General features: G+C 42.0%; 3 protein-coding genes, 1 long non-coding RNA gene and 1 other non-coding gene across 7 annotated transcripts in view; 4 read left to right on the top strand and 1 right to left on the bottom strand.

The window, feature by feature from the left end:
- LOC141573901 (uncharacterized) overlaps positions 1-2,042 on the top strand; it is a 16,557-nt gene extending 14,515 nt beyond the window's left edge. The window contains exon 3 of the long non-coding RNA XR_012500334.1: positions 1,808-2,042. This is a non-coding gene — a long non-coding RNA (uncharacterized LOC141573901). The remainder of the gene's footprint in view (positions 1-1,807) is intronic.
- Positions 2,043-29,852: 27,810 nt separating this feature from the next.
- Positions 29,853-67,845, top strand: METTL9 (methyltransferase 9, His-X-His N1(pi)-histidine). Of its 2 annotated transcripts, none has more exons than XM_074346216.1 (5): positions 29,853-30,269; positions 41,233-41,423; positions 45,129-45,338; positions 47,720-47,904; positions 67,146-67,845. In XM_074346216.1, the coding sequence occupies exons 1-5, from the start codon at positions 30,105-30,107 to the stop codon at positions 67,346-67,348; spliced, it is 954 nt and encodes a 317-aa protein (XP_074202317.1). In that variant the 5' UTR covers positions 29,853-30,104; the 3' UTR covers positions 67,349-67,845. The 2 variants fall into 2 exon arrangements, with proteins under 2 accessions (XP_074202317.1, XP_074202316.1); XM_074346215.1 differs by having other exon boundaries at positions 29,856-30,269; positions 67,143-67,845.
- Positions 36,499-36,605, top strand: LOC123618580 (U6 spliceosomal RNA). Its single transcript, XR_006727039.1, has one exon. It is a non-coding gene; the product is annotated as a U6 spliceosomal RNA (small nuclear RNA).
- IGSF6 (immunoglobulin superfamily member 6) lies at positions 55,226-64,465 on the bottom strand. The gene is made up of 6 exons (XM_010961023.3): positions 64,376-64,465; positions 60,803-61,159; positions 58,646-58,749; positions 57,918-57,965; positions 57,481-57,561; positions 55,226-56,288 (listed from the first exon to the last, which is right to left on the bottom strand). The coding sequence occupies exons 1-6, from the start codon at positions 64,440-64,442 to the stop codon at positions 56,232-56,234; spliced, it is 714 nt and encodes a 237-aa protein (XP_010959325.1). The 5' UTR covers positions 64,443-64,465; the 3' UTR covers positions 55,226-56,231.
- An 11,737-nt stretch (positions 67,846-79,582) lies between the features above and the next one.
- Positions 79,583-127,241, top strand: OTOA (otoancorin). Of its 2 annotated transcripts, none has more exons than XM_074345420.1 (28): positions 79,583-79,673; positions 80,010-80,038; positions 80,131-80,161; positions 80,278-80,305; positions 81,878-81,965; positions 84,381-84,512; positions 87,303-87,538; positions 88,389-88,492; positions 90,310-90,410; positions 92,212-92,351; positions 94,374-94,497; positions 96,779-96,994; positions 98,719-98,886; positions 99,658-99,798; positions 101,447-101,505; positions 101,672-101,789; positions 102,772-102,845; positions 104,486-104,621; positions 105,612-105,802; positions 107,411-107,504; positions 110,026-110,155; positions 111,886-112,073; positions 113,477-113,632; positions 119,309-119,451; positions 119,660-119,796; positions 120,562-120,659; positions 124,203-124,398; positions 126,637-127,241. In XM_074345420.1, the coding sequence occupies exons 1-28, from the start codon at positions 79,583-79,585 to the stop codon at positions 126,705-126,707; spliced, it is 3,420 nt and encodes a 1,139-aa protein (XP_074201521.1). In that variant the 3' UTR covers positions 126,708-127,241. The 2 variants fall into 2 exon arrangements, with proteins under 2 accessions (XP_074201521.1, XP_074201520.1); XM_074345419.1 differs by having other exon boundaries at positions 92,212-92,396.
- The last annotated feature ends 16,557 nt before the right edge of the window (positions 127,242-143,798 follow it).

Here is a 143,798-nt window from a genome sequence, read left to right as displayed (position 1 = left end):
AAAGGTGTGAAATGAAAGTTATTTCTATGAAAACTAAGTTGGATGCTTTAGAAAGAATTGGAAAAGATTAAGTGTAAAAAAAAATTACCATCAAATCTGATTTGGTGAGAACTGTAAATGTTTGGGGAGGAAAATCATAAAAATCTAAAGACATTCTGTACTCAGATTGCCTTGTAAACAACTTTAGATGCTCTCTGTAACTGACAGTAGAAACTGTAGATCGTGTAATAAGGAAACTGTACATGCCGGAAAGATGGCCCAGCAGTTTCATCAGTGGACCTGTCCTCGAAGAAAATACCCAAAGAAAAGATTGATGAATGTATTGCTAAGTTAAAACAGAATGGTTAATGTCTCTTCTTCTGAAAAGGACTTTTTTGCTTTAGCTGTCATCCTGATCATGTCAGATCAGAACTTAATACAGGGAGCCAAAACTGAGGTGGCCCTTGCCCTTGTAGCACTGACAGTCTAGTAGGGGAAACAGAAAGAAGTTGTATTATTACATTATTGTGCAATCATAATTATCCCCACTTTCAAGAAACTAAGACTCTTGAGGGGAGAATTTCCCAAGGTAAGAGAAATAACAGGTTACAGAACTGGGAATGAAACTCAAGCTTTTACCATCAAATTAAACTTCCTCAATTCTCTGGCCTCCCCTTTCCTTTCGTTTCCTTTCCTTTTTCTTCCCTTTCTTCACCTCCCTTTTTTCTTCTCCTCTTCCTTTGCCTTAGTTGCAAACTTTCCATTATTAGCTGAAATATGACAAAATTTCAATTTATTCAGTCAATGCATTTGATTTATTTTTATATGACATAACTTAATTATCAAAAAATGATCTGGCAGGATTCTTACTGAGAACACACTAAAGTAATCCTTTACAAAATCTGGAAGATTTAGGTATGAAAGACTTAGGTATGAATCCCAGTTTTACTAGTTGCTAGCTGGGTGACTGTGAACAAGTTAATCTGTCCTCCCATCCCTAAAATAGGAGTGCAAATATCTCCCTCATGGGATTGTTGTGGAACTTAAATGAAATAATACATGTAGATATTATGGGTTTGGTTCCAGATCCCACTGGAATAAAGCAAATATCACAATAAGGTGAGTCACACAATTTCTTGGTTTTTCCAGTCCACATAAAAGTATTTTTATATTATGCTGTAGTCCATTAAGTGTACAGTAGCATTATGTCAAAAAAAAGTACCCATCTTAATTTAAAAACACTTTATTACTAAAAAATGGTATGTCCAAACAACTATTATAGTAACATCAAAGATCATTGATCACACATCACCATAACAAATATAATAATAATGATCAAGTTTGAAATATTGGGAGAATTACCAAAATGTGACACAGAGACGCAAAGTGAGCAAATGCTGTTGGAAAAACAATGCAGGTTTGTGGCAGCCTTGTGTTGTCAGATGATGGTTAGTATTTTTTAGCAATGAAGTTTTATTGAAATTAAAGTATGTACAGATTTTTTAGACACAATGCGTTGCACACTTAATAGACTGTAGTCTATTGTGTGAGTGTAATTTTTGTATGCACAAGGAAACAAAAAAACATTCCTGTGGCTAGCTTTATCACAATATTTGCTTTATTGAAGTGGTCTGGAGCTAAACCCACAATGTCTCTGAGGTATGCCTGTACAATTTCTACTGTAGTCTGTTTGGGCTCAAGGAGGACTTAATAGACAAAAGGACCTTGATACAGATGGACATATACATATATATGTATATATGCAGACATACATGCACACGTGGAATTTGTATGTGATGTCGATCCATGCTACTTTTTTCTGTTCCAGGTCACCTGTTTCCTCAATGATTTTTGGCATCAATGCTTTGTTTACCAAACCTGCTCAGTCTATAGCTCCTGTGGTGATACTCTCTAGACTAAACCAGTATGGATATGGAAACCCAAACAAAAGGTAGCTTTAAAAAAAACCCAAAACCTTTGAAATACTGTAATAGAAATATGAAAGCAGACTCGGCCTTTTACATTGATTAGTAAGTAGGCAGTTATCTTAGACTTTGAACATGATTAGTCATTGACTTAAAGATCTTGAATAAATTACAATAAAAAGTATTATGTCAAAGGAACTTCAATAGGAATATCTTTAAGGGTCTTCTTTAAATTCTGTATGCTACAAAAGTCTATAGAAGTCACACTAAGCTACATATGGATTGCTTTATCTAAGTTATTCATTCATTTATTATTTTTGGAGGGGAAGTAATTAGGTTCATTTATTTATTTATTTTTTGGGGGGGTGATTAGGTTTATTTATTTATTTTACTTTAATGGAGGTACTGGGGATTGAACCCATGACCTCATGCATGCTCAGCACATACTCCACCACTGAGCTATGCCCTCCTCTCTGTTTATTTGGTTTTTTTAACGGAGGTATTGGGTATTGAACCCAAGACCTTGTGCATGCTAAGCGTGTACTCTACCACTGAGTCGCACCTTCCCTCCTCCATTTATTATTACATTCCACAGATGTTTCTGAGGGCCTGCTATTATCTGCCAGGTTCAAAGGTGCTGGGGATACAAGATGAACGAGGAGCCTCCAAGGAGCCCCATCGATTGTAAAACACCGCGATAAGGCCCCACCGGCCCTTGGTGATGCATGGGGCACTGTGGTAACACAGAGAAAAGAGTCCCTCCTCGGTCTGCCTAGAGTCAGGGAGCGCTTCACAAAAGACGGAGTTCTTGCGCTGAGTTTCGGAGGGTGAGTTGGAGTTCCCCTCCTGAACGCACAGGCATGTCATTCCTGGCAGAGAAAACAGCCAGACCAATGTCTGGAACCATGAGAGAACGCTCAGTAAGCTCTTCATTTATTCACTCGACAAATATGGTTGAGAGTCTACCACATCCGGGGCTCCGTAATGAGGGCAATGAACAAAACAACAGAAACCTCTGCCCTCACAGAGCTTACACTCTAGTGGGAGGGAGGCAGACAAGGAGTCAGCTAAGTAAAATACACGTTGTTAGTTGGTGAGAAGACCTTTCATGAAAAATAAAACAAGGAGCACAGGAAGTCTTGGGGAAAGCTGGATTTTTAAATAGGGTGATGGGGAGGCCTTACTGCCAAGTGACTCACATTTGAATAAAGATGAAGCAAGATGGGCGGGGACCAGGGCGGCCCCCCAGGGGAAGAGTGTTCCTGGCAGAAAGCACAGCGAGTGCACTGAGGTGAAGCGTGCCTGGCGCTGGGTCTGACAAGGAGGCTGCCAGTGTGGCTGGAGCAGTGTTAGCAGGAGGGGGCAGGACCCCATCAGTCCTTGCAGCCCTCCTTTGTTACTTCGGTTTCACTCGGAGGTAAATGGTGATGGTGAGGCAGTGGAGGATTTACTCATTTACTTGTTTATTTGATTTTATTTTTTTGAGCAGTTTTAGGGTCATGACAAAATTGGGCAGAAAGTGCACAGAATTCTTATACATTCTCTGCCTTCCCACATGGACAGCTTCCTCCACCATCAACATCCTCCTCCAGAGTGGTACGTATGTTACAATGAATGATCCTACATCCTTATCACCAAAGTCCATAGTCTACATCAGGGTTCAGCTTGGTGTTATACATTCTATGGGTTTTGACAAACGTACAATGACATGTGTCCACCGTTATAGTATTACACAGAATAATTTCACTGCCCTGAAATTCCTGTGTTCTGCCTATCTATCCCTTCTTCCCCCTAACCCTGACAACTACTGATCTTTTTACTGTCTCCATAGTTTTACCTTTTTCAGAATGTCATATAATTGGAATCATACAGTATAAAGCCTTTTCAGATTGGCTTCTTTCACGTAGTAATATGCATTTAAGATTCCTTCATTTTTTTTCATGCCTTGATAGCTCATTTCTTTTTAGCGATGAATAATACTCCATTGTTTGAATGTATCACAGTTTGTTTATTCATTTACCTTCTGAAGGACATCTTGTCTGCTTCCAGGTTTTGGCAATTGTAAACAAAGCTGCTATAAACATCCATGTGCAGGTTTTTGTGTGGACGTAAGTTTTCAGCTCCGTTGGGTAAATACCAAGGAGCACAAAATTGCTGGATCATTTTGTAAGAAGCCAGCCTTTTCTGTAAGAACCATTTTGTAAGAAGTCAACTTTTGTAAGAAGCCAAAGGGACCATACCATTTTGAATTCTTACCAGCAAGGAAATAGGAGTTCTTGTTTCTCCACATCCTCATCAGCATTTGGTGTTGTTAGTGTTCTGGATTTTGGCCATTCCAATAGGTGTGTAGTGGTATCTCATTTTAATTTTCAATTCCCTAATGACATATGATATGGAACATCTTTCCATATGCTTATTTGCCATTTGTATGTCTTTGGTGAGGTGTCTCTCCAGGTCTTTTGCTCATACTTTAATCAGGTTGTTAGTATCCTTTTTTGGCAGGTAAATGTCTAGTTGTTCCAGCATCAATTGTTGAAAAGACTGTCTTTTCACCATTTTATTGCCTTGCTCCTTTATCAAAGATCAGCTGACTGTATTTATGTGAAACTATTTCTGGCTTCTCCATTCTGCTCCATTTATCTATTTGTCTATTCCTTTGCCAGTGTCACCCTGTATTTTTATCTCTTCCAGTTTTATTGAGATGTAATTGATATACAGCACTGTACAAGTTTAGGGTGTAGAGCATAATGATTTGACCTACATACAACATAAAATGATGATCACAGTAAGTTTAGTGAACATCCATCCTCTCATACAGATACAAGACAATGTCTTATTTCTGTAGCTCTATAGTAAGCCTTGATGTCAGGTAATATTGACTTTGTTCTTTTTCAGTATTCTGTTGGCTATTTTTGACCTTTTTCTCTTCCACATAAAATTTAAGATGAGTTTGTTGATATCCATGAAATAATCTTCTGGAATTTTGTTTGGGCTTATGTTGAACCTACAGATCAAGTTAGGAAGAACTAACATCTTGACAATATTGAATTTTCCTACCCATGAACATGGAACAGATGCTTTACTATGGGAAAGACTACTGTAGGTAAAGGAAGTCATTGAAGATTTTTAAGCCTGGGAAAGATATAATCTGAATTTTGTTTTAGAATATTCTGGCAGTGGTATAAAATAAGGATTGGAGGGGAGAAAAATGAAAACCTAGCTACTAGTTGCCTTCTATAGAGAAAGAGCTCATAATACAAAGATAAACAAAATAGGTTGCTGCCACTAAGAAGACTGCAATCTAGTAAGGGTGACAGACACGAGGACAGGTAATTGCAGCACAGAGTGGTAGGTACTATGATTAGAAGTAGATGTAACCTATAGCAGTGGCTACAAGGTGGGTGTGATAGACACTGCCTCAGAGACCAAGCCTGGGAAGACTGTACACGGGAAAAGATGCTTCAGCCATTTCAGTGGAGGAACAGTATCGCAAAGCACGGACATGGGAAATGACAGGGCATTCACTCAACAAATATTTACTGAATGTGCATCGATATACCAGGTCCTGTGCTGAGCCCAAAGAGCAAAGAGACAAAAGATGCTGCCCCAATCTGAATAAGCTCACAGTCGATTATAGTGAAAATCATAACGCTGTGTGTGAGATGTTACTGATACACATAAGTGTGGGATACTGTGGGAGTACACGCTGGCTGAGCACGTAACTCAGACTGGGTAGCGAAGAAATGATCTCTTAGATTGAATTGTGAAGACATAGTAGGAGTCTGTGCAAGTACAGAGAAATGTGTGATCATGTGCCATGCTGGGAGGAACCGCAAATAATTTAGTGGGGTTTGAGAAGTGTGAATTTAATCCTAAGAGGAATTGACTATTATTGTTAATAAATTAGGACTAATAATATCAGATTTGTCTTTGAATAGATCACCCTGTAGTGTGGAGAATGGTTTGAAGGGAGGCCAGCTGAATCACAGAGAGAGAACAGTATGAAGGCCAATGAGTTGGTTTTATATGAGAAGTGCTGCTGTGCACCCGAGCCAAAGCTGTGAGGAGGTCAACGTGAGAGAGACAGAGGCATTAGGATCAACAGAACTTGCTGGGGGAGGTTGTAACTCACTGGTAGAGTGCGTGCTTAGTGTGCACGAGGTCCTAGGTTCAATCCCTGGTAACTCCATTAAAGAAGTAAATAAACCTAATTACCTCCCCCCTCCACCAAGAAAAAACAAAGCAGAAGTGGAGGATTTAAAAAAACACTGAGGTCTCTAAATAAAGGGAAAAAAGAATCAACGGGACTTGGTGACCTTTCGTTTTGGAAGCCTGATTGATAATTGGGTAATTGTGTATTAAATGAGTTGAGTATATGAAAGAAGTGAAGGTGGACTGTTCTGGAACTCATTTTTCTTTCGAATTTGAAGGAACCCTTTCTCAGTCTTAGCTTCTCCATCTCCTAAATGAATATTTTCCGCCTGCAATGGGGAAGTTGCTAGAAATTCAAGCAGTGTGAAAAGCCTCAAGCAGTCTTACAGAAGAAAACTATGGTGGCCGAGAGGGGAGAGGAACAGAATCTGGAGCAGAAAGGACCCAAGGCTCATTGGCTAATAGATATGAGAACAATGGAGGAAGAAAGAGTGCACTTAGCTTGTGCCTCTTTCAATTTTCTTTGGGAAACAGAAGCCCTAGAGTAATGGTTCTCCACCACATTGCACACGGGAATCCCCTGGAGCTTGGAAAAGTCCTGATACCCAGGCCTGCCCCTCGACCTGTTGAATCGGAATCTCTGGGGGTGACAGCCAGGCGTTAGTATTTTTTAAAGCTCCTTAGTTTATTCCAGCGTACAGCCAATGTGGAGAACCTGGAGATTTACTTCCTTGGAAACGGAAGCCCTAGAGACTAATTCCTGTTGACTCAGGCATAGATAGGTTGTCAACCAGACACGTCGGCAGTCTTGTCTCATGGCACTGTAAGCATTTTTAGAGGTATAAACCTATTCAGGGCACTCAAGTATCATTTATCTCTGATAATTTCATGTTTGACATCTGGTGGCCTCACATAGCTAATGCTAATCTGAAAGCGTCTGACTGAAGTCCAGAGGCTAACTGTATACTTAGCAGGATACGGTTCGATGATCAGAGAAGCTCTGAGATTCACCAGTATGACAAATTTAACAAAAACATCTATTTGAAATAAATTTTATACTTGCAAGAGTGTTTTCTAATATCTGATTAACATTATAATTACTATTGTAATATTGTAATAGACAGTATTGTAACATTACACTTACTATTATAATATACTGAAATGTATAGTTCAGGGGTATTATTCTCTCCCTTGCCATTTTTCAAGGATGGTCCGTGATTCCTTGATACAGCTAGAGAAATGTTTGTTCTGCAGGGGAGATTGTTTTACTTAGTAGTTCTACTCAGCAGCCTGTAAACATAACGGTTATACTTACTGTTAATGGAGATTCCAAGTGAGGTACTTGGGCAAGGGAACCAACATATAATCTCTTCTAATGATAGGGGATAAGGTGTTTTATGGAGTAATATTAGAAATGAATTACCTAAATTAGTTTATACATGTACTTTCTATTAAAAAATTGCAACAAAGTCCACACTTCCCATACAAAATAAACACAGACAATGAAATTTTAGTATATTATAGAAAAAGGACTACTCTGTCTGGTCAATTAAGCATGCTTGCATGCTTTTGTCAGCAAACATTTCTGGAGTACCTATTGGGTGTTAGCACTGAGCTGGGAACTGAGATAAAGAGTCATACGACATGATGCCTTTTTGCCTTTGGGAGCTCACGTGGAGGGAGTGGGTGAGGCAGACGGGAAAGTCGGGTACAATGAGCCAAGTCCAGGGTTGAGATGAGCAAATAGTGCAAGAGGAGCCCAGACCTGGCCCTTGGCGGCTTGGCATCGCGCTGACTCCTCCCTGTGGAAGCCCTGTCTTTTAGCCCTGGCCAAACTCCTGCTGATTGCTGCATATTCCTGAATAGAAAGATACATTTTCCCAGTGGTCCAAGTCTGCCAATTTATTTGTTGAATTATAGTGTCATCTGTGAATACCTTGCAGGAAACCTAAATAAAATCCATCACTAAAAAAAAGTCTTTTATATATACACACTATATATGCACTATAATATATATATATATGCTATACTATATATACAAGTGTGTTTTAAAATATTATATATATGCAGCTTTCCTTCTTCTTTAGTCTGGAAGCCTCACAATAGATACTTCCAAAATTATACTTGCAACAAAAGTTTCAGAAATGACTTTTCTCTTAATGACGGAGTAAACAATACTGTCTTTAACTCCAGCGAAGAAGCAGATCCAAAATGAGTTGCATCAGGGTGAATAATTGACAAAAACAACCTCAAGCCTTTGTCTCTTAAATAATGAAAACATTCTTGCTGTTTAATTATTTGTAGTTAATCATTAAAATCAACTTTAAAACTGCTTTTTGAAAACAAATTATTTTCCATCAAGATTTACTAAAGCAGCAGTCTGGAAATCCTTAGGCAAGGATCTCTCCTGCTTTTTTAATGACTTCTGTTTCATGTGAGGAAGAAATTAGCGGTTTTATTCAGTGTTAAAGATTAAGTTATCTAGACTAGAAATGAGCTAGTCTTAGGTATTGGTGCTGGTGGATTTTATTCTTTCAAAGTATCAATTCTAAATAATATAGCTGATTCTGCTATAGTTATGAAATGCTTATTGTATCTTTATTAAAATTTTGCGTATTCTTGCTCTATGTGGCAACTCATGAAGCACAGAGACTCAAAAATGAAAAAAATAGCCTCTCTGAGGAGCTCATGCATTCTACTGTAGGCTCACTAGGAGAGCTAGAGATAGTCAGTGGTTAGAGCATGCCATGTATTCAGAGCCTCTAATTTTGTACTTTGGTGAGACATAACTTTTCCCTCCCCCATCACTGTCTATCTGGGAACAAAAGATGAAAAATATATACACAATCTTACAGTTGCTTATATGAACTGTGTACATATAAGCATATACGTTTGTTGGGGTTGCTAGACTGAATATTGGGATAATTGGTTAGTCTTTAACAAGGTTCTTATAATAAGTCCATCTGCTAACTATGATGAACATAAGCACTTGTAGCATCTAAATTATTAAGAATATTTGGCCCAAAAGATTCTGACTGAAGCTAAATCAATCACACTATTATTCCTAACAGTGGGTCAGAAATGGTGCTGTGATGTGAAATTTTGTGTAGGGAATTCTTTCCAGAATTTCATAGGACCACAGTAATATACAGCCCGTGTTTTGCCACAAAAGTATCAATGATGTGTTGATTTCTTCCCCAGAGCCCACTTCTCTTCCTCTGTAAATAAGCATCACGATGTTACATTGCAAAGGGACTGCCTGAGGACAAGATTATGTCCAAAGAAGGGGATAAGCAACAATAGTGGGTTTTTTTTTTTTTTTTGAGAAATAATATGCTCTTGCTTTTTTCCAGTAAGTCTTTATAGTTGGAAACATTAACAATAGCCTCCAACCTCTGGCAAAGAAAAACAGGTATGTGGAGGATTAAATCCTTGGGTTTTTTTTTTTCGAGGGGGGGAGGTAACTAGGTTTACTTACTTATTTTTAGAGGAGGTACTGGGGATCGAACCCAGAACCTCCTGCTTGCTAAGCATGTGCTCTATCACTTGAGCTACACCCTCCCCCTAAGGGTTAAATCCTTGAATTTCCACATCGGCAGTGTGACCTATCAAGCCATTCTTGTTTTTGATATTTGTTATAAGCCATTGCCTCTCCACAAGAGTCTTTGAATTCATTTCTGCAGAAAGCATATGACTTTCTTTTTAAAAAATGAGGGTTTTTTTTTTCCTTCTGATAAATTTGTATTATAAATACCATTTTTTTTTTCTTGGAGACATTTTTAGTCTAGATCTCAGTAAAAATCTCGGCTCCCAACTTACTAGCTGTGAAACATTGAGAAATTTAATTAAGCTGGGTAAGCCTCAGTGTCTTCTTCAGGGTTATTGTGAAAACCAGGAGCAATGACAGAAAAGTGTCAAATGGGGCCAGGCATGTAGGAGGCCTGCAAGACATGTTACATGGGGCTAATCAGGCTGACCAGAGAAAGAAGTTTCTTCTTCAGGTAGCAACTGCTTCTGTGGGCTCAGGCTTTCCTGACTTTATTTTATGGTGTGTGTGTGTGGGGGGGTAATTGGGTTTGTTTATTTGTTTTTAGAGGAGGTACTGGGGATTGAACCCAGGACCTCATGCATGCTAAGCATGTGCTCTAGCGCTTGACCTATATCCTCCCTGGCTTCTCTGACTCTAATTCAAAGGAGACTATATGGCCATGGAAACCACATTTAGGTGTCTGCCCTTTTTCATCATGGTCTTCTTCTCTTCCATCTCTGCTTCTTTTTCATTGATACTCTGATTTTGACGGTGACTCCTTTGACAAGATTTGTCTGTTTTTATACTAATGACCATAAACATTTTTCACTGATCCCATCAGGAAGCATCTTCATTAATTTTATACTTTTGGGGGAGTAATTAAGTTTATTTATTTATTTTTAATGGAGGTACTGGGGATTGAACCCAGGCATGCACTCTACCACTGAGCTATACCCTCCCCCTTATACATTTTTTTGAGTTTATATTGATAGCAGTAAAGGAAAGTGGAAAGGAGGCAGACTTGGCTTTAGTTTTGAGATGTGAAAGATCCCCAACATGATAGGATTAGAGGTGAGAGGGTGATGATTTATATGACCCTTTTTACCTCACAGAGCTGAATGTACAAATGGTTTAGCAAGTGTATGCTAAGACAAGAAAGTGAGGAAAAAAAGGCCAGAAAGTAATATTTTAGAATGTAATAACCTATAGGTAGAAATATTTCTTTTGAAAGTAGCACATTGTGAGAGAACATTGGGAGCAACATTTTTTCCATAAGCAGAGGTTTTTATTATAAGATAAAATTAAATATATTTTTGTTATTATCTCTTTGCCTCCACTAGAGTGTAAGGTTTGTTGAGAATAAGGATCATTGTTGATTTATTTACTCTATATCATAAGCACCTAAAGCAGTAAGTATGCAATAAATATGAGTGAACAAAATTATAAGCAGGGCTTAGGAATTATTATTATTATTTTTTTTTTACCAGAGATTCATTTTAAAATGTTAAGGCTGGAATTGACATTCTGAAAGCATAAAAACCCAGCAGGTCACGAGGTTCATCCATCCCAGTAGAGGGAAAATAATGTGAGAGAGGGAAAGAAATTCTCTAAATCATGGGCATCTCTCCCAGATTACAGTAATGTCTTAAAAGAAAGAAGAAATTTTAAGAAAGGATCAGAAGGACCAAGGACATTTTTGAAGAGCATGAAGTGATTCATGAAATAGTAGGGAAATGAACATGGTTGCAGCTTCAGTAATAACTGTGTAAGCCTGACTGGGGGTTAGACCACAACATGGTAGTTATCAAGTGGCCTTAATCACTTACATGTTCATTCCCCTGCCTTCCCTTGAACTTCCAGCCTCAGGCTCTCTCTCTGCAGTGTTGTCAGCATGCTCACACCAGGCTTTGCCTCTGCAGATTACCATAGGTGCTCCCCTGCCTCCTGTCACCATGGAAAAAAGAGAAAAAGACAGCTCTGTCCTGGAGATTGAATATCTCCCAGAGAGAACCCCTGCCAGCTGGAATCCAATTTCTTGATGTTTCTGAAACAGGGATCTGCTATAACTAGAGAATGCCAAAGGATAATGGGCTCCTGCTGCTAGATAAACACTCAGATAAAAAGCACACAGGTGCCTCAGCCAAGCAGAAAATAGTCTTTTCATAAAACACAGGGCCTTGAGCACATACTTTAGTAATTCCTTGACTGGCAGCTCGTGGTCATGGCTCTGTGTTCTTTTTCTCTTCTAAAGCTCTTGGGTTTTTTGTTTTTTTTTTTGCTGTTGTTGTTAGCGGAGGTACTGGGGGTTGAACCCTGGACCTCATGCATACTAAGCATGTGCTCTACCACCAAGCTACCCTCACCCTTCTTTTTCTCCTTTAAAGGCCTTGATTAGGCTGCTTTCTTTCTTCTTTGCATTTGACAAGTATGTGGTTTAGGCTGCTGCTAAGTGGAACTTGGGTTTCCCTTACCTCTTTGGCATCTTGCAAGGGTGACTGGTCCAGTTTTCCTGTCTGGTCTGTCTTGTGGTTCCAATCAGTGAACAGTCACAGGTGGTGAGAGAAGCATCATGCTTCTGTGCACTTAGAACATCAAGTTCAAAAGTACAGTCAGGACCTTGTCTTCTCATTCTCGAAATCTGTGCTCAGCTGTTTCAAACCTCCTATGTGTCCTTGTTAGCAGTGGCCAATTAGAAATCACTGACTTCTTTCCCTGTAGTGTTCAGGGACAGCCAATTTATGGTCACTGGGACGTAAGTGCCCACAGGAAAGGTACATCATTCAGGCCACTTTGGCTACAAGTGACAGAAACCCAGCACAGGCTGGCTTAAACAGAAAAGGAGCTTATGAGCTCATCTAACTAAAAAGTCAGGCAGCGCTGGATCTAGGTAGGTGGTACTCAAATGATGTCAGGAAGCCGTTTCTCTGTCCCTAACTTTCCCTCTGTGTTTAGTGCAAACTTTATTACATGGCAGGCAGCAAGATACCTCCAGGTTTACATGGGCCTTACAGCCTCAGATCCTACAGGAAATGTGTACATTTGTCCCAGTAGCACAGCAGAAGTTCCCAGGTGGACCCTGAAAGGCTTTGCATGAGTCACATGTCCATTCCTGAGGCAGTAGTGGTAGCCTGGGGCTTGGAGTACTATGACTAGGTCCAGGCATGTGCCTGACCTTGGGGGTGGGAGCAGGGTAGTCAAACCCCCTGCGTCTTTAGCACTGAGACAGGCTTAACTGTGGAAGAGGGGAGAGGATTTCTCTTAAAGGAAGGAATGCGAGGGAGACAAAACACCATGTGCACCCAGAAATGTGGTTTTCCATAGATAGTTTGGGTGGAGCAGAAGTGAAGCCACATCCTGCCAGCATTCTCGGTTCCTCTGTTACTTCTGGAGACTACGCGTTGGGTGGTCTAGTCGATGGCCCAAGCCTTCGTGGTTGTCTCAGAAAGTAGCAGCAGAAGAACAGAGAATGGGCAGGTTGGAATCAACCACTTCCTGGACTGAGTAGGACTCAAGGTGGAGGGTGGTTTTGTGGAGCAGTAGTTGGAAGGGATGGTCATACCTGGTAAACACAATCCAGTCCAGAGCACTAAAGACTTTCTCAGACTGGCCTTTACAGGTGGAGGTAGTGATGGTTGGAGGTTTTGCACATGATTCTAGGCAGAGGCCTTCTAGTTAACACCTACTTATCCATCCTTCAGAACTCAGCTCAAATCCCACTTCCCCAGGGGTGGGGGGAGCCTTCTCTAGACTCTACTTGCCAAGGGTAGACCAGACACCCTGACTGTGAGCTCCCATCTAGTCCTTTGTTTTGTTTTGTTTTGTTTTTTTTCCATCTCAGCACTTTTCCTTCCTATGTAATTAAATGGAAATCAACCTTCTTTACGATTACTTGGTTAAGATCTGTCTCCTGTGCTGGGAGGTAAGCTCCATGCGGGTAAACTCTTATCAGTTTTTGCTACCATTGGATAACTCGTACTTAACCCAGTGCCTAGCACTTCAGTAATCACACAGTGCCTTTTTTTTTTTTTTTTAAGATGAGTGAATGATACATAGGTTCTGGTAATAGCAACTGGTTTTAGTATGAAAATGTAACAAACTGCCCCCCATCTTTATGGTACAGCTTGACATTTCCGCTTAACTCCTCAGTTGGCTGAATTAACGAGGTGCTTTTCAGATAGCCCAAGTAACCAAAAAGAAGCTGCAGACCAGATAATCAGCCCTCAGATAGTCAGGAGCCTCCTTTTACTGTGTATAATTTAAATGAGAAAATACGATCTATGAAATATAATGGAGAACCAGAGGCATCTTTGGGCTTCACTGAAGTTCTTGGCAGAAAATCAGGCCATGTCACTTCTGAATATTATTATTAACTCTGGTTTCTTCTCGTAACCTCTAATAGTATTGAATGGAAGTAGGTTTAGTAACAAAAATGAATGCCCAGCTCCTATCACTTGGTTTGACACCCACTGGGTAGTCATTTTAAGACTAAAGCATTATGAGTATGTACTATCAGGGTTTTAAACTTTTTTCTTAGAGCAGGGACGTAACTAGGTTTATTTATTTTTTCAAATGGAGGTGCTGGGGATTGAACCCAGGACCTCATGCACGCTAGGCATGCACTCTACCACTGAACTGTACCCTCCTCCCGAAAGTATTTTGAGTATGTAGATACATATGTGTATGCCCTGCACCCATCTCTGCCTCTCTCCTCCCATACCCAGTGTGTATGGTCCTTCACTGTGACCACAGCACTTCTCACCAGGTATGGTGATCAACGGTTTACATGTCAGCCTTTTCTTGTATAAGCAACTAGAAGGTAGAGATTTTTCATTTTTTCAGTTATTTGAAAGACTCAAAATTGTTTGATAAAATTTTTTACCTTTTTAATGGGTCCAACAGATATCAAAACCTGTCTGAAACATTTCACTGTATAGCTTTGAATTAATAAGAAAAGAAGCCACTGGAGAACCTAACCAGGTTTTAAATCTTTTTTTCTCTCCCAGTACCATCTTCGATCTTCATGATGCTATGTTTAATTTGATTTGCCTGGTCCCACTGGGCATTGCAGGAATTCAGATTCTGGTTTGGAGCCCATTCTCCATCAGGAACAAGACAGACTACACAGGGACACTCTAAGGTGGACACCAAGCCATCACAGGATTCAAGTGAAAGTTCAGTTGTTTGTTCTTATAGAGCTTATATTATACCAGAGGGCAAAACTGTTCTTTCTAATCACTAATCTGTTTAGAAAACAAAATAAATAAAACAAAGAATCCAGCAGGTTTTAGAGATTTTTGACTACATAATAAGAAGGTTAAATACGAGTGAAGTTGGCTGTTTCCTAGTGGTCTCATAGCCTGGACACAACCTGTCACTCCTCATCCTTAAATTGCTATGTGGGTCACTTTGGGGTTCCTGAAGCCCCCCTGACTGGGCATGCCACTTCCTTTTATTATATTTTTTTAGCCTTGTATTGCTTCTTTGACTGATTTTATTAGTGAGATGGCCTTTTTTTTTTTTCTTTTCCTCTTTTCATTCAGTAATACCGCATCATCATCAGCTGTAGATTCCTTGTGATTAATATAGTGTTCAGACTTGGAAAATTCAGGGACCAGAGTAAGAGGACTCATGAAATCCAAATTTATGTGGCTCATTGTCTTGGTTGCAGACCTTTTGGTTGTGAAGAAACAGGAATTCAACTTTTAGCTATCTTTAACAGAGAGAGGTTTCTTATAAGGGTGGAGTAGGCAAATTCACAGGCACCGGGGACAGGAAATAAAACAGGGCTAGAGCGAGAGAGGAAGGGCCTGTGGTGGCCTCTGTTTCTATCGTCTTTACTTCATTGTTTTCTCCCTGATCGTCTCTCTCTGTGACACAGATGCGCACCCCCCCCCCCCCCAAGCACACTCTCTGTTGGTTGAGCAACGGACCTTTCATTTCAGTCACCGGCCTTCATCTAACTGACTCAGACTCTCTGTGCCTGTTCAGATTCTCTTACCCAGGAGTGGTATTAGTCCAGCAAGAGACGTTGGTACACACTGCTGTGATAGAAATGCTTAACAACTCGTTCTCTGAGAAAAGAGAAGTATGCAACCAGAAATTGACACAACATTGTAAACTGATTATAACTCAATTAAAAAAAAGAAGGAAAGAAGTATGCATATATATATATATATATATATATATATATATATATATATATACACACACATATGTAACTTTATTATAAATTTTACTGGTAAAAAGCTGTGTAGCACATGATTTACAAATAATAAAATATATCTACTCCATATTATGAATTCCATATACCTATAATTTCAGTGTGACTTGCTATTTCTTACAAATTCCACATTCCATTTTAAGTTTTAATGATTTGCAACAACAGTCATGAAGTCAAGACTGTAAATAAATGCTGGATTACTATTTGGTTCCACAAAGAAGTCACTCATGTCATCGACCAAGGACTGTACTTCCAATCTAAATATTGTTTTTTAAAAATTTTTGTTTATGTTAACAAGTAAGACAAAACACAAACAATGAAGACACCCTTCAGAACTGCACTCTGTCGGCAATGATGTGAGCAACCTTTGATTAATTGAATGATAGGGTTTGAATACCGGAAAGAATATGTCCTGAATTTCTTTGTGTGCTTTTCACAGTGTAACAGCTATAGACATGACAGTTTTGAGTTTAAATAGCATTATTAACATTTTATTACTTTCTTAAGTCTAGACTGGAGTTGACAAACTATCACTATTGGGCCAAATCCAACCTGTAGCCTATTTGTGTACAGTCTAAAATCTAAGCATAATTTTTACATTTTAAAAGGCTTATAGCACAAACAAACAGGACTATGCAACAGAAACTGCATGTGGTTTTACAAATATTAACTGGCTCTTTAAGGGAAAAATTTGCTGACCCCTGGACTAGACAATCAATAAAACAAAGCAACAATTTGTACTGATTTCCATGGTGTAGATATATTCAACATGGCTAATTTCAAGTTACAAAAGTGGTATCACTGAACACAGATTTTTTTTTCATTGAGTTATAGTCATTTTACAATGTTGTGTCAAATGAACACAGATTTAAGAAGAAATGCTCAGTAGCTTACCATTATAATATTGGAACACAAAACAAATAATCATGATCCCATATGCAATATTGTGTTACAATTAAAGGATAAAAATAGCAAAGTGTAGTCATTTTCTAACATTAGAAAGTAATGTTTTGAGTATTTATCACCTTTGTTTTTAATATAATTTATTTAATTATAAACATACATATGTATCTTAATTTTTAATAATGGCTGTGTTTAAAAACCAGCTTGAGAAATTCCTATAAAGTTAACAATGGCTCTCATCAGCCAGCTTGCCACTGGATGTATTTCACAAGAGTACTCACTGTTGGGGAGGGTATATACTGGGAGAGCGTGTGCTTAGCATACATGAGGTCCTAGGTACAATCCCCAGTACCTCCATTATAAATAAATAAATAAATAAGCAAGCAAGCAAGCTAATTACCCCCCACCCTCCATCCCCGCCAAAAAAGGGCTTTGAAAAAATAAGAGTGCTCACTGTGTTGCTGCTACCTGGTCTGTGGGTAGGCACGTTCAGTAGCAGGTGTAAGGACACTACTATATATAAAACGGATAAACAAGGACCTGCTGTAGAGCACAGGGAACTATAGTCAATATCCTGTAATAACCTATAATGGAAAAGAATCTGAAAAAAAAATCACTGAATTTCTTTGTCTTACACATGAAACTAACATAATATTGTAAATCAACTATACTTCAAAAAAAAAAAAAGTAACACATGAGGAGTGTGCTGGCTCAGGGAGGCAATGAGTGATGTGTATTTCCTCAAAACAGGAAAGCCATGGAGAGAATGATTAAAAAATCCACGTGTGTATGTTCACGTGTGACTGAAGCATTATGCTGTACACCAGAAACTGACATATTGTGAACTGACTATACTTCAATAAAAATATATATATACAATAAAATAAAAATATCCATGTGGCATATAGAGAAAAGGCAAAAGATGTGCTAATTTATTTGGGAAATACTCGACTGCAGTGCATCACCAATAAATGAATGAGAGCTGATTCCCAAAACCATGGCACAGACTGTCACCTGTTCTTTGACAATTGAATTGAATACAAGGTTCAGTTCATGATTCTACCCTGCTACTAGGATATTTACAATCCCAAGATATCTATATTATTGTGGAGAAAAAGTAGGAAAACAGAGACAGAAGGAAAAAAACCCTGGAGGAGTTCTACCACAAATCGAAAATAACTCTAATGGAAAACTTAACATTTTAATCTTGCTTATGTTTTCGTGATCACTACAAGATTTTCAAATTTTATGAAAATTACAATGAAAGCAAAGTGTGATATCTCTTGTCAAACAATTTTCATAGTCTTATGTCCTCATTTTCTTTGCTGACAGGTAAAGGAAAAGAGCGTAGAATATAATCACTTTTTCACAGTTAGGCCCTTGAAAATGTCAGCTGACAGAAAACAAAATATTTTAAACCTGTAATTCAGAACCAAACTCAGTCTGTTCTCTCTTCTTTTTTTTGAGGGGGGAGATAATTAAGTATATTTATTTATTTATTTATTTTCAGTGGAGGTACTGGGGATTGAACCCAGAACCTCATGTATGCTAAGCAGGCACTCTACCACTGTGCTACAACCTGCCCCCTGTCCTCTTTCTTAATGAGATCAGCTGGTTTGTACATTAGCAGAGAAAGAGGAAAGAATTTTCCACTTTGAGTACGTTTAAGAATAACTGGAGGGGGAGGGTATAGCTAAGTGGTAGAGTGTTTGCCTAACATGCACTAGGTCCTGGGTTCAATCCCCAATGTCACCATTAAAATAAATGAATAAGCCTAATTACCTCCCCCCACCAAAAAAGAACTGGAAATTTTCTATTATGTGACCTTAAATGTGTGTTTTCTTCTATGTGGGTTTTATGGTATTTTGTCATTTAGTTTTGAGAGCCAAGAAGGAAACATTTCTGCATTCCTGAATTTGTCCTTTTATTCACCATGTTTGTGGACTAGCTATAATTTCCTTTTCCTTTAAAACATAAATATATAGAGGATATGTAGGATTTAGTTAATTGTGAGTGATTAAACTGACATTTGTGATAACCACCTGATTTTATGAGTAGTATTTTGTTAATTAAATTGCAATTTGAATTTTGGGTAAACCGAATTAAAATTTATTGATAAAAATAAAGTAATAAAAAATAATAAGTAAACTATTTTGAACAAGAAAAAAAAGAAGTGTCAGGAGGGTAAATGGAGCAGACCTGATTCATATTCTGAGTTCTCTGATTCAAGCCAGGGCATTGCAGTAAGAGAGTACAAAATGGTATAGTTCCTGAATTTGTTTTCTTTTTGCTTTCCTTGAATTCAGCGAAGTTCTCCTATCAGGGCCTGGAGATCTGGAAGGGGCAGTGATGGAGATGGTGAATGCATTATCTTCCAGTGTGGTCTGTTAATCATAAAGTCACACTTAATCCTGAAAGGGAAGCTAAAGATTGTAAAGAAGTTTGGATTTGCACAAACTGTAGTGCGCAGAATCTCGCATGAGGAATTAGTGAACTTGAAGATACATCAATAGAAATTACAGGCATGCCTCGTTTTACTGTACTCCACTTTACTGAACTTCACAGATACTGCTGTTTTTTTAAAAAATTGAAGGTTTATGGTTACCTTGTGTTAAGCAAATCTATCAGTGCCATTTTCCCAACAGCATTTGCTCACTTCATTTCTCTGTATCACATTTTGATAATTCTTGTAATATTTCAGGCTTTGCCATTATTTTTGTATTTGTTATGGTGATATATGATCAGTGATCTTTGATTTTACTCTTGCAAGAAGTAACAACTCTCTAAAAGCTCAGGTGATGGTTAGCATTTTTTTAGCAAAAAAGTATTTTAAAATTAAGGTATGTACATTGATTTCTTAGATATAATGTTACTGCACACCTAATAGACTACAGTTGAGTGTAAACATACTTGTATATTTACTGGGAAACCAGAACATTTGTGTGACTCACTTTATTGTGATAATCTACTTTATTATGGTGGTCTGGAACCAAACCGACAGTATCTTCAAGGTATGCCTGTATTCAGGCTGAAACACACACATACACACACATGCACACACACGCACAGAAAGAGAGAGAGAGGAGAATAGAATACCCAAGAGATTTGGGGCAATATGGAACAGTTAAACACACATTTTAATGAAATGCCAAAATAAAAAGAAGAAAAAGGTCAGAAGAAATATTTGAAGAGACAATAGCTAAGAATTTTTTAAAATAATGAAAGACATCAAACCAAGAGGCTTAAGATCCAAGGCTTAAGATTAAGGCTCAGAGAAGCAGGATAAATATCAAAACAAAATACAACACAAAAACGCATCGTATGATGGACACACCATATTCAAATTAATGAAAACCAAAATTAAGGATGAACTATTGAAGGCAGCCAAAGAAATCAGACACATTACATAGAGAGGAACAAAAATCAGAATTAATAACAGCAGACTAAATCGGAAACTATGTGATACATAAGACAGTGAAATGACATCTTGCAAATTTTTGAAAGAAAAAAACCTGTCAACCTAGAATGTTATACACAGTGCAAGACCTTTAAAAATTAAGGTGAAATAAAGACTTTCCAGCTGAACAAAAGCTGAAAGAATTCAATACCAACAGACCCGTGTTACGTGAAATGTTCAAAGAAGTTAACAGATAGAAACTTGGATCTCCACCAAGAAATGAAGCTCTCTGGAAATAATTAAAATGAAGATAAATATAAAAGAATTTTTTTCTTATTTTTAATCATTTTAAAAGATAATTGAGGATCCCTCACATATTTCTGGTGGGAATGAACTCAAATGTTCTTCAGTCGCTTAATTGGTAAACAAAGTGTGGTACACCTACACTGTAGACTGCTACACGGCAGTAGAAAAAATAGATACCACTGATACAATAGCATGAATGAATGCCCAATATGTTATGCTAAGTGAAAGAAGCCAGACCTAAAATGTTATCTACTGTATGATTCCATTTATCTGATATTCTTGAAAAGACAAAACTATCAGGGCAGCAAACCCATTAGTAGTTGCCAGAGCCTGAGGTAGGGAGAGCGGTTGACCACAAAAGGACACAGGGATTCTTTTGAGGTAATGGGAATATTCTGTATTTTGATTGTGATGATGGTTACACAGTTGCATGCACAGTCAAAACTCAAATTGTATATTACATAGGGTGAATTACCTGACTTGAAAAACTTACAGACCATAGAACTTGTTTTCGTTTTATTTTTGGAAGATTGTCCTGAAATGATTACACAAATGCCATTTGACTTGCTATTTAGAAATGTCATTTTCTTCTTATAGGTTATCTGCACACTTGAAAATGATTACTTCATTAAGAAGTAATTTCATGACTTTTGAATACTTTTAATTAAAGTACATATTGCTTCTGCTAAGGACCCTGTCTCTGTCTTCTCCTTGGTGAGCCGTGTTGAAAACTCCTTATTTACGGCAGGATTCTGAATCAGTACACCTGAGGTGGCCCGAGAAACTGCATCTTAACCAGCACCACTGGGGATTCTGATTAACAAACACCAGGAGGCAGTAGAGCTTTGTGTGAAGAATGTGGGTTCTGCAATCAGACTGCCTGCTTTCAAGTCTTACTTCAACCACTCATTTGCTGTGCAGTGGAAGCTTTCTGTGTCTTAGATTCTTCTGTTAAAAAAAAAAAAGTCATAACAACAGTATCAACCGTATTAGATTGTAATGAGGATTAAAATAGATGACACTTGTAATACACCACAATGTCTGGCATCTAGGACCTGCTGTCATTGTTGTCAGTTGCATGTGTGATAGATAGTCTTGCAGTGCTGTTGTAGGAGGCTCTTTTTCTTGAAGAGTGAGCCTGTGGTCCAGACTAAGAATTTCATGGGGTAGAAATACACCTATTTTCATTTCCAAAGTATTCTTCCTCCCAGGTGCTTCCCAGGGGACTAGGCAAGCATCACACAATGAAAGAGCAGGTGGAGGTAAAGGACAGGGTGATGAATATGGAGAATTAAAAAAAATGCAAAGATTTTGGTTTCAGTTCATAAGGAGCTGACAATTTGTCAAGCACATAACTCTCAAAACAAAACAAAACAAAACAATGTCTCCACTTAGAACTTTGTCGCAGGGTATGGACTATATACAGTAAATTGTTTCCCCATTTATTTTATGAACTGTTATGGAACTCTGAATATATGAGGTTTTGAAGTGTGTGGAAAAACAGAAAATTACACCACTTCTCTTGCATACTATGTAGGTACAGATTACTAGCATCTGGGGAAATCACCCACAGACTTTATAATTCACACACACAAAAAAGTAAGCAGGTGAAAAAACAGATCCTGTAACTGGAAGGGACTTTAAGAGTCGCTGATCCAGATCCATGACTTTATGCACAGGTGGTCTTTATTAATAACCATTTGTACAGACAAAATGATTAAGGTTATGTGATTTTACAAGGTCACATGGAAAATATCAGGGTTGTAACTAGAATTCGAGATTTTCTGCCTCCTGGTGTAATGCTCATTCTGTTTTTGATGATAAAAATGAGGGCTGGGTAAACTGATGGGGGATTAGGGACTGGGAGTGTGTGGTAGGATGGATCAGACCTTGCACGAGAGCCACAGGCAACCTGGAAAGCCTCATTCCTATATATTGGGTGTTCATTCCTATACATTGTGTGTTTCAGGCAAGCGAGGTTTGATATCTGTTGGGTGAGGGAAGTCTGGCTCGTCATCCTTTGTTCCCATAAGGAGTATGATGTAGGTAAATGCATCACTATCTGGGTTTTGCTGCTACAGAAACTTAATATGTTGGTACATTGAGAATCCAGTCATCTCCTACAGGCACATTTGCATAGATCAAACTCACAGACCAATGCAAAAAAATAAAGCCCCAAACCTATTTATTCCTTTATACTGAGACAGTGAACTATCCATGAGAGAGTTGGCTGTGTTCCCCGATCAGCACATTCCCACCCTATATAAGGGATAAGGTGGGCATGGGATGGGGACATGGCAATTCAGGATGATGTTAATGGATGATGTTAGGGACTTGATAAAATGGATGCATCACACAGAGGGGCACCTGCCTCAAAGAACAAAGTGGACCAGGGTACTCTCTCTGGGGCTGGTGATGGAGATCTGCTGCAAATCAGCCTGACTTTCCATTTCCTAAGGCTGACCCAACTCCTCCCCATCCTCCACCTCCAATGAGCTGGTAATTCTAAGAATATGTTATTATGTTTCTTCAATCAAGTTGCAGCCAAGTCTTGGCTTGGGGACCCGCCTTTTTTAAAGGTGACTTTGCATCTCTTTGCTCTAATCCATTATATGCATGCTTTCAAGAAGTGTGATTCTCAGCAATTTTATTTCCCTATTTCCAGATTTTTTTTGAGGGCAATTTTATGATTGACTCCATGACCTACCATGTCAAAAACACCTGACTTAAAGTTTTTTTTTTTTTTCCTTGAAACATCCTTAAACACATATTTCAAAAATATAATGTATTCCTGATGCTTCTGTCCAGATATAAGTTCTAAATTGGGTAAAAGAACTAACAAATGTTAGATGTTCTCAAATATGATGTGAGTTACCACATGTCAAGATGAAAAGTATGCCCATGTATATGCTGCTAATTATAGACAATAATGGAGAAATTCCAGTCCATGAATCAAATGGGGCTGGAGAGTCTAAAAGTGAATTCATCGTATCATCTAAATTTACAGGAATAACTTAGATTTATTTTCCTGAAGACTTATTCCATTGAATAATCATGATGAGCATTGTAGATGTGGTAAAATGATCTATAAATATGTTTTTTATAAAAGCAAAAAAAGTGCGTGTAACTAACCTAAAGCAATTTGTAAGATGTCTGAAAAACAGCAAATTTGGCTCCACTGTCATTTATAATTTTGGTTATAAAATGGTTCACAAACACCAAACTTCATTTTATTGAGTTTCTTGAGTAAAGCTGACTTCCCCCCACCTGCACCCCTAGGGCTGGTGTGGGAGGCAGGAGGGGAAGGTGGAATCTGAGATCTGTTGGCCAAGAATAAAAGCCTTTGTGGTGGAGGAAGGGCTTCTGGCCTCTGATGCCTGCCCCATCATATCTAAAACCTTTGTTGAAAGACTTAAGCATAGAAAACTAACGAACTTAGAAATAAAGTTTCTATTGTAGAAGAGCTTAATAGCTGCTTTCAGTACTGACTGTGTCAAATTTAGGAAACTGTATGGAACAATTGTAGGGTTCTCACAATGCTAAGGTTTTGGTTATTTAATAACCAAATGCTTTGCCTCTGGATTTAATGATTTGTTCACACAACAAGTTCAAGGAAGATCCTGGGCTAAGTTGTGAAACAAACTCATATTAGTTGTGGCTCTTAAAAAATCAATCACAGTTTCCACCAGAGAAAGGAGATAGTTATGTCTGATTTTCAGGTTGATTGATTGCTCAAGAATTCTCTTTCATAAACGTATTCTTCCTCATTTTCAGACCAGTTTGCGGTTGTGCAAAAATAAAATAGTGGTCTTCTCTATGCCAGCAGAGATGTGGTTCTGTGGTATGTCACACAAACTATTTAAGATCACTTATGTTTATGTGCATACATACATACTTTGTCTACCATAAAATATTTAGATTTTAAGTTTTAAAAGCTTTCTTTTTGTACCGTGCAATTTTTTCATGTATTTCATATAAACCGTAAGTTTGAATGTTTTAGAATCACAATATAATATGAAGGCTTTATAGTTTCAAAGTAAGTATATGAAAACACAGCGGCATGAAGTTACATGGTGAGCTGGGTGGAGAGGAAGCAGCCATTCATAGGACCAAACCCACATGCATGCAAGAGACAGCAATTAAGAGGCCAAGGATAGGGATGTTTTGAAAATACACTTAAAACAAGATGAAAGATCATCTCTGGGCGTTTGAAAATGCCCCAGAGAGTGAATGAAAACAACAGCCTTCTCTTTTATCAGAGCTCTGCCTTAGACCTGCTACTAGAAAGACCTCGCTGAGTTGAAATATCTGTTTTAAAAAATATATGTTCCTTTAAGTGGCTTTAACTATTATGTGTGCAGATTTCTTTTAGAGATCCTAGGAGCAATTGCATTAAGTGGCCTACTGTGATTCTTCATAGCCCAGATGGCTCTCAGGGGCACCTCATTTCTTCTCCCACAATTACTGGGTGCACCTGTAATCCAGAGGAACTTGGGCAACTCGGAAGCGCTCCAGCTTAGCAAGGAGGTGTCAAAATGAGGGCTGCAATGCTACACTTCCTCAGTCAGCTTTCCCTGCACCCCTCTGCCCCCCAGTGATGTCAGGTCTCTCTGCTGTAAGTTCTAACAATGTACACGTCTTTTCCAGCACTCAGCAGTCTGTATTAACTGTTCATTTTGTGATTACTTGGACAGGTCTGCCTTCCTGCTAAACAGTAAGCTCTATGAGGGTAAGTGATTGTGTTTATTTTGCTTTCCTCTCCCTTTAGTGCGGTGCTTGGCGTCTTGCATGTACTCAGTAAGTCTTTATGCCTATGTGAAAGTGGTAGTTTTTTGTCTTTCCAGTGTTATTCCCGACATAAATTGAAACAGGTATGAGATTGCCACGGGAGGGAAGCTGTGGGATTCAAAAGGTTCTAAGCAGGTGAAGTGCTGTGGCTGGCACAGAGGTATGCAGATGAGCCAGCTGGGAGGAGTTTTGGACAGGAGCAGGGAAAGGCTTTCCTACTAAGACAGGTACATGAACTTGAATGTGCTGCCTGAGTCTGTGGTTCTAGGTTTGCATGTTATACAGTTTTGTGTTTCATATTCCTTTCCTCCACTTTCATTCTCATTTCCTTAGTTGGTTCAAAGTCTCAGGAAGGGGTCTGGGAATAGACACATTATGAGGAGGAGCTCATGGGCCTGTCATGGGCTTTAAGGGAGTGTTTTATGGAGGGGAGCTTTGCAGAGACCAGTCACAATAGGGATGAGCGTCATTTTTTATGATAACCTTGGTTGAGTTTTTAGTTTATGAGGCTTTCAGATCATCTGATTCTCACAGATGTATTGTCAAGTCAGCAGCTCAGAATCATGGCCCACAGTTTATAGATGAGGAAAGGGAGGTTCAGAAGAGGCTGAATTCTCCAAGTTACAGAGAAAGCAAGAGCAAATTAACACTTTAGGAGAATTTACTATGTGCTGTGGCACTGCACCTAGCCCTTGATATTTAGAATATATAATTTAATCCTCACCACATCCCCATGATGTGATAGGTAACCATTATTATTATCTCCACTTTACAGATGAGGAGACTGATCCCTAAAGAGGTTAAGTGACTTGCCACAAATTGCAAAATCAAGAAATGTAGAACCAGGCCTCAAACCCAAGTGGTCTCTGTTGGGCCAACTAACATCCTTCAGAGTCTGATGACCCCCATTCCTGGGCTCTCAGATGTCTGCCTGCGATCCCTCAATACATAAAGTACATTCTTTACTGGGTGTGTTTCCCCGAACAAACTGATAGCCCTAGATAATGCCTAATCTCACAATAGCCCAGGCTGGCTTGTTTCAGCCCACTTTATCAAAGTCAAATCCCATCGCCCTTCATAGATCCTAAACCTCTTACCTCACCTACAACCAATCAGAGCCTGAGGACAAGCTGATCAGGCACCTTGTGACCCTACCTTATAAAAGGCCCCAACAACCGGCCCTCAGGGATCACACAGACACTTCTTGTGTCTATGACAGTGCACCCCAATAAGCTCCTTTCTATTCTTACACTTAACCTCTGGTAAATTCTTCTACCAAACCTACGGATCACTATGTCACCAATGGGCTACCATGTTGTGCCCCACAACAGTCTCTTTCAGAACTGAGAGGATAAACCACTATGCTAATACACAGCACTGGGACATCACCAGCAGAGTACATTTCATTATTTGTACTTGCTACTATAGGTCTTCTGACTCCTGGTTCAATTCTACTACTTTATGTTGCCAAGTTTTTTTAAACTGTTTGCAGTTTTACTTTAGCTTAGAATTTATTAGAGACCATAGTGATGTCATTACATATGAGCTGGGTGGAGAGGAACTCACTGAGATTGTATCAACCAAGTTCAGATAAAAACCCTTTACATTTACTAAGTAAAAAAACAATGTTGCTACTATAGTTAAAATAGATAAACAACAAGGTCCTACTGTAGAGCAGAGGGTATTATACATACAATAGCTTGTAATGGCCTATAATAAAAAAGAATATGAAAAGGAATATATATGTGTATATATGTATAAATGAATGAACCACTATGCTGTACACAAGAAATTAACATATTGTAAATCAACTATACTTCAATTAAAAAAAAACACTGTTGAATACATTTACTAATTTCCTTTTTTAGAGGTGCTCATTGCTTAATAACCACAAGGCGCATCTATTGAATACATTGGGGAAAATGTGCACCTTTTTCTGAAACTCTACAAAATATTAAGAAGCATAAAAAATCTAAGTCCATGAAAACACGTGATTGTATGAGTTTTTTTTAGACCATTATCTCTTCAAAGAGATGACAGTGAACAGCAGTGATGGCATATATAGTGTTTTCTACAGATCAGCTCTCTCTCCCTGCAGGTTCTCTTTGTAATTGAAAACAGAACATGAGAATGCTGTAATTTGTAACTGATAAGATCAATTACAATAAAAAGTGTCCTTGCCTAGAGTTCTAGATAGGAAAGTGTCAAGATTTTGGGCCTGTGCACAGAGGTGTGACCCAAGCTAGCTGAGCCCTGGTCAGGAGAGCAATAAGCAGAGCCCAGCACAGAGGGTGTCATTTGTGTGTCTTTTGAACATCACTGCATTTCAAAGCTATAGTAGGAAGAAGACTGGCTCCTATTTGGCTTTTTGTGTTATCTGTGCCTCTACCCCTCTCTGTGATGGATAATATAGTAGTGACATTCTAGTAGATGAAGGAAGGAGGCAGTCCCTGAGGGCAATCTGAACTTCTGCTTAGTATATTTACTCTTGCTGTTTTCCTTCCTCCTCATTTGTAATTCAGGAGGCTCTCTGAGAGGAGAGAGACAGCAAGGCTTCTTAGATGGATCGAAGGACCACGAGCTGGGACACCAGGTTCTATGAAAAGGTCTGCTATTGAATTTGTTCTGCTACTTTTAGGCAAATCATTTGATCACACTGTGCTTTGGTTTCTTCCTGTGCTTGCTAAGTGCAAATAACAGGTACTTGAGTATTTTGTGATTATTATAGAGCATTTTAAATGTGTGAGTGATTTATTTTTCCAGGCCAGCTGCTCAGGTATCAAGTGAAAATCTGCTCCTCTGAGTTGTTCGGCTTTGTAGCAGTCACCTGACCCAAAATCCTTTAGATGACTGAAGCCATCTCATTGCTTCTTGTTCATCAGTCTCTGAGATGCAGCTCATCAGGCCTACTCTATAGCTGAGGGGCTTACCTTTTGGTCTCCTTTGTAGAAATGAAATATGTCATTTTATATACTCATATACTAATGCTGCTTTCATTCCTCCCAACCCCACCCCCTCTAAAAAGATGAAGGCTTTCTTTGGCACAGAGTTGTTTTATCTGTGACACTGATCGCAAGAGACAGTGGTAAACAAACTGAATTATATGGGAGTGCTACTATTGTTCTTTTTTGATGATTTGGGCCAGTACAACAAGAGGTTTGAACTAGATTAAGTAAGGTGCAAGCTCTTTGGGGTTTTGGCAAGAAGCAGTCCGGGAATATCTTGGGAAGAGAACACATGGTATTGTCTCCCTTTCCCTGCCCAGTCTTTTTTTTTTTTTTTTCTTTTGATATATTAAAAAAATTTTTTTTTCTTTCTTGGTGGGGAGGTTATTAGGTTTATTTATTTAGTGGAGGCAGTGGGGACTGAACCTAGGACCTTGTGCATGCTAAGCAGACACACTACGATTGAGCTATAACCTCCCCCCATCTGGTATACTTGTTACAGCCTGTGTCCCATTAGGCAACAAGATGTCTCTGCTAGTGAAAGGTGCTGAGATTTTTTGAAGCTTAGAAAAATGTCTGTGGGCAACGAACCGTTTTGTTCCTCATCAGTATATTATCATGCCATTATTAAATGACAATCTTAGAATTGCACTAATGGAGTTAATGGAAGGGTTTCTTTCTTTTGTCTTGAACTAAAATAAAATGTATTTATGTTATTTCTAGTGCAGTTAAATTAAAAGCATTTTCTAAACAAATCTAGGAAGGTGTTAAAGCTAGCGGACCCATGAGATATGTTACTCCTTCGTTGTAGTTTGGGTGGCAGCAGGAAGAACTTCAGACACTGGAACACAGTGTAACTTCAGTTCTGAAACGTTGCTAGTCTTCCCGTGCTATTAATGATCAAAGAAACATCCGGATAAATATTGCTCCCAAAGCTTAGTTCGTTTTAAGAGTGCTGGGTCCAACTTCCGTTTGTTAGTTCAAGGATACAAGCAGCCAGGGTCTCTAATCTGGGGTCTTCTTTCTTGGACTGGGTCATCAACATCAAAACATTACTTGAAGTTGCCCCAGCTGCAAGTGGCTTCCCACAAAGGCAGAGCTTTCACCGATGCCTCTTAGAAATATGGAGCCAGTAACTTACCAGGCTTGAGGAATGGGGCGGGTAGGTGGGGAGGAGTTGGTGGCATGCTTTCCCCGCTAGATTCCTGTCGGCTTTGCAGCTCCTGCAAAGCAGAGTGGAGGACCTTGGGGTGGGGGTTTGGCTCGTCAGCGCTGAATATAAACAGGACGTTACGCAGCTGAGCCTGTAACAGTTAAGAACTGGCAATAACCGTCTCTGGCAAGGACTTGGTCCGAGTGTCTGGACTACGAAAGGGATGAGGGTCACCCCTGGGTCAATCGGCACAATCAGGTGAAAGTCCCGCCGGTGGTGGGGTGGATGACGGGCCCAGAAGCAACGACTAAAGCGAATAAAGACCAGTAGTCCTGCGGACACTACCTTGGAGGGACGAGGAAGCTTCAGTTACCGACTTCGGAATTGATCTTCCCTGACTTAAAAACATTAAAATCATTTCGGCCATTAAAGGAGGCGGGGGCGCCAGGCGGGAGGCGGGGACGCGCTCCTGGCGGATGCGCGCTACCTTTGTCCCGCCTCCCGGCCGGCCGGCTCTTTGGGCGGGCGGAGCGCGCCGCAGCCGCGCGTACGTGTTCCGGCTGGAAACTGGCGCCCGCGGAGGCGGCGTTCCGCGGGCTGAGAGGAAGAGGGAGGCGGGAAGGCTGCGCGCCGCCCGCTCCGCCCCACCCCCCGCCTCGGCCCTGAAGGGCTGGATAGGCAAGTTGGGCGCGATGGCTCGAGCCCGGGTGGCGGCGGCGGCGGCGGCGGCGGTGGCTGGAGGCGGCGGCGCTTCCTCCTCCTCGCTCCGGCGCCGGCGGTGATCCGAGCGAGCGGCCGCGGCCCCCGATGAGACTGTTCGCGGGCTGGCTGTGCCTGAGCCTGGCGTCCGTGTGGCTGGCGCGGAGGATGTGGACGCTGCGGAGCCCGCTCACCCGCTCCCTGTACGTGAACATGACGAGTGGCCCCGGCGGGCCGGCGGCGGCCGCGGGCGGCCGGAAGGAGAACCACCAGGTACGGGGCCGAACTCCGGCCCGGCGTGGCGGGGGCGTGGCGGCCGGCCTTCCCGCGCTCGGCCCTGCTATTGTGCGGGGCGTCGCGGCGACGGTGCCCCCGGGCCTCGCCCCGCCGCCCCGGCCTCTCACAAAGTTTCCCCTTCGTCTTCCCCGCCGGGCGCCCCGTTCGGACGCCCGGCGCCTTTTGTTCCGCGGTGCGAACGGATGACGGCCTCCCCTTCCCCCTCTCGGGCCCCGGCGTAGGCGCCCCGGAGCCCCGCATTGTTCCCGGGTTCCGGGCGGTGATTGCAGGCGCTCGGTCACCTCGGCGTCCGCTCGCGACGCCAGGACCGAGGAACTTTGGGGCCAGTGCGTGGCGACCGGGACCCGTCTGGCACCGGGGCCTGAGACCTAAATGACCAGACCAATCCCACTATCCCGGACAACCGTCATCACCCCTGAGAATCAGAACCGAAAGCCGGTCCCTCTTTTTGTCTGGTTGAATCTCTGAACGTACAAAGGGTCATAAAGAAATACAACTGTGCATCGTGAGCCATTTAACTCTCTGGGCTCGTTCGGGTGACATTTTCCCTAAGCACTTAAAAAATGTGTTTGACAGGTTATCACTCCCATGCAATGGAACCTTCCCCTTCTACCTAAGAGAAATCTCCTTTAAACTTTGGTGTTAGTGTCTGACCCGAGAGATGTAATGAGGAAGATGATGCAAGCTTTTACTGGAAGGGTTGTAAAAACAGAACTGGGCAGGAATGAATTATTTTAAGAGTTGTAGCTGTGGATTGTGAACGATCCAATGTGGCCGGCTGGATAGTCCTTTCATGAGCTTAGTTTTGTGCCACTTAAGTGTGTGCAGGTCAGCTGTAGAATTAAGTGAAATATTTCTTATTTGACCGTAATGTAGTTTGCGGTTAACATTGCATTCATTGAAAACAGACTTTTGAATTCTGCCAGAGTATTGACTTACATAATTGCTAGCATTTATGGTACATTTTGCCTTTCCAGAGAGCAGTAATTAATTACTCCCCATCTTGTGTCTAGTCATTTTCATAGATTTTTCATTTTCCTGTGTTACTTTTCTTATTATGCCAGCTGTTTAGAGAGGTTGCACCCAGGTTGATCTTCTGTGTTTTAATGAAACCAAAGAATTGTCTAAGGTGATAAAGCAGTTCATTCAGAGAAGTAGTATTTACTTTTTATAGCAAATATTTGTAGTGGTCCTTTTTCTGTTTTTAAAGGAAATCATAAATTTCCATTTTTTTGTAATCCCACAGCTGTTGTAATTTGTTAGGTAATCACTGAGTGGACATAAAGTTAGTAGGTGATCTTGAAAAAACCAGATTCTTTGCTATGGATTAATTAGTCATTTTTAGAGTTGTAGTGGTACTGTACAGTTACCAAAATGTTACATATCCATAAGGAACATGGGTAATGGTGTAAAATAATGAATAGAAATGTCATGTTCAGCAATTGGTAGAAATAAGTTTCTGAGTAGAATGAAAAAGAGGCTTATTTCCATCGACATTGAATTACGGGAGTTTCTTGGCTGTAGGTGTTTATTGCACTTGTGATTACCTTTACTGCAGTAGACTTGATCTGTTTTAAGTGCTCATGAAAGAAATGGGCGTGTTTTAAAAAACTGAAAAACTGTTCAACTTGATTTTTATGAATTCTAGGTAGAATTACAGCTGTAGACATAGCCTCAGAATATCTCCTAACAGAGGATACTTTCTAATTGTGTACCTTTTAAAAGCTCAATCTGTTAGGTTCTAAGGAAAACTAATCCTGGTTTCAGATATCTCATTTATTACTTTGTTATGCTCCTGAGATAACGAAGTGTATGTGTACGTTAAAACGTGTGTGTTTTAACCATTTGCACTTAGCAACTTGGCAACTAGTTTCTCCAAAGTGAAGACTAATCAGGTGCTTCCTGAATATTGGGCTGGAGATTGGCTCTTTTCCCTAGAATAATCAATCCAAACATTGTTTTGAGTTGACACATTTGCATTATGAAAGTATTGTCCATGAATAAAGATTAAAATGAGCAAAAGAAATCATGTGTATAGAAACCACAGTGACATAAAGGGGAATAGGAGACTATTCCCCCTGCAAGGTGGCTGAGTTGATGATTTGTTATCTGCTTTATAGTCCAGGATCCTGAGTTCGCCTTATAAACTTTGTTGCTTGTGAAGTAACTTAACAATAATGCGCCCCCCCTGCCCCCGCCCACCACCCAGCTTCAAATTAATAGTTTATACAAGGTCTTCTGGTGTTCATTTGGGTGTGTGGGTTCCAAGCCAGCCACATCTGGTTCTTTTGAGTTGCATGAAAGTAGAGTTATGGATTTGATTGAACCATACTTAGCACAAGTTTTCCTTATGCTTATTTGATTAAGAAATTATGGTGGTGGATCCTGTGTTTAAAAGAGAAATCTTGGGCAATGTTTATTCATTAAAAATAGCTATTTAGTTACTAAAGCTTGGAGAGGCACAAAGGGTCCTTTGAGCTAAAACAGCTCTAAAACCATAGTGGTGGCACTATTTTAATGACTTGATCTGGCATGTTAGCTTCAAAACCGGGATTATGTTTCACTTTGGGCAAGCAGGAAGCAAGGAAGGGCTTCTCTCAGCTTGCAGGCCAAACTGGGCTCACTGACTATTTTGTACAGACTGTGAAGTAAGACTAGTTTTACCCTTTTATATGGTTGCAAAAAGATATATACTATTGTGTAACATGTGAAAATTTCTTACATGAAATTCAAATTTCAGTATCCACAAATAAAGTTTTGCTGGAACAGAGCCACCAAATTCATTTACCTATGGTCTGTGAGCGCTTCCAGCTACGATGGCAGAGTTGCATAGTTGCTGCTTTATGACCTGCAAGCCTAGAATATTTACTATCTGGCTCTTTACAGAAAAAAAGAATTTTCTCCAGAGAAAATTTCCAGCTTCCTTAATCAGCAGCACACTCTTAGTCACAGGTTGCAAGGTGAGTTTAATTTGTTGGGAAGAAATAGAGCCAGGCAGTGAGAAACTAGATATGTGACTTTTCGTTATTGGCTGACCCGGAACTTAACAAAGAAAATAACAACAAAAGCTTTGGATCTAGTCTTTTTGAGGCATTGCATCTAGAAACTTGAAAGGACTCTTAGGCTAAACTAACCAGGTTCTTGATAATAACAGGCATTCAACAGCTTCTCAATTGATGGGAGTGGAAAAAAAAATTGTTGTAGAACTCCCTGGAACCAAGCCAGGACTGTTTTCTCCAGGTCACATACTGCAGAGTATTTTTTATTTTTCCCTAAAGCACAGATAACATTCGATATCAGGAATTAGTAAACTGTAACTTAAAATTGCAGATATATGTATATCTGATTTATTTTTTTCACCTTATATAAATTCAGAACTGTGCTTTGCTACAAGCAATGATGGATTTAGGATACAATTTGGGTTTTTTCCCAAATGAACAAATAGTTGGATATCACAGTCAGAAGTCAAAGGTTGTGCCAGAGGACAGATTTGGTCTCCTTTCCCTCACTTCCCATGTACCTTGTGGAGGTAGACCGAAGCCAGGCATGAGTTAACAGTGCTCAGGGCGATCAGCCAGCCAGCCAGCCAGACACTGATGGATAGGTTCGTGTCCTCCTCTGAACTGCCTTTGAGTCTGGAGGCCTTTGCAGCTGAATACCAAGGAGATTTTGAAAAGGGTTTCTTTCCTTCCTTATAACCTGTGTTGAAACCCTAAACAAGTGTTTGCTTCAGTTTTGCAGAACACTGGGATGCTCTCTTCTGCTGAGTATCCCAGAAGCCTTTACCTTCTTCTCTGAAGGTGCCTTAGGGGACCCTGGTACTTCCAGTAAAAGACAATTTTTGAGAGCATCTGAAGCTTTGTGAAAGTCATAGGATTATAAAGTACTAACAGTGAGTGAGTGTTTGAAATGGAGATTGCCAGTAATTTATTTATTAAATCAAAGCTGAAGCAATTTAATCTGTATAAGTTGTTTCTCTGCATGGACATAAGGGTGTCTTTGTTACTCTGCATGTGGAAGTCTCACATAAAGTGGTTGTTGGTTTAGGTTTGTATCATTTATAGAAAAAGAATGAAGATTTGAATGTTTACTCCTATGCTGTGTTTAGACACGAGAGGGTGTCAGTAATTATGTGTCCAGACTGATACGATCGCACTGGAGAACTCAGAATGTGATTTTTGAATCCTTAGTTGTGGAGGTCAGTGTTGTTAGGCTTGGCCTTACCACCCCCTGTAGTAGGAAAGTTTCTGCTGGGCCCCCTCAGTGGAACCTTTCTGGTTGTTTTTAGTGGTACTGAATGCTTTGGTTACTCATTTCTTTTGAGAATGGCTGGGTGCCCAGACCTACAGTGTGGTTTTTAGGCATTCCCTTGAACTTCAGTTCTCTGACTGGCTTTTGTGGACCTTGGTCAGGAAGGGGAATAAAATCAAGTTATTCTGCTTCTATTAAGTGACAGGCACTTTAAATATATTATCCTCTCTAATCCTTATAACAACTCTTGGAGGTAGGTGGTGCACCCCCATTTTACAGAGAAAGATTGAGGCTAAAAGAGATGAAACTTGCTCATGAGCACAGTTGATGGATGGCAGAGTTGGGTTTGGAACCCCACACTTTCTGGTTTCAAGGCCCAGCTTTTCCCACTGTTTCATGACCTCCCTCCTAGAAGACCTTTTGTTGTCTGAGAGACTGTGAGAGTAGGCAGCCCTCTTTTTATTTTTTATTTTTTATTTTTTTTTGTTAGGCTGCCTTCTTAATAGCATACTGTCCCCATTCTGAGGGACCTTTGCATAGACACTGAAATTATATAGCTGAGTGCAAAAAACCCAGTTGGAGTTTTTGCAGTTTGTGAGTTAGATGAAGATGGGACAGAGGCTCGAAGTTCTGACCTTCATCCAGTTTGTGCTTGCTTTGGTTAAGTTTAATGTTGAAAAAAATCATCTTACCCATGCTGCTACTGACACCAACCAATTCTCTGACACCAACTAGATGTCGTACGATTCATTTCTGTTCTGACACTACCTGGAGTTAACCCAGAGATTTAAGGGTTCCCTCCTACAAGATTGCCCTCACTCCACATACCAGCTCCAAGTTGGGGGTCCACAGTCTACCCATGCTTCTGTCTGACTTGGTTACAAATTCTGGGGTTTCTGCAGCCCCCCCATCAGGTTAGATAATTTGCTGGATCAACTCACAGAGCCCAGGAAAACACTTTACTTATGTTTACTGGTTTACTATAAAGGGTATAACTCAGGAACAGCCAAATGGAACAGATGGATAGGGCAAGGTGTGGGGGTCAGAGGGTGACACAGAGCTTCCATGCCTCGTCCAGGTAAGCCACCCTCCCAGCACATCGATGTGTTCAGACACCTGGAAGCACCCAGAACCCTGTCTTTTAGGGATTTTATGGTGGTTTCATTACCAGGGTGTGATTTATTAAATCTTTGGCCATTGGTGGTTGAACTCAATCTCTAGCTTCTCTCCCCTCCTTGGATGTTAGAGGTGGAGCTGAAAGTTCCACCCTGCCCTCCTGGTTATCTCTGGAGCACACAGAAGGTGCTTTTATCACTCCGGAGTTTCCCCAAGCTTTTTAGGAGCTCTGTGCTGGGAACTGGGGATAAAGAACAAATATTAATTTTTTTTTATGATACCACATTACCTAAAATGAGGAAGTTGTTTTTAAAAATAACTTTATAGTTCCGATTCTACTAATGTGCTCAAGTCCTTTGTATTTTGGGAGAAAAGACTGTTGCATGGTATGTGTTTAACTAGTTGAGGAACTCAGCTAATTTCAGAAAAACTTTTAACTCTATCCCTCAATCTGATAAGCAAATATAATTTTATAGGAAAAATGCATTTCTACTTTAAAGGAATGATCCATCAAACAAGGTTATGTAAAGATTAGGCGATGTTCATGGGTTTAATGAAATCTTTAAGACATGACTTAATACTTCATTATTTTGGTTAATTAATACTGCCAGATACACATTCAAAACTCATGTCTACCTGATTTGGCTGTTTATTATTTGGCTAATTATTAGTATCTTTACAGTCTTGTTGAAAGTAGAGGGAACACTGCTTTTACTGTAACATCTTTTAGAAGAGGTTATGCTTAGTTATCGCATCCTACTTCACCATTAGCATCAGTGGATGACTGCATGGCATAACTCTGGCTTGATGACACTGTTATTTAAAAGATTTCCCTACTGTGCTCGCTTTGGTAGCACATATACTAAAATTGGAACAGTACAGAGAAGGTTAGCATGGCCCCTGCACAAGGATGACACGCAAATTTGTGAAGCATTCCATATTAAAAAAAAAAAAAGACTTCCTTGCTTATTTAGATTGAGCAAAATTCAAGTGAACTTTAAAGGAAGATGCTAATAAGATGCTTTTTCAGACTCTGTGGTCTCCAGCTGAGGAGTCCAGCCCTGCAGTAGGGCTGGCACCCAGTTCTTTAATGTGAACATTTAATGGGCATGATGCTTTGTTCTTGCCCACGCACCTTTGTCTCTGTAGTCTTTGCAGAGCCCATGTTCAAAGAACACCCCTGTTTGAACCCATGTGGGAGCCTACAGACAGCCACCTAGTGTGAGCTCATTACAGCTTTTCACTTAAGCTGGGTTGTCTAGAGAGAGAGGTAGCTCCAGGGGGACGGCCAAATGTTGCAGGGGCTCCTACACTGATTTTCTGTCAACGTCTGAAGGGCAAGGTGACTACTTATTTAAGGCCTGAAGATCCTGGCCAATATCATGACGATATTACTTATTTCTCTTGGTTCTGATTTTTCCCCTCCTCTGGAATGTAAGTTCCTGGAGGCCAGTGAGTCCATTGTTAATTTTCCCTAGACCACTGTTGAGCTGGAGTGGTTAGGAAGCACTTATGAAATTTTCTGGGTAAGCTCACATAGGGGTTCTAAGCAGTGCCGACTTTGCACCCCGGGGCAGTGTCTGGGATGTTTAGGGTTGTCATAACTGGGGGTGGGGGAGTGCTTCTGGCATCTGATGGGGAGTGGCTGGGGATGCCGCTGAACGTCCTCCAGTGCACAAGACAGCCCCCGGATTATGTGCTCCAAATGTCAGTAATTCAGAGGTTGAGAAACCCTGCCCTATAGTAATTTAGTTGTTTTCTAGATCAGATTGTCTTTAGACACATCCAGTCCGGTCTAATTGCGCAGAATAGTCCTGCTTTCTTTTCTAAAAGTGACCCTCAGAGACACATACTGGGTATAGAGTGAAGCAAAGAGAATCTTCTTTGAGAGAAACTCTTATAAAATCATATGAACCTAAAACAGGAGCTTAAATGAGCTGGAAGTGCTCAGAAATGCCAGGTTTCACATTTATTCAGAAGTGATGAGGTGGGAAATGAAAGCTGAGGCGCTTGGCTAGGTGCCTGGTACGGGCAGGTGCCCAGTCCATGTCTTCCTTCATTGCTTGCTGTGCTGATGCAGTTGTGTGGTGGGTGGGTAGCTTAACCACTGTTTGCAGAATTGAGTTTAAGCTAGGCCTTGCAAAAACTTTGGAGTTTTAGAAATTGATGGAAACCTGGTGACAGCTGTCTCCATGGTTATCCTTGTGTTCCCGTTAGGATTTTGCTAGAAACTCTGAATTTTATCTGTTAGACTGCCTTTGATTTTTAAGAATAATTTATTGTTAGACAGATGAACATTTATTGTTCATCTGTGTGTGTGCCAGACACTGAAGTCAGTCATTGTCCCTCACCTTTTATGGAGCTTCCCGTCTACCTGGGAAGATATAGACACTGAACACGCAATTACATACCAGTTTTCAGTTCAGTGGTTATGAATGTTACTGAGGAGACATTAACCAGGTAAACAAGGAGTGGGTTCGGGTGGTGGGAAATGTAGGAGACAGAGCAAATACCATGTGAAACAGCCTTGAGAAAGAGCCTTCCAGAAAAAGAAGAGTAAAGTGTGACATGGTGAGTGGCTGGGTGTAATGCATTGGTAGGGAGTGTCATGAGATGAGGCTGTGGACACAGAATGGACAAACCATGCAGGGCCTTGTAAGCCATATTGATTATTTTGTATGTCAGGACTTCTGTGAAGCAGGGTGGTGACACGATTAGATTTGCATTTAGAAGTTGGCATTTTTAAAGAGGTTTACTTGGTCACTTAAATTTTCAAACCACTTTTAATTTCTGGAAGATCAAAATACCAACTACATTAAGATGTGTGTATATTTTTTTTTTAAATAACAACTTTATCAAGACAAAATTCATGACCATAAAATTGACCATAGAATTCATCTCTGTTTTTGGGAAAATTATCTGTCTTTTTTTATTGTTTAAGAGAGTCACATAGCAACATAATCTCATTGGATCTTTTTAAAAAATTTATATTCACAAGGTTGCATAACCATTGCCACTCTAATTTTAGAACATTTTCATCACTTGATAAATAAACCCCATATCCATTAGCAGACACTCCCCATTGCCTCATCTCCCCACACCCTTGGCAACCACAGTCTACTCTCTGTCTCTGGATCTTCCTATTCTAGGCAGTGCATGGAAATGAAATTGTACAATTTGTGGCATTTTGTGATTGCCTTATTTTACTTGGCATAGTATTTTCAAAGTTCATCCCCGTTGTCTCATGAATCAATACCTCATTCCATTTTATGGTTGAATAATATTCTGTTGTATGGATCAACTACATCTTGTTTATCCATACATCAGTTGACAGACATCGGGGTTGTTTCCACTCTTTGGTAGTTATGGATAGTGCTGCTATGGAGTTGACATTTGTATCATGTAAATGGCAGGAGGAACATGAATTCTAACCTTTACCTTTAAAGAGAAGGGCATTGCGTCTTTTTATTCTTAGCACATTCTGTTCAGTAAGCATTTTCTTTCTGAAAGACTTGTATGGTAGTAAAGGTTCAACCACATGTGTTAATGTTGATGAATTGAGAGAAACGCTATTAAAAAACTTGAGTTTTCCTTTTGGCACTTAAAAGCGTTATTTGCAGTTAACGGTGCCAGTTCTTGCTTAGTTCTGGAAGTCTGAGTCCGTTATTGTTCTGGTTGTCCATTTATAAGTGGATGCCAAGGAATTCTTTGCTTCTCTGTTCCACTTGAATGACTTCTTGTCCACATTAATAGAATGTACCTGATTGCCTATTACCAAGGTGATGGCTTTCATCTTGATTAGTCATTTCAGAGAATTAAAAAAAAAAAGTTAGAATGGCCTCTTATTACAGAGTTCAGAATGTGAACCAGGAGGTCAGGAGTATAATAAAAAATGGTTTATGACCTGCACTGGGGCATAACTTCAGGCACAATGAGTATTAAGAATTAGTTAATGATTAAGCATGAACATTTTCAGACTAAGAAAATTGTAGGCAGTCAATGTAAGAAGCTTCATAGCTTGTCAAGTAGAGTGGGAAAAATAAAAATAGTTTCAAGTTCAAGCAGTTTTAATAACAGTGTTTAATGGTAAATTAACACAGATCAGCCAACAATTGGAAAGATTTAGTTTATTCAGTTCAGGGCACAGGGTTTGTAAAAAGATTGGTTAATCTTTAAAATTTTAATGTGCCTGTTTGCTTCTTTGTGTTGGTTTATAACTGGTTCCTTTCAGTGTTAATGTCAGGAATGTTACCCAAGATTTCATTCAGTATTTAGCAAGTTTAGGATGACTGTAAAATTGGTCCACCAGTTGTGCAAGCAGTTACGGGACACCTACGGTGAATAGTCATATTTGCCGGGGGAAGCAGGTTACTTTTGGCTCCTTATTGGGAGAAATTGATTGTCTCTTAGTAGCTAATAGATTAATAGTAACTAATCTACTCTACAGTTTCATTATGGTACGTAATGGACTTACTTTTATTTATCAGGTCGTGTTAGGGGACTTTATATCATTGCTCTTATTATTATAGGAGTCTCTTGTGTGTCTGGTCCTATATTGAGGATTTGCCTGCGTTATCTTGTTTAATCCTCTCAGTAACCTACCAGGATAGAAACCAGTGACATCTCTGGTCTACAGATGAGTTTACAGAGGCTCAGAGATTAAGTGTCTTGTGCGAGCTTACATAAGGAATGGCTGAGCCAGGACTTGGTATGGCTGACTCTAAAGCTGATGCACCCTGCAGTCCGCCTCCCCGCTTCTCTAGTGTACTAACTCTGACTGAAAATGGGAAACATTTATTATAGAAGATTACATTTCATCTACAGTTGAGGCTCTTGAATTTTTGTTTCAAAAAGTGTGTTCTGTTTAGAGCCTATTCCTGGAAATCTGGTTCTTAGCATGTTACTACTTTGTCTTATTGATTGCAGTATGACCTTAAGTAACTGCTTAATCTTTTTCAAGCACATTTGGCTCCTGTCTGTTAGAATGTTTTATGACCTGGTAAAGCAAACCTCAATATTTCTATAGGGCAGCTTACTCTGGTCACTGGAATGTTAAATTCTGCTGCTCACTCTGCCATTGATTTGTTTGGGGGTTTTGAGTCAAATCATTGCATTGAATGACTTTTCTTATTTTAAAACAAAGTTGATGTTGGTAGTTACTGCCTTCTTATGTTGAATCTCAGTGAGGCAGATGCCATCCGAGCTTTCCTAGATCTCAGGTTGCAGGGGGTATAGTGACAGAAGGGTTGGGCCTGGAGGCGGAGCTCATGGACTGTGGCCTGGCTCTGTCACTACTGAGCTGCATAACTGCCAGCCTTTCCCTCTCCCCTCACTCTCTCCCTACCCTGAGGGTTATGAGAATTAAAGGAGAAATTGTGTGTGAGGAAGTATGTTGTACTTTATAGGTGGCATATGAATATAAGAGATGATGATTATCCTCAGAGTGCCAGGAGATTATAGAATTTGGAAATCTTAGGTTTAATTTAGTCTTCTGTTTTTTGTTTTTGGACTTCTTAGATGATGCTTCAGTTACATGTTTTCATTCTTCTTCTTCTTTTTCTTCTTTTTTTAGTGGTATGTGTGCAACAGAGAGAAATTATGCGAATCACTCCAGGCTGTCTTTGTTCAGAGTTACCTTGATCAAGGAACACAGATCTTCTTAAACAACAGCATTGAGAAATCCGGCTGGCTATTTATCCAATTATATCACTCCTTTGTGTCATCTGTTTTTAGCCTGTTTATGTCTAGAACATCTATCAATGGGTAAGTGAATCTTGGATATTTTTTTCTTTATCCTTAGGTCTAAAAAAAGAAAAGGAAAAAGAAAAGTGACCTTGTTGAGATGTTGACTGCCTCTACAGCTACAGCACTTGTAGTCAGAATCGTTGGTCCAGTGTCTCAGCCTGTGCAGTTATGCTTTTTAAATTCACCGTAACTTGATAAATAGCCTCATTGTTGTGTATTTCTGTGATGGGAATTACAGTGCTTCCCAACTTTGACGTGCACAGGTATCACCTGGGGATCTGGTTAAAATGCACATTCTGAGTCAGAAGGTCTGGGGTGGGACCTGCGATTCTGCATTTTGAACAAGTTCCCAGATGGTGTCTATGCTGCTGCTGACCTATCAGAAAGAAGCAGGATACTTGGAACCAAGCCCTTAACATAGGCTGAAGAGTAAGATCTTTGCTTTAAGCACACTTCCCTGGAGCAAGTCTTTTTGGGAGGGATCTGATTCAGCCCAGCAGTGGATGGTGGCTTGTTCAAGGGTCCTCCATCTGTTCTTACATAATTCTGGGCTCACTAGAATTTTGTGAATTTATTGTGGAATTCTCTATCCCTAGAGTGGTTGATTATCTCATATAAATTTATGGAAAAAGCTCTAGGAATATTTTCATCCTTTCTTGGCCAGATTTTCTAACATCCCCAAAGCCCAAGAATCCAGAACACCAAAGAAAAGCAGCAGGACTCAGTCCTTCAAAAGCCTCTTGGACTGCTTAATACCACTGGCTGGGCCCACTTTTTCTTCCCTTGAGGTTTGGAGCCAGCATCTAATGAGTGTCTGGATCCTCAGTCTATCATCTGGTCCTTAAATATGTTTTCAAGCACCATGAGCCATTTCTCAGGGTATCTTACTTGATTTTCTTCATTGTTGATAGGAAATTGCCTTAAATTTGCTTCAGCAAACAGTTGTTATTTTTGTATTGATAGTTGAGTTTATACAACTTGGTCTGACATTTTGTTTCTAAAATTGGCTGCATTGAATTTCTATTCTATACCATGTATATTTTTGTTGGGAAAGCAGACAAGTCGCCATAGCAGTGACTTTTAACCTTTTTGAGTCCTGTACCTCTTTGAAAGTGGTAAAAGGTAGAAATCCTCTCTTCAGATAGTCCTTACATTCAACATTTTGCATATAATTTGGGGGAGATTTCAAACTCTAAACCACTTAACCCCTACCTCTACCCCACTGGCCCCTGGTTAAAATTACCTGCTCTGGGATTTCACAGTTTGGTCAAAGAGAGGCAATACAATTAATAAATCCCTTTTATTTTAACTTCCCTTATCTACAGCTCTTCTGCTTTTTTTTCCCTTTTGAATAACCCTCATCCTCCCCACCCCCAAACAAAACAAAAATATCTCTTGCCCTGTGTCCGGGCCTCAACTGAAAGCTTAATTTTGAGCTCATTGGTATTTTCCACCCCTGGCAATGGTAGCTTATTACCATGAGTGGCTGTCTCTTATAGAAATAATTACTATGGTAACCTTCTTCAATTAAGAAGATAAGATACTTAATCAGACTTTTATGTGGGAAAGGGGAAGGCCAAGTAGAGAGAGGCTTGACAGGTATTTTCAGAGTTTATTTTATAAGGAAGATATTTTTAAGGAGGTGTACCTCCTCTATGGACTCTAAATCTAGAGGGAACTTAGACTGTGGCCAGAGAACCTAGGATGGTTACTGCACACACACACCAAAAACACATGGACTGCCCTATGCATTGCAGAAAGTCTAACTTTTCTGACCTTGCCTACTAAATGACAGTAGCACCCCCAAGTCATTGCGACCACCCAAAACTCTCCCCACCTATTCTCAGTGCCCCTTAGAGGGCAGAGTCCATCCTGGTTGAGAAATGCTGGGCTCGATGAATTTTGATTTATTTTTTTTGACAGTTTAAATCTTTTTGTGTAGCCTCTGTTGTTCATGATCTTTGGAAATAGGACAGTAGTTCTCTGCCTGGTGCCTTTACACCTGAGCTCTGACCTCAGATGACCTGTAGCTCTAGAATGTTATGATTATCATGTCAAAGGTCATTAGATTCCAAAGAGATAGCTGGAGGAGCATGTTATTTTATAATTGGGAAAGTTTAAGTCATTAACTATTTTGCAATGTACTTTTGGTTCTATGGCAGATCAGCACCAGCATTTGAAATACGCATTCCCCCAAGCCTGTGACCTCCGACCTCTGTCACTTTTCCTTGCTCTGACTCTGGCTTCCGTGTGAAATTTTAAATAGCTGTCTCACTAAGTTCAGATCCTTTTCTCAGATCTTTCTGCAGCCTGTTTTCCTACTAGAAGATAGGAACTACTGAGCTGTAAAACAGCTTGTGTTTTAGGAGGTGTGGTTTTCTCGGGGAGGCAGTTGTAGTGGGTAAAAGTCCCTTTGGCCTTCCCTGCTCCCATTTTAGCGTTTTTGTGGGGCAGAAGATTTACTGCAGATACATTGGTAGATTTGGTTGACCTTCTCCTAAGGCCTTAATGGGAAAGGGGATGGGGAGTTTCATGTGAACTCTGTAATTTTAATTTTTTCCTGAAACTGGTCTCACCAGCTGGGCGCACCAAGTTACACATGTCTTTCCAGTCACTGTGTAACAAACATACTGTGCTTTATGATTATTTCCAGAAAGCAGCAGTACAATGCAGACCTCCCTGCCATTTCCTAGACCAGTGGTTCTCAGACTTTTTCAGGGTCTGAAGAGGAAGCGCCCCAGGAGCTGCTTCAGGCTGCAAAGAAGAGCCTAGGGATGGGCTGGCAGTGGCTCTGACCTCATTTCAGCAGTGCTCTCATTTTACATTATCTATTAAGTAATGTCCACTTCATTTAAAGAAAGGGGTCTGCTGCTTAAAGGAAGTCTGAGAACACCTGCCATATACAAACAAGGGTTTGAGAGCTAGAAAACAAGTTCTAAACAGCGAGTGCATTTTATTTCCCAAGATGGTGCTTCCTGAGACTCGGTTTGATCTGCAGCTGCTTTTCTGAGAGCTCTCTTTCATCTCCATTTTAACCCCTCTCTTTTCAAAGGCATTACTGTGTTTTGGATTTTTTTTTTTGTAGGATTTTAGGAATAATAGGACAAACTGACACAAGTATGAATCTGCTTTCTTAATGCAAATTGACTGATACCACAAGGACCTCTCTTCCTCTTTTCTCTAGTGTCTCTTAAAATATTATCTAGAGCTATTTTTTCTCACTCATTTTTCAGTTTCATACTCTAATGGCTTTTTTTTTTCTATTTGCTTTTTCTGCTTAGTTTTATTGGCTAGTGTTGTGGTCTGATTCTGTGGGTCTGTCATTTTTTTAAACCGATAAACATATTTTCTATTACTCTTTCTATCTCCTTCCTTTGTTGGCTTCAATTCTTCACATTCATCTTTGAATTTCTTGCATATTCTTCCCTTCCCACCTTTTATTCCTCTCCTTTCCCTACTCTTTTTGGGGTATTATTTGCAACCTCAAAGACAGATGATGATATCTGGAGATGTTTTCTAATTTTACTAACTTTACTTTTTAATCATAAATCTTATAAACTATATATTTTAATCATATAATTTATAAAATAAACATTTTGTAGATTCAAAAGGCTGTTGAACTACTTCAGCAGGTTCTAAAGGCTGAGTCACTACTTTGTGTGTATATTGTGGGGGAGTGCTTATGTTGTATAGAGTCATCCATTGTCCTTTTTTCTTTTCCAGGTTGCTAGGAAGAGGCTCAATGTTTGTGTTTTCACCAGATCAGTTTCAGAGACTGCTTAAAATTAATCCAGACTGGAAAACCCATAGACTTCTTGATTTAGGTGCTGGAGATGGAGAAGTCACAAAAATCATGAGCCCTCATTTTGAAGAAATTTATGCCACTGAGCTGTCTGAAACTATGATATGGCAGCTTCAGAAGAAGAAATACAGGTATAATTTGTAGACATGGTTTGGGGTATATTTCTTGGTTTTAGATGTATTTTTTTTTTTTTTGAGATTATTTAAAGGCTATAAAACAGAAACTGTTTTCCATGACGAAGCATTAAAAGAAAATCTTTCTATGTTTTCATAGGAAAAAAATTTTGGCAGCATGTTTACCTTCCTTGGTCTGATTTTACCAAAAAATTAATGTGAAAATTAGTTTACATGATCTGAATGGTAGTTCGTAGATGGTGGAGGAAACAAGGGTGGTGGGGATGGGTTTGGAATCAAATCCACACATACAATTCACATGTGGGTGATCAAAAAGAAATTGTGTATGCATTTTTGACACCAGAGAACCACAATCATTAATATAAATTTGAAAGATGCTTGACTTTAATGCATTATCTGTAGGTATGGGATCTTTCTTAAAAAGAAAAGAAAATACTGTAGTTAAGAATTCTATTTCTCATGTTAATATCCTCTTTATTTTATTTTTTGAATGAAAAAATACTGGAGACCGAAGTGATGACCATTTACTCTCAATCCATCACCGTGGAGCATTTGTTCAAAGACTGATTATCAGGTTCTTTGTCACTGTATATGGAAGGAGCAAGTTCATTGACCTGAATAACATATTAGGAGAGTTTCCAAGGTGTAATTTCTAGTCTGCCAGTGATTTACAGTGTGACCTTGGACAAGTCACTTCTTTCATTTTTCTCATAAGAAGAGGAAAATTCTAATGCCTTGTTAGGATTCCTGGGCTTATGCGTAGTTTGAGTGGGGCTGATAAATTTGTCTTAGCGTGGAACGGAGTTTACAAGTAGAAATCACAAAACAGAAGTGAAGGTGAAGTTGGACTTCTGTAGGTATAGTTTTAACTGTCCCGATACTAAAGCTGTAATTTTCTGTTATGAGCATGTGTTTCTGTCTTTCAAAATTACCAACATGGAAACTACCTATCTGTGAATAACTCTGAGATGGATTTAGTAAGATTATTCTAGATGAAAACATGCTGATGATGTTTGACTTCTGCTTCATTGTACATAGGCCTAAGATTTTGTTGTTGTTTTTTAAAATCAGGTATGTAATTTGTTTTTTGTAAATTTATGAATTTAAATTGGCTGTTTGACTAAGGCATTAATATACAAATAGTCTTTCTTTAGTTGTTCATTCCATCAAAAAGGAAATTGATGACTTTTTTATCCAGAAAGTAGAATCTTCTCTCTAGTTTGAGCTAAATCAGTTTCTAAAATCATCACTGCAGTCGTCATGCCAGTACAAAAGAGTGATTTGGGAGCTCTAATACCCTACTTATTTCAAGCAACAAAGGAGTCTGACTAGACCCGTGATGTTTGTCAGAGTGTTGTTTTGGAGGAAGGCTTTAGTTTTTAAAAAATCTAGATTGAAAAGAAGATGCAGCTGGGTGGTTTGTGTTCCTTTTTATTCTGCTATACAAAAATGCTCTAAGATGTCATCATACTAATGAGTTTTCCTAAACAGCTCTCATTATGCTTTTAGAATTTTCTAAGATACCTCTACTGTATCTGCTTAGCATGATCAAAGAGTTGTTTACCAAAGGTGCTTTTTCTGGTTTCCTCTTCCTCCTGTCTATCATAACATGCCTCAGGAGTTATGATAGGAGTGAGTAATTTATAAAATTGCCTTAAAGGCGTGGCTAACAAAGACTCTTTGATATAAGCACTCCTCCCCTCTGTGAGTAAAACTTCGTAAGGGCCTAGAAATGTTCTTAGGGAGAGAGAAGAGGGGAAGGAATGAGGAAGAGAGAGTGCGATATTGAGGGCTCAGAATGGTGTGTTAACAATGCTCTCCACTTACTGTTTTAATAGGATGTCCTGTGCTTTATCTTTTTCTATATAATTATTTAGATATGAAGACTCAAGAGTATGAAATAGTATCTCTCTCCTGGGAACAGAGATTTGCTCAAGAGATCATTGGTTGTAAATGGAAATTATCTTATACCACTCCTAGCCAGTCTTAAAAATAGGACCCTAGGAATAGAAAACATGAATATATGATGTATTCTATGATTACATTCCAATGAATGTAGAAAGTAGGATTCTTTGTTCAAGAATTTGATGCCCTAGTTTCTTAAGCATTTTTATCACCTTAGATCTTCACACTTATTAAACATGTTAGTTCTTATAAAGGAAATTTTATATGTTTTGAGGTTTGGAAATAGCTGAAATGCTAAATTTAAAGAAATAAGTTGCTTACTTTTGCCTTGCTATTTTATTATTGCAAATATAAATTATAAATGAAGATTTTGAACTTACTTTGATTTAGAAGACAAAATTAGAACCTTTACTGGCATCTAATTATTTTAAAAGATGTCTTTAAGGGGGTTTGTATCTTTCTGGTTTTTCCAGAGTGCTTGGCATAAATGAATGGCAGAATACGGGGTTCCAGTATGATGTCATCAGCTGCTTGAATTTGCTGGACCGCTGCGATCAGCCCCTGACTTTGTTAAAAGATATCAGAAGTGTCTTGGAGCCAACTAGAGGCAGGGTCATCCTTGCTCTGGTCTTACCCTTTCATCCCTACGTGGAAAACGGTAAGTGTGGTCACCCACTTACTGGCCTGTTATCCAGCATTGACGTTTATTGATATTTGTGATTCTGGGCTGTGCACAATTAGACATGGTCTTGTATTTCTCAGAATAGCCTGGAATTTAACAGAATACAGTTAACCCCTGTAAAATATCACCTTGGTTTTAATGTTCATCTCAGTGTGGCTTTTATAGAACTCTAGTACACCCTTTGCAGTGGTAATAATTAATACTCAGCTGGATCTGTCTGCTGGAGATTGAAACCTAAAATGTGTCCATATTTCCTGCTTTTAAATGGAGCCTGAACCATTAATTTTTTAGCTTATGAGCTGAGTCAAGGAATAAATGATGTCTTTTAATCTATCTGTATATACCTGCCAAATGTCATAGCTGTTAAGTATTTTACATCTCTTGTCCCAGACTCTAAAATGATAAATGCTGTTGTTACCCGTTTTTTCCTTTTGAAGACCATTTATGTCCCAGCATGTATCATTTCTTTGTGTGACATGTGGTTTCTTGATTCCATGTCTTGCTCTTCAGCAATACTGAATGAAGAATATCTCAGAAGAAATGGTTTGATTTCATATTGCTTCATATTTACTGTGACTTTAGGCCAAAAGTCACATTTATTCACGCTTGGTTTTAGTTTATGTGGTTTGCAATTTAGGTCATGTTGAAAGTTAACGACTTTAAGCCTCTTTTGCATTTTCGTAAGTTATTGTACAGTAATGTAAAAATTATTTGTTATATAAGTAATACATGTTAATACTTTAAAATCTTTACTTTTTCTCTTTTACTGCCTTGTTCAGTTTGGGTTCAGAAACTGTAAGAGCTTGCAGACATTTTTGAGAAATCCACTAATGTTTTGCAAGTATCATAGTTATCAGATATCTGTGAAAATCTGTGTCTTAAGGACTAATGCTCATGTTTGCTTATAACCCGGGGTTTGTGTCGCCACTCACTTGCTCCTTCATTTCTTCTTGTCCTTATTTTTTCCCCCTCAGGTTTTGGTCTGTTCTGATTTAATGCTTAACGTTTACCAAATGGTTTTAGATTTGTGTTGATGGTGGGGAAAATGAAGAATTCTTTAGACATAGGTGGGTGGGAAGGAGAACAGATAAGCAGATGTCCCCTCCCCCATCTGACTTCTCCATGTTTACATTCCTGTGTTGAATCCTTTGTCATGGTAAAGAGCGAAACTGCTTTTTGTGTGAGTGCCCATATAGCACATACACATGTTGTACAGGGAAAAACCTAGTAAATGTCGTCCTTGATAATTCAGCAGCCCGACCTTGTTTCGGTGCTGCTCCCTGTGTAATTAAACCTCGGCTCTGTCTCGCTGCATTGCAATCACTAGTCATCAGGTTGTAAGGCCCAGGCTTCCTGCGTCCTGTTGGGCAACCACACGATGGAACTTTAATGCTGCTTCCTGGCATAGCAGGAGGTGGAAGAGCAAGAGAAGAAATGTCAGTCTAACCACGATTTTATTTCCTTGTGTTGCTGACATAAAAATTGAGAGGAAGTTAAACTGGACAAGAGGGCAATCGCCAGTAAAGACTGAAAACAAGCTCCTTGATTGTGGATGCACAGAGTTGACTATTGAATCCAGTGAAGCTGATGTTTGACATACAAGCAAACCTGAGACATGAAACCTTGTTGCTATGGGTGACCTCTAGTGACCTTTAAGTTTTGTAGACTGCTTGTGGCACTCTATTTGTGCTTTCCTTGTCTGAGTCGTTAATTAGATCCTGATGATTTCCATGTGACACTGTGTAAGGGCTGTGAGGGGCAGAGTGATCTTGCTGTGTGCGGTCATGAATACCGGGCTGTTTTAGGGCTTTCTGAGTATACTTTGCATACTTGGCTCAATTAATTTTTTTTAACCAAAGCAGTTGTAGATGAAATAATTACTTGTGTAATTTTTTTGATTTGTCTTGAAATTGAACCGCAGTGATTTTGTTGGCATAGGTTAAATTGGGGAAAAAAATGCAAAATGTATCTTTCTAATTTCAGTCTGCTTGGTTTACTGACCAAGTTCTGGTGAGGGGCTGTTAAATCTAGTGAGAATTGTTTTAAGTATCAAAGAAGGGGAAAGTATGTAATGAAAAGAAGAATTATGTTGCAGTAATGGAAACAGTGATGTTTAATTTTTTTAAATTGTAATTTTTATAAAAAGGTAACTCATGGTTCAAAAAAAAAGAGTTCAAGCAGCTTGCAAGAGAATATATAATGAGACGTTTCTCATCCACTCCAGTTCCACAGTCTTATTCAGCTTTCTTGAAAATTCTTCTAAAGATCGTCTATGCAAATACAAGTATATGTGTACGTGAAAAAACGGATTCCATAATTAAAGCCCATTATAAATACTTGTGTTGCCCTTTTCTGCTTAAGTATACCTAGGAAATTATTCCTTACCAGCATGTAAGTATCTACGCCCTTGTCTGGACGTAAGTGGTGTGTTGGAGCTGGTTTTACTGGCTCGTGACAGCTGATTGTTAATTATATTGGGAGGAACTTAGTGAACTGGTTGTTAAACTTGGCCATTATTGAAATTGACCATGATGAGTACCTACACCACGGAAATTGGCAGACTCCACAAATAGCCTCTCCCTTCTGGCTGGTTGGTAAACATTTACCAGCACACTGCGGGACATACGGTAACTTGACTTGAGGAGGCCCCTGTTGACATACTTTTAGATACTGGCAGTTTGCTTTATAAATTATAGTGAAATGAACACTGTTAGGCAAGTCTTTACACACCTGCAAGTAGGTAGTAGGATGCTTTTTCAAGAAACAGAAGGAGCAACTAAAAGTAGCTTTTGAAAATTAAGAGTTTATTTTAGAAAAACGATTCCAAGTTTGGTGAATTCAGTAATGAAAGTGTTCACTGAAGTTCAAGGCTTGCTTTCGTTTCTTCCCCTTCTGTGTGCTGACATTCCCCTCAACAATTACGGAATGGCTGATGCAGTGCCAGCGTCACGTGCAGGCATGACAAAGTCTTGGAAAGAAAGGGGCATTTTCTCCTATACATTTTTCTAAGTGAGGGAAACCTTTCCCAGAATCTCCCTGGCGCATCACACTTCAGATGGAAGGACTGAGGCTTGTGCCTCTGCCCAGCCTTAGGACCATTGTGATGCGGGTCCCGGGAGGGAGTCTGCCCTGACGCATGTGCACTGTGGGACTGAGCTCACAGTGAAGGTGGAAGGGATACTCCTATGCCACAGAATAGCTCTGTTCATTTAAAGAGCGTTTACTGAGTGATGCTCGAGATAAGTGAGCAGAAAACATAGAAATACCCTTGTCCTCGTGGAGTTTACTTTCTAAGAAAGACAGCAAACAAATGACGTATTGATGGTGATAAGTGCTATGGAGAAAAATAAACAATGAAAGCAAGAAAGGGGCTTCGTGGAGTTAGGGTTGGGTTTAGGTGCTGTGATTTTAAAGGGAAGGGCCTCACCTAGAGGGTGACGTAGGGAAAAGAGTGAAGGAAGTAAGGTTTCAGGTTATCTGTGTGATGCATTTCTAGGAGTGAAGCTGCTTGTTAAAGAGTGAGTTTTCCAAATAGCTACACTGTGATCCTAACACCATTTATTGAATAATTATCTTTTCCCCAGTGCTTTGAATGTCACTTTTATCATAAAGTCCTGTATGTGTTTGGTTCTGTTCTATTAAGATTTGTCCCTCTGTGTGTGTGCCAGTACCAAACTACGTTAATTACTGTAGCTTTATCATACATTTTAGTATCGTAACACTAGTCCTCCTTAATCAGTTCCTTTTAGATTTTTCTTGGCTTATTTATTTAACAGATCAGCTTTAGCACTAGCTTGCCTAATTCCCCTGTATTAAGTTTATAGGTTAATTTCGGGAGTATTTCCTGGCAAATTATAGGATGTATCTTTCAATGTACTCAGTTATGTTCTTTAGTAACAAAATTTTCTTCTGAAGTGTCCTGCATAAGTCTTGTTAGATTTATTCTAATGGTGTGTGATATTAAATTTTTTTCATCATATTTAAAAAAAATAGAAATTTATTTCTCAGCTTCATATAATTGGCAAGTAAAAGTTTGTTGTATTTTAAGTGTACAGAGTGGCAATTTAATATACATATACATTGTGAAATGATTACTACAGTTAAGTTAATCAGCACACCCATTACCTCATATAGTTACCTTTTGTGTGTGTGTGAGATGAGAACACTTACGATCTGTTCTCTTAGCAAATTTAAAGTATATAGTTCAGTATTATTAACTATAGATCCCCAGAACTTATTTCTTACAACTGAAAGTTTGTACCCTTTGACCAACATCTTTTTTCTCCCCACCCACCAGTTCCTGGCAACTACCATTCTGTTCTCTGGTCCTACAAGTTTGACTTGTTTCAATTCTACACAGGGGTGAGATCATATAGTATTTATCTTTCGATGTCTACCTTATTTCACTTAGCATAGTGTCCTACAGGTTCAAACATGCTGTCTCAAATGGCTCTTGCATCATATTTTAGAGTGGACATTATGCATACATACGAAAGCAATTTTGTGTGTGTGTACCCATTTTGGAACCTTGTTTATTACCTTATTGGATTATTTTAGTGTTTCCAGTAGTTTCCACCATTGATTTCTCTTGGGCTTTTTAAAACACAGTTATAACATCTTCCAATGGTTTTGCTATTTTCTTCTCATTTTTAGACTTTCTTTTTGGTCCAAGTGAATTTGTAGTTACTTCCAGAATATGTTAAAAAAAAAAAAAAGAGTGGTGGACATTTTTGTTTTGATTTTCATGAAAAAATGTTTTAAATATGATAGCTGTCTTTTGGCCTGAGATTGCTGTTTGGCTTGAGATACATATTTTCAAAAACTCCTGTTTTATTAAGAGCTTAAAAAAAATTGGGCATGAGTGTGGAATTTTGTCACCTGTGTTTTGAACACCTGTCTAGATAGTCATCCTGTTTTTTCTCTGTTGGCTTATTAAATTAATAGTACTAATGCATATCTGCTCCTGAATCTCTGGACTCAGGTGGATAGTCTTTTTGTAACACATCACTAGATTAAATTTATAATAACTCTGAATAAAAGCATTGCCGTTAGTATTATTGATAAATGATACTTGGTTTGATTCTAGTCTTTTATTTATGTGGAGGATGTTATCTTTATCATGTTCTGGTATTCGTGTTCTGCTGGCTTTGTAAAAAATAATTTCTAAGTTCTTTGCTGTGCTTTTTAAGAAGTAGCCCTTGGCAGCCTTCTCACTTTCTTCCAGGGTCATCGTTCGGGTTAAATTAAACATCATCAGTCTTAAAGCTCCCATCAGTCTAAATAGAAGTAAGAAGACTCTGGCAGGACTGCTTTGTGCAAAGACTGTGGGCGTTGAGGGCTGAGCTGTATTTGAAGTATGGGTCGGCCCTTATTACCTGAGCCTCCCATTAAGCTTAGTGTTTCATCCGTAAAAATGGGGCTAATACCTACCTTGAGGCTTGTTGTGAGGATTAAATAGTGTAACTTAGAAAGTAGTGCCCAGTCACTTCCGGATCAGTATTGGTGTTTGATACATGCTAGATTGGTTTCATTGCACCTTATTTTGTTACTTTGGCTTTATTTGTGGCTTCATTGATTATATTTGTTCACAGTTCTTTGTCAATGTTTTTGCACTTTAACTTGGTCTCAAAATCTGAGCCTTCTCCATCAATTTATGTGACGTGACTCCACAGAGACTTAACTATATGCCCAGGGTTTTAAACTCTCTCAGGTCTTACATATTGGAGAGAAAGAAATTACTTACTCTGAAAATGTTAACACCTTTTGGTATGTGGTTTAAGTGCTCTTGTCTAGAATGGAGGGTGTGTATACACTAGAATTATGTCTTTGTCTGTTTTTCTCCTCAGGTTGTTCATTGTCTTGGGAAATGCAAATCTAAACAGAAAGCTATAGCTTAATCCTTTCCAGTGAAAATTCTAGATGCTCAAATAGCAGAAAAATTAATATGTTAGAGATTCAGTGAACAGTCCTTATGAAGAGGGGTGAGGGTCAATGTCCAGGGAGTGAAGTGTGCTTCATTATATCAGTTGAAATGCTGAAAAAATATTTTTCTATAGAAACATTGTTCAGTTGCATTCATATAAAGACATTTAAGAGCCTACTATGTACCAGGCAGTGCTAGGCAGTAGAAATACAAAGATAAATGAGACTTGTGCTTCCTGTTTTAAAATACAGAATTCCAGAAATTAAACAACATTGTGTATCAACTATACTCCAATTAAAAAAAAATACAGAATAGTTCAGAAGCTGTAAACAGACAGTGGTAGGATAGTCTGATAAGAAACATGACAAAATACTCTGGGTTTAGAGAAGGAATGATCCGTTAGTTGCTGGAGGAGTTAAGGAAGTGTTCAGGTGGGATGTGACATTTGAACTGTGTTTGTATCTGTGGGGCATTTTACCAGGCAGGGGGAACAACATAAGCAAAAGCATGAAGGTGTCAGCAAGCGGAGGTTCCCAGGCAAGGATAAGTTCAGTGAAACCCAAGGATAGCATGCAAAAGAGGCCTTTGATTATATAACGGTATAGCTCTCAATAAATATTGTTGGCTGGACGGATGAATAAAAGAATGAATATTATATATACATCAGGCACTCATATATAACCTGAGGGAATATAACTACTTGGGAGAGTGTATTCCAAGTTTCAGCTTAAAAATCAGTCTTTGAAACAGAGTCCTTGATTGTATTGGGAAAGGTTTATTCTGAATCAAATATGAGTTTATCTTAGGGATTTTGTTTCCTTGTTAGCTACACAAAGAGCAGTATATTTTCAGCCCTGGAAGTACCAAAATGAAGCAACTCTCAGAAGTGAAGAGGGAATGAGCAAATCCAACACTTCTATTCACCTGGATGCTGTTAAGTGCTTTATCTTTTTTTGCCATCTGGTTTAGAAGTTCTTTTGTTTCAGCCAGGCCAGTGGTCTGGAAGTGGAGGGAGTACACCAGACAATTTGTTTTGGGATACAGAAAGAAAATAGTAGCAGTTTTATTCCTTTTTATGCCAATTGTTTAATGTCTATTTTTGTGTATACACATATACACACGTACATATATGCATACACTATGCAAAACACACACATATGCATGTGCACTCACACATACATACATCATACACGCAAATAAAATGAGGTTAGTGCTCCCCCCACTCCCCTTCCCATTTTTCCTGGTACATGTGATAGAAAGATTAGAGATCACTGATTTAAACCGTCAGTACAAAAGACTTTCAAAGGGATCTTAAAATATTTTAAATTTGATCTGGCTTTTAAAAATAAGAATACACCTCATTTTATACTGGTATAAGAGAAACGCTTTAATGAAATAAACATAGTAGTATTAATAATGAACATATATTCGTGGGCACTTTAAATAGATTTTTTTTACACAGAAGTAATTTTCAGAGAACAGTCCATAACATGTTTTCTTAGTGAATGGTAATGAATTCCATAAACATTCTTGCTGTACTCAGCCCTTAACTGTTGTTTCCCTCCTAAGTTGGTTAACAATCAGTACTGCAAAGGCATTGTCAAGTACAGTGCGTTGCTGAATCCTTCCCTGGTGCTGTTATTTGGCACAAGACTGACACCTAGGGTCTGTTGTGGCTTATTTGTTCTGAGGTTTTCTCTGTTTAACCTTCTGCGTTGGATTTTCTATACTTCAGTCATTGTATTCTGACTCTAGTCTCGAGTCTCTTCTAGTCTCACTTTTTTTGGCAGCATGATGTAAGTTATTTTGCATATCCTCACAGGAAAATGTGCTTTAAACCATTGCCCCAGTGCAGTACCTGACGATAGAAGTTTTGCTCCAAAATACTTTTCAAGATGATTTCTCTCTAACTCAAATTCTGGCACTTTCCTTTCTCCCTCCATTCCTCCTTCCTTTCCAACTTAGTCTAATTGGCCTATCCCTTCTACAAACAATGAAGACAGTTCTTCCACTTAAGACTGAGGCACACAGTATGACTTCAGATCTTCTTCAGGTATCAGGCATCACGTGATGCACCTCGTATGTTGAATGAAACAAATCTGGGACATCTGACATAAATTAAAGTTTTTGAAGATGTTTGCTTAGAATTCTCTTAGCAAATTAGGAAAATACTTTTCAGTTACATTTGGCTTTAAAGTATTTTGGTAATTATTGTCACCAATAGTTTCCTGTACTCTGGCATCCTTCTTTTAGCCATTGGTCTTTTCCATTTACCTTAAATTGTTTTGTTAAAGAAAGCCCTGATGGGTGTATGTCCATTAACGCTTCCATAACTTCTGGAGTTGGATTTTCGGTGACTTAATTGAAAATTAAAAGATTTCTATGGTCTTTCATAGTTAGAAAGTCCTCTTCTGTTTTCGTAAGTATTGTCTTTCTCCTGCAATAGTAAATAACAAGCCATATTTAAGGTTACATAACCAATGACACCATGCTGCAAGCAACGTGCAAACCACAGCGCCATCTTGCGTCCTGGGTCGTAAGTCCCCTTCCTGTAACCTTAAAGGTCCAGTTGCCGTTTTCTCTTTATTTGGAGTAAGATGTGGGAACTGAAAAATAATTTTCTTGTTCAGATGCCATTGTCAAAGCCCTGACTTAAAACTTTAAAATTCCCACTTCCAGCCCTGTCTTCAGGCCTTAACTTGGCCTCCTTGCTGAAAAAGGTGCCCCAGCATCAATATGAATAGAGCATGAGCAGGCGCTTATAATTATTCGGAGTGGCGTCTTAGGTAATTAAACCACCTGCTTATGTGTCGTATATACATTGAAGGATGAAGTGGCTACTTAAGACAATGTTCTTTCCAGGAAGAAAATCCTTTTTAAAAATTGGATTTTAAAGAACACCTCATATCAGAATTCTGTTTCATCTGGCCTCATGGCTGCTTTTTAATAGAAAAGTATCTCTACTAATATATAAATTCATTATTTTGTATACATTTTAATTTAAATCTGAGCAGTCTGATCATGCGTCATGGAAACCATCTGCACTCCTAGCTCTAAAACAACATCTTCTTTGAAAAACCTGTTTCTATAGGACTTTAAAGAAACACCATAAGAACATATTATAGTCAGTATTAAAGTATTCCCCCATCATTCCAACCCCAAAGACTGAAGAAATGCTCATTTTAAATTTTTATTAGTTGCATCTTTTCTAATGTGAATTTTTCTGCCTTATTAGCAACAAGTAGTTTTTCTGTATAATTTGATCCACAAATGTTTGCAGCATCTCCTTAATGCTTACTACTGCATGCAAGATACTGTGCAAAGTAGCTTTCAATCCACAAAAGCATCCTTGTCTGTATTAAAAACACTGCCTGTATCCAGTGTTTCTGAAAGATTCCATGTCACTAAGATGCCAGCCTGGTGTCTACTTAATGCATCAGATAACCTCTGTTATGTAGTTATCAAAGCAGGTTCTATATAAAAATGCCTTTTGTGAAAGTCCTCTTTTAGACTCTTCTAAAGGAAAATTTGACTTATCGACAGCTTATTGGCAGCTTAGGTTTTTTTTTTTTTTTAAGTTAAACATGCTTTATATCTGTATTACATCTTTTGGATATTTTTACACTTACAGGCTGTTGGCTTCTTTCCACGTGTCTCTTATTGTATAGTTCTTGAGCAATTTCCTGAAAAATACGCCGAGCACTCTTTTTCTGTAAATACAAATAAGAAAAAAATGTGTCTCTCTCAGGACTAAAAGCAGCTGATTCCTGCACATCATCTGAGACCTCTTCTTTCTTTACTACCACCAGTTACAGAAACTAGCCCCCAGCCAGCACATCTGTACCTGCAGTTAACTCTTATATTTTGAGTATATCAAGTAGAATTTATGATTGAAAACTATTTACATCATATTTTACCGCTTGAGTTATCATTTTTCTCAACAATAGGAAACAGTATCTATGGTTGAAAGTGACCATGATGTTCGATGTTTCTTAAATTATTTTGGATTTGAAATAGTTACAATGAGCCACAGTTTGAAAGATATTTTACAAATATTAGTCTGTACCTTTTGTGAATCCTCTGTTTCTTTCTTTCTTAGAGTGTTAGATTTTGACTGTCAGGAAGAAAAAAAAAGTCTTATAAGACATTTTATACACTCAAAAACATTGTGGCAGGTATCTCATAGCATAATAAGGTAAAACTAACTTAATATTTAAATACTATTCATTAACAGTTAATTTTTGTGTCATTTCTGAGATGCTTTTATTAATAAAATTGTTCAAATTGATACTGATTGTAGGATTCATAGTAATCCTAATATAACATATAGCATGCCCCCTCTCATAGCATGTGAACAGCCACAAGATATTCTTTTTCAAAACCTTTAGGCCTTTTAAAAATCTTTTAAGGCAGTTTCTGACCTCTTTGTTAACCACTTTTTCTCTTAAAGACTGTCCTTAGGCCTTTCATGGATGACAGTAACCCTCCTCCCCTTCCAGCAGAAAGATACCATGGAAGACGGTTATTAAGAAGGATCTCTTATTCTCATATTACTGGGTTTTGAAAAGAAAACCCTGTGAATCATGTACTCTGGTTAATAATAATCTCAGTGATGAAAATTTGTGCTTTCTTCTGTAGACCTCTCCTGCAGGTGGCATTCCTGCAGATGCAAAGGAGGGTGTTAATTAGGTGAGCTAATTTCCAAGACTCCCAGTGTGTGGAGGGATGGAAATTATTTCCTTATGATAATATTTAAGGCCATAGGGACACCCAATGCAAAGCAATTTGACTTACTTTGGCGAGGACGATGAAGACCCCGAATACACCAGTGACGTAGACACACAGCAGCGATAAGAGAATCGTCGGTGCTAAGAGTTCCTTGCTGAGAACCTTTGTATCTTTGTTAATTACAGGCACAGAAAGAGCCACAGTCACTATTGAAACGTATTATTGCAAATAACACATGTAAAGTATAACTGAACTACATGTTAGAGGAGAAACATAAACTTACTCTATGTGGCTGTTCATGTAAAAATTTACCCAGGGTCTCTTAATTCAGAAAACACTCAAGTATATGATATGGTTAAAGCCAGTTCCTTAAGCCTTTAAATGTATTATGCCAAAAATGTTGTTTGTTTTTAAAACTAAAAATTTTTAACAATTCAGTTAGTTATTTGTCATAATGCTAAGAATCCTTTTTTATATAAAGTGTTGCTTAAAGTTAAACACTTCAAGACAGTTTGTTCAAGAGTGTTTAAAATTTCTTTTAGTAGATATGATGTACAAGTGTCACCAAGAGTCTTTTTATGGAGTTAAGATCCTCTCCCACGTGAATCTCTAACCTTGAACTGTTTCGTACACGTGGATGAATAGTGCCGTCTGTGAAAGAACCCGAGAAGGTGTGCACTGAAGATCTTAGTGCTCGCTGCACACTTACAAGGCAGGCATCGCTACATGTGCCCCTTCGTTCTAAGGAGGTTCTGGAAGTGGCATTATTGAATCCACTTGCACGTTCTGAATTTCCCCCTCCTTGCAGGGGGTGTCCTGCGCTCCGTGTAGGGATGAAGTAACACCGTGTCTTCAAGTACCTGATTATCTGAAGTACAAATTCCAATTAGATTTGTAATTATTATCTGAATAATTTGTACTTTTCAACTAAATATCCCATAGGTGCTTATCCTGTGAGCTCAATTTATACAACATACATTTTTGTTGGTTTCACAACAAAAATGTATTTGTAAAACTAAAAAAAAAAAAGTTTCAAGTGTGAAATTAGGAGCTCTGTAGAAAAGGCAGGAAATTACCTTGTCTTTTTAGCAGTGAGCTCATTTCCACTCCTGAAGTAGAATGTCTGTTCATGTGAGCTTGCAGGTTAGAGACCTTCTTCTCTTTACCGAACATTTTTTCTTTTGGCTAATATTTTTTATAGAAGACTAATGCATACTAATCTCCGGAGTTGTCATGTGTTTGTTTTAATACCTGTGGCTAACATTTATTGAGTACTTGCTGTAAGCCAGGCACCATTAAAAGTGCTTTATGTGCATTAGGTCATTTATAATGTACCTTACAGGTAAGAATAAACTAAGGTTAAATGACAATGGAGTATCAAAAGCCCATTAGAACACTAAAAGAGGGATTACAAGACAGAACGATCCAGGTTCCTTAAAATCCTATTTTAAAACCAAAAGGCGGTTAACTTGAGTTTATGTTTTAATGATCTCAGGGCTTATCATACCAGAGTTTTTTTTTTGTTTTTTTTTTTTTAAAAGAAAAGAGATCCAAACAAAGCACAGAGTACTGCCCTTCTCATCTTTCTCCCAAAATCATGTGAAGCTTTTTTTCTTGAAATTTGTTAATTTCTTACTTTATAGGACTTTAGCTTAAGTTCAGTATCCTCATGAAAGTGTCATGGATCTTAGTAAATCTCAAGAAGCCAGAGCCACACCGACCCCCTTTTTGTTCTCCGTCCATGCAGAGGGAGTAGGGTCAGGGATTCCCCAGTGGCTTCTCCTAAAATTTGTGTTTATTCTCCCGAATGCATATTTATTTCTGGGTCCAGTTGACTGATAACTTACGCCTCTCAACTGCTTTGTTCTAGATGGCGCAGTGCCAGGCCAGTTCCTGACAAGGCTGATAGTTAATCATCACATTTCAATCAGTGTGATAAACAGAAAGGAGGACATAGTTGGTCAGCCTTCAGTACTAAAGTCTGGACGTTGGAAGAGAATATAGCACCTGCCATAACCCTGACTCTGTGTCTGTGGAGGCTGGGAGATGGGGTCGGAGTAGCTCTTTAATCCAAATTTCATGTTGGCTTGTGTGCAGATCATGTCCTTCACTGGCTCTGGTATTAAGGTTAGCAAATTGATCTCATCATCTCTGCATTAGAAGCATGTAATGCGTTTGAGGGCTGAGCAGAATGCAGTGTACGGGAGTAAAACCTTGACTGACCTCTTACCACCAGCACCGTCCCTTCTCCAGTCCCCTTAGCTCTCGGTCCCGCTGAGCTGGGAAACGCTACTCCACAGATGTAGATGGCACTGTCATCGAAAGCCACCCTGTTTATAGTGAGGGAAACCTTGTCTTGTGCCAAATTCACAACTGTGAATTTGTCTGTCTGCTTTGTGCATCCATCCAAGCACAGGTTCTCAGGCTGGTGAGCGCCGTAGCGAAACCACAGGATTGCTGGTTGCTCTGCAGGGCACCCCGCTGTGGAGAAGGAGCACTGCATGGTCACGGGCTTTTGGGTGTAGTTCACGTCCAGGTAAGGCGGTTGGTAGATTGAGACGATACAGTCGCCTGCAGCACCTGTGGGAGGAAGCGGATGATCCATGTCAAGTGGCTTCTGCTTTATCATCGTTTTGGAGCAGAGGAATCTATTGAAACCCATTGCTTGCTTTTTTTTTTACCTCACTCCCAGCACAAACAAGACTGTAAAAGTAGACAATGGTGCTAGTGTTTTATATTAACCATAAATGGAGTATAACCTTAAAAAATTACGAATCACTATATTGTACACCTATAACTTGTGTTGTACATCAACTTTACTTCAATAAAAAAAAAATTTGTATAGAAAGAAGTAGACACTCGTGTTCCTCACTTTTCTGACCGCAGCCTGCTGGTGTGCTGTGATGTCTGGTCCTTGAAGGCAGCCCCAGAGAGGTCCTGGGAATCAGCATCATCACGAGCGGAGTTGGCAGCAGATCCAGAGTCAGCAGTTCAGGGTCCATGTGTGCACTTTGATGTACTTACAGGCTTTCCTTTGATCTCCCTGTGCAGATCACTTGCCCTGTCAGAGCCTGTTTCCTCATCTGTACCCCTGGCCTCATAGGAGTGTTGTATTTGATGTGGTGACAGGTACCAGAGCCCCTCATGCAGATGTCATGGCAGGTGATTGAGCACATGAGCAGCAGAGGTCTTTTTGTTTTGTTTTTTTATGCCTTGTGGAGATTGTGATTGTTAGGGACTCATGGCAGTTCACAGTTGTTCCTTTGTGGTTGTCCCAGTGGGAAGCATTGTAAAAGGCAAGGTGTATATCTGGGAAAAGACAGCCCTGGCTTAACCTACAGCATCTTCGGTTGCTGGTTACTGAGCAGAGGCCTAAAGCTGGTGGTGCTGGGGCCCGGCAGTCTGAATTTTTTCCTGGCACTTGCACACTACTTTGTAGTCACTTGTAGGTTTCATCTTACTTGATAAGCAGTATTGTGAGCATGAAAACACACTTGAGTTTAAATCTTAACTCTGCCAGTTCCTAGTTCTCTGGTCTGTAGCAAAATGGGCATAGTGTTGGGCACCTCGTTGGTTTAGCAAGAAGTTTAAGTGAGGCCATCAATGCATATGAAGCATTTACTTACCTGAATCTTAGTATTTAATAAAAGGTAGCTGTTTCTGCTCCCACCACTATTCCTGTTCCCACTGTGCCACATGCCCATTTTAGAGATAATTGTGGGCATCTCAGCAAGGTGTTGGCAGGGCTGGAACTAGACACTCAGGCCAGTGCTCTCTCCACTACGTGCTGCGCCCATGTCATAGCGGTGGGTCCCCACCTTGGCCGTCTGATTCCAGGCATGTGAAGCTGGAAAGCCACTCAGGTGTTTATAAATTGAAAGGCCTGCCCTCAGCCCTCTTTGGGGCAAGGGAAGCTCTATGTGAAATAGAATTGCTTGAGACAAATCAGAATTTTTGCATGTTTTCAGTCTGACTCTGCCTAGTTATATGTTTCCAAGTGGTCTTATTTGTCTGAGTTTGTCCTTTGCTCCTGTAAGTGAAATTGAAAAGTAGTGCCAGGGGACTGATGCTTAAGTTTCAGATGGGCTTTTAGTATTTGTACAATTGAAGATGAGCTGGTGACCTGATAAATATAAACCAGATGAGAGGGTAGAGGCCCCTGAAGACCAGGCTTCTCACTCCTAAGTCTGATAAATACAGCTGCATGTCTCCTACCCAGACTCAGTCACCTTAGGAGCAGAGAAGCACTTTAAAGGTGTAGTGATCACTGTGCATGGGAAATGTGAAATGGAGGTGGGCCTGCCAAGAACGTCACAGTTGACCAGCAGTGTCCCCCGTCCCAGGTTCTCTGTGAGAGCCTTTAAAAGGCAGTGTTAAACTGCCTTTAACTCTTCTCTTGGAGAACTAACGCTCCGGAGGGTAAAATCCGTATTTGCAACTTAGGAGTTTCACATTCCGCTCATTTCCGACTTCCCCTCCGTTAGCCCCAGTAGGAGAAAACCAGTTGCAGTGGTTTCCTGTGAGAGCCAGGCTGAAGACACCGTGAGCCAAACCCCCCGCCCCCAGCCACTTTCGCAACGTCTTAGCGGAAAAAGAGAAGTCTGGATAACATGTCACACCACAGCCCACTCCCCCGAAAAGTTTCTCTTTAAGAATCACATTCTGTAGGATTGTTTTTTTGTTTTTGTTTTTAAAGCACAGCACCTTCTGAAAACCTTAAAAGTTTCTCTCGTTGCTGGAGGGAATAAAAAAAGATTACTATTGTTGAAGACCAAGGTAGAAAATATGTAGAAAACTAATTTTTGATACTTAGAAAAATCTTTATGGAAAATTCTGAACATATGTTGAAGCAGCCGCCAGCACAGCAAGTTCCCCACGGTCACCCGGCTGCAGCCCAGTCTGGTTCCAGCCCTCTGCCCTGCTTGTTCCTTCTCTCCCAGACTATTTGGAGCAAATTCCAGCTACGTTATCTGCACATCTTTTAGAATATATCTTTTAAAGATAATGATTCTTCTTTAAAATCATATTAATTCAAACAGTCTATAAGAGTAATATGTACTTATTGGGGAGAAAATTGACTATTACTGAAAGTAGGACAAAAAGTATCACCCATAGTTTTTTCGCACCACCCTCATCACTGTTAACACTTTGATGTATTTCTTTACAGATGAGAAAAAATAATTTTAAGAGCTCTTGCTCTCTTTCCTGCCCTATGACCCAAACTTTGTGAGCAAATCTGAGATTGTTAAATTTATGAGAACTGTGATGAATTGTGATGTAGGAAACATTTTCTCTTTCACAGAGAAAAAACAAGTATAGGCAGAATTTAAAAAATAGGTATGTTATGGAATGGTTATTCTCCAAGGAGGGAGCCATTGCAGTTTTTTGTTTTTTTTTAATGACAAGCACTTTAATTTGTAGAAATTCCGCTTTTCAGAAATGCTGTGCTTTAAAAATATTCATCAAGTATTATTTCATACAGAGCGAGTCTGTCTGAACGGGCTCTAAATTGTTGATGACTAGCACGTGATTTTATGAATATTTTCAGCCCTTTGTTTAGTGAGATGCTCTTCTCCAAAGCAGCATAATAGCAAAGAGAATTTTCAATGTTCATCTGAAATTTTTCTCAGCTATTTATTACCTCTTTCTCTGAGGAAAAAGGAAATTTATCACCTTAGACAATGTCCATAATGTTACACATTTAAAAATTAATCCACTGGGGCTTAAAATAGAAATGAATCAGGCAAAAAATAGCAATTGATTTAAATAAAATGGAGGAGAAAAAAAGAACCTTACCGACAGAAAATAGAATCAGATTGATTCCCAGGCTGAGAATGATCTTGCCTCCGTTCACAGCCTCCATTTCTGTGTGTATGTGTGACGTGGGGGGAGTGTGCGTTTGAAAAGAGTTGGCTTTTTTTTTCCTCTTTTTTTAGAAAGGAAGAACCAAAGAGAGGAACTCTTATTAAGGAACCATAATCGAGAACTTTTTGAAATTGTGTAAAGATTGATTGTAACCCAGTTTCACCATTTAAAGTTGAGATTTTTAACCTAGAGCAGCACATTTCTAAATGTTCATATGATACATTTTTCTTGGATTTTACAAATCCTCAAAGGTCTTAGATGTTTCGATGTTGATTTACATGTGACGCATATTCTCAGGAAGTGTTTTTTTTTTTCTGTCCTTGAAACTGCATTCCTTCCCCGCCCCCCCCCCATTTTCTTTATTGACGTATAGTCAGCTTACAATGTTGTGTAATTTCTGGTGTTTGTCATACATACATATATTCCTTTTCATATTCTTTTTCATTATAGACTACTACAAGATACTGAACATAGTTCCCTGTGCTGTACAGAGTAAATTTGTTGTTCATCTATTTTATATATAGTAGTTAGTATCTGCTGACTAGTAGTTCAGACCAGGAACTTCTAGTTTATCCCTTCCCACCCCTTTTCCTCCATGGCAACCATAAGTTTGTTTTCCGTGTCTGTGAGTCTATTTCTGTTTTGTAAATAAGTTTCTTTTGTGTCTTTTTTTTTTTAAGATTCCACATATAAGTGATACCATACGGTATGTTTTTTCTCTTTCTGACCTATTTCACTTAGAATGACGATCTCCAAGTCCATCCATGTATCTGCAAATGGTATTATTTTTTATGGCTGAGTAGTGTTCCATTGTATATGTATACCACAATGTCTTTATCCAGTCATCTGTCAATGGGCATTTAGGTTGTTTCCATGTTTAGGTTGTCTTGGCTGTTGTAAATAGGGCTGCAGTAAACACTGGGGTTACATGTATCTTTCCCAATTAGAGTTCCCCCAGCAAGTACTGGTTGACAGATAATTCATACTTTAAATTTCCAGAGTTCAGTCGCTGGTCTTGGGGCACCTACTGTGTGCTTAGTGCTGGGCCAGTAACTGCTGGAGATTGAGAAGCAGAAGGAAGGGTCATCAAATAGAGACAAGAGTAATTTGTGAACAGTACATCATGGTGCAATGAAGAAAATAAGTTGTGTGTCATTAAGTAGTTGTGCCCCAGTTTTGTGTGACCTCTTTTATTTTATTGTGCTGTGAAACAAATGTGTGGAATCTGTCATCCCCAGCCCCCCACCCCAGCCCTGGCTCCCCCTGCTCTTGGAGGCTTCATCTTCATTCTTTGTAAGCAGCGGAAACTGACTCTGCCTGGCTTAAGCAAAAAGGAAATTTATTGAAAGGATTTGGGGGTAGCTGAAGAGAGTCACTGGGAGGACTGGGGAATCGTATATCAGGTCTACAGCCAAGAAAAATGCCCCCAGACACACTGTAAAACCGATCTGAAGATCACACTGCCACCGCCAAGCACTAGCTGTGCCCTGGACCAAAGTCTGTCATTAGTACCGCTCAACGCTGCGCCAGCCGCTTGGTCTCACGCCTCCCCAGAGAACAAGCCTCACGTCCTCACTTCTCTGGGTCACTGGCTCCGCGTCCCAGGTCTCAAGGTAGTGTGTCTGAGCGTAGGTCATGTGCCCGTGCCTTAGCTTCAAGAAAGGCGGGGAAAGCTGCTTCCCCAGGCTTTGCCTCCCACCTGGACTCTTACCTAGGAAGAGGGGTGCTGGACCACCAAAAAGAATGAAACTTTCCGCTGTAGAGTTTGTGCTCTTGACGCCTGTTGACTGTATATTTTCTCACTTGCAGAAAGTTATTCTCAGTCTGAATTTAGTAACACTTCTAATCTTATTGTGTAATTTTTTTACATCACCATAACATCTAAAAGCACCCCCAAATTTACATAAACCATTATGTATGTGTGTGTTTGTCTGTAGTCAATTCTTGATGTTTCTATATGAACTTGAAGACCTTATCTAGCCCCCCAGTTCCTGGGCATCTGATGCTCATGGATTTGGAAATGACTAACATAGACCTGAGTTACTGTTGCAAGAAATGCTAGGTTGACTCTCCATTCTAGTGTTGTAACTCCCCTCTGGTTCTGGCGTTTGACTTTTATGAAATTGTTCTGAAAAGTTAGTGAGTACGTTAACCTCCCTTGAAAAACAGTGAATGGTCTGTTTTTAGAAGTTAAAATCCTTCATATCCTGTTTTTATTTTTAGCCTGGTAAACCTCTCCAGTTAATATGGTGCCTAACTTTACTATATTAGTGGCATTTTCTTGCATTTATCCAAAACTCTCTTTCAGTTTTTATATGTTTCTCTCTGCTTCAGTATTCCAGTAGTTAATGAGCAGTCTTCCAAATCTATTAACCATTCCACCTCAGTCAGTATAAGGGAGGGGGATATCTGAATGACAGTTTTAAAGAAAAGTGTAGTGTGGGCTTTGGATCCAGTTAAACCAAGGATTACATTTGTGCTCCGATGTTCATTAACCTTGCAAGCTCCGGCCCGTTCTTCAGCCCTGCTAAGTCTGTACTCCTCTCTGCCCTCCAGCCTCCAGAGTATCTGGGAGCTGGTTCATCAAGGCACCCAGTGCTTGGCACGTACCAAGTCCTTGGCTAATATTGTTCTTCTCTTCTGTCTTTAAATAATTTGTTTGTTCAAGAATTTAACTTAATATTTTTATTTGTTTTAGTAGGTGGCAAGTGGGATAAGCCGTCAGAAATTTTGGAAATCAAGGGACAGAATTGGGAAGAACAAGTGAACAGTCTGCCTGAAGTTTTCAGAAAAGCTGGTTTTGCTATCGAGGCTTTTACCAGACTGCCGTACCTGTGTGAAGGCGACATGTACAACGACTACTACGTTCTGGATGACGCCGTCTTTGTTCTCAAACCAGTGTAAGCACGAGGAGGTTGAAGTCCTCGGAGTCCACCCCAAGAATGTATGCTCTGGAAGAGGGTCTGCGTTCGCGATTATGTGAAGGGAGGATCTTTGGGGACTGCCATTCTCAGTATCATGTAGGAATTTAAAAAGCCAAAATACTAATTATTTCTTTGTAGTGTGTAAAAGGAATGTTTTTAAAAAACAAAAACCCAACTCTTTAAGGATTTTTATCAACTCTACCCGGCAATGCAGGTCACACTCCGATTATGGAAGATATTTTTTATACTTAATTGCAGTAGGGACTCATTCCCAGTCAAAGCAATAGTCATGACTTCACATGGAACCAGTAAATACGGATTGTTTTTAATAAAATGAAGAGACTGGCAATAAAACTGTCCGTGCAATCGCAAATATTGGTTATAAGATGTAGCCTCTGATACTCTCTCATGTTTAGGAATTCTGTCATTATTCAAGAAAATGTTTTTAATCACGCTAATAAACTCTTTTGGAGATGACTTTGGCATTGTGTTTGAGTTACTGTACGGCTCCCCTAGCATCTTTCACTGCTTTAGCTTCAGGAGTAACCAAGTATGGTGGCATCACGTGAAAGATGCAGTCGACTTGAGTATGTGGTGAAGGAAGGCTTTAGACTGGGGGTGGGGGCGTTATTGTAAATTGTGGTGAACACTGAGGCAATCTAGACCACCCTCAAAAGAATAACCTCATTCAGCTATAGTACTTCAGGGACCACCTCTACTCCCCCAATTCATGTTGTTTTGGGAAACGCAGGACCCTGGGTTCTGACTTTGTGATAGGGTGCATGCTACGCTCAGAATTTTGCTGTCCTGGACAGTCTCAGGTTCTCAGAATTGAAACACCCGGTTTTGTCTGCTGACAAAATGCAACTTAAAGATGTTTTAATTCAAGTTCTTACTCTACACTTGTATACCTCTTTCCCAGAGCTTGGCTCTTCTCAAAATCCTTCACTGAGTTTATTATTTGCCAAGAACATGGTTTGAGGAAACCATGTCAGACTCATGCATCCTAGAATCCACGAGTGCCTCCAACCGTGCATCCAGAAATGTTGCTGTGAGGAACTCATTAGCAAGATCAATAGCCATTGTGAATGTTCCAAAGAGCAGAGCACTTAACCCAGAATCTAAAATCTCAGTAATAAAAGAGATGCCAATTCGAGATTGTGGCTATTAACAATATGTTATTCTCACAACTTTATTTCTTTTTTCAGCCAGGTGTTTCATTAAATATTCTCATTTATATGCTCGGAGAAGTCATCAAATCAACACATTGACTGCAACACCTGGGTATAAAGGAGAATTAAAGCCTTGAGAAGAATGACTTTATTATTCATTAAGAACAGCATTCCCATATCCTCACACCAATATCTTCCACTGTTATTGTGTAGTCATGATAAGAGTTGGGTTATGTGATTTATGCAAAAGTGTTAACTGATGCGTTCTAATGCTTTTTGCCAGGAATTCAAGTAAGCGAAGCGCAATACTTAGCACCTTAGATTGTAAAAATAGAGGAAATGAGTAAACTTGATGTAGTTCTTGTACAGTTGAGTTTTGCTTCTTTATGAACTGTCATAATCAGGGGTTGCTGTTTTAGATTGTCCAACAGGAGTGCAAGAGTGATGGGTGTTCAAAGAGGCGGGTTGTTCCAAAATGTTTCATAACTTTGAAATCAAGAATTAATTTCATGGTCTGTTTAAAAAAAACCTCATTCTTTACCCCCCCCCAATCAGAAAAAGCACATACATTTATGCATTTCAAAGATAAAAACAGTTTCTCCAAATCTGAGATCCTCTGAAAACCAACTTCTTAAAAGTGCCGGTTTTTGGTGAAAATTTAAACCAGCGAATCCGCTCACATTTCCTTCCTGGTCTTGAAAGTCTTGGTGGTGTGTCACGATTCCACTAGATGGCAGTGTTGCTGAGTGTCAATGGCTCTTTTTTTTTTTTTTTCCCTAAATGGAATCATGTTTTTCCCCTCCAAAGTACAATAAACTGCCTTCTTGTCTGCACCATGTCTTGTGTATAAGTGCTTCATATCAAGTTAAGGTTGTGCGGGAGAAATTAAGAAGAGCTGTATTTGTGGTCAAAGCAAGCGAACCAGTTGACCTGAAAGGTCACAGAGAAAGGAAATGCAAGCTGCACCTGTGATTCAGGGCGTTTTGCACCTGCAGTTGTCAGCCCCTCAAGTGCTTAGACCACTGATTTCAGAGAAGGGAAGGGAAGAAGACACAATGGCCTTAGTCATTTCTCCCTTGTGCAGAGTAGGTAAGAGGGACAGTGTATTTTCTACCCTTCTCAATGTCACATCAGGTATTACATAAAAGTTGACCTTTAACAGAAAAGAAGCTGGGCTGGGAAAATAAAGTAAAACTTAGTTGTTTCAAGTCATCTTTCTGTGTAAAGCTTTGTTTTCACTGAGTTCCGAGGATAGTGTTTAAATCGACTTGTAATGAAGCAAGATGTTTTCATTAACTGCTTCCCACTGCTTGGTTACCGATAAAAGTATTTCATGATCCTTTTTCTCAAACAGCTATAGCACCTTCAACACGGGCTTCCAGTGGCTAAAGCGACTTAACACGTTTGTGCAGATGCCTAAGTGCCCCGCAAAGAAGCTTTTATCCAATGCACCCATGTTGCAGCTGGAAGATAGTGTGCTGAACCAGGGCTGTCTGGGCTGAGCTGTGCTGCCTAGGAGTGCCCTGAGCACAAACTGGGCTCATAATTGACTTGAAACAAGCAGGATCTTCCATAACTCACAACCAGCTTATCAGAGACACACAATCATGAATTGGCAGAAGGAAGTTCACCCTGTATCCATGCTAAGATCTAAGTGAAAAGATGCACCCAGAATCATTTAGGAGATAATTACCATGATACAAAATTCAACAGCCTGCCTTTTTGCAGTTAGTAGATGGTGAAACAATAGCTAGATAGCAGTGAACAGCGCAATAAAAAATTTCACATCCCCTGTAGCTATTGGTATAGGTGCTTGTATTTTGCTGATTACTTTATCAGTTTTGATTGTGTTGTGTTTGTCTTCTATGAGGAATTGATTCTTTTTAGCTGTCACTTGCTTTTTAATTTAATTTTATTTTTTAAACAGTTTTTTACTGAGTTATAGTCATTTTACAATGTTGTGTCAAATTCCAGTGTAGAGCACAATTTTTCAGTTATACATGAACATACATATATTCATTGTCACTTTTTTTATTTTCACTGTGAGCTACCACAAGATCTTGTATATATTTACCTGTGCTATACAGTATAATCTTGTTTATCTATTCTACATTTTGAAATCCCAGTCTGTCCCTTTCCCACCCCCCGCCCCCTTGGCAACCACAAGTTTGTATTCTATGTCTATGAGTCTGTTTCTGTTTTGTATTTATGTTTTTTTTCCTCTTTTTTTAGGTTCCACATATGAGCGATCTCATATGGTATTTTTATTTTTCTTTCTGGCTTACTTCACTTAGAATGACATTCTCTAGGAACATCCATGTTGCTGTAAATGGCGTTATGTTGTCGGTTTTTATGGCTGAGTAGTATTCCATTGTATAAGTATACCACATCTTCTTTATCCAGTCATCTGTTGGTGGACATTTAGGCTGTTTCCATGTCTTAGCTATTGTAAATAGTGCTGCTATGAACATTGGGGTGCAGGTGTCTTTTTGAAGTAGGGTTCCTTCTGGATATATGCCCAGGAGCGGGATTCCTGGGTCATATGGTAAGTCTATTCCTAGTCTTTTGAGGAATCTCCATACTGTTTTCCACAGTGGCTGCACCAAACTGCATTCCCACCGGCAGTGTAGGAGGGTTCCCTTTTCTCCACAGCCTCTCCAGCATTTGCCATTTGTGGGCTTTTGAATGATGGCCATTCTGGCTGGTGTGAGGTGGATACCTCATTGTAGTTTTGATTTGCATTTCTCTGATAATTATGTCATTTGCTTTTTTAAAATTTATTTTCAAATAAACTTTTATTTTGGAATAATGTTAGATTTGGAGAGATCTTGCAAAGATAGCGCAGAGAGTTCCCGTGTACCCTTTACCCCTCAACATTATCTTGCATAACTGTGGTATGTCTGTCAAAACTGAGAAATTAACATTGATACATTAATGTTAAGTCAACTACAGACTACTGGAATTTTGCCCGTTTTTCCATTAATGACCTTTTTCTGTTCTGGGAATCAATTCAGCATACCACATCCCATTTAGTTGCTCATGTTTAAACTTGTTAGTGTTCCCTGACACAGTACGATTATTTATCTCTTTCTTCCAATTTTTAAATTGTAAAATCACATAAAATTTACCATCTTAGCCATTTTTAGGTCTACAGTTCAGTGGTATTTAGTACATTCATATTGTGCAACCATCACTGCCATCAATTTTTACTCTTTTTATCTTGCAAAACTGAAACTCTGTACCTATTAAACACTAACTCCCCATTCCCTCCCCCCACCTTGCCCCCCAGCCCCTGGCAATCACTGTTACTACTTTCTATGAATTTGGCTATTCTACCTCATCATATAAGTGGAATCATACAGTATTTGTCTTTTTTGTGGCTGATTTATTTCACTTAGCATAATGTTCTCAAGATCCATCCATGTTGTAGCATATGTCAGAATTTCTTCCCTTTTTAAGGGTGAATAATATTCCATTTTATGTTTTCTTGCTTATCATTCATCTGTCAATGGACACCTGGGTTACTTCCACCCTTTTGTCATTGAGAATAATGCTTCTGGAAACATGGGGGTACAAATATGTTTGAGTTGCTGTTTTCACTTTGGGTATACACTCAGAAGTGGGATTGCTGGATCATATGGTAGTTCTATGTTTAATTTTTTGAGGAATTGCCAAATTGGTTTCCACACTGGCTGCACCATTTTATATTCCCACAAACAATGTACAGGTATTCCAATTTCTCCACATTCTCCCTAAAAACTTGATATTTAGCATTTTTCTTAATAGTAGTCATTCTGATGGATGAGAGGTGGTATCTCCTGGTTTTGATTTGCATTTCCCTAATGATTTGTTTTTAAAGTATGACTTGTATGGCATTGAGTTTCATTTACTAGTAATTTATACTTTGTGGCTTGCTATCTGTATTGATATCAATGAATTGGAAACAGTGTTCACTGATACCAAAGTACTTCTTTTTAGCTATGAAATTGCATACTTTTGGAGAATTAGGGGAATATTATTACATAACTAGAACTTAAGATTTCCCCCTGGATTTTAGAGTCAATATGCTGTATTCACATGAATTAGATACTGGTGTATTTTTGTTACAAGTCCATTTAAAAATTACTTTCAGTACATGTAGAATGAAAAGTAAAGATCCCCTCCCCCACCCCCAAATAAATGACCATGTAAAGTTGGAATGTCTTGTACACCTGCACTACTTAAGTTCTGGAAAATAATTAAAAACACAATGCCTGAACACTGTTTTCTTATATCCTATTCAAGAGTCAACACAGAGTACTAGTTTTGCCTTTGAACCCTCAACACTTTTCAAATGGTAGAGTTGAGGTGTTTGAGAATAGATTGACAGTGCTTTTTATACTCAGCAGAACAAAAATCTTTGCCTGCACTTGATTTTGCCACCTTCTTTTTATTATTGGTTATTTATAAAGTGGCTGTGACTGACCATAAAGTCCTAATGGTTTTTGCATTATAAGTAGCATGTTTGTTATAGAAAATGTAGAAAAATTACAGACAGGTGTAAGAAAAAAATGCGAATAAACTTTACCCTTCCCATAACCCTGAGAGCACCACTACTAACATTTTGGTATATACCCTTCTGAACTTTTTTCTTTGCATATATGTACCCACACATACACATTTACAAATTTTCAACACCAAAAATTTTGAAAATAAAAAGATACTTTTAGTCTTCCAAGATGAATCATGTGAAACTCAACACCTATTTTCAAAAGCAAAAATTGACAAAGGATGGAAGACATTTCCCATCAGTAAGGGCTTGAGGGTAAGCTTCTTGTTTAAAGCTTAGCGGTAGAGCGCATGCTTAACATGCACAAGGTCCTGGGTTCAATCCCCAGTACCTCCATTAAAAGAATTAAACCAAGAGCCTAGGGACAGACAGGTGTTTTTGAGAATGCTGATAAATGTTATAACTATTTATAAATAATATAAATATTGTATAAATAACTGCCAGAACAGTACAGTTGGCCATTTCTGCAGAGAATGTGTAATTTTGCCATTGACAAAATAATGTCAGCATTAGGCATTTCAGTGGTTACTTTAAAATTTTTCAGATCTTGGGATGTGTTTCATTAAATGTAAAGGGTTGTAAGGAAATCTCCAGAGTTCACAATTGTGTTTTCAACAGAAAGGACGTAGAACAGTTATGCATAATTCCACCATGCAAACCTTACACTTCAATATATTCCTTTCTGTTTTAATAAAAAAATGCATATACATTTGTTACTTAACATTCGGCCTTTTCGCATATAAAATAACTTCCTTATATTTCTATTACACAATCTTTGTTAATGCCCATTTAAATAGCTGTATCAACTATGAAGTTATATACCCATGAAGCTGATGGAGTATAGTTTATGTAACCATTTCCTTAATGGTGGACAGAAGTTGGTTTTTTCCCTACCACCTCTCCCTCTTTCTTAATATTTGTATGTAACGCTGCTGCAGTAAATATTTTGGTGCACAAGCCTGCTTAACCTCTAAGGATTTTTTTTCCCGTTAGATACATGTGGTCACATTTACTAATCAAGGGGACCTGAATATCTTTACAATTCTTATTATTTTACAAAAAAGTTTTATTATGGAAAATTCTAAGCACATAAAAAAGAAGAAACTAGGTAATATTGGTCCTTGCTCAGGCTGCCCCAAGTACCATCACATGGCCAGCTTTGTTTCACCCAGGCTTCTGCCACTCCTTGGTCCCCATTATTTCCAAACCAACCCAGACATCATATTTCAGTTTTGTAAATATATATGCGAAAGATAAGAACTCTTAAAAGAGAGCCACATTGCAATTGTCACACCTAAAAGAAAACCCTAACTATTCAACATCCAGCGACCACATCACTCCAATTGTCCTATCACTTTTTAAATAGTTTGAATCTGGACCCAAAGAGAGTCCCTACACTGCAATTGGTGGATGTGTCTGTAAAGCCCTTCAGCCTCTTGGCCCGCCGCTTGTCTGGGAGAGGGGCGAGGGAGAGCGCGTTTTGTCTTGCGCGCTTCGGGACTGTGACCCCCGCGGCGCTCGGAGCCCGGGTGTCCCCTCCGCAGGTGCCACCGCAGGGAGGTGGGAGCCGTTCCCACCGCCCGCCCGCCCGCCGGACTCAGAGCAGCAGAGCCGGGCACCGCAGGTGAGGTGCGGGCAGCCGGGGAGGAGGACCCGGCGGGGCCAGGCGCACGGGGCGCGGGCGGGCGGGAGCAGCTGGTGGCGCTGGGGTCGCCTGGAGGCCGGGGGTTGGTGGTTGGAGAGGGGGGTCGCCGCGGGGCCTCCCCAGGGAAGAGGCACAAGGTGGAGTGGGGCAGCTGGTGACAGAGAATGGAGGATCGGCGAAGGTTTTTAAGGGCTCATGGGCCGGGGGTGTCCATGGGGTGGACGGGGGAGGAGGTGATGAAATTTCCAAGAAAGGGATCCGAACCCACTGAATGACAGTAATAAGAACAACAGTGGTGACAACTTTGTAAGGATGTCAGCAGCAAAAATAACAGTGTCAGGACTCATAACAGCTCCTGTTCATCGAATTTACATGTGCCGGTGCTGGGCTCAGTGTTTACATATTCTACATATAAGGAAAGCTCTTTATACATTTTACGTGTTTTATCTCATAGCTGTTGTGAGGAAGAAATGGGAATATACAGGTAGAGCAAATAGCACCAGCTATGCATAGGATAAATCGATGAACTATACAAATGTTTGCAGCCTGTGTGAAGGAGGGGCCATGGCCGTCCCTCATGGTGCAGGAGAGGAAATGCAGGTGGTGCAGGTGGAGGAACTTGTTCAGGCGCTTGCAGCCAGTAGGGGTGCTTTAAATTAAACCCGGGGCTTCAATCCCTAACGTTGCCCTGACCACCTAGAGTTTTAGGTTCAGGGCTGCGGAGCAGAGGCTAGAGAGCAGAGCTGGTAAGTGTGTGGAGTCATTTATCTCTGCGTTTGTGATCCACCTAATAGCTGTGTGACCTTGGGCAGGTCACTTGACCTTTTAGAACCTGTTTCCTAGTCTGTGAAAAAGAAATAATGGTAATGCTTGCCTCAAAGATTCTGCAAGGACTGAGCAGGGCAATGCGTGTAGCGGGCATGTGCTTTGTTCTCTCCCATTCAACGGTTGCTACTGCCTCGGGTCCCCCTCTCTGCCATTTGCTTGCTCTGAGACCTCTGCATGTCCACTGAACTCATCTGTGACACTTAAGGGAAGTAGACCTTCAGGGCCGGTGGATCGGGTGAGTAAATGAAATGATCCAGTAGATGGAAGATGCTCAGTGAGACCAGTGTCCTCCTCTCTGAGTCTCCCCCTTTCGTCACGGAATCCCAAGGCTTCCATTTTGCTCTTCTGAGATGAAAAGAGAGGAAGGGGGATGACTGTTCAGGGTCGCTCACTATCAGGGGCAGAGCCGGAACCAGTGCTCAGGCCTCCATGCGTCTGTTCCAGAAAGCACCCATTCCCTGAGTTCTACAGCACTTGTGAGCCGGGCTGTTCCAACACCATGGTTTGAAATGAAATCCAAACCCAGATCAGTCAGCCTGGTATTCTACAAACCAGACAAGTTAGCCCAGTTTGCATTAATAGTAATGAAAATGGTCTTGTGTTTTTTGTTTTTTTTTGTAAAAAATCTCCAAGTTAGTATCTATACACCCGTATCCATATGTATGTATCCATAATACAGACTTTTAATAGAGCTGCTTTGCAGACAGTAAAACTCCATGTAATTGTGAATTGTTGGTGTATGTCTGGCATGGCAATGCCCCAGCATCTTTGCAAGTTTCATAGAAGATGCTATGTTTCTCATCCTTTGGGTGACCAAATCGGTATCCTGGTTTGCCTGCAACTTTCCAGGTTTTAAAGCTGAACCCCTCAGTCCCAGAAACTGGGATGACTGGTCTCTCTGCTCATCCAAAAGCGTGAAGTTTTTCAGAAAAACATATTCATTTCAAGATTGTGGTTATTGTTGCTGTTTTCATTCTAAGTTTCTTCAAAGTAATCCTTGCCTGCCTAATTTTCGCCCATCTGCAGGGAGAAGGCCTTTCGGTGAGGAAGGGGTGGGGTGCATGGAGAAAGCTATCCACCGCCAGATCGCCTTTGCCACAGCTCAGCCCTTTCAATCCTCTTGGCCAGTCTCCTGGAAGAGAGTGACCCGAAGGGCTTTTAATTAAAACCAAATCCCATCCTGGCAATTTCATTGGAACGAAGACTTTGTGGGCAGCAGAAAGCGGGGCATCTGTTTCAGTAATTGTAAACCTCTCGTAGAGTTAATAGGGATGCTGCAGCGACAGGCACAAGAAGCCTCATTGTCTGGGAAACTGGAGAGTTGTGAATGAGACCAATGCCCCAGGGCAGCTGACCAAAGGGAAAGGAGGAAAAAGGGCCAGAAGTTCCCCAAAGCCCCAAAGCCAGTGAGCGTTATTATGAGAGCTGACCGCACCAGCCTGCCGGGGTAGGACTGATGGAGCAGAACGCGTCTACAAAGTGCTTTGGGATCACGTTCGCTCGAAATCTGTTAGAATGCGCCACTTTTGGTGTCTGGAGGTTTCAAAAGTTTCATTGGTTTTTGCCCTTGGGCAGTGAAATGAGCAAAGTACAACTCTTTTCAAGGCTGGTTGTGAAAGTCCCCTGGGAGATAAAGAATCCGTTTGCACGACAAGCCAGACAATACCAGGGAACTCTGTATTAAGAGGATGCTGGGGCACCCAGAAGGGAATCTCAAGAAACCCACGGCCTGCATTATGGGGTCCCTTCAAGTTTCTGTTAAGAGGGTGGCATCCTGTAACTGGGGTGTGGGCGGCCTGGGAGTCAGGGGAGGCAAAGCGCAATCCCCAGTCTTCCCCTGACATGACCCAGGAGCAGCGCTTAAGTGTTCCTCCCCTCTCTGCCCGTGACCTCCAGGACACCATCCACACCTGCTTTCCTCCCAGCTCTCTGGCCACCCCTCTCAGCCCCTTTTCCTGGTTCCTCCTCATCTCTCCACCCTCTTTTATGAAAAACACCGCCTCTGTTGTTTTGCTTTTTCTTTTTAAAAGTCAGTTGTGTGGAAAATTTCAAGCCCATGTAAAGGCAGACACTTGAATATAATGGACCTCGTGTACCTGTCACCCAGCTTCGGTGGTCAACTTGTTTCATCCATGTCTATTTTCTCCCCTTAGATTATTATGAAGCCATCTCAGACATCTCATTTCTTCTGTAAATATAAAAGAATGGAGTTCTAAAAGCAGGCTTGGCACACTTTTTCAGTAAAGGAGCAGAGAGTAAATATTTTCGCTTGGTGGACCACACTTCCTTAGTCACAACTTCCCAGCTCTGCCGTTGTAGCATGGAAACAGCCACAGACGATACTTAAATGAATGGAATGGCCGTATTCCAATAAAACTATATTTATGGACACTAACATTTAAATTTCATATGCAAAATTTTCATGTGTCAAGAAATATTGTTCTTTTGATTTTTAAAAACTGTTAAAAAGTGTAAAAAACCATGTTTAGCTCATGAGCCACACAAAACCAGGCAGCCTTTGAATTTGGCCCTTGGATTGTCGATTGCTAGCACCCTTGGAGAGGTCATTGAGAGGATGTGACCGCTGATTGACCCTCAAGCTGGACTTGGGGATCAGAGGCTCCTTACCCGCTCCTTACCCACTTCCCTGTCCTTGGAACGTACACTCTGCCCACCAGTCCCACAGTGGGAGCCCTTTTCAAGGATGCAGCCTTGAAAAGGCTGTGTTAGCCAACCTGGAAGCCCTCTGAATCTCCTACTGTTGGGACTTTATGGAGGCTTCCTCACATAGACATAATTAGTTATTTTCCATTTTCAGCCCCTCTGTTCTCCGGGAGATGGGGGGAGGGCTGAAGATTCTAAGTTTCTAATCATGACTTCGTCTCTCTGGTGACCAGTCTCCCTTTAGGAGCCCCCCGAGAGCTGCCTCAATAGAACCAAAAATGCTCCTAGTGCTCCTATTATTTAGGAAATTATAAGGATTTTAGGAGCCGTGTGCCAGGAACTGGGGACAGAACTTAATATATATATTTTCTCTTATCTCAGATTTTCCCTTCTCTCAGGGATCTCAGTCTTGTGCTATCCATTGACCAATGTCTGAAAACCTTTGTTTCATATATTTTGTTTGTTTTCTATTATTTAAGGCAGGAGAGTTTATCTACTGCCGATTACTCCATTGCAGCTGGAAGCAGAAGTCCAACTCATTCCTTATTTACTGGTGAGTGATAGTCCATTGAATGGATATTCCATATTTGTTTAATCTTGCATCTATAGTTGAACATTTGCATTGTTTCCAACTTTTGGCTAATATGAATGAAACTGTGCAAATCTTTGTATGGAAATGTATTTTAATTTCTCTTGGGTAAATACCTAGGGATAGAATTCCTGGATCATAGTGTATACTTAACTTCATAAGACACTGCCAAACAGTATTCCAAAGGGGCTGTATCAGCAGATGTAAGAGTTCATGTTGCTCCACATCATCGTCAACACTTGGTATTGTCAGTCTTGTAAACTTTTAGCCATTCTGGTGCGTATGTCGTGGTATATCTCATATGGGTTTAATGTACATGTTCCTGATAACTAATAATGTTGATAATCTTTTATGTACTATTGGTCATTTGCTTTTATTTTTTTAATGAAGTTTAAGTTTATATGTTTTTCCCATTGGCTTGTTTATCTTATACTTACTGAATTGTAAGAGTTCTTTTTATATTATAGATATAAGTCCCTTGTCAGATATGACAGAGTCCATGCTTTTAACCGCCCGCCTTTGCTGGATTGAGGGGAATGGGTGGCGGATATAAGAATATAAGCAGGCTATTGTAGATTGAGGAGAGAGATAATTGTGTCTTAGACTAGCATACGTTTTTAGATGGAGCAAAGGAATTTAAAATTTAAGAAAAACCCTCAAGTGATTCTGAGTCTATCTGTTCCTCCCTTTTGTCTTCTGAATGTTCTTAAATATACTTAAAATGTACAAACCTGAATCACTTCTGTGCTTGAATTATCCACAGGAGAATGTCTCAGGAACCTAGGACACACTCTCTTTTGCTGTTCCTCTTTCTGAGCCATGGAGTGGCAAGTCATAGAATTCAGGATTCCCAGCAGGGTAAGTCCTGGGGGAGGAATCATCTGTCATGGTTTCCACACATCTTAGGGAATGGAGTGGGGTTAGATCAACTTAGGTATGTGTTGCCGTAAAGAGTTTTAGGATGTGTGCCTGCCTGTGTGCGTGTGTACCCATGTATATGTAGAATTTTCAGGATTATTCTAAAAGGATTTCCCAAACCAAGGTTTTCTCACACTGGTACATACAGGCACAAATATCATTAAAATTTACTAAAATTATTTCCTTCATGAATGGCCTTTCTGTGAGGGGGGGGATCTTTTCTTAAGCCATATTTGTATTTTTATTCTATTGATACATTTAATGGCTTTGTTGCAGATTTGCATCCACTGTTGAAAAAAATGGCGGTGAGTATTGCATTTTCTTTTAAACAACATCCCCTCTGCTCCAACTGCCAACTTTTGGCTGCTATACTTGGTGTAATCTCTTTGCCTTTCAGGAAGAAATAATAGATGGAAGCTACCTGAATGGTAATGTCCCCACTGTCCCTCCCTTGTTGCTTCTAAGAATTTCAAGCAGAATGCACATATGATCCCTCTGGAATGATTCCTTTTTAAGTTGTCTTTTCATTTTATTTCCATTGTAGCATTGCTGGATCTCATACAGTTTCAAAGGTAACCCACCTTAAAGGGGAGGGGAAGGGATGGCATAGATTAAAAAAAAAAAAAGTTCCTAATGGAAGTCTCTTAATCATAAGAAGTAATATGTACTCATTATGAAAAATATCACCCAAAGCACAAGTGTTTTAAAATAGATACGTTTGTTCCACAAAATTTTAGCGCTCTCTGCTCTAGTACAAGAGCTAACATTTACTGAGTACTTACTACATAGCAGGTACCATTCTCTTATTTTTAGTTATTTATTTTTAGTGGAGGTACCGAGGATTGAACCCAGGACCTTGTGCGTGCTAAGCACATGCTCCACCACTGAGCTGTACCCTCCCCACATAGATACTATTCTAAGTGCTTTGTGCATAGAAACACATGTGATCCTCACATGGTCCTCGTGTTATCACACTAGAGAGAAGAAGGAAACAGAAGCCTGGGGAGGTGAATTAAGGTCACACGGCTGGGAAGTGGTGGAGCCCAGAGTGTGTATCCAGCAGCCTGGCTCCAGGGCTCACTGTCGCTCTATACGCTGCATACAGGCTGGCGTTAGATGCTGAGGATCTGGGGCACGGCACTAGACAGTGTTGTGGAAAGACAAATATTAACAGATAATTCGAATAGAACAAGGACTATGAAGGAGAAATAGGAGCCTTGAAGCCCCACTGACAGGAGCGCTCAATTATTAAATTGAAAGACCCCCATAAACACTCTTCTCTCCAGGGTAACTCCAGTTGATAGTTTTGGATATATTCTTTCAGGCTAAAATTTTTATCTATCTATTTATTTATAACAGAAATGGGATTATAGAAGGCCTAATTGTTTAAGGCAGGAGGATTTATCTGGAGCCAATTACTCCATCACAGCTAGACGCAAAAGTCCAACTCATTCCTTTTTCCTTGGTGAGCGGCGTTCCATCGAATGGACAGAGCATCTGTTTAACCTCTCACCTGTTGTTGGACGTTTGAGTTGCTTCCAATTTTTGGCTGTTCTGAGGGGAAAATGTGCATTTTCTATGTGTTGGGCACTGTTGTAAGCACTTTACCCGTGTGAAGAAATTTAATTCTCACAATTGTTAGCTGTGCTGCATAGAAAGGGAAACCAAGGCACAGGAACATTCAGTTAACTGCCTCAGGCCACACAGTCAAGTGGTGGTGGAGCCAGGTCTCAAGTCCCGGCTTTGAGCCCACACTCTTGACTCTGCTATTCTGGCCTCTTACGGTTAAAAAAACAGCATCTGTTTTTTAAACTCAGTAGAGTAAGGAAGCCTTTCCAAGTCAACCTGGATTGATTGCAGTTAATCTGAGAGGATTGTTGTGGGAATTAGACTGTAGGTTACAGCTCCGAAAGCGATCATTGTCTTTGAGACGATGGTGTTCAGGCAGACTCCTCGAGTTGGAAACTCCCCCACACTGTGCAAGGCAATAAATCTCCTGCCCTCAAGCACAGACTTCTTAGCATCCTGCCCGTTCCCACTACCTTCTTTGAACTTCGGTCCCCTGAGCACTCAGCTAGTCGGGGAACCACTCACCATCGGGGACCCTGTCATCACAACCTTCTTCTGTCTGTCTTCCGCTGAAGCTCCCATGTGTGGACGGCAGACCTTTCCCACAGAGTCCTGGCCTATCTGAACTCACGGAATGTTCCCTTCACCATCCTCAGCCTGCAGGTGTGTATCTGAGACCCAAGCCTATGTTCTCCTCTCAGTGCACAGGGATTGCAAAGCCAGGGGCCAGGTAAGATGGAGAAGTGGGCTGGGTAGAGAGCTAGTCTTCACTTCCACAAAGAAACATGTTCTGTCCAGTTTTTCTTGCAACAGGATACAAGCTCTTTGGTCTGTCTTTCATTTTCCCACCTTGGATGGAGATGTGGTATATCAGGGTACAGGCTGAGCTGCTGTAACAAAGAGGCCCCAAATTACAGCAGCTTAAACAATTTAGTTTATTTTTATCTCATGTAATAGTCCAGAGCCAGGTGGGAGACCCAGAGAGTTAGTTAGTGGCAGCTGCATTTCAAAAGGCCATCGAGGGGCCCTGGTTCCTTCTATCCTGTTGCTTTGCCATCGTCTAGGGACGTCGTGCACATAGCTGAGACAGCACGGCCATTCTCCAACCCAGGGGAGGGCGCGGTGGGAAAGGGGAAGTGAAGGGCGAGCAGCTTCTCTTGAAGGCTGTGACCTGCAAGTTGCACATTTCCTCCTGTTCGTGTTTCGTTGGTTCGCAGTCCACAGTCACGGACTTTCCGAGAGGCCATGTACCTGGCTAAAACCTGGGAGATTCTATTGCTAAAAGGAATTACAGGAGAGTGGATTTTGGGGTATAATTATCAGTCTGTCAATCATGGGCCCCCCCAAATATTGCTCTTTCTTCCCTTTGAACTCTACTGTAAGAAAAAAACTAGCACAAGCATGTAAATAGATGGCAATGGCTATTTGCCATAGGGAGCAACAGGGCATGGTGGGGACTGCGGCAAACTGGGCAGCACGTGCCTCATCAGCATGCTTATCAGCTCCAAGTGCTATGTTGTGCCTTTACCAAGATGCTGTGAATAGCACAGAAAGCGGAGAGAATATTCTTTCAGAATTCAAAGATCATTATCTAATGCAGCAAAGAAATCATGTCAATGATGAGTGAAGTTCTGACATATATCTCTGTTATTTCAGTTTTTATTTACTTTATAATGAAAATGAAAGTGTCAGCCAACACTCAGGCTGAGAACTGCACTCAGATTGCTGATTGTTAACCATTTACCAGGACACCCACTAGCTGGAGGTGGCTGTTGGCCTCACGGCATCTGCCTTCTTTGTCCTGTTCATCGGTCTGTGCAGCTTAGAAAGAAGTGAGGCTTGCTCCTTCTCTCCCGAGCTGTGGGGTTTCTCATGAAATGTGTATATTTTAACCTGATCAGAAGCTATACTACCTCTCTTTTTATTTGCATATCTATTTATTTAGTCAATATCTACTTATCCAGCCTCTATTCTCTGCTAGGCACAGTTCTAGACACTGGAGACTCAGAAGAGCAAGGCAGGTACCCACGTGGACCATTCATTCTAGGGGGAGAGACACTGAGTAAACAACTGTTCAACTCAGGACAGAGAATAATGGTTGGCACTTACTGACCACCTGCTATGAGCTAGGCGCCGTTGAGAACACCTTACACACTCATTTACTACTCACGACCCAGAATTCATCCTTACTTACCAAGTGAGTTTGATTGTTGTTCTTATCTTTCAGCTGAGAAAACTGAGGCCCAGAGGTAGTGTTGTCCATTTAGCAAATGTAAATACAGGATGCCCAGTTAAATTTGACTTGCAGATGAACAATGAATACTTTTTTTTTAGTGTAAGTATGTTCCACGCAATATTTGAGATGTACTTATGCTAAAAATTATCCATTGTTTATCAGCAATTCAAATTTAACTGGGCATCCTGTGTTCTATCTAGCAATCCTAGTTAAGGAACTTGTCTTAGCCTGCACAGCTAGTTAGTGTCAAGGCGGGGATTTGCACATGGATTATCTGGCTCTAGAGCTCACCTTTTGTCCACAATGTCATGCTATTCTGCCTTTCTCGAGCACCTCTATTTAAGGAAGGTTTAGAAAAAGATCCCCCCAGAAGCAGAGGAAATCTCTCCTAGGAGAGGCTGCTGGCCTCTGCTCCTCACCCTGGAGCAGATGCCACGAGTTCATGCTGCCTAAATTTTGGTCCTGTGCTGGTGGTCTGGGGCATGGGAGGGGGTTTTTAAGCCGTGTGCATCTGAGTGTAGTAAACTTTCTGGATAGAGCCCAGCTGCTTAGGACTTAAAACCTCAATCACCTGCAAGGATTATTACAAGGAAGGGGATGTGTGCTCAGTGGTGCCATGTCTTTGTGTTTTCCAAGAGAAGTTGGAAATCTGGATTTTTGGGAGGAATCCCCTGAATTATAAATGTTGACAGCGAATAAAAAACTCTGGAGCCAACTCAACCAAACAGGTGTGAAGGCTGCCAGCTTGCGGTCTCCACGGGGAATTGCTTGGCTGGGCTGCTGGCCGTGGTGCTGACCACGTGCTCCTGTCCTCACTGACTCTCCCAACATTCCATATCCAGGCAGCCATGGAAAATCACCTGAAGCAGCGTTTGTACGAGCCCCAGAAGCTGCTGGAGGACCTGAGGCAAACAGATGCTCAGCAATTCCACACCGCCATGAAGTGCCTGTTAGAAGACAAGAAGGACCGCATGGTAAGGCAGTCTTGGCTTCCCGGGAGTAGGGGGAGGAGTCCAGGGCCAGTTGGTGTTTGTTGAGTTGAATGGAATTGAGCCTGACTTCCTTATCTCTTCCTCCCTCCTTCGTCCTCTGCAAAGTCCCTGGGAGTTTTGGGACTTAGGTTTTCTCTCCTACTTTCTCCAAAGTTCAGTTGAACAGCCTTATTCTGTGCGTATCAAGAAATGAGGGATGCTGAGGAGCTCCAATAGTTTGGTTTGCTAAACATCCATAAGTGATTATTGTGCACCAGAGATGCAAGACTGCCCCTGCCCTCAGGGAGCTTATGGTCCAGAGGAGGCAGAAAGCAGAAACAGGAAATTTCCACAAAATGAGGTTGATGATGTAAGAACAGAGTAAGGCCTCTAAGACCCGGAGAACCCTTTGAACCCATGCAGTTGAACCATTTAAATACTTTAATAATCACAGACTTATTTTAATGTCTGTTATTAAAATACACATGAAATCTGTGAGCTTGGTGGAGACGTAATGTTTCCTTTTGAAATGGATTTGTTTTAAGAAGGGTCAGTTTAAAGTAAAAACATGAACTAAATAATCATAAAGGCAATGCAAAAATATGGCAAAAATGAGGATGATGGTCTATGAAAATGATACTGATTAATGTTTATTGAGGGTTTATTATGTGTCAGGTATTATCCTAAGGGAATAATCAGCAAGTGGTTTCTGTAAAGGGCCCAACAGCAAATATTTGAGGCTTTGCAGGCCATACGATCTCTCACAGCTACTCTACTCGGCCGTTGTAATGTCAAAGCAGCCATAGATGACTGGGAAATGAAAGAGTGTGGATGTGTTCCAATAAAACTTTATTCACAAAAACAGGCAGTGGGCCATATTTGGCCTGTGGGTTAGATTTGCCAACTGTCCTAGGGGTTTAACATGCCAGGAAATATCGGATTGTCTCCAGGACCTTCTGAAATAAGGATAATTAGAATCTTACCATTTCAACGTTCAGATGAGGAAACAGGCTTGGAGAGGCTGAGTGCGTAACCTTGGGTTACACAGCTTGGAAGTGGCAAACCTGAGGGGGGAACCTAGGGGGGACCAGCTGTGAGCCCTCTGGCATCGCCCATGGGCTCCTTCTCAGAATAATGTTAAAATCTATTAAAATGAAATACAAAAGATGACAAAAGAAGCTGATTCTATTGGAAGACATTTATCAAAATACATAAGACCAAGTTGGGGTACAGTAATTTCTCTGTTTCTGTAACACATCCAATAACAAAATTTAGCTTCTGTAATTCTGAGGAAGTGTTGAGTGTGATTTCAAGACATTTGCAACAACTGTAGTATGTTATGAAAGTGTGTGATTTCTGGTGGCGACACATCAAAGGTTCTTCTGCCACCTGGCCAGCTTGCTGCCTACGTACGTTCATCCCTGAAGGAGATGCCGGGGGGCAGCTCCACAGCAGTGGGAAGGAGGATGCAGCTTCTCCCCAGTGCTCACAGATGCTCTAATGCTATTCATTGAGCCCCTAAGTTACACTCTTAGCCCCTGCACTGTTGAGCCCCGACCGGAAATGGCTGAAGTCAGGAAACACTTGGTCATGGCTGGAGGTGTGGGCTTGGACTTGTCAGATCCCAGCTCCGTGCAGGTCTGGGCAGGTTGCCCATTCTCTCTCTTGTTCTCGTCCCCTGTGGCACTGAGTTATTACACCATACGATGCTTGCTGAGTGTTCACTTGGTACCAGGCACTCTCCATTCATGATCTCATTCAATTCTGATAGAAATCTAAGAGGTAGGCACTGATTTTATCTCCATTCAAAAGGAAGAAACTGAGACTTAAAAAAGATAGGTGATTTGCTCAAGGACCCACACATGTATAAGTGGAGGACCTGGGATTTGAACCTGGGGATGTCTGACCCTCCGACTTACGGGGCTTAACCTATAGGACTGTTGTGAGAATTACAGGAGTCAGTGCATGTTCCCTCCTTGCCTGGCACAGTGGCTCATGTGTAGTCCACACTCAGTAAATTGTGACTGTTATTTTCAGAGGATGTGTTGCTTGAAGGATAGAGTGTGTCAAGTCAGATTGTGCCCAAACCCTGTCAGCAGTCGGGAATCTGTGGTTCAAAGGATTCATTCATTCATTCATTCAAACAGGCCACATTTCAGTGTCTTCTAGGTACCAGGCATTCTCCTAGCACATGGCTTGGGCCTCAGGACTTTCCTGGCTCAACCCCAGCTGCACACTGGAATCACCAGAGACCAATTAAGTCAGACTCTAAATGGTGGTGCAGGGGATCACCTCCTTAGTGGTTCTGATGTGCAGCCAGGGTCGAGATCCATTGGCTTGGAGGAAAGACAGGCCCATAAGCATCTCTAATGCATCATGGAATTTGGTTCAAGATGCTTTTGGGAGCCCAGAGGGGAGGGAGATTTGACCTGACCAAAGTAAGAGGACATCAAAGAAGACTTCACCAATTAAATGACAACTGAGCTTGGCCTTAAAAGGATCAGCTGGATTTTGCTGGGAGAAGGAGGTGGGGAGGGGACTCCAGCTAGAGCAAGGGCCTGAGGTGTGGTGGTCATGGTGTATCTGGAGAGAGAGAAGGTGCCTAGTGTGGATGAAGCAGGTGGAGGCCTTGACTTTGTTCTGGAGGTGATGGAAAGTTCTAGAAGTTTTGACATCACAGCATGGTATTTAATAGTGGTCCTGAATTTCACCACTGCTGCTAAGTTTCACCACCAGGGCTTCCAAATCGAGAGGCAGCTCTCTAGACAACCCTAACTCCTATCCTTCCCTTAGGAGCTGGATGACATCGTTATTGACGTGGCAGAGGTTCGGAAACAAGCCTTGCAGAGCCCGGGGGTGAACCGCAGCCTATTTCTCATCACGCTGGAGAGGTGTTTCCAGGTGCTGAACCCCCTGGAGTGTGTGGAGATCCTGAGTAGGGTGCTGAGGGGGTCCTCAGGCCGCTTCCTGCAGCCGGACATCGTTGAGAGGCTCCCCCGAGACCTGCGTGAGGACGCCTTCAAGAACCTGTGAGTACCCGCCCCTGCCTCCCCCGCTTGGAGACATCATGCCAGTTGGGAGAGGCCAGGCACAAAGGTGACATACTATATGATGGCATTTATCTGAGCTATCCAGAAGAGGCAAATCCACGGAGATAGAAAGTAGATTAGTGGTTTCTAGCAGTTGGGGTGACAAGAAGTTCAGGGGTGATAGCTAAAAGGTATGGGTTTTTTTTTTTTGAGGTACTTAAAATGTTCTACAATTGACTGTGGTAATGGCTGCACAATTCTGTGATTATACTGAAAAGCATTGAATTGTACACTATTTTATTTTTATTTTTTTGGCTCCCAGGTCTTTAATTAGGGGCTTGGGAGGGGCAGGCTGTCCACTGGAGGTGGCTGGGAGGAGAGGTCTCTGCAGCAGTATACACTTCATTTTTATTTATTTAAAATTTATTTTTTTATTTTTTGGGGGAGGTAATTAGATTGATTTATTTACTTATTGTAATGGAGATACTGGGGTTTGAACCCAGGACCTTTGCATGTGAAGCATGCACTCCACCACTGAACTATACCCTCCCCTCAAACTGTATGCCTTAATTGGGCAAATTTTATGGTATATGAATTATATCTGAATAAAGCTGTTACCAAAAAATAATAAAATAAAAAACTGACCAAGTGGTGAGGAGTGGGGACCACTCTTTGGAAGGTATTTAACCGTAATGAGAAGAGGAGAAATGGGAAAACAGATATATCCAGCAAGAGAGTGGGAAGGGCTTTTAACCGAAGACAGCTTTGTGTACCTTGGCTGTTTTGACCCAGCCTTGAGGCAGCTGTCATCTGTTCGTTCCCTAACTGATGCCATGTTTGTGTCATTCAGATCTGCGGTATTCAAAGATCTCTACGACCAAACCTCGGCGCATTCCCAGAAAGCTCTTTATTCCTGGATGACTGGGATCTTGCAGACATCCTCCAATTTCACTGGTGAGCCCATGCTTTGAGTGGGGGACCCTTCTGAGGGGGAGTCCATCCTTCAGAGAGGTGCTTCATCTCAGAAGATACGGATTTGATTTAATTGTCCCTCATAATTTTTACCTCCCTCAACGTCTGAAAAGGATTTGATGTGGCTTGTGGAGTCAAACACACACCCCATTTCATCGATGCGTTTTTCACGCTCTGAAGTCTCTGCAGGAAGGATCATCTGTATCTCACCATCAATGTCCTAGTTTCTTAGTGGAAGGTAAATCATGACAGCATTCCTTCCAGGCAGAGGAAGCAGCAAATACAAAGGCCCTGAGGTGGGAATGAGCTTGGTGTGTGTGTGAAACTTAGAAAATGCCTGTGGGGTTGGAGTGTAGCGGGTGCCAATCAATCCTTTTCCTGGAATTAAGCTCTGAGATTTGTATAGAAGAGGCATTATACAACGGAATAATCAATGTCTTCAATGCCCAGCAGAACTCCCTCTGCCTGATGAATAATTAGGGCCTCCAGGAATCTGAATCTCACACTGTGTAACCCTGAGAAAGTCACCCAACCTCTAGAAGTCCTTATTGCCAGGATTTTTTTTTTTTTTTGGTGACGGGGAGGTAGTTAGATTTATTTATTTACTTTAATGGAGGTATTAGAGATTGAACCCACACCCCCTGGAACCTCCTGCATGCTAAGTACGAGCTCTACCACTGAGCTATATACCCTGCTCCCTTTTTAAATTAAAAAAGAAAAATTTCCCCCGTTAATGGAGGCACTGAAGATTGAACCCAGGACCTCCTGCATGCTAGACATGCACTCTACCACTGAGCTACACCCTCCCCACTGCCAGAATTCGGAGACAGATGCTCCTAAAATTCTTGTATGTTTCATTATTAAATCAAAGTGAATAAAGATAAATTTGGGCTTTAAACTTTTTTTTTTTTCATGAAGTTCCTTGAGATAGCTGGAAATACTTTGGACGTCAAAACTATCCCAAGTTTGAGGATGGTTGGTGACTACACTACAGGGTGACTGGGTCGCTGAACTCTAACAGTGCTGTTGTGGGTAAAAGTCTTACTGAAGGATTGGAAGGTCATGGCTGCCAATTCTAACTCAATGAAACTTGAAGTTGGATCCTGGTCATGACGGTTCTCGAAGCCCTGCTGACATTCACTGAGTGGGAGTTTCAAATTTCCCAGAGAGCCCTCTGGGAATTCAGATAAGGGAGGCAGTCCTGCGGGCTAAAGAGATGAGAGAAGACTTTAGGGAAGAGAAAATATTTGAGCTCAATTTTTAAGGTAGGGTTTAGAAGCAAAAGGGTTAGGGGAAAGGCATCCAAGCTGATGAGAAGGACCCAGCCAAGAGAGCAAAGATTTGTACAACATCTGGGATGCCTACCAGGAAGGACGAATGGTTTAGTTTGGCTCATGTACAGGAACATGATGATAATCAATAAGGAAGATAATAATTGTTACTGGTAGTAATAAAAGAGTCCAATATATTTCAGGTTGGTAACTAAATAAACTAAAAATGAAACTACATTTAAGTATTAAAAATAATCTGAATTTCTAACAAGTTCCCAGGAGGCGCTGAGGCTGCCAGTCTAAGGGCCACACCATTGAGTAACAAAGCGGTGGGCACCTGTCATTGCCTGTGTATAGCATAGCATCTCATAGGGAGAGGCTCTCAAAAAGTGGTTGTTGAATGAGTTAATGAATGCAAAAAGGAGGTGCTGACGTCAAGATCAAAAGATGCTTTTGACTATCACATACCAGTGCACAGACTTTTATTTAATTATTTACTCATTTATCCATTCATTAATTTTTTTGCAGATGACTCTGTTTCATGGGTCAGTGCAGAAAACTTATGGATTCTGGGCAGATATATGGTTCACCTATCACTTGAAGAAATCATGAAAATTTGTCCCAGAGAAGTAAGTTGGAAAAGTACATTTACATGTTCCCATCACAAATACATCTGGGGTAAGGTGTGTTCTCTCATGTTCATCCAGCCAGTCAAGGTGCCCTGGAAATTGGACACCCTGCCTCAGCTAAATATATCTTGAACATCTAAAGGAAACACTTGGAATAAAGTCTCAAGCAGTCAGTCATTGGACTGTGTTCTAGTGTAGAAGAGCTAAGAAAAGAAAAAGAATTATGGACAACTAAGATAGCTCTGATGTGAACAAACATGATCCAAAGAGAATGCTGGCTGTGAACAAAAAATCATTTAAGGGTAATTTTGTGCTTCAGAAAGGGCAAGGACATTAGCTATACAGTTTCTAGTCCTTGGAAGCTCGAACCTAAATGAAAAGCAACATGGATGAATAGCTACTCCTATTTATGGTTACGTTTATTGATAGCTACTTCAGCATGAGCAGTGATTGGATTTCAGCTCGAGTTTACAGTGGAGAAATGTACATATTCAAGGTTACTGTCTCTCTCCTACTGACGCTGGCCCGGTGACACTAAAATCCCTTGAGTAGCATGGTTCTGGAATGCAGCCTCCTAAGAGTGTTGCCAACAGGGAGGCATTCATTAAGAGTTTGGGGCTTGCCTCCAGTTTTTATCATATGTGCCCTGACTTTCTCCTGGCCAGCTTGTGCAAGGACCGGTTGACCCAACAGTATCTGGCTGTTATGAAACCACAGAGGCAGACCTGGGTTCCTCTTTTCACCTAGGAGGCTGGGACTGTTTCAGATGTCTCTCAATTTTATAACCCTCAAGCATAAAATGGATTAAACTTCCACTTTACTCTCCCAAATTTGGGTGAATTTTAGGAAGTCAATAGAGTTTCAATCTTCTTTTAATAGTTTTAGACCAGTGGTTTTTTTTTGGGGGGGGGTAATTAAGTTCACTTATGTATTCACTTATGGAGGCAGTGGGCATTGAACCCAGGACCTTGTGCATGCTAGGCACACAATCTACCACTGAGCTATACCCTCCACTACATAGAGGTTCAATTCTTAGGAAACTGGGCCCCTTGCGGGGAATTTCTGAGATCAAGAGGCCATTAGCAACATTTCTTCATCTTCTAAAAATGTAGAGGAAGGAGGTAAAGCCACAGAGTACCAACACTAAGAGGGAATTTTATATTTATATGGACGAAGAGTACGCTCCACGAGGGAGAGACAACTTTATGAGTCCTTTAAGCACAGAATACCAGTGCGTTGGAATACAGGAGACCTCGGTGTGACACTCTTGGACACACAGGCAAAAAGTGAACAAGAGTAGAAAGAATTTGAATAGCATATTATATATATTTACATAACCTAGGCGTGTTATATATTATGTAAATATATTTCCATATATATTATATACATATATGCAATTTTGTTATCTTACAAAGAGAACACACACTTTTTTATTACCTGAGGGTCATTTGTAAACTGATACACCTATGAAAAAATTCTGATTCCCCAAAGCAAACAATTTGTGGGTCACATTCTCTGACCTCAGTAAGACAAATCTACAAATAAATGTACATATATTAGCTTTAAAAAAGTTCAGTTGCTCAGATATTAAAAAAAAAAAAAACTTTCCTAAATAACAATTGGATCAAAGAAGAAACCAAAGCAGCAGTTAGCGGCCGTTAAGAAACCAATGGCGAGGAGAAACGCGCATCTCCAAGTGTTGGGGGCGGGGCAGCACAGGACCCCCCACCCCCACCCCAGGGTGGAGCGGCAAGGGGCCACTGCAGCCCTCCTCACTGCGCTTCCTGTCTCTGTCCCCCAGATTGGGCTGTTTATCAGCTATGACAATGCCACCAAGCAGCTGGACACGGTTTATGACATCACGCCTGAACTGGCCCAGGCGTTTCTGGAGAAAATCAGCTCCTCCAGCTTTGACATGAGGAACACCTCTACCATCCACAGGCAAGGGGCGGGGATCTCTGGGCCCTCAGAGCTGTTCCCCAGGATGTGATCTAAGCATCGGCTTCCTCTGAGCAGCAGGGGAAGGAGGTGGCTGGTCCACGTCCTACGTCTCTGTGCATGTGAGGGAGGTGTTTCACCAAAGAGACCCCTTTAAAGAGGTTATGAAGTAGGGAAGAAAACAAATGCTTTTTTAAGCATCTCCTATGTGCCAGACACTTATGCAGTCTTAGCAAGTGCTAAGATTCTAGCTCTGAGCATGGAAATGGAGCATTTTTAACACTCCTCCTTTCCAAGGTAAATGTGTAATTTCCATTGGGTTGGGTTGAGTATTGGAAATAGCTTGGGGGTCCCCGTATTTGTGAACCTCTTTTTATCTAGACTCTAGGTGGGGAGCCCTGGGATGGGATCAGCTCTAGCATTTAGTGATTGTAACTTGATCCCCCTGGAACCATTTCCAGCAGGGGAGGGCCAGGAGCTATGCTCCTGGTGACCCCAGAAAGGGCTTGAATGTCAGAAGTTGGGGTGTGCAGTAAGGAGGGGTGGTGAGCACTATTCACCCACCTTCTCTCCATCTCCTAGGGCTTTATTGTCAAGGTGCTTCCTCTGATATCACCATATTACCTTACATTTTTTCAAAGTCATTTGCAGAGAATATTCTTATATAAAATGATTCCACCTTCTTCCTCCATCCTTAGTAATTTTCACCCATTAGCATGGGTCCCATTTTTCTACGGTTACACAAAAAATAGCTTCGTGGTTAAGAACATGGGACCTGGAGCCAGACTTCCTGGGTCTAATCCTGGCTCTGCCACTTACAAGCTGTGTGATCTTGGCCGTGTTACTGCTCTTCTCTGTGCCTCCGTTTCCCCATCTGTAAAATGAGAGATAATAAGGTGCCTACCTCATTAAGATCCTCATAAAGATTAAGCACACCTGCACGTAGCAAGTGCTTAAGAAATACTAGTTACTCTTAACATGGTTATTAACATTCAGTCTTCACTTCCTCCGAGTCTTCTTTTCTTATCAGACATGCTTTCAAAGTCTTTTCCGGACCTGGTTGCTCTCCTGTGGTCATGTCTGAGTGTGTCAGTGCCTGATCATGCTCAACCACGGGGTCCAGCCTTGCTAAGTCAAGTAGATTTCATGCCAATGCTAAGAGCATCCACTGATGAGTAAGTGCTTAGTATCCACCAAGAAGTATGCTAAACAGTTGTGTCTCTTCTCATTTAACCCTCACAATACTCCTCATCCCTTCATTCATCGTATTAATTATGATGCGCTATGATGAACAAAGAAAATCTCCCCATTAAAAGCTTAGAGATGCAGGGTGACCCTGTACAGTAGTACAGAGTGTGCTCTGCACAACTGTGTGCCGCAACCTATCAGAGAAATTAATAACTTGCTGGAGGTCAGACATCTCATAGAGCTGGGCTTCAAACTCCAGTTGGCCTGAAGCTATGTTCTTAGCCATTAGATGTTGTGCTTCCAGCTAGATCCAGGGTTCAAATCCCATCTCTGCTCCTACATTGTTTTGCCTCCTGTCTATGTTTTTTCCCTTTTGAAGTCATCATTATCTAGGGATATTGGTTGTAAAGCATCCTGGAAATAAATCTCTGCCTCAGAGAATCCATCAGGGTGGACAAACTCTTTATCTCTGTATGAAAAATGGAGGTTTTTCTCTGGCTAAGTGAGCAGCATGCTTTCCTTGTGCCCCTTAATGGCCCAGGAAGAGATGGCATAGTTGGTTGGATCTAGATTTAAGGCCCAGCATCACTACTTGCCTTGAACAAGTCACCCTTGATCTCTTTGAGTCTCAGTTTGCCCTTCTGTGAAATGGGGCTAATGAGAGCATCTACCTTGCAGGGTTGTTGTGATGAGATAATGCAGGTAAAGGGCTCAGCACAGTACCTGGTACGAGGCAGCTGCTTTGACTGCGACTCTCTTGGGTCTAACTGGGGTGGTGCTGTGGTTGTGGCCTCTGGCTCTGCGCCCTCCACCAGCATCCCTTATCTTCTCACACAGGCTGGGGCTGCTGGTGTGTTTCTACGATGATCTGGAGTTGCTGGACGCTGCCATGGCCCGGGTCCTCCTTCACCAGATGATCAAGTGCAGCCACCTGAGGGGCTTCCAGGCTGGTGTTCAGAAGGTGCAGAAGGGCCCATAGCCTTGGCCTCAGTTTCACTAGCCGGAGAAATGGGAGAACCATCCTGCCTGGCCTTTGAGAGGAAACGCGCAGGGTTAATCAGGATCTAGGTCCAACCACAGCAGATGGTATCCCAAATACTGGGATGAGCTTAAAATGGGAAGAAACAACAAGAAACTGTAGGAAAAAAAGCTTGCATAGATCAAAATTCAGTGAGATCAGCCACCTCAAACTTAAATGTGCATACGGTTGCTTGGGCATCTTAAATGCAGATTTAAAGTCTGGGTGGGGCCGGAGACTGCATTTCTAGCAAGCTTCCAGGTGATACTGAGGCTGCTGGTCTGGTGACCATGCTTAGCACAGCAAGGAGATAAAACAGTGGTTCTCAAACCTGGTTCTATGTGAGTAACACGCCCCTTCTCCCAGGCTCCAACCCCAGAGATTCTTGTGTTATTGGTCTGGGGTGTGGCCTGGGTGTAGTATGTTTTAAAATCTCCTCTGATGATTCCAATGCAGTCAGAGTGGAGACTCCTGGATTAGGGTGTATTTATTGAGTTTCTGGACCAAAGGTTTGGACAAGTTGGTACATGTGAACTCTCATTTCCTTCCCCCATTCATCTCTCTCTCCTTTCTTCCCTTAAAGTCTTAATTCTGCCTGGCTTCTCTCATTTCGTTTTGTCTTTCTCAATTTTTGGCATGGGGGGGGGGAGGTGATTAGGTTTATTTATGTATTTATTTAATGGAGGGACTGGGGATCGAACCCAGGAGCTCAGCTAAGCATCTGCTCTACCACTGAGCTATCCCCTGCTCCCCGTCTTTCTCATTTTTTTTTAATTAAGAAGATGACATGCAAGCAGTATTCAAGAACAATTTTGGTAACTCCATCAATAATTCCACTGCAGTTTTTCACACATAACCATAAAATCCCCGGGCCCATTTGGCATTTGACATAATAGTCATTGTCTTGGTCCGTGCATGTTTTTGTTTTCCAGGAAAAGAATCCCCTCCAAGTAAGCTCAAGCAAAAATAAGAAAATAAATGTATTTTTAAGGCCACAAGGGTAGCTGTGACCAACAAAAAAGTCAGATACAATTAGATATGAGAGAACCCTTTGGAATCATCTAGGTCAGTGTTTCTTAAACCTGAGGGTGCCTCAGAATCGCCTGGAGGGCTTGTTAAAAGCAGCTTGGTAAAACACCCAGGTCCTGAGTCTCTGATTCTGGAGGGCCAGGGTGGAGCCTGAGAACCTGCATTGCTAACAGCATCCCAAGTGATGCTGATACTACTGGTGGAGGACCACACTTTGAGAACCACTGCTCTAGGCCTTTTGCAGATGTGGAAGGCGATCTCTACAGAAGGGAAGCAGCTGAACTTGGAGAAACCCAGGAGCGGTGACAGCTGTTTCTTTCACTTTACTCTGCTGCCCCCCAGTGGCCATTTTGGTATCGTCTGGAACGCTTGTGTGCGCTGGTCTGACGTGGATGTATATTGTTCATACAAATTCAGATGTTAAAACGTGAACCGTTCTCGTAGTTTTGGACAAAGGTCTTGTTACAACAAATGAGTTTATCACCTTTTTTTTTTAACTGGAAGCAGTTGGGAAACTCACTTGACTATAGCTGGACAGGCATATTATAAAAAAAAAAAAAAATTAACGGGATCACCGAAGTGTGAAAACGTGTCTGACATAATTTCAAATGAAAAATACAGAGCAAAACTTGCACTTCTGTTCATATCACAACTATGTAAATCTACATACTGTAGTTTATTTATAAAGTACATGTTTATAAAGGCATGAGAAGTCTTAGAAACATATATACCCAATTACTAATCATAGTAATTTTTTTGAGGCAGGATTTTCAGGAGGCCTTCACTTTCTTGTTACTGGTGAGAATGATGTTTACACAGATTATATATTATTATGAACCCCCCTGGATATTTCAGGAAAGAAAAATAGCCATAAAGACAGGATATAGAGTTCACGGTCACTAAAAGAAAGTAGATGCTCTGGGAGGGTGCTGGAGTCATGGGTGAAGAGGACACAGTTTCCTTCTGCCATGCTTTAAGGTTGATTTAATAACAAATTAATATTTAAATGAAGCACAAAGTGAATTCATGTCCTATGAAGATCAAGGCTAGAGGAGGTGGTATTCTCAGTGGGGCGACTCATGGTCTGGGCTTGGCAGGAGTCCCACTCCCTTTGATGGGGAAGGGTGGGATGAGGGGGCACCCCAGGGTATAGCCTGCTTGCTGCAGACCCTCATCCCAGCTTGCTCCCTCCTAGCTCAAAGCTGACCTCCTGGAAATCGCCACGGAGAACCAGACCCTCAACGAGACTCTGGGCTCTTTGTCGGATGCAGTTGTGGGCTTGACCCACAGTCAGCTGGAATCCCTCTCCCCCGAGGCTGTGCACAGCGCCATCTCCACCCTCAACCAGGTCTCGGGCTGGGCCAGGAGCCAGGTCATCATCTTGTCTGCCAAATACCTGGCCCAGGAGAAGGTCAGTTGGAGCTTTGAGCTCTATTTTAATGCCCTGAGACCCACGGGCCAGTTATACACACACACAGCGGGGGCTGCCAATCCATAAGAGCACAGTGCCAAGGAGGTCGACCTAGATTCGAGCCCTTGGTCTGCCAGTGACTAGCTGTGCGATACTGGAGAACTGACCTAATTTCTCTTTGCCTCAGTTCCCCTATTTGTAAGATGGGGATAACAGTAGCACCTATTTCCTAGGATTATGTGAGTCAGGACACAGGAAAAGATTGGAGCAGCCCAACCACGCATGGCGCAGATTACGCACTCCGTGAGGGTTAGCTGTCGCTGAGTTAGTCATTCCATCTTCCCCCAGCAACCCTGTAGGTCATTTTCCAGGTCATTCATGTGAGACACAGAGCATATAAGGGGATTATCAAGGCCACAAGAAAGGGTCAGAGCTGGGATTGAACCCGGGGCATCTGGCTTCAGAGCCTGCTTGCTTAACTCCCATGCTAACTACCTCGTGACGGTGCAATATCACTGCCCACCCATTCTTACTTTCTATCTCAAGGCCAAAGGAAGACCTTTCATCCTGTCCTTTCCAGACTCACGGTGACTTTATCTTGAAGGCTTTGCAGACCTTCTGTTTTGACTGGGGCCACCTGGGGCCACCCGGACATTTCTCTGTGAATTTGATTTTAGAGAGCTGTCTCGTTTCTCCCAGCCCTGGGCCACGTGGCTCCTTCCTAGTGTCCCAACTCTTTCTACAAAGAGGTGGGGTGACTTTTACTAAGAAGCCGGAGCTCAAAAGGTCTTGCCTTCTCTGGGGACAGTAACGGACTGTCCATTCTACAGAGAATAACTAAAGGAAACTACTCAACTGTTTTTTTTTGTAGAACCAAAGAATGCCCCTGATTATATTACATCTAGCATCTTCACTCCAGAGGCTGGCTGTCAGGGCTGATATCTGTTAGGGTGGCCAGCTGCAGTCATATTTATCATAAACTATCAGGCTCACATCCTGAAACACTTCATTTCAACTCAATGCTTCTGCATGAAGATAGATGAGTGTGGGGCTTTGCTATGTCAGATGCCTGTCAGGTGACATACTGAGGAAAGTGGGCTGTTTCAAGGCCCCATGAGAGGGGGTGGGCTGGGTAAGCTGAGAGCCCCATGACCTACTCGAAGTTTCTTGCCTGTTGTTGCCAACTTGGGCCTGATGTGATGTTCAGGTTTTTTTTTTTTTTTTTTAATAAAGCAGAAGCTCTAATCTGGATTTTTGTGGGATTCTTCCAACTTAAAAAAAAATAATTTTTCCAGCTTTTTTTTTTTTAAATTAGTGGAGGTACTGGGGATTGAATGCAGGACCTCGTGCATGCTGAGCCATTTCCCTCCCCCGCAGGGGTTCCTTCCATTTTCAAATGTTGTCAGCTAGTTCAAATTAAACACAGAAAAGCCCACTGCCTGGTCAGCTGTGGCGCATGGGTCACCACTTTGGGATAGTTGTACTGTGGCCTCGAATAGCATGGTAATTCCCCTAGCGGAGCAGTTACTCAGGGTCTCGTGTTTTGATACTTAACTCTCTTTCCTGATAGAGGGAGAGGGGGTCTGGGAGGGCAGCCTGTGCCGTGCTCACTGCGGTGCCCCAGCACCCATCCCGACACCCGGCATGCGGTGGGGCCTCGTAAATGTCCCAGAGGTGGAAGGTGGGAGCCGGGCCTCACCGTCTTCTCGGCCGGCGGCCCCCAGGTGCTGTCCTTCTACAACGTCAGCCAGATGGGCGTGCTGCTGGCCGGGGTCGGCACCCAGGCCTTCCACGCCATGGACCGCAGGGACCTCTCGCAGCTCCTGAGAAGCACCGTCTCCCTGCACGTGTCCGACCTGTCGCCTGCCCAGCGGCAGGGTGTCCTGAGCAAGGTGAGAGGAAGACGTTTGGTCCTCAGCCACGTGGCTCACCAAGTGTGTGCTTTTGGGGTTTTGTGTGGGCTGTGACTGTGGGTGGGGGTTGTTCTGAGCCTGGAGAACGCCTTCTCCTGATGCCCACCTTCCCTCCTGTCCCGAGAAGGCACCGGGGGTCACGCTGTAGTTTTCCCAGACCCTAGTGCTCTCTTACCTCCCCAGCCAGTCGAATCTGGAAACCATTTTTTTTTTCAGTTAGGTTTCTTGCTATAATAATGTTTTAGAAGCTCGTTTTTCAAATGTTAAAGTGAATCCTGAAGTCCCCACAGGGCTTGTGAAATCTCCTCCTTCCATGCTCCAAAGCCATGTCCATACTCTTCTTTCTCACTTGGCAGTGGTCTTCTGGGCGTCCTACTCTATCAGACTCACCCTGTCCGACGGCAAAATCTGTTAAGAAACCAAACCCAGAGGGCTTGGCCTAAAATAACAACACCTTGCAGATAGCTGTAGCACCTACGGTTAAATGAAAGAGTGTGGCTTTTGGAACAAGACACACTTGGGCTTGAATCTCATGTATCAGCTCTCAGCCCATTACTCATTAAGCCTCAGTTCTCTTACCTATAAATTGGGAATAAGAAGAGCCCCCCCCGACCACCACCTCCCTGGGTTGCTGAGCAGACCCGGTGGATTTCATTGCCCGTGAAGCACAGGACACAGCGCCCGGCCCTGACCCACAGTTCAGTGCACCTTGTCCGAGATCGTTACTGTGTTTCTTCTCACTCTTGGCAGATGATTGAAGCGGGAGATACCGCCTCAGGCATTGCGGAAATACAAGGGGCTTTCTTCAAGGAAGTGTCTCTCTTCGATTTAGGGCGGGAACCCCAATTCAACTCCGCAGTCCTGAAGGAAAAGGAGCTTCGGAGGAGTCAGGTACGACCTCGATGCCCGGAGATGGTGCCTGGATTTCTGACTGTCTTGTGGGAAAGGTCTGCTCTAAGGTTAATTTGGTAAAAGACACTGATTTGTGTGTGATTAAACCCAAGAGGCAGAACTGTGCAGTGTTAAGTTAGACGAAATACGAGTGTGAATTCAGGGGCTGCCGTCTACTAACTGTGGGCTCACGGCTTCTCTTCCTGCGGACTCGGTTCTTTCATGTGCAGAATGGGGATCACGTCTCACGAGAACAACACGTAAGAGCAGTTGTGACCCGGGTTATAAAATGCGGCCAGTGCTGGGGCCGCGTGGGAAGAGTTGCGCTGTGGACACCAGTGCGTGGCCTTGGAAACTTGCCCCAAATTGCTTCTCCTTCATTCACTCATCAGTGGGGCACCTGCCCACCAGGTGCCTGGTGCTGCGTGTGGTGCTGGTAGCGTAGAAGTGAACCAAACAGCGGGAAACCCCTGCCTCGGGGAGCTTCCATCCTAGCGAGGAAGACAGACAGCACGAAATTAGTGCTCTCTTAGATGGAAGATGACCCCTCCAGCCTGACCCACCCATCTGTGCCTACCCTGACCCCATTTAAGGGACCAGCTCACTGCCCTGCCCCACCTTGAGAGCTAGCAAGGGAACCTGTCACTTGTTTGTGCTCCCTTGTGCTGCATCACAAGTCCCAGCACAGCCCTGCCTGAATTTCTCATCTGGACTCTTATCAATTTCTATTGACTAAAGAGTCCAAGAACCCAGGTCAGTAACACAATTTGCCCCAACTGCGCATGCATGTAGTTATTTTTAGCTCTTTTTAGTTTTATTGTATTCTGTTGTTTGAGGAAGCATTTGTCCAGGCACAAGCACTCCAGCAGAGGGTCCCAGGTCCCAGGTCCCAGTCTGCCCTCAGATCCTGTGCCCAAGGAAATCTCTGGGGCCACACAGAGAACACCTGGAACTTGCCTCCCCTGCTGCTCCTTTCGCCTGGGTTCAGCTGCCACGTCACAGATGCCTCCGCCCAATGCCAGCTCGTAATCTAGTCTGGGGAATTACGTTCCAAGTTTCAGAGTCTACATAAATAGATGAATGTTGTGCTTGATCATGTTTGCAAGTTAGGTGTTCTGTAAAGCTACATTCCGTGAAACAAACGACCCCCCTTCCTACCAAGTCTTGGTCTCCTGGAGTGCCCGCCTGGGAGGGCTGGAGGGGATGCTGCTGTGAGCAGGAGTTACTTTACTGATGGAACTTCCTGGCTGGTCCTGGTCTATTCATCCCTCTATTTTGCTTCGTGGGGTGCTGTGTGTTCAAGGAACCAGCAGGTGGGCATGTAAATAGGGGCTACGGGGGGGGGTCCTCAACTGAGCAGAGGGCTTCTTAGAGCGCAGGGAGTAGACCTCCAGCCCTGCTGGCCTGGCTTTGTTCCTCATCCACCTCCTGGAGCACTGGGATCACCTAGGGTGTGAGCCTGTGGGCTTTGCAATACTGGACACCAGTTCAAATCCCAGCTCTGCTGCTTAGCAATTGTGTGGTCCTGGGTAAGTATCGAAGCCTCCATCTTTCCATCTGTAAAGTGGGAGCATGGTGTGCCTTCCCGACGGGACTCGTCACGATGAGTCAGCGCTCCCTCAACGCGGCAATCATCCTCTTCCCTCAGGCCTTGTTCCTGTATGAGCTTCTGTCAAAGACAACCGGGAGGCCAGAGGAGCTCCTGAGGTAGGAGCCTGGGGCTGGCGAGCCCTTGGAGTCTCCCTCCCGAGGAGCCTGATTTCCCTGGAGGGATAGTTGGACGGTGGGCCCGCCTGCAGCTGGGGTCAGGCCAGATCTGCCTTCTCTTGCTCTTCCTTGCCTCCCTCTTCCCTGCCCTCCTTTTGTTTTCCAGTTCAGGGCAGCTGGTCAAAGGCGTGACATGCTCCCATGTGGATGCCATGAGCGCAGACTCCTTTCTGGCTCATTTCCAGTATTTTGAGAACAACTTCTCTCTGCTCTCACCGTGTCAGGTACCATCGGAGCACTTCCCTGCTTCTAATCCTCTCTCCCTACCCCAGTTGCTGGGTGGATTAACTGCGGCGTCTTAAGAGATTCGAGCCAGGATTATCCCAATGCAAGTGATGACATGGGGCCAAAGATTGACCCAGGTTTTCTCCAATTTCTTTTTTAAAAGCTCCACAACCCCACATCTCTACAGGCAGAGTTTCAGCAGATTGGTTATTCCGTATGCAGCTTTGAACCTCCAAATACAGTTGGAAGGTGTACCATTTGCTTGTTCACAGTTATGCTCGCCTGGGACTGCAGGTCATACCCTCATCTAACCTTTCTGTCCTTCCCAGGGGTAGCTTGGAATGGAAGCAATTCTCTAGGAGCATTTGCTTTTCCATCTAAAACTTCATTTCTCAAACAGTTAAGGAGACTTTTTAACTCTGTGGGGAGATCAGGGGCAGTAACTGACTTTCACGGTATCTAAGTGAGTAAAAGCAGGCGTTGGAAATAGAGTTTGGACTACAGAGAAAGTCTGCTATTGACTTGGAGAGTTTTTGGTATAGATAAAACATCTACATGTAATTTAAAAAACACAAATGAGCTCATACTGTACACAGTATTCTGTTTAAATTTATGTCATACACACACACACACACACACACACACACACACAGTAAATCTATCTTATGGAAACAAGATAGTTGCATAGTACTCAGATGTATGCATATACCATGATTTAACCAGTCCCCGAATGAGGGCCATTGACTTTCTTGCAGTTGTGAATAAGCCTTCTCAGACTTAGATTTGTGTGTGCATTTTGTTATTGCCTCAGTTTCCTCATCCATAAACTGGGTGCAATGGCGGTACTTCCATCGTAGGGTGTTCTCTTTAAGTGAACATATATAAAGCACTCAGAAGAGTGTCTGACACACAGCAAAGCACAATCTGTGTTTGCTCTTATTATTATTGGGCTAAATTCCTAGAACCGCTTTAATCTTTCAGATTAACTGTTTGGCGTGGAAATACTGGGAAGTTTCCAGGGCCTCTATGCCGCCCTTCCTCTTGGCTGCACTCCCGTAAGTGAATGTCAGTCCCCCTTTCTGGCTCAGCAGTAAGATCAGCGAGAGTCTCTGAAGCCAAAGTGACTCTCTCCACCTGGCTTTTGGTGAAGAACCAGAGGCAGAGTGGAGCGTGCCTTCAACAGTCAAGTCCTAGAGAACCAGGATTTAAATTCTGAGCCCCACATCTATATTTCAGACAGATTTTCTGGCTTTTTCTTGTTATTTAAAAGCCAAAGCCAAAGCCAAAATAACCCCAGCCTGAATGAGCGAGTGCCGGTGAAGCAGGTCACATCTGGGCTCGCCTCACAGCTGTGCCCAGGCTCCAGGGGCATCAGAGCTGATGCAAGCAGTGAGGATTTCTTCTGGTGTGGGTGGGTGTTCAGGCCTGGGGGACAGCTCTGCTTTTAAAATATGGTCTGGATACTGTTTTTCTCTTTTCCTCTTTATTTCCCTCTCGCTTCTCTTGCTGCCATTGTCTTCATTCAATTAAAAAATTATTTATTGAGCACTTACTATGTACTAAATTCTCAGAGTTAAGTAAATTTTCCCCTTATGAGAACTTACAATCTCATGGAGGGAAAATAGACAAGCATGAAGCCACTTACAATATCAAGTAGATATTTGGTTGAAAGTGACAGAAACTTAACCTCAAACTAGCTTAGGCGCTAAAAGGTAATTCTGCGTTTGGGTAACTGGAAAGTCCAGGGATGGACTTCAGGCATGTCTGGATCCAGGGGCTCAAATGAGAAGGCCAGAGACGTAAGGGATGGTCAGATCAGGGAGGGCTTGTGTGATGCCCTGGGGGTGTTTTGCTGGTATTCTGGGGACCGATTTTTGTTTCAGAGAGATCATCATTTATTGCCTCCCAAAGGAGAAAAATTTAATTTCTCCCCAAGGAGAGAAATTACATGGAATAAGATTTTGTTGAGTAGGATTGAGCTTTGGTGGATCACAAATCATTGTAATAACTCAGATGTTTTCCCTACTTTCTCCCTCTTCCTGAACTAAGTTTCTTCCCCTTGGGGGCGATGTTGCCCCTGTGGAGAATATACAATCAAGAGCTGAGAGGAGAGTTCTGGGATGGAGTTGACGGAATTAAGAGTCATTTCTCTTGCTCTCTCCACTCTCTCCTTGTTTTTTCCCTCCCACTTTCAATTTTATTCTCTCTCTTTGTCTCTTTCTTCTTCTACTTTTTTATTTCCTTTCTCCTCATCTCTGCTCAACCTGTCCATCAGTCAACTTCCGTTTATGGAGATCCTAGTCTCTGATCAGGCTGCTGGGGCAGAGAAGAGGAGCATGATGGAAAGTTTGTTTCCCACTTATAGGAGAGGAGCATGATGGGAAGTTTATTTCCCACTTGTAGGAGAGGAGCATGATGGGAAGTTTATTTCCCACTTGTAGGAGAGGAGCATGATGGGAAGTTTGTTTCCCACTTGTAGGAGAGCATGGTGGGAAGTTTGTTTCCTGCCCTTAAAAGAGGAAAATGATGGGTAGGAGGTTTGCTACCTGCCCGAAGAAGCCAGAACATCCCAGGGGAGAACAGACATATAAGGAACACCCCTGTGATAAGCCCATGGGCATGCAGACCCTGATTTCGGGGGCAAATGCAGAGCAGGCACTGTTTTCCTTCCCCGGTTCTCCTCATCTCTCTCCAGGGCTCGCTACCTGGCTTCTGTCCCAGCCTCCCAGTGTGTGCCCTTTCTGATCAGCCTGGGGAAGAGTCAGCTGGACTCCTTGGTTTTAGATTCCCACAAAAAGAATTCTGTCCTCAGAAAAGTACAGCAGTGCCTGGTAAGGAAACTCTTCCTGGGGGACACTTTCACGGGTACCCCTTCCCCTCTGGGCATCTGTGGCCATCCTGGGGAGCCCCCGGGGGTCTGGCTGGGCTCTCATGCCTGTGGTGATGGCCAGAAGTCTGACTTGTGGGTCTCAAAGCTGGTTCTGATGCCTCGGGGTGGAACAGTCTTGACCACTGGTTCTAGAGATTGCCATTCCGGGACCTGAATGAGGGGAGTCTGCTCTGGAGGACTGGAATGAGCACAGTACACAGAGTCGGGGTTCTAGACACATCTCTGGCAGTGATCGCTTATGTGGCTTTGGGCAAGTCAGTTCCCCTCCCCAAGCCTCAGGCTCCTCATCTGTAAGATGGGTGCAGTAGCACTTCCTTCATAGAATTATTGGGGACATGAAATAGGTCATCTATTGTTTAGTGAAGGGCCCGAAGGGCACGCTGCCTTGGCATTAGCTGGCAGTCTCTTTATCTCGAAAAAGTGGATGATATTAGTTCTTACTTCTTATAGTCACTTTGAAGGTGAATGGATTGAGGCCTGGGAACCCTTAGAACAGTGCCTGGCACATAGCGAGCATCCAATAAATGTTAGCTATCTGTGTCATTTTGAGAAAGAGTTTTGAAGGCTTTCCAGTGCCATACAGACTTTGAAGTGCTGTTTCTATCACTGCTGTACCAGTATTATAATGGCCACTGAACTCTGGGGTATCCTCAGAGCAACAACAGTGAGACCACAGCCTCGTTGACTGAGCAATCATGATGCACCAAATCTTCCATGCCCCCTCCCCGCCTGCTGCCTTGGGGTCTCCCAGACTTCAGAGGCCAGTGTCCCTGGGGTACAGTCTGGCCCTGCACTGTCTGTATGAATCCGTGGCAGAGTAGGTGACTCAGATCCTGGAACTTTTACAAGTTTTGGGGTCAGGAAGTGTTTTAAGGGATCACGATCTTGAGCCCTGCGGTATCCTTCCGTCAGCTCCGTGTATCGGTTTCAGAACCACTCCGTTGCTGACGAGTACACTGTGGACATCCTGGGGAACTTGCTCTGTCACCTGCCGGCAGCCGTCATCCACCGTGGGGTGTCCCCCAGGGCCTGGGCCACCGCCCTGCGTGGCCTCAGAGACTGCCCAGACCTCAGTCCTGAGCAGAAGGCCGTGGTGAAGATCAGGCTCCTGGAAGAGCACGGGTGAGGTGGCCGGGGCTCGGCTCTGCAGGCTGGGTGGGCGGGTGTGCTGGCGAGGGGACCCCGCCCTGGCTCTCCTGCCTCAAAGCAGACAGTGTCTCCCACTTACGATGAAGTTAGACACTTCCGTTTATTCTGGAAACGTGACCTTTCTTCTTTTGGCCTCAAATTCCCCGTCAAATGAGAACAGCCGCTGCTCTGCAGGCCTCACGTGGTTGTGACCAGTACATCTTGGCATGTGGAAAGGGAAAGAGTCATGAAAAAATGGTGCTTTGCAAATGCAAGGAGATATTATTTTTCGTTGTGAAACAACACTGCCAATAATAATAATGCAAATAATCGCGGTGCTGTCAGCTCTGGGTGAGTGAGAGCTCTCTGGGGGGAAAACAGAGCTGTTCTTTCCCATGCAGAGTTTTCTAGAGTTAAGTCAGATATTTGAACAGGGCTTAGCCATCAGTCAACAGTTAGCCAACAAACGATTTGGGGGTAATTAATGTCCCAGGCACTTTCTATCACACAGAGTTAAAGAGCTGGGACTTGGGAGCCTGACTCTTCGGGTTAAAATTTTGTTTCTATCATCTGCTGTCTGTGTGACCTGGAAAAGCTACTCAGTCTTTTGCTCTTTACATTTGCATGTGTAGGATGGGGACAGTGACAGCCGGTAGGGCTGTTGTGAAGATCAGCTGAATTCATGCAGGCAGAGGACTTACAACAGTGCCCGGGACAGAAGTTCTGAGTACGTGACAACTGCTTTACGACCAGGAGGGAAGATGCAGTGGCTGTTGTTAAGTGTGGCTCCTGCCCTCATGGAATTTAGAGTCTAGTGGGATAAACTGTTAATCAAAGAGATAAAGGGAGGCTTTTTGGCCAGGAGTGACTTGCCTTGGTCCTAGGAGAAGGGTTATCACTGCTAACTGGGCAGACCTCCTCTAGAGCTGTCACCAAATATAGTGTGACCACTTCCCAGTAAACACTTATGGTCCCTATGAGAACAACAGTGGATGCAGGGTGAGTGCTTTTATTATCCTGCCAAGTTCAAGAGGAAATTTCATCTTGCCGTTAAGAGAAGACTGTGGCAGTAATTTAAAAGGAACAAATACATCATCACCATTCTGTTGAGGAAAGGGAAGAAGGAAACACTCTGATGCAAATGACAGAAATTCAATAGTTCAATTCACACTAAAAAATGGGAGTTTATTGAAGTTAGAAATGGAACGTAATGGAAAATCCTGGTTCAGACTTCAGGCATGGCTAGATCCAGGTGCTCAAATGATGCTATCAGGAATATGTTCCTCCCATCCCTCAGCTCTGTGTTCTTGGGTGTGGCCTTTCGTTTTCTCCATTTGGTGATAGGAATGGCCTCCAATATCCTTTTTACTGCGAGAGATACCAGAAGAAAGAGAGAGCTTCTCTAGTAGGTCCATCAGAGTTCCCAGGGATGACTCTGTTTGGTCAGCCTGCATCACAGGCCTATTTTCTTGGTTTGGGAAGTGGATTCACATGATTGGCAGCCTCTCCAGGTAGAAATATAGTCTTTTCAAAAGGAAAAAGAAGCTGGGGACAAAGGCAACAGCACTGTGTTTCAGTTTACTGCTTGCTATCTCTTCTTAGGCTCCCCCAGAACTGGACAGCAGAGACTACAAAAGACTTGGGATCCTTTCTGGCACTTTTCTCAGCAGTTGAATTAAGCTCTGTTGTCACCAAGGTAACTCTGTGTTCTGTCTTTAGAATACTGAGGGAGTCTGAAGGGGATAGAAAGTGTGGTTAGTGATATCCCCTTGGGTTTGCTGCCAATTTGTTTTGCTGGAAACTTCCTCCCTATCTCAAAGAGCTCAGATGTTTCCAGGTCCGCTCCAAGATGTCCAAGTTTCAGAAAAAGGAAGTGAGGCAGAAGCTAAAAGTATGCTGGGTCTTTCTAGGCAACTGTGCACAGCCTGGGAGCCGTCATTTAGCTGCCGCTCCGCTGTGTGCTTCCCACACACGTGCCCGTTCGAGGGGTCCCACCCACCAGCACCACTGCGCGTGGCCATGTGATCACATGGGCAAATGTATTCAATCCAAAACCAGATCTTTACTGAGCATTGCCTTTAGGTGTAACACTCTACTTGGAGTAACTGTTCAAGAGTTAGACAAGGCCAAGGGGCACGCCAAATGAGCACGGGCTAGTCATCTTCTGCTATGTGACAAAGCCACACGATCTCACTGGCATGCAGCAGAAAGCACTTATTTTTAGCTGACTGGTCTCTGGGTCACTGGGACACCCCTGTTTCCTGAGTCTGCCTCTGGGGCCCAAGCTACCTGGAGCTTGTTCTTCTTACCATGAAAGTCTGAAACTCCAGAAGAGGGAGCACAAAGGGCAGCCCTCCTTAAGACCTGGGCTGGAGAATGGCCAGCTGTCACTTTCTAGTGGCCAAAGCAAGTCACATGACCAAGCCCATCTCAGTGGGGCAGGGGTCTCCTTCTTACAGGTGGAGGGTCAGGTAGGAGGTGGTGGTGTTTGCTGAACAAGAGTCAGGTTGACCGCAAAGCACATCCACACACGCTCACCCCTGTACTCACACGTGCAAGGACAGAGGCCAAGGGTGAGGGAGGGGGCTGTCAATTATATTTGTGATGTTTTATTTTGTAAGCTGGGTGGTGGGCACATGGGCGTTTTGTTGTGTTATTCTCTCAACTTTTTATTTTAATGACTGAAATGTTTAATAGACCAAGTAATACATGCTCCTGGTTAGAAAAATCCCAACTATACCAAAGACCGTAGGAGGAAAAGAAGTGTCCACCCACGCCACTAGGTCCTGAGATCCCCTAGGTCTCTCCTCAGTGGCAGCTTCTGTTCCCAGATTCTTCTGCATCCTTTCTGAAAAACCTTCCTCCTGCTTTACATGTTCTCCCTTTAAAAATACAAAATGGAAAGTACTCTTCTGTGCAGTTTCCTCTTTAAAAGTTAACTATTGCTGGTGGGGTATAGCTCAAGTGGTAGAGCACATTCTTAGCACGCACGAGGTCCTGGGCTCAATCCCCAGCACCTCCATTAAAAAATTAAATAAATGAACTTAATTACTCCCCTCACCAAAACAAAAAAAATAGTTAACTTTTTATCTGAGAGCAGTTGCTCGTGACCTTAGCTGCACATGAGAATCACTGGGGAGATTCTAAAATGGACAGATACACGGCCCCCACCCTAGACCAACTGGTCTCAGAATTTCTAGAGCGAGGCCTGGGTATCTGTGGGTTTCCTGAGTGCTTCGCACCTGCAGCCAGGCCTGGAAACGACTGGTTTCGACTGTGTCTCTGATTCGGAAGATTAGAAGTAGATATCCTGGATGACTCTGGGGACACGCTCTTTGGGCAACTGGAACACAGTGACCCATAGCTGTAGGGAAGACTTTGATGAATTCTCTGGACTCATGGACAGATCTACCCAAAATATCCTGAGTCTTGACAAAGTGTATCAGTTCTGGATGAGAGATGGCACCTTCTCCAGGGCCACCAGAAGCCACCACATTGTTGGAACCCAGAGATAATGCTCTCCTCCTTCTTTTTATAATACATATGAATTAAATGAAAATTTAAAAACCATACGGAGGGGCAGGGTATAGCTCAGTGGTAGAGTGTGTGCTTAGCATGCACGAGGTCCTGGGTTCAATCCCTGGTACCTCCATTAAATGAATAAATACATAAATAAACTTAATTATCTCCTCCCACCACCAAAAAATTTAAAAACACTACCAAACCAGAAAGGGGTAGGCACACCTACAATTACAATAGATGTTACCAGATTGCCCTGGAAATGATGCACCATCTAACTAACAGTCCCACAGAGAAACAAGTATGCCTGTCTGCTACATCTTGGCCAGCATTAAGTGTTATTATTTTATTTTATTTTTGACAATCTGGTGGGTGAAAAATAATATGTTCTTATGTTACTGAAGATATATTGGATTGTTATTGAGGTTGGGTATCATTTTATATGATTCTTTGTAGTGGCTAGGTTAGTTGGGCTGGGGATTAAATTTATATGAGAAGCTGCTACAGGCATACCTCGGAGATACTGTGGGTTGAGTTCCAGACCATTGCAATAAAGCGACTATTGCAATAAAGCAAACACATGAATCTTTTTGGTCTCTCAGTGTGTATAAGAGTTATATTTACACTATACTATATAGTCTGTTAAGTGTGTATTAATGATTGTTCATTCCTCCTCTTTTGCCTTCTCTGCCCTGCAGTTCCCTGATATCCTTCAACAAATAGCTTCCAAGATGGCTGGGACCTTGCCCCCCAAAGAATTCCTCTGGGCTGTCTTTGAATCTGTTCAGAACAGGAGTGAGGAGAGCCCCAGCTCTGACGCCAGCCCTGGTGAGTGTTTTGGGGGTGTCTGGTCCCCTGCCCTTGGCAGGGCTTTGGCCGAGTCCCTGGTATCAAGAGGACACTGGCTGTAGTGTTTGCAAAGCAACAGAATGGGAAAAATCCACAGGCTGTAGAGTTACATCTTTGCAAAGTGATTTGGAATCGCATCCTGCTCTCCTTACGCAGGCCGAGACGTTAAATGGGTGACTATGTACAACAGACATTTCAAAGCGGTTGATTTAAGGGCCAAAATGGCTAAGTGTCTATGAATGGTGTTGTGGGGGCCAGGCTGGCCGGATATGAATCCTGGGGTTACTGCTTGCGGGCTGTGTGACTTTGGGTAAGCTCTTTAACCTCTCTGTGCCTTAGTTTTCATCCCCTGTAAAATGGGATAATGAAAGTTCCTACCTCACTAGATTATTGTGAAGATTAGTGGGTTTAAACTTATAAGCATGTCCCCAGCAGTGCCTGGCATGCAGGAACTTCTCAGCAAGCATTAGCTATTATTGCAGTGATAGATGTGTGCTTATTAAGTGCGGACTTGTGCCAGACAGGAGACAAAGTTAACCAGACCCCAGAATAATTGTAGTCATAGGAGTTGACACTCTGTGCGTACTTTCTTTCTTGCAACAAACAATTTCTGAGCACTGACTACGTGAGCCAAACGAAAATCCCTGCCCTCAAGGAGCTTACTTTCAGATGGGGTGAGGGGTAGCTAGGCAATAAATTACAGACATAAGTGGGGTCCAGTTTTGCCTCTTGATTGGAGTCCAGTGAATTTCCACTGAAGGTGCAGTGAGAGCGGCGTGGCCACAGGGCTTGGGAAATGCCCCACCCAGTTGTTGGCTGACGAGTCTGTCAGCATCAGGGCTCATCAGCTTCTACACAAGAAATCCAGGATTGCTCTTAAGACAAAAAGCCTTGGGTTTTCTCTCAGGTTGGGCACATCTGGGCTGGCAAAGACAATATTTCGAGTGTGAGTTGGTCAATAAGTTGTTTGACTAGTAAGGTTCAGCTTATTCAGGACTGAAATGGATGGGTCTCTCCCGTTGCCTAGGAAGATGTAACCCATTTCTCCTCTTTCCTAGATGGGAAGACCACAGCCTCCACCAAGATTTTCATGGGGTGCGAATCACCCTCCTTTTAGATGGAAGTGACCTGTCCTCATAATTCGGGAAGCCTTAACTCTGGGTTGTAAACTCAAATGCATGGGGTGGTGGTGGCAGGTAGCATAAATAATAAAAATGGCCAACGTGAATGTTAAGTAACATTCATAAATGAGTCCTTGCTGTATACCTGGCATTGTTCTAAGTGCTTTATATGTAATAATACATGTAGTCCTCATACAAATTCTAGGAGATAATTTTATCTTTATTTTATAGACTAGGAATCGAGGCACAGATGGGTTAAATGGCTTTGGATTTGAATCTAAAGCCAGAACAGAACTGTTCACCACCAGCTCCTGCTGCCCTTAAGGCAGCTTGGAGTCCAGTCATAATATTGCAAAGCTCCTACTGTGTGCTTGTGGCTGTGCCAAAAGTTGGCATTTCCACAATTTTGTTGGCAAGAAATGGCAGAAGTGGGATTCATACTGGTCCCTGAGTCCCTGAACTCAGTTTCTACCCTACACTGCTTCCTGTGGATACATCCGACTGGAGAGGAATATTTCTCATTTCAATAAAGAAACAGACTAAACTGGCCTGAAATTCCCTGTCCCTTCCTTCGGCTCCATTCTTCAGGCTGCCATGGAGTCGCCGCTCCCTCTTCAGATGACATTATTAAGTTGGCTGAAGCCAATGCCTGCTGGGCTCCTGAGAGCCTGCTCTGCCTGGAGGAGGATGTGTTCAGCAGGAACGTGGAGCTGCTGGGGGCCGTCAGGGGCTTCAGCCCCGCTCAGCTGAGGACCCTGAAGGAGAAGGCGGTACAGGTAAGCCCGCCTCAGGGAGGAAGCACTCAGCAGAGGGAAAAACCCAACACATGGTCCGAGCCCTGCGGTGCATGGACCCCCTCCCCACCGAGAACTTTCCCCCTGGGTCATCTTGTTGAAATCCTACAGCATCAGTTCAGAGTTATAGTCATTATCTCCGCAACGGAGAAATGTCTAGTTCCTCCCTCTCTTAGGGCTGTGTCTTGGCATCTAAGGGATGCTCAGCAGATCAGACTGTGGCTGTTCTGGTGCTTCTGACCGAGGTGGTTTCCAGGAGCTGTGCCTTTTCTTTCCCCACTTGGAGAACCCCATTACTGCTTGCAGGAGGTTTTCTCAGAATCTGTTGCAAATTCATCTGAAAACCTAGCAGAAAAGAGACAGGGAGGACTGGAAGTAAATTGCCATCTTTGCAAAGATCCCTTTGAGTGGCTAGTTTCAGCTGTTAGGATAGTTGTGGTCTATGTAGTTACCTTTGTGGAGTTTAGACATTAAGTGCCTTAAAGTTAAAATTCTAATTTTATACGAGCAATCCAAGTTTGTTGTAGGAGAGTCAGAAAATAATAAAGAAGAAAATCGGTCATAATCTTTGACCCAGAGATACACCCTGTTAATATTTTGGTACGTTCACCTGAGGCTTCCCAGACTTCTGTATGTGTGTGTAAAATATATTTATATATTTCATGTGTATTTCATATATACATGTTACAAAAATAGTGTCATATTCACTTACTATTCAATAACTTGCTGTCCACATCAACACTGTACAGTGCATATTTTTCCATATCAGAAATATAAATCTGTATTGATATTTTAAATAGCTATATAATATTTCATTTTATGGCTAGTCCTTATTTATTAAGCTAGTTGTAGACTTTTAGATTGTTTATATTTGTTAAATGCCTCAAGGAACATGTTTGTACATATTTCCTTGGGCACTTGTCTCATTATTTACTTAGGCTAAATGCCCACAGATGAAATTTCTGAGTCAAACAGTATAAATATTTTAAAAGCTTTTGATACATATAGTCAAGTTTCCCTCTGAAAAGCGTGTTCCACTTTACATTCTCAGCATCAACAAATGAGGGTATCCTTTCCCCCTTATCTTTCCACTATCATTCTTTTTTACTCCTTGTCAATATGATCAGCCAGCTTAGTATCCTTTGATTGTTGTTAATGGACATTTCTTTAGTTATAACCAAGGCTGAGCTTTTCTTGTATGTTTATTTCTTCTTTTGTGAATCTCCTGTTCATGTCTTTTGTCTACTAAAAAAAAAAAACAAATGTAGTCATCTTTTTCTTATTGATTTATAAGAGCACGTTATATATTAAAGAAACTTACCCTATGTCTGTTTTAAACACTGTCGGTAATGGTCAGTCTAATCTGACTTTTTCTTCACCTGAAGGTTTGGGACTTGCCTTCTTACTGGAAAGAGTACCATATCGTCTCCCTGGGGCACATTGCTCTGGCTCTTAACGAGAGTGAATTGGAGCAGCTGGATCTCAGCTCCATCGATGCTGTGGCTTCCCTCAGCCAGCAGACAGGATGGACCCCAGGGCAGGTAATCAGATGTTTCTGGATCTTTTAAATAGTCTATTTCTGTCTCAATTTTGTATACATTTTCCTTTAGATCCTAGAACGTACTTAAGCGATTTATAATAGCAGCTTTAAAAATCTTTGCTGCTAATTCCAGCATCACTGTCTGAGTCTGTTTCTGTTAGCTAATTTTTCTCTTAGTTATGGGCCATATTTTCTTATTTGCAAGCCTAGTAATTTAGCCTGGCTGATGGGCATCGTGAATTTTACATCTTTGAGCGCTTGATTTAGTTCTACTCCTTCAAAGAGTGTTGGGCTTTGTTCTGGCATGCACTTAAATTACTTTCCAATCAATTTGATCCCTTTGAGGCTGCCCTTTGAGCATTATAAGGGTGAGTCTGGAGTGACCTTTATTCTGTAGTTAATTTATCATGATTCTCCTGAGGACTCTATCAAATGCATTGTGCTTTGCAAGACCTCTCCTCTCTGGCTGGTGGGAAGGTGACCTCTTTCCAGCTCCACGTGAGCTCTGGGGATTGTTCAGCCTATGCTTTCTGATGCCTTTTCTGATATTCATGTGGCATTCTATTCCTTGCACGTGGAGATCAGTAGTCAGCCAGATCTGAGAAGACCTCTCTGTAGATTTCTGGAACTCTCTCTCTCTCTGTGCAGTTTTTTCCTCTCCAGGAATTTGCCCCCCAAATTTGCCCTTGGCCTCTCTGAACCTGGATCCTCTGTATCCCCAGGCCTGGACATTGGGCTTGTTTAGGTGCCCTTCCCTCCTCCATGGCGTGGAAATTGCCTCTGGGCAGTGAATATGGGTAATTTGAGGGCTCGCCTTACTAGCTTTCCTTCTTCCAGGATTATAGTCCTGTGCTCCCAGTGGTCCAATATATTTTGTTCAGTTTGCTCATTGTTTATGGTGAGAGAGTGATTCTGGTGTCAGTTAACCCTTCGTAGGATAAAGAAGAAGTTCTCTCCAGAATTTAATTGTTTCAATTGGGAGGGAAGTGAACCCACCGTACTGTTAGAAAGGGGAGTCTTAGCTGCTCTGGGTTAACTTCATTCTCGGGCAGCCTTCCCTCAGGTGTCATTTTCAGCACTGGGCTTACCTATCATCCAATTAGCAACCCCAGAAAAGAGTGCCCCTTTCTCGTTAATTTTTGAACCAGTCCCAGAATTGACTCCAATCATGAAAGTGCCCACTCCTAACTGTCTGGTCAGGGGTAGGATATGTGGGTTGGCCCCGCACGCATCAGGGAGCAGAGCCCGTCTCACCATGACCACGTGGACCGAGAATGGGGAGTGCGTGTGTGGTAGGCTGCACAAAGCCCCCAAAGATGCCCACGTCCTAATCCCTGGAACCTGTGAGTATGTTACCTGATGTGGCAAAAGGGGGCTTTGCAGATGTGATTAAGGTAAACATCTTGAGATGAGGAGAGATCCTCTTGACCCATTTTAGGACCGGCAGGTGCAATGTAATAACAAGGACCTTTAGAAGGGGAAGGAGGAAAAATATCATATGATATCACTTATATGTGGAATCTAAAAAAAAGGACACAAATGAACTTATTTACAAAACAGAAACAGACTCACAAACGTAGAGAACAGACTTATGGTTATCAGGGGGTAAAGGGGATGGGAAGGAATATATTGGGATTTCGAGACTTGCAAATACTAACTGCTATATATAAAATAGATAAATAACAAGTTTATAACCCTATATTCAATATCTTGTAGCAACCTATAATGAAAAAGAATATGAAAATGAATGTATGTATATGTATGACTGAAACACTATGCTGTACACCAGAAATTGACACAAAATTGTAAATTTATTATACTTCAATAAAAAAGAATGAAAAAAAGAATAGGGAGGCAGGAGGGCCATAGATACAGAAGGCAACATTACAATGGGAGCAGAGGACACACAGAGAGATCTGAAGGTGTAGTGTTCCTGGTTTTGATGCAGAATGGGGCTCTGGTCAAGGAATGCAGGCAACCTTTAGAAGCTAAAACAGGCAAGGAAATGAATTCTCTCTAGAACCTCCAGAAGGAAGATATCTTCTTGACCCATTTTAGGACTTCAGACATCCAAAACTGTAAGAGAATAAATCTGTATTGTTTTAAGCCACTCAGTTTGTGGAAATTTGTTACAGCAGCAAGAGGAAGTGAATACAGGTGGTTCACCAAAGGAAAAGCATGGTGTTATCAACTAAAGGGAGAATGGGTGCTGGGCAGGGAAAGTCAAGTCATGTCCCCTACTCTCGTGAGCGTCTGGTAATCAGGATTGCCATATTACATGACTCAGAGTGGCACCATTGAAGTAGAACAAGGTGTGAATTGTGCCCCCATGGAGCTGGGCAACATGGAGGTCCTGGCCATAAGGATTAAATGACTTAATATATGTAAAACATTTTGAACAATGCCATACAGGCAATGCCCATAGGAACAATGGGATGTAGGAGTCAAAAATTAGTTGTTTTCATTGTTGTTGTCATCGCTGTCATCATATCACCATCCTCCCTCTGGCAGTTTAATACCTTCCTCATTTGCAAGATGAGAGGATTAGACGCCCCCCCCTCCCCCGCCCCAATCTACAGTTCCTTCCACCCTGACATTCTGTAATCCTGGGCTTCTGTGACTCTAAAGCTGGGTTTGACTGATTTGAGAAGTGCGACAGCACACTTCCAATATTCAAATCGTTCTATTCTCAGTCTGGAAGAAAACAGAAAAATATATCCAACTTAGAAACTAGAGTATCTCTTTCCCTTTGCACCATTTTAAATTCCCATGGGTGGCCGTGAGATTTATCAACATGTTTGAAGAGGATATGAAAACCTAACATTTGCATGTATCATTTGCAGTCAGTTCCTCAACTTCAGCTCCCAATCAAACCCTTAAATGCATGTTTCTAGATTAACAGTCAGACCTGGCGGAGCTACATTAACAGATAGTTCAGCTTAAAAACCAATATAAAGGAAAAAAAAACTATTATGGAAGCCAGAGGGATGAACAGAGAGATTGAAATCTTACAGCTATTCACTTTTCAGCGGTTAATACTGCCTAAAAGTGTTGGTATTAATTGTCTTGAGATCATTACAGATACGCTGGTCCAGTCATTCGAGGAAATATATTTTGGCTTATCACCTTGCAGGCTGAGCTTGCATTTTTTTCCAGGTTCCACTGTCAAGGACAATTTAATGTCGCATCTTCAAAGTCATTTTATTTGAATTGTAGTTTTGCACTTTCATTTTAAAATGGGCATGCTTGATGGTGGGGGAGCACAGATTGCTATGAGTCAATGCGTGAAACCTGACTGTGAAAACTTAATAAGAAAAGTTCAAAAGCTAACTTGAGTCTCCATCTGCAAACATCTTCACCAGCCAAGAGTGGAAACTCTGGAGTCAGATTGCCTGGGTTTTAATCCTAGAACCATTATCCACTAGCTGTGTAACCTTGGCAGAGTTACTTACCCTCTCTGTGCCTCAGTTTCCTCATCTGTGACAAAGAGATAATATCAATACTTACTTCCTAGGGTTGTTGTGAGGATCAGATGAGATAGTATGTGTAAAATGATCAACACAGTGTAGGCATACAGTAAGCATTCAATAAATATTATTATTATATTAAAAATTATTATGTAATTATTTTGGATACACATTCACATTCAGTCAAAGACATTTAAATCTAAACATGATGCTACTGAAATTCCCTTATAGTACCTGTGAGCTTTGTAATCATTGAGGGAAACTTGAAGATACCGACCGGTCTGATGTGCAAGTTCCTCTGAAGCCAATCCATCATGCGATGGTGGTAATCTGATGCCATTTCAAAAGAGTACATATTGCGTACAATGTCTATAGATCACTCAGTCAGATGTTCATTCATTCATTCATTTTTTCAAAAAGCACTTCCTGAACCCATAGGCCAGGCATTGTGCCAGGTGTCCGGGATAGAGTAGTAAACTAGCTGGATATGGTCATTGTCTTCGGAGATTTTGCTTGGTGGTACAGATGAAAAAGTGAGCAATCAAAGTGAAGAATGTAAAAAATTGTGTTAAGCAATAAGCAGAAAATGGACAAGGTGCTCATGGAAATAATGGGGAGGGAAGTTACTTGAGATGGGGGGAAATCTAGGAGGTCTTCTCAGAAGAGGTAGCATTTAAACAGACCTGAGGGATAGAAAGGCAACAGCTGTGTGAAAAGTGGAATCCCAGTGCAACATTTCCCAATCTTTGCCAACACTTTCATTCGACACTGGAGTGATCCATGCTGTGCTGGGATGGACTGAGATGAAAGGGAGATGGGAAGAGTCATTGTATCCCTGTGACCCTCATTTCCATTCAGGAGCTGTTCATCCTTGGATGTCTCTCCCCTGTCTTTGCCTCATGAGCTCTTGTCCTTCTGTAATCTTTTGCATCTGACCCCCTCAGCACTGAGGGTCCAGACTTGGATCCTTCCTTAGGTTCAACATAGGTAGATCAGGGTTCATTTAATTATAAGTGACAGAGAACCTGACTCAAAATGGCTGGAGTAGGAAAGAAATTTATTGACTCCCATAACTGAAAGGGTCAAGGGTGGAATTCAGGTATGGCTGGATCCAGGTGCTTCAACACTATGGTCAGGAATCCATCTCTCACCATTTTTTGATGCTGATTTCCTTTGTGTTTGGCTTTGTTCAGAGAGTTTCTTTCTGTGTGGTGAGTTCTAGCAGATTCAGATGTTTATCCTTCTAAGGTCCAGTCCAGAGTAAAGGAAGCTCTTCTCTTCTAATTGTTTTAGCCAAAGTCCTGGTTGCATTTGACTGGATCACATCAAGGGCCAATCACAACAGCCAAGCTAAGAGATAACCTAACTGGCCAGAACTAGGCCATAGCATCACCCCTGGACCTCAGAATACAGTTAGCTCCAACTGAACCACATGAAGTAAGAATTTCAGAGAGATGGTCCTCCAGGGAAAGGCATGAACAGCAATGGCCACTATACTAGAATTACAGGGACCGTACAGTGCACATCAGCCCCTTAAATCAAAGCTCATTGAAGAGATTCTTATGTGGTTTTTAATACCAAAGCATTTGATGTCCAACTCTCCAGAATTGAACAGTGAGAGGCAAACCTATTTCTATAGGAACTTAGAGAAAAAAAGAAATCATTCTGGCTGAGGTAGTCAGGGAAGACTTCATGAAGGTGATACTTGACTTGAACCCCCAAATAATAGGATGGTTGGATTTTAACAGTTGGGACTGCAGGAAGGGCATTTCAGATGGAGGTACTGATTTGAGCAAAGGCCCAAAGGCAGAACATTACAAAGGTTTGTCAGAAAGTTGAGGAAATCGATGCTGGAAAATTTGGATCCTGATGCAGAAGAACTTATATGACCAAACTATCTGAAGGTCATGAGTGATTGAAGGAAATAAGCCAGCAGACACAGACACAGGGTACAGGTGTCTTTGATGTTGGTGAAGGATGTAAGAGCTTCATGGCCTAAAGACACCTCTGTAGATCAGAGGACATACTCAGTAGAAGCAGCTCCTGAGGGAGGTTAACCTGGATGAGTGGCTAGGATGGTTTGGAATGGGGAGTATGTTCAGGGGATTAGGGTGGGGGTCAGTCAGGAGGCCAGCTTCATTGTCCCCTCAAGCTCTGAGGTCTTGATCATCCCTGGATAGTTTATTTCCTATCCTTCCACATTTTTGTAGGCTAAATCCATTCTGCAAGGGTTCCTGGAGGATTCGGGCAGTAGTATCCAGGATCTGAAGAGTTTCCATTTAGTAGGACTTGGTGAAATCCTGTGTGCCATGAACATCACCGAAATCTCACTTATAAAGATCTCAGAATTCAGGTAACCAAAACACTGGTGTGCAAGGTGGCCAATGATTGGTCCATTCATTCATTCTTTCATTCAGCAAGATGCTCTCTGCTTCCCGATGCTTTGCTACCTTTCTGGGCTAAAACAGGGAGTGAGATTAGCTGAGCCTACCTACCTTCTGCATATTGTTTTTGGCTGGAGAATCTCCCAAGCTCACACTATATCCCTCCCTCATAACCAGGGTGGTGGTGGCCAGAATCGGGACCCTGCTGTGCAGTACCCAGGTCTTGACGGAGTTTAAGAGGAAGGCAGAAGTTGTGTTTGGGGAGCCCACAGAGTGGTCCAGCTCTGTCTTGCAGGAACTTGGGACCATTGCAGGTAAGGGGCACCTTGAGCATGCCTTTCTCTCCCTTTCCAACCTTAAATCTGAAGATAAAAACAAACAAAAACAAAAAGAATCTTTGGCCATGTATGGTGACCATCTCTAGAGTTATGATAGAAGCTAGATTTCATGGCTTGAAGTTGCAGAGGGTGGGGTCTGCAGATCTGACTTCTTTTTTTTTTTTTTTTAACATTTTTTATTGATTTATAATCATTTTACAATGTTGTGTCAAATTCCAGTGTTCAGCACAATTTTTCAGTTATTCATGAACATATACACACTCATTGTCACATTTTTTTCTCTGTGAGTTATCATAACATTTTGTGTATATTTCCCTGTGCTATACAGTGTAATCTTGTTTATCTATTCTACAATTTTGAAATCCCAGTCTATCCCTTCCCACCCAGATCTGACTTCTAAGCAGGCTCTCTTGGTGACTCTTGTGTAGCTAAACTGGTTTAGAATGTTACTTAATTGGCTGCAAAATGGATTTATACACAATTTGAAATTTGTGTAAAGTGAAGCTCCTTCTGGGCATACATTTCCTTGTAGGAGACCAATCAGGGCTAATGTGACCCACTTATTTATTACTATTTTTTTGAGTTGATTAAGGAACCTGATTCTCCAGTGTGGTTTTCAGGGCCTTTTGTAAAGCAATGATGCTTGCCTAGAGCACGCAGATGTGTACACCAATGAGCACCACTAATAAGCGGGGTTCTGATGGCTTGAGCTAAACCCTCATGATTCCTTTTTCTCCCCAGCTGGATTAACTAAGGAAGAGCTCCGAATGCTCAACAACGATTTGATGCCATATTTCCAGCCATCAGCAATCAAATGCCTTCCTGATGAGATATTCAAAGTAGGTTCTCAGTTCCTCAGGGAAAGTGGGAACTTGACCCCATTTCAAATCACAACAGGGGAGCAGATGGCAGGCCTTGGATTCCAGGGACTTGTAACCAAGCTTCTGCTGATAGGGCCAGAGGAGAGCTGTGTGCCAGCAGTGGACAGATCATAAGATAATTTTAGGTGTCTTTGTTTTTTAAGTTTTTTCCTTCAGTTTCGAGTTTAGCTTTTAATTGTGTCTATTTTTATGGTTTCCTTCTCTTCGTAGCCACTGATTTTCTATTTATGTTGGCATGACAGGTTCATATTGCCTTATCCAAAACCCTTGAGGGCAGATGTATTTCAGAATTTGGAATTTTCCATATTTTAGAAAGCTCACTGTGCATCTACAGTATTGTTACTTAACACCTTCAGCAGGATCTGAGGAAGCACCTTGTAAGCAAATGCACCAATATTTCCATGAAAAAAATCTGTGACAAATCACACTAATTGGAATAAATAGAGACTATAAATGGTCTCACATCAGTTCAGGTCAGGTTCTGCTGGCAAATAAGTTTGTCTTTAACTTGGGGGAAAAACTTTCAGTTTTAGGCTCTTTTTGTACTTCAGAATTGCAGATGAGGGAATGTGGACTTGTGTAACATCTCCTTTTAAAATAAATTTAAGTAAAAATATTTTAATTGATTTAAAGAAAAGTGTTAAGGAAGCCAAAATAGGACAGGTGATAAATGGCTATGGAAAAAATTGAAAGGGTTGAACTGGGTCAACTGAAGTTAGGGAGGCAGAGTATCCATCCAGTGAGAGGTCCTTGCTTCCTGTCCACGTATAAGGTTAGGAGAAGGTTTGATGGGGACAGTCTGCTCTGATGAGGAGTGGCCCTGGTGTTCTTGCTTGCTGGGTAACTTGGAAACACATTCTGTCCACCAGAACTGGATAGGGCACCCACACAAGGCTAGAAACACTCCCATGATGCCATATCATTGTTTCCTTTCAAGACATTTAGCTGACCTTGAACCACTCAGCACCCAGGACAGTTCCCAGCACAGATCAGGTGAGATAGCTGTTTAGGGGAAATTAGTAGAACTTCCCCTCTGGGGTAGGCAGATTGGTCTTGTTTGGAATGCACTTTGTAGCTTACCTGTTCCAGAAATTCCTAGTGACCACCTACATCATGGTAGACTCCAAGCTCAGTTCACCTGAGATGCACCGATGAAGAGGTATAACACAGTGCCTTCAGGGGCTTGAAAGGTGATGTAGAGGAGTGCAGTGGCCTGGGAAGGAACTGAGGTGAACTGGAGAGCCCTGTCGAAATAGAGAAGCCACTTCTCGTCTCTGGCACATTGATGCAGTGTAACAATGTGGGCCCAATATTGCTAGATCTTCCTTTTTTTTTTTTTTAATTTAAAAAAATTAAAAAAAAAAGATCCAGAAGTCTCATTTTCATGTGAAGTCTCCCAATAATTAAATGTTCGCAACCACTTTGGATTTATTTTTTAAAATACAATGCAGTAGGCCTTGATATTCAATCTGGCCTGTTGGTTGTGAGGCAGCAACATTGGAAAAATAGATAATTTTTATAGTGCAGACTCTGTGTCAATGGTAGATACAAGGTGTAAGCCAGAAGAGTGCGTCTGCTGTGTGTGTGTGGGAGGGGGGGAGAGGGTAAAGAGGGAGGAGGTGATGCTGAATTTTGCAGGACAGGTTAGCTAGATGGAGAGGGAGGAACAGTGTTCCAAGGCAAAATGAAATGCTGCCTCCTGGGGGCTGCAGCAATGGATGTCCATTCTCCAGGAGTGAGGTGTGCCAGTGGGGAGGATGCTAGAGGTGGGCAGGACCCAGAGCTTGGAAGGTCTCATTACCATGTTCAGGAGCTTGTGCTGTGTCCTTGGGGGCAGGGAAGGGTTCTAAGCAGGGGAATGACATGATTCCAGGGAAACATTTGCCTGGACAGAAGAGAAGAAGGTGAAAGAGAGAAGAGGAAAGGGTGAGGGAGCAGGACCCCCCCCCCCTCAGAAGCTTTGGGGCTCTTAGAAAATAAGTAGGATGACTTTAAAGGCCCCTGCCATCCCATCTCATTCCAGATCCACTAGAACTAGTCACCAGGTCCTCTAAGCTAGAAGTGACTTCAGAAAACATCTTGTTCAGGATTCTGAGTGCATGCAGAATTTCCCACTTTCTGTGTCCATGGCAGACATTGCTAATAGAGTACCACACTTTCCCTTCACTGAGTCCTCACAGAACTCCTGTGATGTCAGGCAGTCTTACCAAAGGATGGGAATCTGCATGGGAGATGAGTTTTCTGGGCCACCCCACATCTAGTCCAAAAACTCAGAGAGGCTATGCGACTTGCCCAAGGTCACACAGCTGGTATATGGCAGAGCTGGGACACAGATTCAGGTCTTTGCCCTTTAGGTGTATGTTTTCTCCTCCATGCCGGTGTTTTTCAGGGGGGACTTGAAGCACTGGGGGGGTACCTTGCACTGTATTAAACAACATTAAGTCACACAGTGAGAAAATCATGACTTCCTTTTCATCTTTTACTACTGATTATTTCAAGGAAGAAGTCTCAATTTGGAGCTAAAATGTCTTGGACACTTCTATAGCACTTCTAAAATCCACCCCCATCCCTTTTATTTAAGGAGACCTCAGGTTCAGACACCATTGGCCAACAGATTTAGCTAAAATTCAATAATGTTGGTTTATTTCTTTAGGCATATTTTATTTGTTTATTTATAAAGGAAACATTTTTGAAGAATGCGCATGTAAATTTATTTACCTTTATTGACGTACAGTCAATTTACAGTGCTGTGTTAATTTCTAGTGTACAGCATAGTGATTCATTTATACTCCTTTTCATATTCTTCATTAGAGGCCATTACAAGGTATTGAATATAGTTCCCTGTGCTATACAGTAGGTCCTTGTTGTTTATCTATTTTGTACATCATAGTTGGTACCTACAAATACTGAACTCTCAATTTATCCCTCCACCCTCCCTTCCCCTCTGGTAACCATAAGTTTGTTTTCCTTGTCTGTGAGTCTGTTTCTGTTTTGTAAGTAAGTTAATTTGTGTCATTTTTAAAAGATCCTACATATAAGTGATATCATACGGTGTTTTTCTTTCTCTTTCTGGCTTACTTCACTTAGAATGACGATCTCCAGGTCCATCCATGTTGCTGCAAATGGCATTATTGTTTTTTATGCCTGAGTAGTATTTCATTGTATGTATATGTGTATATACATGTGTATGTGTGTATACACACCACAGCTTCTTTATCCAGTCATCTATAAATATTTGTGTTCTTTTGGCATATTTTAAAGGAGTACTTATTGCAAGTCATTCTGATTTTCCATTTTGGGAAATTTCCATGAAAATTTTTCGTTTTAAAATAAATTTGTTTTAGGAGTGGAAGAGTGATCTGATTTTAAGGAAAAATTCTGAAGAGGGGCACAAATGGTACATGGGTGCGGCAAAATTGTGCAGCCCTGGGCGGGTGTCCGAGTTTTGGGAAACCCGCGGAGGGGCGCCTCTGACGGCGTTGCCCTCTCTCTCCCCTGCAGGAGCTGTCCGCGGAGCAGATCGCCTCCTTGGGCCCCGAGAACGCCGCGGCCGTGACCCCGGCCCAGCGCCGGCAGCTCAGCATGATGCAACTGCATAGCCTCCAACGGGCGCTAGATGGCGCCAAGACTCGCTCCTGGCTAGACGCGCCTTCGAGCGCCAGCCCCACCCGGACCCCCTCTTCTCTTTCTCCTCCAGGTGAGCCCACCACCCCGCCCCTCTGCTAATCCCCTTCCCGTCCCTAGGTCCGCCCTGCTTGACCTGGGGCGGGAAGTTTCCTAAAATTCAGGGTGGGGTCTCTGGCATTCATTGGAGATTCTGCATTCAGAGAAAAATTCCTACCAAGCATTTGTAAATGATTCTCAGTAGATCACTTTAAAGTCACGGGGAGAGGCGGGGTGGGGGGTGGGCGGGAAGGGAAGGGAGAAGAGGGAGCTTTAAAAAATAAAACAAAACCCGCCAGTTCCGCGGACCCCATCCAGAACCCACTGAATCAGAATTTCTCAGGACTTGAAGTGCTTTCAGTGGTTCCTCTGCATCCTAAGTCCTTCTTACTGTCCAGTATTAATTAGTAAATTCAACTGATATGTACTGGGCACCTCCTTTGTGCCACGCCCGCGGTAGGGGCTGGGAATACAGAGGTGTGTAAGGCAGGTAAGGCTCTCTTGTAAATGAGCACGACGATTTCAAACCTGATAAACCAGGGAAGGAAGGCAGCAGAGGAAGGTGGTGGTGACTAAGGGCTGAGCTGAGATGGAGGAATCCGGGGGGTGGCTTTCCTTCCTTTTTTTCTCCCTTCCTGTCCTACTCTCCTTCACCCCCTCACTTTCTCACTTCTTCGTGATTCCTTCTATCTTTAGTGAGCGCCGTCTTTGGGCTAAGCATGGTGCTAGGCTCCCGGGAAGCAGCTGTGAACAAGCCAGATGTGTCCTCTGTCCCTGCTGAGCTCCCAGTAGAGTGTGGGGGTGAGGGAAGCCGTCAGCACCCAGGCGACCATGAGGCAGTATGACAGGTGCTTGTGAGGCCATCACAGGTACCCAGGGAACACACGGGAGAGACAGCTACCTACGCTTGGGGGAGCAGGGAGTGGCCGTGGTAACCTCCCGAAGACAGTGATTTCTAAGCTGCAGACCAAACTGGGGAGAAGATGGACCCAGCCAGGTGGAAAGTGTCGCAGGAAGAGGGGACAGCAGGTGGAAATACCCACAGAGCAAAGAGAGCTTGGTGCTTCGCTAAATTCTCCACCATAAACCTCTGCTTGACTTTTTTCTGACTCGAATATCTCCAGGTCTGCCCCAGCTTTCCTTGGGGATGGCAAATTGTGGGAGTCCCCATTTCTGCAGCCACAGGTGGCCAGAGGTGGCACTTGCAAACAGAAGCCATGCCCTTTGATTTACTCTGATCATTTTCACACCTTTTCATTGAAATATGATATGCATACATTTAAAAGTTATTTTTAAATGTCACAGTGTTGTGTGTGTGTTATACAATGCACACAGCTGACAATGCGCACGGTTCACAACATGAAAGGTCTGAAAGGGTTTGCAGTGAAATGTCTTCAGTTCCCTTCCTCAGTGGCAACCGATGTTACCGGCTTGTGTATCCGTCCAGAGATATTCTATGCGCATCCATGATCTCTGCACTTTTACAAAAGCTTATTATACACTTTGATCTGCGCCTTGCATGTTTCACCTGATGATATAACTTAGAGACAGTTCCATATCCACGCATTGTTGGTTTTCTGGCTCCATAACCGTATTTAACCAGATCTCTGAATAGGAACACCCAGTTCCATTGTTACTATTTTTATCCTGTTACAAACAATGCTGCAGCAAATGGCCTTATATACTTTGCATCTGCTCAAGAGTATCTGCAGGGCAAACTCTTCCAAGTGGGACTGCAGGGTCAGAGGGTATGTGTAATTTTGATGGGCACACAGCCAGGCAGGAGAAGCCTAGATCCCTTCTTGCATTCACCCCACAGGCCTGAGCCGGGAGGTGGGGTGGGTGGGGGTCGGGGGCTGACAGTTGGGTGAACCCTTTCTGTGGGCCAGGCTCTTAATCTCCTGTTTCCTAAATTTGTTTCCTTATCCGAATCACCTGGGAGTGATGCTTGTAAAACCAAGATTGCTGGGCCTGGTCCCAGACTTGCTGAATCAGAATTTGCAGGGGGAGGATCCCAGAATTTGCATATTTAACCATCTCCCCAGTTGACTGACGCTGAAGGCGTCTCTGGGACTCACTGATTCACACAGTCTTATTTAATTTGCCCCCTCCCCCCTCACAATCTGGGGGTCATTATTCCCATTTAGGAGATGAGCAAACCAAGGTTTGGTGAGATCTAGTGGGTGGTTCAGAGGGAGACGCTGGCGTGAAGCGTCCATCCTCCCCTGGCTGCTGAGACCCCCTGTGCACGCTTGTCTTGTTTCCTTTTTAGGAGCCTCGGTCTCCCGGGGTCTGGGGCTGGGCTGCCCTCTGCTGGTTCTGATGCCCAAGCTTGTGTGGTGAGTGGTGTTTGTGCTTCTCCCTGGGACCCAAGGAGCTGGCCCAAGGGCGTGGAGATGGTGGGTGTCCCCTACCCCGACTCAAAGCCTCAACGGAGGCAGGGAGACTCGGGGGCCGTGGAACTGAAGAGGCATGAAAAGGAAGAATAGTTATTAAAAATGCTCTTGCACACTCTTCCGCAGACTCGTGTCCTCCTTGGAGGCATTCTCCGCCTCATTTCAGCCTCCCTTGTTCTCCGACTGGGAGACAGAGAAGCGGTGGGGAGGAAGGGTGTCTTCTGTCAGTGGCACAAAGACCTTCCAGACGAGTTCCTGCCCTCTCTCCAGAGGGAGAGGCTGGAGAGCAGAGGGTGCAGGCCAAGGCACCGTTTTTTGCCAAGGCCTGATCTGGACTCTATTCTGGCTGAATTTCCCTTCCTCGGAGCTACCGGCCGCATTGGATTTCTCCATCTTAGCTGCTGAAATAAATGAATCTTGCAACAGAAGCCGATACTCCTGCCTGATTGCTGGGACTAATTGATGTTTTGGTGGGCACTGCATTGCTCGGAAATGAAAACATTTAACATGGCTCAACGTTAAATCAATTTTTAAATACATTTTCCAGATGCCTCCCATTTCTTTGGGAGTCAGCTGAATGAATGGCTGTGGAAGTATCAGTTCAACTTTTAAAATACTTCTTTATTTTTTGATGGAGGTGGTGGATCTTGTTTTAAGTTGCTCTGGGCTTTGGGGATGGGTTGAAATAAAAGAAAATACATTGTGTAAGTTGTGATTGTGGCACAGCAGAGCAAACGTGGCCCACTCGCCCAGTCCTTTAAAGGCTGGGATGGAGTTAGCTCTGGAAATTCCCAGGATGCTCTTGGCCTTTGGCTCAGGAAGGGTTGCTTGGCCACCCCTTCTGTTTTCACACATTCTCAGATTCAATCATTAAAGTTTTGCACACCATCCCTGAGGTGGCAAGTTAGCATCCTGAGTACTTCTGTGGTGCCACCAGCACATCCTGTGTCCTCTTCCTAGTCACACATCCACAGGAGATGTCTCATCTGGAGACAAGAAGAAAAGCCTGCTTGAGTTTCCAAAAATCTCCGGTGTCCCATCAGAGGTGGATGGATCAAAAACAACATCATAGGTAGATGTTGTAGAGGCTGGTGTGTTTTCAGATGTGACGTGGTTATTACAGAAAATTAAAAGACCAGGGTGCAGAGGGTGTGGCCCTGTGGGTGTTACTTGGGGTCTGATCTGGCTTTCTTTCATCCTGGTGGGGAAGTGGCAGCTAATGCTGCTTCTCAAGCACAGATCGTTTATCTTGTCACAAACCCCGGCCCCAGGTGAGATGGGCCAGACCAGCTGCTGGGAGAGGGACACCGGGTGAGAAGGTGTCTGCACAGTTTCCGATCAGAGAGGCCTTGGACATCGATCAGCATTCCCACTTTCTTCCAGCGTTGGATTACCCTGGCCAAAAGCAGTAACAGCTCTCCTTTGAGTCAGACTTCATGCTGCCAATGTCATGTAGGTCTGTGTGTCACTTCCCCTTCTTATTATTTGGTTTTGGTTTAATTCAAGGATTGGATGATGATGATAGCTCCTGTTTTGGAGGCTGGCTCTTCATGCACCAGGCCCTGCTCTGAGGGCATCACCTGTGTCACGAGCTAATGTCATCGTCATCACCACCCTGCCAGGTGGATGCTGTTGGTTTCCATTTTCCAGATGAGAGGACTGAGCCTGAGAGAGGTTAAGGAACCCTTGTCTAAGGCCTCTCAGATAGTGAGGGTTTGAATCCTGCCTGACTTTTTATTTTGCCCCGTGCTGCCTCCTGGACCAGTATTCTATAACTTCTCTAATAAGGTAGATCAGAGAGAGATTCTGTAGATCCCTTCACCTCCTCCTCTGGCGGGAGGCCAGCTTGCCTCACAGCACATATAATTGGTGATTGCCTCAGGCAGGAAAGACAAATCTAGCTCATGCCCTGCAGGACCCCCGGGGTCTCAGGTTGAAATGTGCAGTCCTTTGCACGCAGGAAAGCAGCAGGTCACACTGCAGGTGCTGCTTCTGCTCACCTTTCAATGTCAACTGAATCATTGAATTGCCAGCCTCTGTCTTCTGCAACTTCCCCTAGCTGTTTGTGGGTATCATGATCACTGGCACATGGGTCACAGGGTGCTGGCCATGGTGCTGACTAGTCAGGACCTGTGCCATACTGGTTATTAGAATTTTTGAATAGTGCCCAGCTAGATCCTTTTACAGAACCCCCACCTTGAAGCTTGATGGGGGCTGAAAGTCTTTCTGCAACTTCAGCATGCCACCCAGTGTGTCTTAGAATTAAGCTATTCTCTCTAGTCTTGGTACCCGGGGGTTCAGCCACAGCGGCTGGGATGGGCTCCACTGCCAGAGAGGTGGCTGTGCACGTGTGTATATGTGTGTGTGTGTGTGTGTGTGTTTACCTGGCTTTCCTGAATAAATGCCATTATGGAAGAGACAGTAAACAACTTAACATTAAATATTAAGTATTTCTTTGTCCTTAAAAGTTCTTTGCCCATCCTTGTCCACTGAAGGCCTTTAAAAACATCTATATGCCCTGCCTATAAAAAAAATGTATATGTAATGAACAGTTAAGCACAGCAGAATTGCCAGATCACAGTTTGCCCACACAGCTGGGTAAGCAGTCAGCCTAGAAGGAGTCCCTCTCTCACCAATAGGTGGTGTATAGGACCCTCAATTTATATGCCTTCTGAGAGCTAGGAAAGGTTCTGGATTCAGGCCTGGCTGGATCCAGTGGCTCTGACAACATCTCCAGGAGTTGATTCCCCTCTCACTATCTTTTTACTCTGCTTTTAGGTCTGACTTCTTTGCTAGGCAGGCTCTCCTTTCCTGGTGGCCACCGTCGGCTTTAGACACATAGCCTAGTATTTTAGCATTACTAAGGGAGAGAAATTGGTCTTTCCTGGTCATGTCAGCAAAAGTCCCTGGATTCGCTTTGATTGGGCTTACCTGGGGCAGGTGACATCTCTAAATGGACCACTCTGGTCAGGACAGTGGAGTATACAAACTGGCCAAGGCCAGGTCAATGCTACCCCAAATCACACTGACTGAACAGGAAAGGGCTGATTCCAGAAGAGTTCAGTTACCTAACTATGGTAGGCAGACTTCTAAGGTGGCCCTGAACTCCCTGGTGTGCACACTCTGTGTAATCTTTTCCCCTTGAATGTAGGCAGAACCTGTGCATGTGAGGGAATGTCACTCCTATGACCAGGTTACTAATCAGTTGACTGAGTTAATCAAAAGAGAGATCATCTGGGTGGGCCTGACTTGATCAGGTGCACCCTTAAAGGAACCAGGCTCTAACTGATGACAGAGATGTTCAGAATGTGAGACAGCCTATGGGGAGACCACAAAGCAAGGACCAAGAATGGGCTTTAGGAGGCGAGAGAGGTCTCTGGCTAATAGCCAGCAAGAAAACAGAGACCTCAGTCATACAATCAGAAGGAACTGAAGTCTGCAAACAAGCAGCCATCTTGCAGGAGGACCCCAGCCCCAGATGAGACCCCAGACCCGGCTGACATTGTGATTTCAGCCCAGTGAGATGCTGAGCAGAGAATCCATTTGAGCTGCACTCAGCCTTCTGATCTACAGAACTGTGAGCTAATGAATGTGTGTTATTTAAGCTGCTACATTTCTATCAATCTGTTTTGCAGCAATGGAAAACTAATACACAGAATTAGGGGAAATGAGTGTGGGGGAAGCAAAGTGAATGAGGTATATGAGTTGCTGCGAGCCAGGCGGCCATCTTTGGTTGAAATAGACTAGCTCTGGAATATAAGCTTAGCTGGGAAACATGTGGATGATCATGATCCCCTCTCTGGGAAAACATTTCCTTGGGTGGGCATCCTACTCCTCAATCTCTTGCACTAGGATCTTTTGCCTCTTGGCAGGAGGGAGGCCTGGTATGCTTGTTTATCTTTTGAATTTGTCACTTAAAGTGATTTAGCATCAGTTCCTCCTTCCCCACAATCCTGTGAATTTCCTTTGGGGGAAAAATCCCTCTGGGACTTTTGTTCATGTGGATTAGGTGGGATTAACCCCACCTTCAGCTCCAGTGCTGGGCTCTGATTCACTTAAACCAACCGTCATATCTCATTCCCCAGGCCATAGTGGTTGATTCAGGGATGGGCCAATCACAGCTGTGGAGGAGAGAGAAAGAGACAGACAGACAGGCAGACAGACAGACTCTTTTTCTTTCTGGACGTGAACTGGCCAGCCATTTTTCAATGGTGAGAAGAGAAGCTTTACAAAGGAATGGAATTAAGAAATGGAATGAGAAGAATGGAGTTAAGAGATGATGTGAGAAAAATTGGGTTCTGGTAAGTTTTTGGAGCCTAGATCAAACTGTACCTGCAGATCTGCCCCTGGACCATTCCGTTACGTCAACAAAATTGAGTTGGATTTTCTGATGCTAATAACTGGTTGGAATGACTTTCCTTCCCTTCCTTTTTCTTAATTTTTGGATACCTGTTAATTGTTTTTTTTTTTTATGGGTGCAGCTGATCAGGAAGTGTTATTTTTTCTATAATAAATAGGTTATGGATATCTTGGTTTCACAGGACCTCTAAGAGCACTAAATTTTACCCTGAATTTGGCTCAGAGGCACCTGAGTTCTGATGGGTTACAGGGACCCTGTTTGTGAAAACTTGTCTTTACATAGATGATAAAGTAGTAAAATAGTATTCAAGGTTTTTGCCTTGAGCCCTGGGCTTGTTCTGGAGATGATGCTCATCGGAGGAGGGAAGTTTGCTCCTCTCATCCTCCAGGGGCCTTCCTTGTTGGGAATTTGGCCTCAGGTGGCTGAGTCACATCCAACTGACTCCAGGTACCCAAGTCTGGATCTGCTTGTCCAAACAGGGTGATGCCTCCTGTCCCCCCAGGGCAGCCAGTATCATCTCCTGCTTTTTTTCTTCCTGCAGGGCATGGATTCTGGGGTGCAGGGGAGGGGCCTTTACTTCTCCTGTATAGCCTGCGTTTGCAAGCACAGCAGCCTGCTCTTATCAAGTCCGGTTTTCTAACTGGCATCAGCAGCATCTTGAATGACTTCTTGTAAAGGCACCCTTGGTCTTTGCACAGATGTGGGGGCTTTTTTTTCTTGTTGTGTATAGTCCATGACTGTCCCCATAAACAAACACCCACAGAGCACTGGGCTCTAGCAATGAAAGAACGGAGTTTGGAGACAGCACGCAAGTAAAAGGGAGCAGGACCCTGTGGTACCTCACCACCTTCGTTTCCTGTTTATAGAAAAGCTGGAGTCTCCCGGGCCTCCCTGAGCCATAGAAGAGCAGGCTCAAGCAGTTGATCAGGACAAGCCTGCAGGCACTGGGGGATGGCAAGGACTCTGATCACCTAGCTTAATGATTAACTGAGATTACCACCACCCCCCCATTTTCCTTTAAAACTTTAATGGCTGAACAGACTCTTTGGAGACGTTTTTTGGCGGGGGATGCTGGGTCCACCAGATTGCAAGCATTCTGGTTAAAAGCAACTTTCCCTTTTGTTGCCAAGGCTGATGCCCCCAGGATCGTACCCCTGCCCCTCGCTCAACTAGAAAACAATTACTCTTATCTAAGTCTCAGGAGGTGAGAACTGGTTAGAACCCAGTCCGAGATGGTGGAGGATTTGACTTCCAGTGGACCTTAAGCCTTATTATACGGCTCGCTGTAATATATTAGTATGCTAAGCGACACACCCACCAGCGCCATGACAGTTGACGATTGCCATGAAAACCACCAGAAAAGCCCATACAAGGACTGAAAAGCTCACATAAGGACTGATTGGCTCCATCATACCTGGAAGGAGGACATGATGGCAGAAGCCTCCCTTAAAGGTCCACGTGGCCCGATCCAGGCGGGAGCTGTCCCTGCTGCCCGTCTGGGCTGACAGCTCCCTGCCTGAATACCTTTTCCTCACTTGAGTGCTTTTCTTCCCTTCTTCCTGCTCGAGCACTTTTCTTCCATGTCCCCTTCTGAGCAATAAAGCGGCTGTTCACTTCATCCCTTTGCCTCTGCTGCATGAATTCTTTCACAGCCGGAGGCATCAAGGACCTACACTTCGGTGGGCTTCCTGATTCAGGAGTCCCTGTACCCGCTAACACAAGGATACTGGACACCAGTATGGATCCCTGTGACCACACTATTCTGGTTCTTCACTCTCCACCTCCCTGCAAGGCCCAGTACTCCTGCAGCATCCCATGGCGGGCTCAAAACCCTTCTCTCGGTGCCTGCACTGCTCTTCCCAATAATGTCTCTTGCTCTGGGGAGTCCTCTCTGGGTAGATGTGTGTGTAAGGGCGGGTACTTTAATCCTTCTAAGCATCCTGCCAGACATGCATACCTTTTCTCTTCCAGAGAAGACCTTTATTTTAAAAGCTAATTTGTGTTTCTCCACGCTGGTCGGAGTTCTTGCTTTGGAGAGCTTACCGATGTCTGCTTGTTCCCAGGAGAACTGCTAGGACTTCTGCACTTTTTAGGAGCTCAGCGCAGGCTGCCTGGTGTTTTGTTTCTGTTTGGATGTTTCTCCTGCTGGCACCTCCAGATCCAGTTCCAGGGTACTTCCATCCCTTATTTTCTCTTATCCCTGCCCACACCTCTGCAATAATCTCTTCGTTATACTCTCCTCAAATACCTCATTTGAGTGTCACATCCTTTCCCTGCCAGGACCAGACTGATCCATTTGGAACATCCAGGGTCAAAGAACGCACCCTCCAAAGGCTTCTCCAGCGTCCCTCTGATTTGGGGTGGTTGTCCACCTCCAGCAGGGCCTGAATCAGGGCAATCAGTGCTGCCTTATTTTATCTGATCAAGTTCCTTATTGATCATGAAGACGCATCAGGAATAGCTAGGTGGGCACTGCACCTGGAGTTAACGACCCGGGATGCAATTCTCAAATGAATCTGGGGGTCACTCAGCTGAGCCTTTCCAGCTGGTGAAGAGCCCCCAGTTCCTTGACCAAGGAAAACCAAAGCCTCAGCTGAGTTCCTGTGAATTCCTGGTGAATCACTGCCTCTGGGATCCTCCTAGTTGTACACTATTTATGCACCTCACAACCCTAGAAGTGAATCATCACAAGTAATCATTCACACACAAGCACTAGTGGGTAATTGTGACGGGCAGCTTCTAAGACGGCCCTCAATGATCTCTGCCTCTTAGTATTCACACCCTCCTTTCCTGAGTGTGGGCTGGGTCCAGTGACGTTTTTCATCAGTAGAATGTAGCAAAAAAGGATGAAACTTTGCCCCTGAGATAAAGTCTCAAAAGACTGGGATGTCCTTATTTCTGGCACATGTTCTCTCTTGCTCACTCTGATAAATTAAGCTACCATGTTGTAAGCTGCCCTAGAGAGAAGCCCACATGGCAAGGATCTGATGGGAGCCTCAGCCAACAGCTCATGAAGGACTGACAACAAGCACGTGAGTGTGTTTGAATTCTTCCCCAGTCTAGTCTTGAGAAGAAACCTGGCTGACACTTACACTGCACTGTGGGAGAGGCGCTGAAACAAAGGGCCCCATTAATCCAGGCTCAAATTCCTCACCCACAGAAACAGTGAGATAATAAATGTGAACTGTTTTAAGCTGTTCAGTTTTGGAGTGATTTGTTACACAGCAACATATAGCTAATACAGTGATCTGAACTTTACTGATGATTGCAAGGGGAAGAACAAAGTGGGATTTGCATTGCGTGTCTCACAATGAATAACCAACTAACCAGTCCATTAGGCATTTCTCTGCACCTTCAGCTCTCTCAGTGCTGAGGGGTCCTCTCTCTTGTCTCTCTAGATGTCACTTTTCCATTTGGCGGTACTCAGCTTCATTGGCTATTACCTTCCTTAGGGTTTTCAGTTCTTTCTCTGTCCATTTTGCAGAGAATTTGTTTCTTAGGTGGATTCTAAAAATTATAATCCTTTTACTAAGTAACAAGGTCTTCATATTACTCACATCCCATGACTACAATGCCTTTAACTGTAGAAACCTGTAACAAAAAAGATATTCTTACAGGCTTGAAGAAAAACAAAAACAAAAATAAATAAAAAAAACTTTTAAAAACCTCAGAAGTCACTGAAGAAACCACAACAGAACTCAGAAAATATTTATAAGAAAACAGTAACAAAAACAACAAAAACCATACATTTCAAAACTTGTGAGATACAGCTAAGATAATACTTAGTGAACATTTAATGGCCTTGAATGCTTACAATAGGAAATCTAAACGGCTGAAAATTAATGAGAAAGCATCTAAGTTAAAGTTTTAAAAGTCAGCGTAATATATAATGAATAAAGCGAAATTAAAAAGTAGAAGGAAGAAAATAATACAGATAGTTATGGAAAAAAATTAAATAGGAAATGAACATCTAACTGTATCATTATACCCAAAAACCAGTTCTTCAAAAAGATGAACAGAATTGATAATGCCATTTTAGGGTTAATCAAGAACAACATTAGAAGTGTAAATAAAAATGTTAGCTATGAAAAATGGAATATATAAGTAATGCATATGATTAAATAGATAAAAGAATATTAGGAACAACTTTATGCCAATAGGTGCGAATACATAAATGATGTAGGTGAAGTCCCGGAAAAATCCAATGTATTATTTAAAGAATAAACTAAGACCCTAATAATTTTTTAAGCACTAAAGTAATTATGTCAAAAGCTGAAAATCTTCTCACGAGAAGACAATGACTCTGAGGGGTTACAGGTGAATTTCACTATCGTTTTGTGGAGAACTTTAGTTCTTTCTGTCTTCTACTCCCAAACTTGTTGATAAACTCCTCCAGGTGTCTGGGCAGAACAAAGTCTTCTCTTAACCCAGCCCAGCATTCCTGGGAACAGTGCGGGTTATAGATCTATCCAATTTCTCTTAAATCAAGACTCTCAGCTTCTTCTTACATACATTTCTACTGAAAACTCAAAACTATTGAAAAATGAGTGCAAATAAAATTTTAATCTAACAGAGAAAATGCCCTTATGACATTGTTTGAATCAAGTTCTCCTGTTGCACATGAAGGAGAAGTACCCGTTGCTGGAGAAAAGCTTTCTAAACCCTATGCTTTTTGACATTTCAGCTTGCACTGAATTGCAGACAGGGAGCACTTCTGTACAGGTGAATTTTAAAAAGTTCCTCCTAGGGGTAGAGTGGACCAGTTTCCAAAAGGCACCCCATCCTTTGGCTGAAGCCCTTTGGACCAGGCCAGACGATTTAACTAGTGATCAGAGGGAGGGCTGGATTTCTGTCTCCACTCATCACCTTGGCCGGGTGCCTTTGTGAAGTGCACACACAGCCCAACTGTACTTGAGGCCCTGAGGGTCCCTGCTATTGCTCCTCATTACAAAACTCGGCAACTCAGACAGCTGAGAGGAGCATTCTAAAATTTAAATGAAGTTCAAGTAAATTTGTGTGTAAGTTACCAAGAATGCCAGCCCAGTGAAGGAGGCTTAGGTAGGACTGGTAACGTCTACCTGAATCAAGGTCTAGAAGCTATGCTGAGGTTTGCTTGTCTGACAACCTGGTTCTTTTCCTTAGAGAAGGAATTAAGTTGTTTATCTGATTGAACTGGGGCTTGTGTGATACTTAGGAGGAATTTGAAAGTAAGGTGTATATTCTAAGGCTGATTTGAAAATGAACACTTGAATACTGTACATGTAAGAGGAGCCTGTTTGGTTGGTTTGAAAAAGTCTCTTTTATTCTTTTTGGTTTATTGGTAACTATGAGTGGATTTACCCCTAAATAGTTCAAAGCCTTTTCTGTTTTAGCTCTGGGAATAATGTTTTTCTTCTTTTCAAAGATGTAATATATCTGCTAACAGTACAGAAAGGTGGCAAAGATAAGAACCTTCAGGGTTCTTTGAAATCAAAATAATATTCTGAATTGGACATTCATTAGAGTGAGGGAATAAATCTCTAAATCTGTGCCTTATGATTGTAGATTTGTTTGTTTGATGGATTTCCTTGCTTATACTTCAGGTGCCTGCATGATAATTTTGGAGAGAAGGGAGACAGAAAAATGCTATTAGATTTATAAATCTTTTCAAAGGCATTTAAAATTTTTATCTCAGATTTGGTTAGGTTTATTTTTCATACTCTTAGTTGAAGGCAGGAGTGATTGTTCCCCTCCCTCCACATCTCAAAAGATGGGGTGATTTTTCACTTATAAATTCTTCAACCTTCGATCTTGGGGAGAAGAGGGGCAAAGGTTTCCAGAAGGGTTAGAAATGAAGGTGGGGGTGGGGAGACAGATCCTAACTGCCATGGGAGCAGGAAGCCTCGCGGAAGAGTAGCTGGTTTAGGATTGCTACTTTAACGGTGGATTATTTTATCTAACTCTTGTGTTACGAGAATTAAGGCAATGGATGTGCCCAGTCGCTGTTAGCTACTGTTGTTATTCTCAGTCCTGCATGTGGGCTCACCTGGCATATTTGAGGACTTCTGTACCAAGGGTTATAGGAGAGTAAATGTGGGGTTGACCTTTTGGCCCAGTGAACTTTTCAGAGTTTAGGCTGAGGAAGGTGGGGAGGGCCCTGGGGCTGGCTGGGTTGGTGGAGGGCTCCTGCATTGAGGTCCTGAGAGCCCCAGGATAGGAGATAACCTTTGCCACAAGACCTGGGGGCCACTGCTACCACTCAGGCTTCTGGGCTAATCAGCTCATGACTCAGACTCTGCCAGCGAGTTATTTTTATAGCCTTGTGTCTACCTGGCTTTTCATGTGACTTCCATTCTACTTTTGTACCTTTGATGACTTATGAAGCATTTTGTTCCTCCTCAAAGCATGCGGAAGTGCAATGGCAGAGTGTTTCAAAACTGGATTGCCATAATTAATTTTTAAATTGTATTTGATTTTAAAAATCCTCTTATTTATTTTTTAAAAATTGAAGTATAGTCAGTTTACAATGTTGTGCTATATTTCTGGTGTACACGTAGTGATTCAGTTATACATATATAAATATGTTCCTTTTCATATTCTTTTTCATTATAGGCTATTACAAGATATTGATTATAGTTCCTTGTGCTCTACAGTACAACCTTGTTTCTTACCTATTTTATATATAGTAGCCTGTATCTGCAAATCCTGAACTCTCAGTTTATCCCTCATCACCCCTCCCTTCCCCACCTGTAACCATAAGTTTGTTTTGTATGTCTGTGTGTCTGTTTCTGTTTTGTAAGTAAGTTCATTTGTGTCATTTTTTTTTAGATTCCACATATAAGAGATAGCATATATTTTTCTTTCTCTTTCTAGCTTATTTCACTTAGTGTAATAGTCTCCAGGTCCATCCATGTTGCTGCAAATGGCATTATTTTATTCCTTTTTATGGCTGAGTAGTATTCCATTATATATCTATATCTATCTATCTATCTATCTATCTATCTATCTATCTATCTATCTACCTATTGATCTATCTATATCTATTTATATTACATCTTGTTTATCCAATCATATTTTGATGGGCATTTAAGTTGTTTCCATGTCTTGGCTATTGCACTATCCACAAGTAGCTACCACAAACTTTGGAATTTCAAGAAGTAGCAATTAAGCCCTATGAGAACAGCCAACAGCTTATAAGTTAGAAATTTCCATGACGACATACCCTTGTTGTGAGGGGGCCGATGTGATTTCATCATGCTGACTCCCCCTTGAGAAACCTCTGGGGGCCACGTGCATCTCCAGAATACCTTGTTGGAGGCTATTTTATTCTTCATTTGTTTGAGTAAGTGCCTTAGCAACCCTGATGGGGACAAGGACAACCATGTCTAGCTGACCTGCTGGCCATCAAAAATAATAAACAATGAGGGACTGTTAAATAGACCATAGAACCTAAAGGACCTGCTGATAGTAGCAGAGAACCCAGCTCTTTGCTCAGCATCACAGAATAAATTGCCTTGGACACGAAAGCTGATGATGGGGGTTCTTATAGCTCAAGAGGGGATAACCTCAGTCTTGCACACTAGGAACAGAGAGAGGAAATTTGAGTGGAGGTGAGTGGACGGGCAAAGAGAGGACAAAATCTAGCCAACCTATTCTTATTGTTCACCATTTTATTGCCAGGGCCCCACCCAGTGCCTGGCAGGTAAAGAGGCACTCTTTGTTGACTATTTGTCGAATAATGAATGAATGAATGAATGAATGAATGAATGAACAAATAATATGTAGGACTGTTGACAATTCTGGCTTTGGGGATTTTAGTATCATTTTTAAATTTACTTTCTTAAAGAGCAGTAAGTTTAGTTATACTTTCACCCAGGAGATATTAGAGTTTGAAGCAAAAACTTGAAATCAGTGACATGTGTCATGGAATGATGGATGTCCAGACAATCCAAAGTCTCTGTCTGGGATGTGGCGTTGCCTCAGAGTTTGCCAGTGAACTTGACCGCAAACATGCTGAGTGCACTGCCAGCCACAACCAGCAATCCAGTAGTGAGTGGTGGTGTCAATCTTAAAAGCATCAGATATTCTTAGATGCTTATTTTTATAATTGGTTTTATTATGGAGTCGCTAAAATGAGCCCAGACCATATGTCTCTCCATCGAGAAAAGTCTTGAGCACTGATTGCATGAAACAAAATCCTTGCAGAGACATTGAAAAACCACTTGTGTGACTTTGGAGGTAAAGCACTGGTGTTTTTTGCAACTCAAAAGCAAAGTCTTGGCTTGGAGCAGTACAATGAGAAGTACCATCAAACAGATAAAAATTGTTTGTCTCTTCGTTCAAGGTCAGTTTCGAATCACTGTGAAAGGTGTGTGTAATAATAGAAAACCTGGTGGAGCCTGGAGCTGTAGAAATGGTTGAAATTATTTTAGGTCCAAAAAAAAAGGAGCCAAGTTGAAAAAGGTGCCCTTACTGAGTGATACCATCAAATGGGTTCAAAAAACGCACGTGGGCAATTGGTGGAGAGACCCAGGGGCAGCCAATCCTTTACATTGTGATGAAAGGCGAAATGTCAGTGGCTTAGCCATTTTACCGTCTTTAAAATAATGAAGGCCATGACAGTATGCTAATTTGCTCAGGGCTGAATGGGACAGCAGCTGGCGAACAATTTTCAGCAAGATATAATTTTTCTCCTTTCCCAGCAAGTATCAGTGTTGGCCATGGGGTTCAGAAACGTACTGGGTCTGTGTTCCTGAAGTGACCCTGAGAGAAGGGACAGCACTGAACCTGACACGTGATGTCCTTGCACCTCGACAGAGGCTGAATTTTCTGAAATTGAAAGATCAATATAACAGTGTCTTGCTAGTAACAATCGTGCAGGGAATTTTTCATTGTTTTTTTTTTCCTGATGGCAAGTAATTTATTCATTCATCAGAACAATTAAACAGCCCCTTTAATGATGCTCTTTTTCAAGGGGGTGTAATTACATGCAATGGTAAAAATCTAAGCAGTACCAAGGGTGTTCAGTGAAAATTAAGTCTCTCTCTTCAGCACCAGTGTTTTGCGGCTCCTTCCAGAGATTTTCCATGCCTATCTGTGTGTGCATACACATAAATGCATTTCCTTTTTTATTAACACAATAGTAGCACGCTGTGTTCTTTCTCTTTTTTAAAAAAAAATCGAGGTGAAATTCACATAAAATTAACCATTTTAAAGTATACAATTCAGTGGCATTTAGTACATTCACGTCGTTGCAACCACCGCCTCTGTCTAGTTCCAAAACATCCTGTTCTCTTTCACTCTTGATTATTATGATTTTTTCACTTAATAATACATCCTGGATATTGTACCATACCAGGAAATGTAAGTTTATCTCTTTCTTCTTTATTCTGTGGGTGATCCTTGTGCCAGACCTGGGGATGAGCAGCTCGTTCAGAAAGAGCTGGCTGCCCAGCTCCAAGGAGTTAAGCTGGGGCTTTTTCAGGGTCCCACTTGGCTGTCGAGTTGGAGTCACACTCTCCTTAGAGCAGCCTCCTCCCCAGGACCGAGCAAGGCAGTGGTATAAGGGCCTCACTGTTTCTCTAACAGGCAGTCTTGGCTTCCCTCTGGGGTGGTGTTAGCTCTAAATTGAGTTCTAATGACACTCCACCCCTCCCCCTCGCAATCCTAGTTCCTCTCCTTTCCCTTCATAAATGTTACTCCCTAATAAGTCTTCTACACTCTGTCTCGGCATCCCCTTCTCAGAGAACCCACCCAGAACCCATACACTGCATCTCGTGCATCCGGTCTTCTACTGATTGACACTGAGGCTGCTTCTGGTCTCCTGCTATTACAGGTAGTGCCGAATGCAGTCCTTGCACACGTGCCTTTGCACACATGTCCAAGACTATCTGGAGAACAAATTCCCAGAGGTTGAGTCTAAAGTTTGCATTTAATGCTGGAGAGGGTGTGGAGAAAAGGGAACCCTCCTACATTGTTGGAGGGAATGTAATTTGGTGCAGCCACTATGGAAAACAGTAGGGAGAATCCTTAAAAAACTAAAATTAGAGTTACCATATGATCCAGCAATCCCACTCCTGGGCATAAATCTGGAGGAAACTCTAATTCAAAAAGATACATGCACTCCAGTGTTCATAGCAGCACTATTTACAATAGGCAAGACATGGAAGCAAGCTGAATGTCCACTGAGAGATGACTGGATACAGAAGATGTGGAATGGAATATTGGAATGGACATTGGAATATTGGAATGGAATATCACTCAGCCATGAAAAAGAATGAAACAATGCCATTTGCGGCAACGTGGATGGACCTAGAGATGATCATACTAAGTGAAGTAAGTCAAAGACAAATATCATGATATCATTTATATGTGGAATCTAAAAACATACAAATAAACTTATCCACAAAATAGAAACAGACTCATAGATGTAGAAAACAAACTTATGGTTACCAAAGGGGAAAAAGGGTGGGGGAGGGATAAATTAGGAGTTTGGGATTAGCAGATACATGCTACTATATGTAAAATAGATAAACAACAAAGCCCTATTGTATAGCACAGGGAACTATATTCAATATCTTATAGTAACTTATAATGAAAAAGAATATGAGAAATATATATATGTGTGTGTGTGTGTTTGTGTGTAACTAAATCACTATACTGTACACCAGAAACGAACACAACATGATAAATCAACTATACTTCAATAAAAAATTTTTTGCACTTAAACTTTTTTTTACCTTAAACTGAATATATATATATTCTTTTTTCATTTAAACTTTTGATGCATATCATCCAACTACCCTCTCCTCCCAAGAGGCTGTACCAGTTTACAGTCCTACCAGGCAGAGAGGAGAGAATTGTTTTCTCACACCCTTGTCAACAGAGTGTATGATCATATTTAAAAATGTTCCCAATTTTATAGGTGACAAACATTATGTCATCATAGTTTTAATTTGTTTTTCGTTTTATTATGAGTGAGATTGAGCAGATTTTTAACTGCTTACAAAAGATGACCAGCAGATGAAAACATTGTTTCGTGTTAAAACAAGCAGAGCATGTAAACAGTCTGCTTTGGAATTTTAAAGATAAAATATTACACTTGAAAGGAACCCCCTGCTTGTGAGGGCTACTTTGTGCTAAATCCCCAGACATCTTTGGGTACAAATTCTCTTTCTTGTGCAGTTAAGTAAACTGTGATAGGAAAGTTTGAGAAGTCCTGTACATCAGCGTAAAGAAGATTTTCTTAAAGTTCAGGCTAGCAGGTGTCCACCTGTGTAAGGAATTTCCTGCATACCAAATCTGTTTACTTTCAGATATGAGGTATGTTTTAATTTAAAATGTATATAATGAGTTAAATATTTTTTTGATGTGAATTGTCATGAGTTGGTGATTAGAATGTTCTAATTCCTACCATTGTAGGAATTACTCTGTCAGCCTCAGCAAGATAAAGGGTTATACCAGAAATGATTGTGTGTCCTACTTTCCTGAGTGAGTCTTAGGAGGACCCAGGGCAGTGAAGGCTAAGCTCCCATTTCTAATGTAAAATCTGTGAGGGAAAAGAACCAGTGGGGATTTATCCTGTCTGATGTCTAGGTAGGGGGATGTGGAGAAGGAGCAATGTAAGATTCTGAGCTCTGGTCACCGACCAAGGCTGGTGGACTTGATGCTCTTTCCTGACTCCCTCAGGAACAGGAGATGTAGTGTGGTGTATTGGTTAGACCACAGGCTGAGCTGCTGTAACAAAGAAGCCCTAAAATACAGTGCCTCAAAAACATGACTAAAGCTTATTTCTTTTCCATGTTCCAGTCCAGGTTGGTCCAAAGTCCAGGGCTGGGTAGGCAGCCTGGTTCCTTGAACTCTCCCAGAGTCTTGGGTTCCTTCTGTCTTATTTCTCTGTCACCCCTTGGGCTTTTACCTGTATTCATGAGATTAAAATGGACTCACCAGCACCACATCATTGTTCCAGTTCATAGGAAGGGTGAAAGAAAGGAAACTGGGGATTAGCAATTTCTTTTTAAGGAAAGTAATGGAGTTGCTGATACATCACTTGCGCTCACATTCCTTTGGTGAGAATTTAGTCATGTGGTCATACCTCATTTCTGAGAGGGGAGATTCCAATAAGGAGGTCATGCACCTTGTTAAAACCCCATAGGAGAGAATAAAATGTGTAAAATGAAGGAAGAACGATAGATGTTGGAAGACAATTAGCCATCTCTGCTGCATGGGTTCAGAACCCAACAGAATTAATGTCCAGAAAAGACAATAATTCTGCATCTGTCATCAGTCACATCCAGAACTGCTGCTGGGAATGGGCAAAATAGTGAGGAAGGAGAGAAGGCATCACTTTTTTCTTTGATCCTCAAAATAGGCTTCTTTTTTTCCCTTCTGGTGTTAAGGATGCCCAGTCGTCTAAGTTGGAAGCCAGCAGTCACTCACCAGGTAATTGATGGAGTATCTGCTATGTGCCAGGTGTTGCCTAGGTGCTGGGTACAGACAGGTCCTCACAGAGCTTCCAGGAGACTGGAGGATGTAGACATCAAACAAAGAACCACAAAGCTAGATATTTAATTTCAAATTATGATGCATTCCTTGAAGGAAAAAGTAGAACATTATGTGCAAGAGTATAAGATATGGATCCAACTTATATTAGAGACTGAGGGAGGTCCAGGAGAAAGGAGTTTTTAAGCTGAGACCTGA

This window comes from Camelus bactrianus, chromosome 18, assembly GCF_048773025.1.
Source record: "Camelus bactrianus isolate YW-2024 breed Bactrian camel chromosome 18, ASM4877302v1, whole genome shotgun sequence".
Taxonomy (NCBI): Eukaryota; Metazoa; Chordata; class Mammalia; order Artiodactyla; family Camelidae; genus Camelus; species Camelus bactrianus.
Note: the sequence above shows the minus strand (reverse complement) of the source record. Positions and strands in the feature narration are given on the sequence as shown.

What these genes read in the sequence shown, in the direction of transcription:
- METTL9 (XM_074346215.1), top strand. Translation starts at nt 30,105, where the DNA reads ATGAGACTGTTCGCGGGCTGGCTGTGCCTGAGCCTGGCGTCCGTGTGG. An exon ending in GCCGGAAGGAGAACCACCAG is followed by an intron (nt 30,270 to 41,232) that starts GTACGGGGCCGA and finishes TTCTTTTTTTAG; the next exon opens with TGGTATGTGTGCAACAGAGA. An exon ending in TCATCCCTACGTGGAAAACG is followed by an intron (nt 47,905 to 67,142) that starts GTAAGTGTGGTC and finishes TATTTGTTTTAG; the next exon opens with TAGGTGGCAAGTGGGATAAG.
- IGSF6 (XM_010961023.3), bottom strand. Translation starts at nt 64,442, where the DNA reads ATGGAGGCTGTGAACGGAGGCAAGATCATTCTCAGCCTGGGAATCAAT. An exon ending in TCTGATTCTATTTTCTGTCG is followed by an intron (nt 61,160 to 64,375) that starts GTAAGGTTCTTT and finishes TTCCTCCCACAG; the next exon opens with GTGCTGCAGGCGACTGTATC. An exon ending in GACGGTGCTGGTGGTAAGAG is followed by an intron (nt 58,750 to 60,802) that starts GTCAGTCAAGGT and finishes TAATTAACAAAG; the next exon opens with ATACAAAGGTTCTCAGCAAG.
- OTOA (XM_074345419.1), top strand. Translation starts at nt 79,583, where the DNA reads ATGTCTCAGGAACCTAGGACACACTCTCTTTTGCTGTTCCTCTTTCTG. An exon ending in TTCCTCTTGGCTGCACTCCC is followed by an intron (nt 102,846 to 104,485) that starts GTAAGTGAATGT and finishes ATCTCTCTCCAG; the next exon opens with GGCTCGCTACCTGGCTTCTG. An exon ending in TAAGCTCTGTTGTCACCAAG is followed by an intron (nt 107,505 to 110,025) that starts GTAACTCTGTGT and finishes TCTGCCCTGCAG; the next exon opens with TTCCCTGATATCCTTCAACA.